This window comes from Leptidea sinapis, chromosome 21, assembly GCF_905404315.1.
Source record: "Leptidea sinapis chromosome 21, ilLepSina1.1, whole genome shotgun sequence".
NCBI lineage: Eukaryota > Metazoa > Arthropoda > Insecta > Lepidoptera > Pieridae > Leptidea > Leptidea sinapis.
This window is the reverse complement of record NC_066285.1, coordinates 12,677,730-12,821,908: the sequence shown is the minus strand read 5'-3', so window position 1 is coordinate 12,821,908 and position 144,179 is coordinate 12,677,730. Positions and strand designations below refer to the sequence as shown.

The following is a 144,179-nucleotide window of genomic DNA, read 5'->3' as shown; positions in this document are numbered from 1 at the left end:
TGAGTGGATACCTTCTTTTTTAGATAAGCTAGCACCTATCTCTCCACCTGAAAAAGATATAAACACAGAAAAGTTCAATCAACTGTTTCAATCAACTGGTAACCTTCATAGCTACTTTCTTACTGAACCTTATACTATGAAAGAGTTTAAAACTGCTCTCAAATCTAGGAAAGACACCACACCAGGTCTTGATGGCATAACATACAAATTAATAAAGAACCTTCACCCTAACGCTTTAACTATCTTATTAAAAATATATAACCACTTATGGCTGTCAGAAATTATCCCCGATTCATGGAAAACACAGTGTGTTATCCCTATAATTAAACCTGATAAACCAGCAAATGATTGCAACTCATACAGGCCCATTTCATTATTGTCATGTATAGGAAAATTATTTGAATGCATGTTAAAGTTTAGACTAGAACATTATAGTGAAAGAAATAACATCATACCTAAAGAGCAGTTTGCTTTTCGTAGAGGTAGAAGTGCCACAGAAAGCTTTACATCCTTAATTTCAGACATCAAAAACTCATTTCATAACCATTCCCATACAGTTTGCGCCTTTCTTGATGTTAATGGAGCATTTGATAATGTTAACCCTTTAGTGTTAATTGAGATTCTCACAGCCATTGGAATACCTGGCAAAGTTTGTAAATGGTTATTCAGATTTCTGTATGAGCGTACAATGTTCATTAAATTCAACAATGTTTTACATGGACCTAGGCTTATTTATAAAGGAATAATGCAGGGATCTACTATCTCACCCTTATTGTACAACTTGTATACATCTCAAATTAACAGATATTTAACAAATTCATCTGCTAAGTGTCTCTTGTTTGCTGATGACATAGTTGTGTATAGTGTTAGTAAGAATGTAAATAGTGCGGTACAATGCTTGAATAATTCACTTGACCAAATCCATAGATTTTATAGTGACTTAAAACTAGATATTAATGTAAATAAAAGTGGTGCAATGGTTTTCAGTAAAAAAATGGGTAATATACAAGATACTCCTCTAATATATTTTAATGGTAATCCATTGGTTTGGTTGAATGAAAAGAAGTTTTTGGGAATATGGTTGGATACCAAACTGAAGTTTGAGTCTCATATTAATAATATCATTAAAAAATCTTCTAAAGGGCTTAACATTATGCGTTCTTTGGCAGGTGTACACTGGGGTTCTGACCCTAAAATATTGTCCATGCTGTACAAAAGCATTGTTAGAAGCCACTTTGACTACAGTACCTTAGCATACATGAATACGAATATTACTTACCTCAGGAAGTTAGATTCTATCCAGAATAAGGCTCTCAGGATTATAACAGGAGCTATGTGCTCCACTCCAATAAATGCAATGGAGGCAGAATCTGGCATTTATCCTCTAAAATTGAGAAGGTTACAAATTGCCAATAAGTTTGGCCTTAAGTTATTAGCTAATAACAATAAATTTGTTTTAGATAGAATTCTACCCAAAGAGGATTTTCCTCAGAGTTTGCTGTCTAATCTTTCCATTAATGCTGATCATATCCCAGACATAATGAACTTAATATTAAATTTAAAATCTTTATGTATAAATGTATATTCATGTAACATGAAACCTTTGTATAATATTGATTTTAGATGTATGAGTAATGATCTTTTTGAAATAGACACTGAAATAGTTAGAAATCAGTCAGAATTCTTAAGCTTTGTAAATAGACAACAACTTTTCTACAAATTATATACAGATGGTTCAAAGGTTGCAGGAAATGTCACCTCAGCTTATTATGACTCTCAAATAAAAAAAACAAAATGTTATAAGATTGATCCCACATGCAGCATATTTACGGCTGAGTGCTATGCAATTTATAAAGCTTTATTGTACATAAAGGATGTAAATAGTAGAAACTTTTTAATTGTTTCTGATAGCTTAAGCTGTATTACAGCTCTGGACAATATGTCAAGTAAGCAATGTTGTAATTATATTTTATTTGATATTACTAAAATTATATTAGAGTTAAAGAATAGTGGCAAATCTGTTACATTTAAGTGGGTACCTTCCCACAGTGGTATTTCTGGTAATGAAGTGGTGGATAAAGCAACCCGAGGTGAATTCGATGAAGATCACAGCAAAGTATTAAAAGTTCCTTATACAGACTACCATGAAACATTACAAACAAAGTTGAGAAAGTTGTGGCACAGTTATTGGACACTTATTAGCAGAGAAAAAGGAAAATGGTACACTAAAATACAAGAGACCCCGCCGCTTTTACCATGGTATCACAAACACAAGGATGTCAATAATAGAAATTTTATTACCACTATAAACCGATTGAGATTTGGTCATTGTAGAACCCCGGCACACCTAGCAAAACTGAAGATAATACCAGAATCAGAGAGTAAATGTAAACACTGTACAACAGATAACACAGCTGATTTAGAACATATGGTCATGAATTGTCAACAGTATAACTTTCATCGTTTAATTTTAGCAGCAGACATTCAAAATATAACATTGGATGATAAGAAGAAAATGCAAACGACACCTTCCACTTTACAAGACATTTTGTGTAATTTATCGTTATACAAGCCATTGTACAAATTTATTGTAAATAGTATAGGAAAAATTTAACTTTGTTATCTTAGTAATAAGTTGGACTTGCATCCCGTGCCACTAAATAAATTAAAAAAAAAAAATACAAAATCAAAGCTGAAATATGGCACATGCCACAAATGACATTATAATAAGCTTCGACTGCTATGACTATACATTTCTGCGTTTACTCCAGTTTTTTTTTTAAATTTTATTGGTTAATATGCAGCAATGTAAGCATTTTTTCAGTTTCAGCTGCGTATTTTGAATTTAGAACCCAATTTGGACAGTGACATCAGTGGAGTAGCACTTAGGTATTTTTTTTAAAACACAGTCAGAGATTTTTTACGTTTTTAATCAAAAATTACACTCGTATAATACGAGTAATATAGGGGAAACTTGGTATGTTTATTCATTGGCTTATTTTTATATTTGTTACTTCTTTACGTTCAAAAGCGATTTAATAAGTAAAGGTAACCTTTAATGAGAGAAACTAGTACTCAAGTATAATATTTTTTTTACATAAAATAATTAGTCAAACCCGTTATTTAAATGTTAAGTTCCTTGAATTAAATAAAATTTGTTTATTAGACTTAGATATCTTTTCCAGGGTATTGTCTTATTTATTATCTTTTTGGTTTATGTAATGTAAACGGACATCATATGTTGATGTCCGTTTACATTGTTATTATTGTATGACAGCTTTTGTCAAATTTAAATGTCGTTAAATCCAAAAAACTTAAGTCCTTTAATGGTGAAATATAAATATGCTTATTTGGTTTGTAAATTTCTTCACATCTCTCCCTTGCTACCAACTGGCGCCAATTCTCTTTCATTACCTCGTGTACGGGAAAGCTGAAAAATATTAGCTTTTATATATTTGCGATGTAAATAGTTATCACTTATCACTAGGTAACGATACTTCCGTGGTAACGTATAAATAGCACTAGTATGTAATTATTCTCTCTTATAAATCCTATTTTTTCGGGGATTCCATTTTCATCATTAACTCTGTGAGTCAGAATATTTTTCTAAACATATGTACACAAAGAACAAACACGTTTTAGCCTAGTCGGAGCAGCCCCGTAAGTAAATAATCAAACAGGCTATCGACTACTATCCGTAGCTCGAAAACTACAGCGCGTGTATTTTGCGTGGAGAGGTGGGTGACTTTTCCAAACATCCCAAATCCTCAAGGTACTTAATCAAACCTCTAATGTCACCCATGGTGACCTCTTACACTACAGAATGATGTGTAGGAGTTTAGTAGCTTGTGAGAGTACCTGAAATCTATTTGAAGTTGTAGAGGATGCGGATGGAGTAATCCTTTACGTTACGTGCCAAAGAAGCTGTATTCGCTTAATATCATACCCATGTACTTTGCTTGGAAGACTGTGTTATGAGCTCCTAGTGGTGCGGCTATTTTTATGTTTAGTTCTTCGGAGAACACTCCGTATCCCGTGCCAGATCTTGTTTTCGAACCATCAGTGAAAATCCTGAGATCTTAAACATTAAAGTCCTCTCTCGGTTCTTCATGCTGTAACTGTATTTTGTATTTATTATCTAAAATTTATTCCTTTGGAAACCTGTCACTTGCTGCCATCAACAGAGGCTACTTTACAATCACATACATGTGGGCACCTCAGTTGCTGTCAAGTATTATACATCCAAAAACTTCACTTCGCTTGTTAATTGGAGTTCAGTATTAAACAGTTTCGGCAGTTAGTAATAACCTAGAACTCTTTTATTTGTAAACATTACCTGTTCCGTTTTCATTAGGTTGACGGATAGATTGTGGTCGTTGCACCATTTTTCCACGATTTTGTAATGTCAGAGCTGTACATATAATTTTGTCTTATCGAAAGATCCTTCGATATCCAAGAGGCTTCCTCGACAAAAGTTATTTTCTGAAAGTGCACATTCTGTAACGTTCACTACAGCGTGAAGTGCAGATTCAGTGCTTTTACCTAGACTGTACGCATGTTGATTAGGATGGAAGGGTATATTCCAAAGGTAATTTTCTTTCAATTCTCTTTCACACAGCCATTACAGGGTCTTCAGGGCGAAACAGGTAAGGCTGATGGGTGTGTATGATCTAGCTTTAAAGTAGTAGTTTTACCCGGTTTTGGTATGTAGATAACTTTCACTTTCCTCCATTTGCTAGGAATATATCCATGCGCTAGACACGCTCTGAAAATGTTAATCAGCTGAATGTGAAGGCTCTCTCCTTCCCATTCCAACAATGCGGGAAAGTTCTCACCCGGTGCCGCTGACTTAAAAGGTGAAAGGCATTTATAACCCACTTCGTATTATCGGTTAAAGGCACCATAAGGGCCAGTTGCCAGTCAACTTCTTCAACAGTTATGTTTTTATCCTCTACTCCACTATAAAAAGCTGGATTATTTTGCAGCCTATTTAAATAAAAGTTTAGAATTATTCAATTTAGTTTCTTTCAGTTCACTACTTACATTTCATCATTCGCTTATTCAAGCAATGGTAAGTAAATCAAAAAATAATTAAGCGTATGCACACAGTAAAGCCTGTAATTATTGCAACATTGTCAGTAGAGTGAAGAAGTGGCTACATCGAAGTATTTTAAAAATACGATACAATTTTCTGGATCTTCACGGATATGAAGCACCTAAATACTGTATTACAGCTCATTTAGATTTGTCTACAAAATAAATTTTGTATCAAATACCTATAATCTGCTATTGTGATAAGGTTCATCACAATTGCATTGATAATAACACCGACGATACCTAAGTGATTGTAGCGAAATTCTTGATATTTAATTGATTGATAACCTACTTAACTTTATAGTACAGTTTTAGTAGAATCCAGTTTAGTAGATTTTGGTAAGTTTTCATCTGAAGTTACAGATTTGTCAAACGTCAATTCAAATCTGGTCACACTGTTCAGCAAACTTCACAATAATTCACATTTCATTTCTCTAATCTCTTCTTATTTGACAGCGGGGAGGCTAACATGGTAATTTTTAATGTGATTTAAATCCTTAAATATTGCAGCAATCTGAACTATTTGTAGAAATGGGAATTTACACTAATATTCGCTTTATTTTCAGTCGGCCCATAAGACTTTTATTATTAAGAGAAAGCTTGCTAAAAAGCTAAAACAAAACCGACCTATTCCACAATGGGTGAGGATGCGCACTGGAAATACTATTAGGTGAGTAAATTAATAAGTGCATTTAACTAATAAGGGTGAATACCCAACTTCGTGAAAATAAGACTAGTACGAGACTGAATGGACGAAACGGACTGAATGTATATACGCTGTTCTGACTTACTACAACGGTATGTATTTGTAATATATTAACCACAAAATAGACAAAGAAAGCCGTTTATATATGTATTTAATTCGATAGGGATTCTGTTGGAGACCTAGTACTATTAAATAGTTTAAATTAAATTTTCATTACCTTGTACCTACTGAAGTGTAAACAAACAAATTGTGGAGTCACAATACATAACTGCAATTTAATGAAAACAACCAACAAAGTTTTTCCTTGCTTCTACGTTTTTCGACAGTATAGTGTTGTACTGTATTATTATATTGTATTTGTTTGGGTATCATTATTTGTTACTGTGTAAATACATTTTATTTATTTTTCATGTGTAAATGATTTTCTCGCATGACATGCTAAGATTATTATCTAAATTTAAATGTGATAGGAATAAATATACTACAAAATGAAATTTGACAAGTATTTTTTGTGTTATTTCCATACCAGTCTAATTTATATGTGAGCCAGAACAAGATATTTTGCTGATCATACTTGAGACCTTTAAATCTAGAATTTTCTAGCTTTTTTGTGAAGATGGGAATGCATGGATTCAATTTAATCCAATGCAGCCTATACATCTAAATGGATGTTATACATAATTATCTATTATAACAAGATTATATATAATGGTACATACTGTGTAAGCAGATATGGGTACAGCTATTTCTCGATAAAGTTATTTGTTAAAATATTATGGTTGTAAAGTAAGAAAATTACATTAAAAGTGCCGTGTGCATTTTCTGTAAACTTAATATTTAAACAACAAACTTAACAAAGTTTGATGTTTCTACTGTATTATTTATTAGATTATTACAATAAGCTACAATATATTTTTAATGTATTATATTTATACTACAAAATTAACTTGAAATTGAAACATATCACTGGGGGAACTGTGTTGTGGTAGTTTTCTTAAAACTAATAAATAATTATTAATTTTAGTATGAATGATGACAGCCACTCACATTTTTGTTGATTTTGTTTTATCAAAACTGGAATCTTATTATTTTTAATGTTTTCTAGATACAATGCTAAGAGGCGTCACTGGAGGAGAACTAAGCTCAAGCTGTAAACACATGTTTATCCTTGTATCTTAAGTCAATAAAACTTTAAAACTAACTTGCTCTTATTCATTTACCTTCTCCCTTTAGCAATTACTGCTGTTAGGAGTTCAGTAAATGTGAAAAGAAGACTTGTTCAAAGCTAGCTTAAGTATTAATAGAACCACAAAAATGGAACTAAAGGAAGCAAACACATACAGGCTGAAAAATACATATCTTTACTTAGCAAGTCTCGAAATGTCAGGTCAAATAAATAAATTATAAAAAATGTAACTTACATAAACTACAGCTGTTGTGTTTCAGCACCCAAAGTGGTTATTATTATGATGAAATTAATAATTCATGTTATTTTTATTTATCATTGGTAGGTTGGTTCCCAATATTCAATCTATCTCCGGTTGTTGCCTACTTGAGATAAAAAATCCTATCTAGCCTTGACTTTTCTGTCCCAATAAAGTCATCGACGGCAACTCATCTGTACACACTGCCTGCCTTGGCAGTACGAATAGCTTTTTTTTTTTTTATGGAATAGGAGGACAAACGAGCGTACGGGTCACCTGTACTTAAGTGATCACCGCCGCCCACAATCTCTTGCAACACCAGAGGAATCACAGGAGCGTTGCCGGCCTTTAAGGAAGGTGTACGCGCTTTTTTTGAAGGTACCCATGTCCCCATGTCGTATCGTCCCTGAAACACCGCACAAGGAAGCTCATTCCACAGCTTTGTAGTACGTGGAAGAAAGCTGCTTGAAAACCGCACTGTGGAGGACCGCCACACATCTAGATGGTGAGATGATATCCTAACTTGTGGCGTGTCGTGCGAAGGTGGAATTCGGCGGCAGGAATCAGGTTAAACAGCTCTTCGAAACACTCCCCGTGATAAATGCGGTAGAAGACACACAATGAAGCGACGTCTCTACGCAACGCCAAGTGATCCAGCCGTTCACAGAGCACTGGGTCCCCGACAATTCGAGCTGCTCTGCGTTGCACGCGGTCAAATGGTTCTAGCTGATACTGGGGTGCGCCTGACCAGAGATGACAGCAATACTCCATGTGTGGCCGGACCTGCGCTTTGTAGAGCGCTAGTATGTGGGCCGGCTTGAAGTATTGCCGTGCTCTATTAATGACGCCCAGTTCCTTTGAAGCCAATTTGGCTTTGCCTTCCGATGACCTTTGTATTCCGATACTAGGCGAGGCTTTGAGGGAAGTGTTGACGAAGAGTGATACGACAAATGGGGTTTTTTTAGTGGAAAACGCGCAAACTTGAGTCTTCTGGGGGTTAAATTGGACAAGGTTCAATTTTCCCCAATCCGCGACCTTCTCAAGAGAGGACTCGATAGAAGACACAAGTTTCTCCCGGCACTGGTCGACGATTTCCCGAGAGAGCCCTGCATGGTCCGCATACGGCATCACCAGTGCTGTCGTCCGCATAGCAATGAATGTTGGAGGTGTCCAACATATCATTGATATGCAGATGAAACAGCGTGGGAGACAGCACACAGCCTTGGGGCACTCCAGCATTCACGGGCTTCGGGTTCGAGCAATATCCGTCGACAACGACCTGTATGCTGCGCCCAGTGAGGAAGCTGGAGGTCCACTTGCACAAGCTCTCGGGAAGCCCAAATGATGGAAGTTTGGAGAGGAGCGCCTTGTGCCATACACGATCAAAGGCCTTCGCTATATCCAGGCTAACTGCCAGGCCTTCCCCTTTGCTTTCAATAGCCGCAGCCCATCTATGTGTTAGGTATACCAGAAGATCACCTGCCGACCGACCATGGCGAAACCCGTATTGTTTGTCGTTGATCAACTGGTGACCCTCTAGGTATACCAAGAGCTGACGGCTAATTATGCTCTCCATGATTTTAGAGAGCAGGGAGGTAATAGCAATAGGCCTGTAGTTTGCCGGATCCGAACTGTCTCCTTTTTTTGGATCGGATGGACAAGGGCTGACTTCCATGAGTCAGGGACTACGCCTTTAGAATACGAGTGCCGGAATTAACGCGTTAGCACCGGCGTCAAATCAGGGGCACACGTTCTAAGCACGATTGGAGAAATGCCATCCGGCCCGCTCGACTTCCTGACGTCCAACGAAAACAGAGCTCGCCTAACAGTTTTCTGTCTGAACTTTACTTCAGGCATATAGCTCTGACACCGCGGGATGGTCGGCGGTATTTTTCCGTTGTCGTCAAGAGTCGAGTTGGAGGTGAAAAGAGTGCACAAGCGATCGGCTTTCTCTTTTGCCGTATGGGCCAGGGTGTCATTCCTCATGTGCAACGGCGGCATGGACGGCTGGCTGAAGTTACCAAGACCAGCTTTCGACAACGACCAGAACTTGCGTGTTCCGGTCGGGTAGCTGGAAAGCTGCTCGCCGATTTTGACTTCGCACGGGCGATTTGCCGCTTAAAAAATCTGGAGGCACGAATAATGATCCGGCTTGTAATACCCGAAAACATTACTAGAGGTAGAGCCTATATTACCAACAGCAACAGATACAGATAATATTGTGACGGGTGAATTGCAATTTCCATACAAACTTCTATCCTTGGGCAAGGGCCCTGTACTTTTCCCGGGGCGTAAAAGATTTGGGGAGTCCCGTTTTGATAGGGGAGTCCCAGGCCCATGGGTGTCGTAAGAGGCGACTAAGACTTCGTATTCCGGGGAGGGCACAGAACCACGCATGACCAAGGACAAACGAGGCAGTATCACCACGGCACCCCGCTCCACACTCAACGTGGACTTTTGCAATATCAGGGGAATTCACTCCAATTTAAACGCCGTCCACCACCACCTTGAGACGGCGCAGCCGACCTTGTGTTTCCTTACTGAGACGCAGATATCTCGACCTAGCGATACGTCCATATTTAACGTACCCCGGGTACAAAATTGAGCACAACTTTTTGCCTCATGCCGGGGTATGTGTGTACGTTGGGAGAATATCTGCTGTCGCCGTCTCGGCAATTTTGAGGGTAGGGACCTGTCCACTCTCTGGCTCCGTGTAGATTTAGAGGACCGCGTCCGCATCTATGCGTGTGTCTACAGGTCCCATAGTGGTAACGCAGAAACCGATCATCTCATGGGCTGCGTTCAAGCGGCAATTGACGACGTGCTTGCACAGATCCCCTCCGCTGAAATCGTACTCTTGGGTGATTTCAACGGGCACAATGCCGAATGGCTTGGATCACGTAGCACAGACTACGCAGGGCGATCTGTGCATAATTTTGCATTGGCGTATGGTCTGTCCCAATTGGTTGAGTCGCCAACGCGGCTCCCGGATGTGGATAGCCACATGCCGTCCTTATTGGATCTTCTGCTGACTACACATCCCGATGGTTACCAGGTCTTTGTCGACGCCACTCTCGGACCGTCCGACCATTGCCTGGTCAGGAGTGTAGTGCCTATCCGACGCCAACGTCGCAGACCACCAGCGACCCGCCGCGTTTGGCACTACAAGTCAGCAGATTGGGATAGGATGCGTTCCTTTTTTGCATCCTACCCTTGGGGCAGGGTTTGTTTCCCTTCGTATGATCCTAGTGCCTGCGCCGTTTCAGTAGCCGATGTGATACTACAGGGTATGGATATTTTTATACCAAACTCTGTACCCATCGGTGGCAGATCACAGCTGCAAAAAACAGGCGTATCAAGCTTGGGTTGCGGCGCTGGGCACAAAGGAAGGTGTACGGGCTTTTTTTGAAGGTACCCATGTCGTATCGTCCTGGAAACACCGCACAAAGAAGCTCATTCCACAGCTTTGTAGTACCGCTACACATCGATGGTGGGGATGATATCCTAACTTGTGGCGCGTCGTGGGACGGTGGAATTTGGCGGCAGGAATCAGGTTAAACAGCTCTTCGGAACTTATCTATCATTTGGCGACACCAGTCCATGCGAATGTGTTTCTGGTCGTCGGTTAAAGTATGGGGAATCCACCTGGTACAAAGCTTCCTGACGCCTAAATGTTCGTGTAATATCTTTTGAACTTGACTCATACCAATACCTAGGTTTGCCCGTATCTGCTGATAGGTCACTCTCTTATCTTCCTCTATCATGCGTCGCACAGCACTGATGCTATCTTCAGTAGTCGCTGTTAAAAGACGTCCCTCACGCGGATCATCATTGAGACTGCTACGTCCACGCTTAAACTCGTTAAACCAATTGTAAAAGTGGCACGAGATGGGGCTTCATTAAGAAATGCTTATCGCAGCCTATCATAGCTTTGTTGTTGAGTAAGCCCACAATGAAAGTCATAATAAATCATTGACCGAAAATTTTCTCGTGTTAGGTTCATTTTCACGTGTAGCAAGAGTTTTAGATTTTCCGATGATGCCACAATATTTAATAATTCACAGTTACGAGGGCTTCTTATACTTGTTTCTTGGTTTTAGTATGAAACTTTAAATTAGTACTGGATTTATCAATTTAAAGTTTTATTAGAGTTCTCAATAATAATTATTTTTTAACTCTATGTGAAGGCAGTATTATAGATCTTGCTGTTAATTCACATAAATACTCCAAAAATAATTATCGACAACAAAAAATATCCGACATTTAAGGTGAAAAGTCATTGTCAACTTTCACGAATAACTGCCATAAGGCCGCGTTTCCATCTGCAAGATAAGTTCTGCGAGAAATGTCCGACAGTCTGTCTGACAGCAGCTTGCAAGTGTAAACCCCATTGCAAGTGTCGCGACAGTTTGTCAAGCGCCTCTTGAGAGTAGTTGCGAAAACATGTCTGCATCGACTCGCGAGTCGCGACAGGTCTCGCTGCTAGACCGATAGGTCTAGTTTCGTATATGTCGCAGCAAGTATCGCCCGCACGGCTTGTGTTTTTGTATTGAAAATAATAAGTCATCGGCAAAGTCGTGAATAGTCTCGTGAAGAAACTATAAAATTAATAGGATTTTTATGAGTGCAATCTCTCTTTGTGTATATTGTGATTATAAAAACCGATTTAAAGTGCTTAATTCCATCGTAAAAGAATTCTCTACAACAGAATGAAGTCCGAAAAATCGCAGCATCAAAATGAGTCTTTCCTTCGATGATATCGAATCTCTGACATGAGTGTCTTGTGACTTGTTTTTTTTATAACATCACCAAGTTTTACTGAAATAACACTTCTAAATAAACTGCGGTCATACGAATAAATTTAAATATTGTTGACCATCTTCCAGTTTCACGTAATAAATTATGGTAAACACCAGCTTCACATCTCGTAGAAATCCATTCTCGAACCAAAATTGATATTCTTTTCTTATTCAACAACAAAATTATTAATGCAGCTGCTACACGAATGCGTCTTGACAGTTCCTATCGCGACACTCGTAAGCTCTCGTGTGTGTTTACAGTATGTTATATATTATTATTGTGTATTACATTATAGTTATATAATTTAAATATTAATATTGTTTCTGTTCTTTTAATCAATTTTAATAAGAATAATAATTATGAGTTAAGTAAATTGAAACAAAATTGTAAGCAGAGGCATTTAGTAAGTATTGCATAATATGTAGATGAACATTGTTTTGTTATTCGGTAGATTTCTAGTGACAGGTATCGTCATATGCTCGCTTAAATGCCTTTGCTTGTGGCGGGTCGTTCCCTTCCCTAAAATATGGTCGAGGGAGGCGATGGCTGGTCCATGCGTCATGCTCGTGAACGGGTGCTACTCGTGGTGGCTGAATGATCTTGTTACCGGGAGGTCTGCTTTGTGTGTTTTTTTACTATTATCTCCTTTAATATTTTATTTTATGAAATGCTCACATAATGCCTCTATTTATTTACGGTATGTGTGGATTGATGCATCTACTATACTCAATAACTCTAGTGTTTATAAGTATTAATTTACATTTTTTTCTTTTTTTGACTTACTCGTGTAAGCCTTTTAGTTTATGACATTTGAGTATTTTTGTTGCGTCACTTTGCATATATTGTAATGATTTGTAAAACAATTAAAATGTAAATTTTGACTTAAAAGAGTGGCAATGAGTTTCTTGCTACTTCTTCTCATTAGCTCAACCCTTTACGAAGTAGCGGTAAATTCAATAAGAAAAAAATTTATTTTTTGACATTCATAAGTGTCACTTCCATGACCTACATGAATAAAGTGTTTTTGAATTTGAATATGATCCGCGAGCTTCTCGCAAGATATTAGTATTAGTAGAAATAAATTGCAGGAATTAGTACAACATGTAAACACTGTTGCATGAACTCATGCAAGACTTCCGCGAGTTTGCTTGCAGGAAACGCGGCCTTAGAAAGAGTTGTCATCACAACTGTATATTTTTAAAATTAAACCTTAGATTAAAGATTGGTCTCCGCTGCGCTCCAACTAGAGACCGCACACCTAAGAACAATAGCTTATTTATTACGGCAACTATTAGAAGCTTGTGTGCGTGGCATCTTAACTCAATGGCATCTTTAAAATTTTGTACACTTCTTGTTATTTTACATTGAAATTAATAAAACACAAGATACTTACTGATGATATTATGTGATCCCAATTCCCAGTGTATTTCTTATAATATTATTTTTAATAAGTTTAGGTAAACGCAACTCGGCATTTTAGTTACCCGTCGATAAAGCATTAACACTTATAACGTTATTAATACGACTAGTTTAAAGAACATGTAGCAAGGAACAGGTATCAGTGGGTCTCTTCTTTAAAATAAAATTTTACTCACAATAAAATTCATTTATTAAATAGCCGGGGCTGTTGCATTGTCATTATGTTTATGTTAAATAGTAGCTTTTACTATTGTATGGTTGAATGAATTTTTCTTTACTAACAAGATATTTCTATGTGTTGCACTACTATACTTGACTGATTTTAAATGTACAAAAGCAAAATTATTATGAAACAAGACGAAAAAATAATTAGTTTATTCATGACAAAAAAAAACAGTAACACAAAAGTTAACACTTAAAGGTTATCTGATCTATAGGTATCCATAGGCACATGGCATCTCCCATTTTGCTAATATTTACAAATAAATAGGCACTTGATTACTTCTAACAATCTGCAGTCATAAAAATGTATTATAATTTATGTAAAATCCGCAAATAGGCTTTGTAGCTAAAATAAATATAATATATTTATTTACTTATCTAAGTACATTTGCAGCGTAATTATGTAATTACATTAGTTATATAATTCACTAACACTTGTTTTGTATAAACAATAATTGTCGAAATCCAAGCATGTATAAATAAGTCATACCTATTTTGTAAAATAGTGTCTTGGTAAAATCATTTATTCTCAACGAACCATGATTCCATTGTTCTACTTATAAATAGTATAGTTTATCACAATCCTTAATACTGAGTCGCCAAGAGTCTTTAACCCGTATATAATGTGAACCCCGTCAGGTTCTGTTGTCTTTGCCGCCGTTACTTTCTTCCTGTGTTATTTTGGCTTGCAGTTGCATCAACTCTTCCAATAACAGGTCGTTATCAAGAAGCTCTGCGCTGCCAGTTTGCTGAAATTTTACAACACATAATGTTAAATAAGACACCGTTTCATGTGAGCTATTCAACTGATCTTTAACCTTGATAATTAATTGCTTACAATTTATTACAAGCTAGGTTGACTCTGCCAATTCGTGAAAAAGAAATGCGAAAAATACAATATTCTCATTTTTTTTGTAAATTATACCTTATTATATAGGTAGGCGCTACATCATAATATTTTAAGGAAAATGCAAATGTAAGAATAACGAATTGCCGGTAACTTTTATTAATTCTAATCATATTTTTCGATAAAGTCGCCTTTCAGCATAATATACTTGAAATGTCCTTTTTCTGAACTTAAAGTTCCTTTCTTAAAAAAATCTATTCATCGGGCACACCTAACAGTTGCTGTACTGCACCGACTACGGCGTCATTATCAATTTCTGTCCCTTCTAGTCCCAAAGAGTTTGTACCTCATTCTCACCAATGAACACCCCTTGTATTATGTACTGGTATAATGTAGATCTTTTGTGGTATGAGTGGTGTGTACATGTCTGTTGTGGGCGGCCCAGTGCTTATATAAGTGTACTCGAATGACCTCTAAACGAGGCAAAGGAGACTCACTAGTAGGAGCCTCCTTTGCACAGGATGGGTGGTACTAGATTATGGGTACCACAACGGCACCTATTTCTGCTGTGAAGCAGTAATGTGTAAGCATTATTGTGTTTCGGTCTGAAGGTCGCCGTAGCTAGTGAAATTACTGGGCAAATGAGACTTAAAATCTTATGTCTCAAGGTAACGAGCGCAATTGTAGTGCCGCTTAGATTTTTTTTATGAAAATAAGGGACGAGACGAGCAGGACGTTCAACTGATGGTAACTGATACACCTTGCCCATTACAATGCAGTGCCGCTCAGGATTCTTGAAAAACCCTAAAAACTGAGCCAACCGTTCGAGTGACGTATCGTCATAAAATCTTGTATACTTTGTTCAACTCTCAGGTTGTGGCTTCATCTACAGGGGTAGACCCTTTACAGTTGATAACCTGCTCAACCCCAATATTTTTATATTAAGAAATTGACTGGAGCTGTGTTGAAATTCAAAAAAAGGTTTCATTAGCAATGTTTCTAACTGGCCAGTTTTAACATTTACAGTGTTACCCACGTATATAAGTATAAGGGGTATACCTGCTGTGCACTGACTGATCTCGCCATCAGCTTCTGCAGGTACTTGTCCCGGCGGTGTTGGTCGCGCGCGCTCCGGAGACGATTGAACTCGTCGTCGTCATTGAGTCCGTCCGCCTCGTCCACTGCGGGTACAACATGACATGCAGGTACACTTGACAGTGACGTGAGACAATCACATATTGGCCATGTTGCGAGGGCGGCGAAATATTGGAGGCACATAAAATAGCATTACATTAACCGTAAAGGTGTAGCACAGTGTTAATATTAACATAGTAGTATATGTTGAGTTTAAGAGACAGACTTAATTAGAAATATATTTGGTGAGTTACAATGAAGCTATAGGTACAATTATCAAAAAATAATTAACAGTATCAATAAAATAATACAATGTTGTCATATCAAAACACTATTATTCGTACTTATCAAGACTGCTATATTTTATTTTTTTATATTATTCTTATATATTGTTTTTTTTTAATGTTCGAAAAACGTTTATATATTTATGCATAATATTGATGAAATTTCGCTCGTGAACCTATTCACACTGTTAATGAATATATAGTTACGTAAGATCTGGCTGCCGGCCGCGCTGAGCGAGGGCCCCACGTCGCTGTCGAGGCGGGGCCGCTCGCTGCCCACGTCGGGGAACGAGCCCCGCGGGCCCAGCGACAACACGGCGGGGCTCTCGGGGGGCCCCGTCGACTCCACGCGAGACCACTGCGCCGGGGCCGATGACGATAAACGACCGTCTTCTGAAAACAAGCACCGACCTTTTATAAAAATAAGAGACAAAACGAGCAGGCAGCCTGCGAGACGTCACACGGTATTATCTGTCTATAAACAAATACAATCTGGTTTGAATCATAACACATCACAAAAGGCGTAACGCGATAAACCCTCATGTGCCTGTATTTTCAGTTTCAAACACACCATTCAAGCCAAAACCCTTGAGTTTCTGAAACCAAGAATTACGAATTTATGTTTGCACATCGGAATTTATTTTTAGTACCAAAGTACTTACATATACTACTATAAAAATCTGTAGCTTTTGTTTGTCATTATATTTTTGTTGTGAAATTTTGTAATATATAAACGTTTTACAACTGCTTGACTTTTCATGCTCATAAGCATTGCGCAAATAACTTCTATGTATGTGCAGGGTCCACATTCCTGGAAATTCTACTTTTAAACTTTAACAAACACCAAAACAAATAACAATGGTGGAAATTGTCATAATATCGGACAAACAAAGACATGTTGGTCTTTATCTTATACGAAGATTCCGAAATAGATTTATTTCCACGCTAACCAATTAGCGGACACGGCTAGTTTCGTATATAGCTTGAAACACGAATAACTTTCACGTCATGGTATTATGTACTAAAAGTCCAATCTAAAACTCAACGATGTGATACCAAAATACCAAGTCGTTTCGTTTTTGTTAAAAGCCCTCTCAAACGGTTCAAATCGCTCCATGTGAATCTGCCACCAGCACATCAGAGGACTTACCGCAAAAACGAAGAAGTTGGAAGTACTTCTAACAAAAAACTTGTCCTGCGATGTAATAATTATGACAGAGCACTGGCTTAGAAGCTACGAACTAGCGTTGTTACACTAAATAATTTTGACCTAATATCCAGTTATTGCAGACCAACGATCATCTGTGGTGGAAGTTGCAAATACGTCCGCGCCGGTATTAAGGTAATAAATAAACAAGAACACTGTGATCTGTCGCAGGAACAATTATTTGACGTCTGTGCAGTGCATCTTGTTGTAGAAAATATATTAATTGTCGGAATTTATCACTCCAATCTCACTGATGATACCACTTAATTAAAACAATTTGAGAAACTTTTATCAAAAATATGTGACGAAGGCCTAGACGCAATAATAATGGGCGTCATTAATATTAATTTATTAAAAAACTCAAATATTATATTATAGTATAAGCTCATATTATAAAAATAGCTTAGTTTTTTTCTTAAATATAATAGAAGTACTTTAAAATCAATATTCTTTCTTTGTCAAATCTACATTAGCTGCAAATAGTTGGAAGACCACGGCATAGTCAAACCTACTTAGTATATAGGAAATAAATAGATAGCTATCATTAATGGTAATTTCATTATAATTATAATCATCACTACTTGATTCAGCGTCTTTTGGACGACTTCAATACCCACACAGGGAGTGAGACAGGCCTGACGTTATGAACCTATTGCAACCAATATATAAACTAACTTTTTCGTGGTAGTGGTTTAAGGACAACCGGCGGTATCGACTCTTCACTGTCGGAAAACAGTCAAACAGTTCAAGAATTGACGCATTGCTTGAATGACTAATATTAGCATGTCATTAAATAATATCAAAATTACCATTTTATTGTTCCTGGTAACGTTTGGATAAGATAATCGTATTGTTTCGGAAGTTATCAAATAAAAGGGGCGATAAGAGATTTTTTGATAATATAGTGACTATCGCAAACAAAATTCCAAATATGACGAAGTAAAAAGAAATACACTAGACATGGCGTTTGTTATCAATACACAATCATCCGGCTACACTTTGTGTCTCCTTGCTGAACAATCATTGTACTGTTTGACGTCGATATGAAAACGAACCCTAGTAAGGTATGGAGACAAAAACTACGGCGCAAGGATCAATCAAAGTAATGCTTGGAAGAAAAAAAAAACATACTTTAATATGGCTACCTTAAACTCTGGGTTTATTTGATCGAGCCGTATAGACGTTTCAGATAGTTCTATATAAAAAGCAAAATGATAAAGCGAATCCTCATAGCTCTAGAAAAGCTTCACAAGTGATCGGAAAAATGCAACGTGGATATTATCCTGCGTCAGTCATGGTTTGGTGGGGTGCCTCATCAAGGAGTCACAAAACTTTATTTTTGTTAAAAGAAGTGAAGACTGAAGGCTAACGAGCAAGAGACTCGCATGCTGGGAAGTGGCGAGGCAACCGCCCATAGACATCCGTAACGCCAGGGGGCATGAGACAAGCTGCCGACCTTTAAGTGTATAAAGAGACTGTATTAGATTGAGTATGGTGCCACCTGTTAGCAATATGCTTTTAAAAATGAAACTTGGATCTTACAGCAACACTCTGTATCTGGTCACAAGGCACGATCTACAAAAGCTTGGCGAGTAGTCAACGTTCTCGACTTGTAAGAGCACTCATCTAGCCCAGATCTGAACCGCTTGGACTACAAATTATAATCAGTTTCAGAAGACCTGGCTTGCTATAAACGACACGCCAACATCGACTCTAAATCTCTACAGCAAAGTGAATATAATCCTGCTTAAAGGCCTGCATTATAGAAAGTGTGAGAGTGATATTGAAAGAAGAGTGAATGCAGGAAAGATGGTGAATGGAGGTTTGCACACCTTTATGAACAGTGGGAAGGTGTCTAACAAGGCTCGTTTGGCTGTGCATGCCCCCTCATGTTGGTTCCGACACTCATGTACCGAAGTGAAATTTAGGTTTGGCAGAAGAAACATGAAAGCAGAATAAATGCAGTCGAGGTGAGAGCACTAAGAAGTATGATAGGAGTTACACTGAGAGACAGGATATGAAATAGTGAGATAAGGAAACGTTGTGGTCTGAAAGATGTAGTGACAAAAATTGAGAAAGGTATGCTGAGATATGGTATATCTCGACATAGCCAAACCGACCATGTCGAACCGTACCCTAAACCGAAGAGCATGTATGAAAGGAATAATGAAAGTGGACGAAGCAAAACAAGTATGTAACGATCGTAGCAACTGGAATGAACTAGTCTCCGCCTATCCCTATGGGAAAGAGGCGTGATTAAGGTAAGTATGTATTAAAGACATAAGTAGTCATTTCAAATATAAAATCGTTAATAGGCAAAATAAAAAAAAAACGATTCTTAAAACGCAATTTACCCCAATAGTTAATTTTACACGAACATCTGTACATCATAGCTGCTTTTGGATGTTGATTGCTTTTTGGTTAAATCAATCCAGACTTACTGGTCTGTTTGATTTACGTAAAATTTTGTAAATGTTCTATTATTGATCAACTAACATCTATTCTCATTGCCACGGGGGAATCAAGTGACGCCGAGCGCTGCTGGCTCTTCTAGTAACGATTGCATGTTTGACGACTTACAGCAATATTAACGTCACTGGTAGTCACTGTGTGTTAACGAACGTATTGGGTAATTCTTGAGGACATTAAACAGTTTGTAAATGGTCACCGCCCACGCACAATTACAATTGTTTATGTAATATTGTGGTTATTGACCATGGTTCATGATTATTGGAATATAATAACAACTCACAGAACCACAAATTTTTAATTTGCAAAATCACGATGTTGTTGTAATTATTGTTTCTATCAAAATTTCTCTTCTGGTATAATTGAATCAAAGACAGAACTGTATAGATATTATTTGTTTTCAAGCATGTATTACCAGTGGGAGGCTCCTTTGCACAGGATGCCGGCTAGATTATGGGTACCACAACGGCGCCTATCTCTGCCGTGAAGCAATAATGTGTAAACATAATTGTGTTTCGGTCTGAAGGGCGCCGAAGCTAGTGAAATTACTGGGTAAATGAGACTTAACATCTTATGTCTCAAGGTGACGAGCGCAGTTTTAGTGCCGCTCAGAATTTTTGGGTTTTTCAAGAATCCTGAACGGCACTGCATTGTTATGAGCAGGGCGTATCAATTACCATCAGCTGAACGTCCTGCTCGTCTTGTCCCTTATTTTCATAAAAAAAAACATCACACATTGCTAGGCAGGAAGCTGTATCCTAATGGTAGATAAGCCTTATTCGTCATGAATCTGGCTATCATATATCTTCAGCTTTACAAGTTATTGCATCTACCAAAGAGTACCTAGTTGTTTATATTTGTTCAAAGTAAATCATATTTTCCCCAATGAGTCAGAGTGCCAAACGTTTGTCGCAGCAAATATGACGTCCGCGTAGCATCGTACACGTCAATGAACGAAATACAAAGTCTTTGTTTCATCTTAATTACTTCGTAATTTCATTGATGTTTAAATATTTACAAATGAATTTATTTGAAAAGTAATTTTAATTTCATTTAGTAGCCACCTAAACCAATTGTCATGTTGATGCCATGCAGAACGGTTATGTCGGAACGGAAAAAAGGTAATATTCAGAAAATATTAAATTCATTTCATTTCATTAGAGTACTCCTAAGGTCCGTTTAGGTGTTTCTGGTTTCTTTCTATGTACATGTTTAATACATGTTTTCGATATCAAGTAGGTATTTTTTGTCACTTCCTACACAGCCGTGCATAAAGGGGATAAAAAAATATATTTGATCATAGATCACGTATTAATACGGACCTAAGCGGTGAATAATTTAATTTACAATAAAACCTACTTGGTAGTTTTCCTAATTCTATAATTGATATTGCTAATCAACGTGTAAATACACTAATATTCAGGATGTCTATTAGTGTATCTATTCTCTAATTTCTTTGCAATGTTTGATGCTTATCAGCAACAGAGTCCATTGGTCCAATAATACAGGTGTAATTATTTTGAAAAATCATTCGGGTCGATCTCCGTCAAAAATTAAAAAAACTAAATATGCTGTTATTGATTTCTTATAAATGGAGGGCATGACTCTTTGACGACTTTCCTTGTCTTGTAGTTTCCGACTTGGCCTACACCACCCTTCTCAAAAAACCACCCTGTATAGTCGTCGTCTACGGAGACTTCGAATGTCTTAGCGGTGTCACGAGTAATGTAAAAAAAAACTCCTTTCCTCCGTTAAAATAACTGTTTAAATATGCAAGTTTCGACGTCTACCATTTTCAACACATTTTAATTTACTTTTTTGTTTACATACAAGGCTAGGTAATAATGAGACCATTACATTATTTTATATTTATTACAATAAATATTACTTTTCATTTAAAACGTAGACCGTCAATCAGGGTAGGAATCCTACGTTTGTATGGAAGAAAGGCCAACTAGCTCAACCTTGAGGACATCTTTTCCAATAGAATTAGAATATACTTATGTATAGACGACCTGACAGCTCAATAATGCGTGACCAATTTTGATTTGCCAATGTGTGTTAGCTAGTTTAATATTCAAAATACTGAGGAGCTAATGCTAGCGTGGCCGACTGTTTATGATTTGTCTATCAAAATCGGTTACAGAAACAATAGATTCGCTTGCCTTAGAGATGTTCCTCTCCCTTGTTTGTGTATACGCTAGTATATTGTAAGTCTATGCCTTTTTTAATTTGTTAGCTGTTGTTGTCCGGGTACTAAAGAAGTTTTCTTAATCCATTCCGAATCCTATCTTGGACATTATACAACGAATAACTTCCATTTTTCTTATATAACACTTAAGCATTCAATACGACCGTATTTTTATGTGATATGATAAAATAGATATGAGCAAACAATCTGTCCCTGGCTTCATAAACATTGAGGTCGTAAAACATAGACGACATAAGAACATGATAGTTAACTTGTTATTGTACTTGGTAATTAAACATTTCACTATTGAAAGATCTGTATATGTCTGTATTGTAACTGAGAAAAAAAATATGAAATATTAAAAACAAAATAAAATTACACACGTTACACTTATAAGCTAAGCCAAAATGTTTTTAGAATCGTCATCTAATGGTCTGTGCTCGCTGGGCTCTTAGACCACGCTTCTTATTGTAATAGAGTATTGAAAACTTAAATATTGTGGCAAGTTCCCGGTAATATTTAATGTTTGCTTCTTAGTCCGTTCCTAAACTAGAAAACATTTAGGAAGAATATATTATTTATAATACATAATATACAAGATTAGGACTGTATGTGTACTGACTGTCAATAAACGTTTTGATTTTGATTTTTGACCCAAGGTGAATTATATAAAATAGTACAAGGACTTATTAATAGAAAGTATTTACTAAATCATCTTATTACCTATTATATTTAATTATAACACAAATGTAAAAGAATTGTAAGGCAAGATAGCAACACATTGTACATTTCCGTCCAAATGACGAATAATTACGCATTATGTAAACATGGATGAGATAAACATCTGCTAAAGGCCATAGTCAAGATAAAGTTTCCGACAGCTGTAAATTATTCCAAACACCGGTCAAGGACGAGTCGGACAAAAGAGACAAGGGGCTCCGTACCAAAATATAACATCATGAAATTTATAAATAGATACAGCTACCTAGGTTTCTTGTGTTGATTTTTTTTTATTTACATAGCCTACAATTTTCTTTGTTATCGAAGCAATACTAATACTCGCTTTGACAAAATTTGAGCTGTCTAGTTGATTGCAGTTAGTATAACAAGACAAACAGACGTGCTGACAGCGCAGGATTAATGAAGGGACGGAACCCTAAAATGAACTTAAGAATATTATGATCATCATCATCAGCCGGAAGACGTTAACTGCTGGACAAAGGCCTACCCCAATAATTTCCACGACAACCGGTCGTGCGCTACCCTCATCCAACGCACTGGCAACACACACTGGTTGAAAACCTTCGTCTCCAGACACTGTGGTATTTGGGACGAGAATATTTTACAGCTGCCCATCTAAGTTGGATTCGACGAGTGACCTCTTTCGCGAAATTGGAATACGATATCTTGTTAGAATTTTAAAATCAAAAGACACGTAAAAAAGACATGTAGGAACATTCGGAGTCATGATAATTCGTTAACCAACTCTTCCCAGAAGGGCCGCTCGAGAGACGTGGGAGCGGTATTTCCGATACAGCGCGCCCACTCGCACTTATGGCTCTTATGGAATTATTGTATTTGATTACTTAATATTTTCTGTCAATGACTTCGTTCACGTTGAATTCGGATATATTGAACTTCCTCGGGAACTCTTTAATTTATTTTACGCAAAAATAAAATGTGTAATGTGTGTGTATTTCACGATCTCCTTACCAGTCAACGCAGGAGTACAAATGAAGGACATCTAAGCTAAAGCCTCTAAGGTTTTATGTTTAGTCAGTTTGAGACTTGAGTGACCTTTCACATTTACATATATAAAAAGGCATAAAAGGCGTTTATTTTCTGAAAATTGATTCTTTTAGAATTCTTTTTGATGTCATTTCTAACATACTAGACACTACTACCGCTTCGAAAACAAATGGCGCTGTGAGAGAGAAGAAGCGGCGCAAGAAACTCTTTTACTTACTATTATTTATAACTTTACTAAATATAACACTAGTTGTAAAGTTGTGCTAAATAGTTGAAAAAATGTATTTTAATTTAAGTCAGCAATCAGTTTTTCCTCGCTCCGGGAGTACCTCGTTCTCTTCGACGTATAGTCCTCTTGATCATTATTATTATTATTAATGAATAGAGAGTTATAGAACAGTTATATAAGCTTGTGACTTACTTGTATGGTTAGTGTTTCGTGTCGGCACGTTGACCGGCTCACTGGGTGTAGGAGGGCCCTGTGCGAACAGACTCATGGCCGTCGGTCTGAAACGATACAATATACATTATAGTTTACAACGAGTTCGTCAAAATGATACCAGTGGGACGTTCCTTTGCACAAGAAGCCGGCTAGATTAGTAGCCGGGTACCACAACGGCGCCTATTTCTGCCGTGAAGCAGTAATGTGTGGTCTGAAGAGCACCGTAACTAGTGAAATTACTGGGCAAGTAAGACTTAACATCTTATGTCTCAAGATGACGAGCGCAATTGTGGTGCCGCTCAGAACTTTTGGGTTTATCAAGAATCCTGAGCGGCACTGCATTGTATTTGGTAGGACGTATCAATTAACAACAATTACTGAACATCCTGCTCGTCTCGTCCCTTATTTTCATAAAAAAAACACAACCATTCAATCTCATCCAGTTTCACCGTATGAGTATCCAAGACGTACATTTTTCGGATATAGAAAACACATTGACACGTGGTGGGAATCGTACCGCCGCCCCGCGGATGAGAGGCAGTAGCAACGGCTTTAGGGCCACGGAGGAACTTTATGTACAATGGACTAACTATATTTCAAGGCATATTGTACAAAATGTATACAATTTTATAACAAAGTTGTGAAAAACGTGTCATTAAAAATGGCGACGCTGTAATCTTACTACTCAACAGCAAAATACCTAAACGATCGGACAGCCTGGTACGAATAGATTATGATCATCTAATAGCAATATCAATGACACAGTACAAAATTATAGAAATTCAAATATCTTTATTCAAACTAGGATGTGACATCACTTATTGAAGGCCAAAAACTATCACCTATTCCAAAAAGAATGCCTCAGACCTGAGAAGAACATGGCGGGCGCAACAAACTCAGCGGGCTCTTTTTTTATAAAAAAATATGTTTACAAAGTAATATCGTACAATAATTTTGCTTATTATTTAATATCCTGAGGGCGGTCACTCCATTCCCAATATGTGGTATCATTAAGAAAGTCATTTATGTTATAGTAACCATTACCACACAAACGTTTTTTAACAATTCTTTTCAATTTCGTTATACATGTGTTTTGAACATTTTCTGCCTCATCATCGCCCCACAAAGGACTTACTTTGACTTAGCCGAGTAGTAGGCATTTTAAGTTAATATTTGTTCCTGATGTTAATTAACAAGGTTAAGGTTATGACAGTTTCTAGCAAATTCGCTTATGTGTCTATGTACATACATAACAATATCACGAATATATTGAGAGGCAACAGTCAAGATGTTAATTTCGTTAAGTTTTCCTCTCAATTATTTTTTAGGACCTAAGTTATAAGTTTTTTTTAAAAGCACATAATACAGAATACTGGGAGAGTATCCTGCGTCGTTTGTTCACCATCAGCGCGCCATGTTCCGAAGCGTACAAAATATAACCTTTATTTTTTGTGTAACACTAGGACGAGCCATTTTTAATTTTACACACATCTTGATCAATATGAAAAACAACATAAATTAATAGGTACGTCGTTGTTTACAATAATGAATGTTATTTGAAACGTTAGTAACATGATTTATTTAAAAGGCGACACCGAAGGCTTTCTTATACATATAGTGTATAGTGAATCACTCGCTTCATTATTATTCTCTGCACTGGAGTTACTCCATATTACGGCTATTATGTGATCTATGGTGTCTACCGATGAGGAAGCACGTGGTAGGAAGGAGGCTGTACATATTATTCAAAATAGGATATGAAATCATTTATTGAACGTCACAAACTACCCACTGTATATTTACATAATATATAACTGAACATTTACATAGTTTATTTGGTAAAGTATAAATTATTTATTAAAACTAACGTTTCATTGTCTTTCAATTACAACGTTATCAGGAGTGACTGACGTTAATAGGAGCTAAAAAGGTAATTGTCACGGTTGTTAATAAATCGATAGTTTTCTAGAGACAAGACTTCACAAAAATCGGTCATAAAATTTGCCTTCAGTTTTATTTGTGTAATAATTAATCCCAGAAGTGGGGGTATTTATACTTAAAAAAAAAACAAATTGTTTAGATTCTGACTGACAATAAGTGATACAAATATCAAACATTGAAACAAAATATTTAAAATCAAATGACGGGCGCAGCATGATATTATCGATGTCGATTATAGTACACTATGCCTTCGTCGTAACGAATCAAATTACATTGTTGCTGTTTTTAGCGGGTGACAAGGCTGGCAATTATGACGTCATCCATTTTCATAATAAAATCCTTCTGTCTATAGGAATGTAAGAGAGAAACGCCACAGATGACATTACATCAGGTTGAAATTGTTTTGGGTCAGAAGTCTAAAACCAATAGTGTATTATTAAGCATATAAGTGTACCAATAGGAAGGTAAAACAACAATTAGAGATTGCTCACATGCGGGTCAATGTCACTGCATGAACGCACGAAAATTAGCACCAATTAGCGAGATGATCGTGTATCATATATGTTGATATATAACCGAACATACTGATAACAACACAATTTAAATTTACAGCTCCATAAAACTATTATCTTGGAGTGTTCATAGCATTGTATAATCATATACACTAAACATATTATTTAAAAAGATACCAACTGAGTATGTACATTGTGCAAATAACTTGTATGATATTGATGATATTTTCAGAACTGTTTAACAATATACACAAAATCATGATGTCTTATATCCGTTAGACAACAATGGTGGCAATTTACACCGTTGTTTTGGTGTTTAAATAGCATGTTGTAGGTCGGATTCAATAATTACCTGCGTAAAAACATTAAGTTGGAACAAAGGCTATATTGTATGTACCTCTTTAATCTCCAATAACACTTTGAATTTATAAATTAAAGTCGAAAAATAATTCTAAAATGTATTATACAATTGGATTGTAACGTCATCAATAAATAAATTGCCATGGGAATTTTGTTGATAATTTCAAAGCACGCAATATCCTTCGCCTATGTTTATAAACATGTATGGTTTCATTGATAGATTACTTTTTTTGTAGAATTCGTAAATCTATAGCTTGTATACTTAGTCTGGCCATAAATACTGTTACCATTAAAAATAAACAAAATATTACATTTGAATTTGAAATCAGTCATTTTATATGATTGCTCATTGAATTTTCTCATTTTGGCGCCAATATATTGTACAATATTTTGGGATATTAAAATGGAGTGGGATAAAGAGAACCGAATCGCTATGATTGCATTACACAAGATAGGTATGGAGCCAAATACAATTTTTAAAATTCTCCATACGCTTGGTACCTATTAAGTAAAATTTTTGTGTACGGGCTATTAATAGGTACAATGAGACCTCATCTGTTTGTGACAGAAAAATATCTGGCCGCCCACATAGTATTCGTACGAAAAAGGTGGTCAAAGCAGTAAGGGAAAAATTCGAAGAAATCCTGACCGAAAGCAAAAGATTTTATCTCGGGAGAGAGCACCTAGAATCATGTCGCGTATTTTAAAAGATGACTTAGGACTTGCAGCCTATAAGAGACGTACTAGATATTTGTTAACTGATAATTTAAAAAGGAATAGGGTGGTAAAATCGAAACAACTACTGAAGCGGTACGCAAAGGGAGGTCACAGAAAATTTTTGTTTACGAATGAGAAATTTGTTACAAACAAAATGACCGTATTTATGCTCAAAGCTTCCCAATTTATAGTGGACCGAGTGGAACGTGGTCACTATCCAACTTCAGTGATGGTTTGGGGGGGTATTTGCTATGAAGGAGTGACTGAGCCATACTTTTGTGGAAAAAGTATCAAAACATCGGAAGAAGTGTATCAAGATATCATTCTTGAGAAGGTAGTGAAGCCCATTAACAACACCATGTTCAATAACCAAGAATGGTCCTTCCAGCATGACTCGGCGCCGGGTCATAAAGCTCGGTCTACGTTGTCTTGGTTGGAAACGAACGTTTCGGACTTCATCAGAGCTGAAGACTGGCCGTCGACTAGCCCGATCTTAATCCGCTGTATTATGATTTATGGTCAGTTTTAGATAGTTTAGTGTAGGCTTGCTCTAAACGCCATGATAATTTGGAGTCACTAAAACAATCCGTACGATTGGCAGTGAAGAATTTTCCCATGGAAACAGTGCGTGATTCTATTGATAAGTGCCCTCAACGTTTAAAAGACTATTGCAGCCAATGGAGACCACTTCGAATAAGCTTTTTATATTTTAAATCGTTTTATATTTATGTATTAAACTAACACACTGTAAAAGTAATAAATGTTATTTGCAATAGAAATAAGAAAAAATTACCTTAGGGATAAAAGCGTATGTTTTTTTAGTTTAAATAAAAAATAAAGTTTGCGACCTCGATGTTGGATTAAGATAAAATTTAAATGCAAAAGTTTAAAATTTTGTTTTTTTTTTCTTTGTTTCAGTATTTATGGCAAGACTAATCTATATAACAATACAACGAAAGTAAACCCCACTCGCAAATATAAACTACGTAAAGTGCTAATTGCACAAATTGTTGGATCGGCGGCAGTCGGCAGGACATAGATATATCATGTGACCACCTAACAAGTGAGCTCCATACAAAAATAATGTAATGGGACTAGAGGGACTATGGGACTAAGATAAGGTCATTATAATTATAAAATATTTGTAGGTAATGAAGTAAAGCGTAACTACTTACACACTAATACAATGAGAATGCATCTACATCTATTAGAGTCAAGGCCACTTAGATATTATGATTTACAATTATTACTTCAACACCAATGAATAGAAATAACTTGATCTTCTTCCTGTGGTTGTATTTATAAAGTAAAGTATGCATTTATTCATGACAAAAAAAAATTATATACATAGTAAAATTTTTAAATTAAAAATTGGATGTCATGAAAAGGACACCCACTCAGCATTTTTGGAATTGAAATGAGGATCACCCCAATTGCAACAATGATTTTCAGTAGGTACCTACCAAGTCGATCTCTTGACAACAGCTGTAGACAACACGATTCCTTTTGTTAAAATATATATATATATATATATGTCTAAAAATAGTAGAAAAAGAGAAGAAACTTAAAAGATTGAGTTCTAATGGGAGTTTTAAAAGTTTTATTGTTAATTATATTAAATAGGACATATTTTCTTTTTAATTATTATTGAAGCTGTTTATTTCCTGATTATTATTATTTTTACGCCTCTGAACACTTTTGTTTCTGTAATAGAAATGATTTCAGTATGCGTTTAAAAGAGAACAAGCTTTTTTGATCTTTAATAGGTGGCGGCAAATCATTCCAGCATTTGGAGGCGTTGTATTTAAAGCTACCTCTAAATGCTGCGGTACCGTGTAGAGGCACTTCGAGGAGAATCTTGCCGTGACGCGTCTGATAACTCTCATTTAAGTTCGCCAACCACTTAAGCCTTTTATATGTATAGGTAAAATGGTATTCTATATTTAACAACCCTCAAAAGTAACGAGGCAAAATGTAGCTGCCTACGAAACTCCATCTGAATTATGTTGTTGGTGTTCAAAAAGGGTGTTATGTGTGCGCGGTAAGGAACATCATAACATAATCTTGTGCAAGCATTTTGTACCCTTTGTATAACTTTTTTTGTAGACACCAACCTGTAGATTGCGCTTAGCTATTTTCTACTTCTGTAAAGTAACTTTAACCTACAAAAAATATTTTTGGCGACACCAAGAATATGGTTTTGAAATTGCAAGGATATACTTTATCTTAATAAATCTCGATATTCCGTACCGACTTGAACATTCATTAGCATTTTAATTGAAATAATTTATGACACTTTCAACGCTCGGCAATCACTTGGCGTTACGAACAGTTTCCATCATTATCGTGAATGTAAAAACGACTTCATTTACATCACAAATGTAAAAAATATACATTTGAGCGAAGGCGGTACTTATCTACGTAGATGATTTCGGCAAGCACGTGACTATGTCGAGTAATCAACATAAAATGTGTAAACACATTTTATGTTGATTACTTTGACTAACAATAATGAAACCAAGTACTTAATTTTTGGATATTACACCGCATGACATTTCAAATTCAAATATTTTTATTATAAATAGGATATAAAATCATTTATTTAAAGTCGAAATCTACCCCCCATTCCAAAAGTTATGCCACAGGCCTGAGTAGAACGGGAGCAACAAACTCAGCGGGCTTTTTTTTATATAAAAACATGGGTCACAATGTAAAATCGTACAATAAAATTTATTATTTAAAAGCCTGTGGGCGGTCCCTTAATTCCCAATCAGTGGTATCATTAAGACAGTCATTTATGTTATAGTAACCTTTGCCACACAAACGTTTTTTAACAATTCTTTTGAATTTCGTAATACATTTGTCTTGAACATTATCTGGGATCTTGTTGTAAAAGCATATACAACGCCCCACAAATGTGCTTATGTGCCTATGTACATTCATAACATTATCAAAAATATATTCAGAGGCGACAGTTTTATACATATTACTATAAACCTATTTTTAGTTGAATTTGTAATACGAAATGTATAATATGACATCTGCATTTATCACTAAATCACTATAATGCGAATGAGAATACCTCAGGGATCAATTCTATGTCCTATTAAATTCCTTGTGAGTAATAACGATTTATTCGGTGTTGTTGATACACACCTGGTCTCCGGTCGTTTCCCCATGCTGGTGATAGTGGCCTGTTCGTCGACCTCTTCAATGACATCGTTCGCTATCTTCATGCTCCCAGTCATGGCTGCCACCGGCTTGTTCAACGTCGGGTTGCTAGCGGACACCATGAATCTTGATCCTTGTACAATTGAAACATAATATACATTCTCTTTTTTGAACGGTAAAGTAAATTATAATAAATTCTCTTAAAATACGGTAGACATATTCGTAAACGCGACATACAGAAAGACTACATTACTTTTGATTATTTTTAAGACACTTAAAATATATAAAAACAATTGGATATCTTTTTACCATTAGATTATCTGATTGTGACAATGTCATTGCATGTACAATTCGTTTGTAATATTTTATTCATAATAGTTCTAATAACTACAACCTATTTCTTTGTGAAATCCTGTACATTAAGATTATAATATGACAAGGTTTTCCTTAAATACAGGGTGAATGATTCCAGCTAGGTTGACCAACAAGGATATAATATTACAATATTCTCATTACATAATGATTATTTTTTGTTATATCAAAGCAAATGTAATAGTTTTATGCTAGTTTTCTGTCCATACTTGCTTAATCAGTGTCTCATACTAATTACATTTTGAGAGTTTTGGTAAAATGTTTAGCATATCTATACCTTTAGAATTGGTTTGTGGTAAGCACTACGTCATCAAGGGCCAATAACTCCTTTGTAAATATTTCGTAGATTTGATACCAGGTTTAAAGTATTACTCAAAATAAAATACAATACTAACCGCCATCAGTTTGCGACGGCACATTATTCGCTCTCTGGTCTTCTTTAGAGAAGAGCCTCTTCAACATAGAAGTGACTGAGTTGTTCCTCGTCATCGGCTGCAGCGAGGCCATAGAGTTACTAGAGCCCATAGAGTTCCGCTCGTCACGCTTCCCGCGCTTACTGCCCCTCGACACGATGAAATGTATTCCAGATTGTGCGTCGTCGTTCATTTGTAATTGCTGTTTATAAAGCGTTCATTAGAGAATTAACTACGTATTGGAGTGACGTCACAAGGACGGAGAAGGAGCGTAGCTTAACTATAGCGTGCGATAGAGTAGTGCGTTGGATATAGCACAGGTAATAACTGAAGTCACTGATTGTTATAGAAAAAAAAGTGTGTGTGTACTTATGTATGCACGCATGAAGTTTTACTTCTTTGGCCTAACGAAGCAAAAATCATTAAAATGATTTATGCCTCGTGCTATTCTATATTTTAAGAAAGAACAATTTTGTAAAAATCTTGAAAAGATGGCTTTGACAATTCATTATTAAATAATGAATACGGCTGTATGGGCTTGAACCCTTTGCCTGTCCTAATAATGGACGAAGAAACCAAAAAAAAAATAACGAATGTCGCAAACGTCAGAAAATTTTAGGAACCAATTTCAACCTGTTACTTTTGCGTTACACTGTTAAATTTCACTCTCATTATTTTTTCATATCAATCCTAAAAAAGTATAACTTCAAAAATGTTAATAGAAAATATTTAAACTTGGTGTTGTTGTATTATAAATTAAAATTCAGGCTCGCTTGATGCTCTTTGGTATTGATTCTTACTCTTCAGTTGTAACCAATGAGGTAAATTCACATAGGTACCTAAAACTGTTACTAAACTGTAAGTTACGTTTTCCAAATTTAAGACGTAAAACTCTAAAAGTACTTATGCTTATAAATATAAAAGTCATTTATTTAAAATCCCTTGAAGTCATTATATGCAGAGATCACGTCCTCCGATAAAGAAATAATTACGATTTTTGTAGTCAATTTTCACTTTACATTAACATTTAGAATTTCAGTCGATGAAGTGCATTAACATATTATAATATAATGTGGTTCTTTAAAAGAACGTTAATGTAACCTGTAGGTTACAACATTTTCTGAATATTATTGGAAAAGTTAGACAGACATTCTGGATTTTAACAAAAACCACATCATGGCATGTAGAATCTAGATCTAAACAAATATTATTCGAATGTAGATCGGCATCGATCTTAATACTAATTCATCCACTCATAAATATCTGCACCATCTAAGCATTAGTGTTAATTCCTGGCTGATATATTAATTAAAATATATACATATTTAACTAATAGCTGGTTAGCGTTACGGTTACACAAGAAAAAAAATAGTTTTAGAAGGTATAGTTAGTTTGTACGGTAAAACTGAAGCTAAGTATTAGATTAGCAGAAGAAAGTAGCACATTAAACACAGCTCTCAATAGGTTATGAGACATCTAAATAATAAATAACATGTAATTCATAATAATCTATTAGTTATCTTTACTTGGTACTTCATTCCAAACACGCAACAATTTAAACAAAATGATTTAATCATTTTCTAAGAAATCGCGATAAATGATTTGTACTCGTAACAAACGAATGAACATCTCACAATCTGTAATGACCTAATTCGTTAGTGCGTCTTTCAGCGAAGTGAAGTAATTAAAATTGTTCATGAAAGTGATACGTTAATAATTTTTAAATATGGTATAACTGACGCGTGTGGCCAAATTTAAGAGTCTTACTCGACTCCCAATAATATTATGTGTCTAATGCGAGCGAGACCACACTATCGGTATTACGCGTTCCCTAACATATTATGCTACATTATTATAATTAAAATTATGGCAATAAGTATAACATCTACCATTTTTAAACCGTTGCGTGTGAAGGACTACTCCTTGTTTGTTAATGACGCGATGATAACCTTCTACCTAAATAACTTTATATTAGTAATAAATATTTTTTACAAATATGAAAATTCTACAAGTCTATTTTGTTACTTTGTGTTAGTTATTATTGACCTAAAAGGGCTGCCAAGTTAATTTTTTTTTATTAACATTCCCACAATAAACAATTATCTATATACCTATATATATATATATATATATATATATATATATCTTTTTTAATTCCAATTTATCTTAAAGCTCACAATACAGCTTCTCGTAGGGGATTGGAAACATTGTAGAATTAAGGAAAAATTGGAATAAAATTAATATGAAGTAAAATACTGCATATTTTAAGAGTTTTTGCCAAGCGCAGCTTTCAATTTATAAATGTACGTAACCGTCAGTAATAAAGAGTACTTGCTGGCATCAATTAATCTGGCTATGACGGTAGGTATATTATATATATTGGATATAATATATTCTGTGACACACCGCAACCGCAAACAAACATCTAATAACGACAAACACTAAGTAGAAAATAGAATAATGTAACTGGCAACCCTCGCCTGAACACCGACACACTGCAAAGCTCCACATTCCGAGCGGCAGCATGCTTAGTACTGTACGGATCTAACCTCGGGCGGGGCGAACTTGTAACTCACGGTGTTAGAGGGGACCATTTCGTCGATCTTCACGGAGGAGGGGTTCACAGTCACCATGCTGCGCTGTCGCGGAGGAACGGCGACCCTCGCGGTAGATGGCTCCGGGTGCTCCTCACGCTGGTTCTCTGTCGCGATCGTGTAAGGCAACTCCGAGGGGAATACTTCGTCCCAGTATTGATCCTTGATCAGCTCTGGATGTTCATGGTGCATCTCGTCCACTATCATGTATGATACCTGTGCAGGATATGGATGAGTAATCTACATTTGTGTCTGGCCATGTTAATTATTTCAAGTTTCTGGGCTCTTCTAGGGCTGGTTATTTTTTTTTTTGCAAATAAATAAACATACCAAGATTTATGAGCAGTATACGTACGTATAGGTTACAGGTAACATCCACTGAGTTAAAACCAGTGGAGGCGGAATCTAAATAGGCGTGGGTTCGAATCCCGCATCATCCATAAATTTTAGTATACTTAAACCAAATTTTGTATTTATAATTCCATTTGTAAAGGACGTCACTTAAAAATTTGTTATGTTTTTAAAGTGATAACCCTTACTTCTAGGATTGATACACACATAAAATTTGAAAACAAAATTTTATGAACGATGCGGGACTCGAACCCACGACCTCTGGCGTTCCGTGCCAGTGCTCTGCCAACTGAGCTAACCGTTCGAGTGACGTATCGTCATAAAATCTTGTATGCTTTGTTCAAATCTCAGGTTGTGACTTGATGGTGTAACTAATTTGTTCATGGTGTAATTTATTAATCGTCTGACCTGCAAATTTCTGTCAATAAGCCAATTAACTTCAAAATCGTCGTCATCTTCGCCAAAAGGGTTTATCAGAGACTCTGCTACCTTGAGCCATCCCATGTAGAAGAAGAACTCCAGAGTGGTAAAGACAGGAAAATAGAGATCTATATTACTGATGTAGACCGACTCTGTGTGCGCATTCAGTTTGTTTTCGACCCACTGACCACCCAGCGCGGATGTGATGAAGTACGAGTAGACAGCTATCGTCACTACCTAAAAAGACACGTTATCTTTACTGGCGGTGATCAGGTGAGCTGTGTGTCACAAAAGTGTAAATAATAATTGCCGCTATTCTCCCAAATTTTCCAGCTACAAAATAGTGTACCTAGTTAAGTGCTTTGATAGGTCAATATTTTTGTAATGCGCTCGCTATTGCGGGTGTAAAAGAGTCGTCTAACCATTATAATTTAATTTGAAATTCTTTATTTGGTACTATGGCACACTTACATATCATTATAATACAGTCAGATTTCAAATTTACGTGCGTGCATTGAGTGCAAAAATTTACTTGTCGCACGCAAATTTCGAATTTTTCGGAAATAATACATAAATCATCGCATTTGTAATACAAATAGTATATGCAACAAGTGCGACAACTTGTCGCTATACATACATATAATATACTATTAAGCTGTCTCGCTATAACCAGGTTTTAATCGTTTTAGAATAAAATGCAGATAAATTTTGTTTTCTTCCGGCTATCCGTACTTTTTTCTAGGAAATTTTCTCCCCTTTTTGAAGCCTTTTTTGAGATTTCAATAATCTCTATTATTTGTATTTATTGTATGATTAGATGTATTTTATCTTAATTTGTTTGAATGATGCAATTTTTTCAAGCGTAACTGATTTCAGTAATTATCTGAATGCTATTCCGAAAATGACACCTGGTTCATATTTTTCGAGACAGCTAACAAAATTTGATCGAAAAGTACTAAATAATCAGGCTAAAATAAGATTTAGCATAGCCTGTACAATGGTTATCAGCACGATGTATTTGATGCAATTTACAACATATATAGATGTCATATACACAGTAGTCAGTATCACCAAGCATGCTTTACCAGTGGGAGGCTCCTTTGCACAGGAAGCCGGCTAGATTATGGGTACCACAACGGCGCCTATTTCTGCCGTGAAGCAGTTATGTGTAAACATTACTGTGTTTCGGTCTGGAGGGCACCGTAGCTAGTGAAACTACTGGGCAAATGAGACTTAACATCTTATGTCTCAAGGTGAAGAGCGCAATTGTGGTGTTGCTCAGAATTTTTGGGTTTTTCAAGAATCCTGATCGGCACCGCAGTGTGATGGGTAGGGTGTATCAATTACCATCGGCTGAACGTCCTGCTCGTCTCGTCCCTTATTTTCATAAAGAAAAAAAAATGGGTGAACATTGTTATTTGTGACCTGGGTGGGATCTGAGCATATCGTGGTTTTCCATGTACATCAGGTTGTAAACACGGCGGAAGGAAGTTATTTAAACGTTTTGTTGTACCTGGGAGAAAGTCCACGCGTATAGCGTGAAACGAATAATACATTCACTGGCGGTTTATTATTCCTTTGAGTACGAGTGAGGTGCGCGTAACATAGCATTATCACACGTATTTAACTAAGTTTAATTTACAAACTTTTTAAATTATTTCCTCATTTGATTAAACAATGATTGAATAAAATCGAATATCGTAATAAAACTTCTTTGCCCAACAACTTGATCAATTGAGGAACCACAGATGAAGGCACAATTTTATAACAACGAAACGAAACGAGCACTCGCTTTGGCTGTGTTAACAACACATCTCCCACACTCATTCTCTATAATAACCCCCTCACGACGGTCTATATCCACCTCAGAATATTACTGCACTGCGTAGATATACTTATATAACTAGACAGGTCGGTAACCCCTTCAAGTCCGCATATTACAATTACTTTTAATATATTAAAACGCGATACCTACGTAGTGCGTGATAATGACTGAATCGTTATGGGTTTTTCACACGCGTGAAGCATTCTGAATAATTATATAACGTGGTATATCACAGGCAAATAGTTTCCTCCTTACCTGTGTGTACACAAGCGGTACACTTATAGTGTCGTAGCTGAGCAGTAAGCCCGCCTGTCCTCTAAACTTATTTAATTCATCTATGATCGTCTTCACAGCGAAGTCGTCCCTTATCCGGCCCTCCTTGCGGGCTCTCGTCACTATACTTGTAGCCCAGACTATTGGCAACCTGGAAGCATTGGTTTAGTTCGGATCTGGATGACTGCACCGAGCAGAACATTGAGGCAGCAATATAAAGCGAGTGCGTACTTGACATGTTAGTCACACGTGTGTCCACCGAGTGCCGCAAGCCATTGCCACAAAGGTTAGTGACGCGACACTTACTCTTGGCAAAATTCAGCATTAATAACTTACGGTATTAGAAATATTTCATACCAATGCTTAGACGGTTTAGGGAATTTTTTATTAAGGTGTTCTAATATAGTTTTTTCATTGTCTATCAATAAACCTGCCTCGACCAGATTGTCGAGCGTCGGGAAACGTTTCTTAACTCTCGGAGATATCATAGTCAGTACCATCGTCAAACACAAGCACACGTATCGGAGTATGGTACGACGCATTAGCCGTCCTCTCTCGTCCTGCGAAAAGGTCGATAATTAGTATGAGCCAAGCTGAAAATAGAACATTATAATATACAATACTATATTATACTAATTTGACAAACTCGATGTTCATGAGCAATTTGTGTGCGGTGTTGTAGGTATATATATGTCACGGGGAAATGATAATAACAGAGATTTGGTCAATTCCCTGAGTGATTTGATCAAATCACGGAGTATGTTTAAAGAACAACACGATTTTATCATTTCTCTAAACAAATGTGATGATTTGATCAAATGCCAGGGTTGGGTCCGTGCAATGACAAAAAGTATTTTCTTTGGTATTATTATATATATTAGGTATTATTATAATATATATTATATTAGGTTTATTTGGTAAGACTTAGACATAATTTGGTAAGAATTTAGTATCGTGTGGCAGGTGGAGAGAGGTGAGAGGGGAAGGGGAGGGAGGAAGAGATTTGATTTTTGATTTGAGATTGGGTTTTTATCATATCGAATCGGCTCCAACGATTTTCATAAAATTTAGTATACAGGGGATTTCGGGGGCGGTCAATCAAGGTAAATCAGTTTAGCTAGGTTTCAATTTTAAAAAATGTAGTTTTATCCGTGTTTTAATGAGACTGCTACAACTACATTAGGATACAAAGGTAATTTTCGCCACCAAGATTATAATGAGGTGGGTCACCGGGCGATCCGGACACCAGAAGAATGCAGTTGTCTCCAGTCCTATTACTTTCCTATGTTTTGTACCTTCATAAAAAACTGGCCTTCAAAAGTAAGTATCACACTTTTAAAATTGGGATAACGTTTTAAGTTCACAAGATATACTTTCGAAATAAAAAGGACTCCAAAGAGAATTTAATTTTGTACAAAAAAACTTTATAGTCGGTAACCTCCTTTTAAAAATTGGCTGAAAAAAAACTTCAAAATCAAAACCATTCCTTTTTCAAAGTGGACGTTTCCGAATTACAATTTTACCATTCACATTTTTCTTTCTGTTTTAAATTTTTTTCAAGATCGATGGGTCTTGTTTTAAAAACTTAAGCTAAAAAGCACATAACATTTATTTATCATGCCTCTTTCAGTTGAAGAATGTGCTAGGATCATGGCTTTTCTGGAACTAGGCATCAGTATGCGTCGCACTGCAAGAATGGTGGGTGTGACGGTACGAACGGTCCAGAAGGTAAAGCGAAGGTACGAAGAGACTGGACACCATCTGAGGAGACCTTGTAATGGCAGACCCAGATGTACCAGTGCCGGAGAAGATCGTTATATTATTTCCACTGTGTTAAGAAATCGCCACCAAAATGCAGTTGAAGTCCAGCAACAGCTACTTCAGACCCGGAGGGACTACATTAGTGACAGTATAGTGAGAAGAAGACTTGCTGAAGCAAATTTGAAACCCCGAAGACCAACGAGTGGCCCAAAACTCGAGAGACAGCATCGAGTAGCGAGACTGCGATACGCCCGTGAACACATGCAGTGGGATGAAGAAGAATGGTCAAGAATTTTGTTTGCAGATGAGTCTCGATTCTCCCTTTACACTTCTGATGGAAGGCGAAGTGTTTACAGGCGACCTGGTGAGCGATACCTTCAAGCCTGCATCTCAGAAAGAGTCCAATACGGTGGAGGCAGTGTACATGTCTGGGCTGGCATATATTCAGAAGGTCGCACAGAGCTAGTAGCCATAGAAAAGGGCACCCTCACTGGGCAAAGATATGCTCAAAAGATTCTCAATGAGTATGCAGGGCCGTATTTAGCAAATATGGGTGATGGATCGATGCTGATACATAATGCCCGGCCACACACGGCTCATATCGTACAAGAGTATATTCAGGAGGTCGGTATCAGCGTGATGGCTTGGCCATCAAGATGTCCTGATCTCAACCCGATTGAACACGCCTGGGATGAGCTTGGGAGGCTAGTCAGAAATCGCAGACCACCACCTACTACCCTCAGGGCACTAAAGCAGGCCCTGGTAAAAGAATGGGAGAATATTCCCCAACATCGGCTCCGAAACCTAGTGTTCAGTATGCCAAACCGGCTCGAAGCTGTAATCAGAGCTCGAGGAGGCAATACCAGTTATTAAAAATTAAATAACATGCAATACATTTTAGTTGAATTTTTTCACACTAAACTAAAAATGTCTATTTTCATTGTTTTATCTTTTTTTTTCAGTTAAAAATGTTACTAATGTATAATTTAGTTTCTAAGAATTAAAGCCTATAAAATTTGCAACAAAACGTTTTTAATCTTAAATCTCTACCTTGTATAGTTAAGAAAAAAAAATTTGAAAAGTGTGATACTTACTTATGCAGGCCAGTGTAGTATAATATAATACTAGTAGTACTAGAAATGTATGTTTAAAACAGTATCAAAAGAAATCATTCGACTGTCTCTAGCGTTTAGATAATTTACGATACCACGGGAGGCGAGTGTTGAATATTAGTATAGCGTTCCATTATTGGTACACATTTAATGGTTTTGAGTCTCTCATGGTAAAGAGACCTATAATAAATCTGGAATTTGTCATTCAATGGGCGACAACATATATATTAATATTATTTTATTATACCTAAATATTCAAAGATTATTTGTCTTGTTAATAAATACATACACGCTGAATACTATTTAGTTTTAAAATATAATTAGTTAATAGTGTATGCACTATATGGACATTGATAATAACACAAACAGTACCACAAGACAAACGAAAATGAAAGATAAGATTGATAAAGCTACCAAAAATAACAGTACAAGCAAAGTTAGCAAAAGATAAAGGTAAGTCGGTATTGTGTCTGAAAGATGTGATATAATCTGATACAACAGTACATCAAGGTTATATTTTTATTGTTTCGATAATGATAAACGCATTCATCCGCATTGCTTACTCATATTTTGACAAATTAAAATGATAACATGAGGTTTTTGTTAATATTTATATATTTTTACTGTTATAGTGTTATAATACTTACAACAATCTATGAGAGAAATCTAAAAAAATTGTTATGTTTTTAAAGTGATAACCCTCACTTCTAGGATTAATAAACAAATAAATTTTGAAAACACAATTTCACTCATGTGAGTGTTCTTCCAACTAAGCGTTAACCGTTCGAGTGACGTATCGTCATAAAATCTTGTATGCTATGTTCAACTCTCAGGTTGTGGCTTCATCTACAAGATTTACTTTACAGTTGATAACCTGCTTAACCCCAATATTTGCATATTAGGAAATTGACTTGAGATGTGTCTCTTGCAAATCTAAACAATTCGTTATGTTTTTAAAGGACTTTAAAAAATCTACATTTAAGAAGTATAAGTTGAGATAGTTTTTTAATTTTTTATTCAGTTGTTGACACTTTGTTTTGTTTTTATGGCAGCCATCAACATAGTTGCTTATATTAATATGTCAATATTGCCCTGCCATGACTCGCTGGGCAAACTTAACTTCAAGAAATTGCTTGTTGGCTTCGCGCTACTCCCTCATCGCCACCGACAGGATAGTTATGGGCAGGGGAGATTTTTCAAGTTTAATAGAAAACTGATTGCATATTTGTATTGGATCTATTAATTATCCTACATAGACCGTTTTTTTTTCCTTTTTGGTACCTAAATAAATATAATTGCTTAATAGCCCAAGGTTCAATGTGATTTATTCAAAATTGACGAACTTCCCATCTAAAAAGCCCCTGATTCCCCCTTTTTGGGGTAAAATTTTAATAAACGCGAAACAAAAATATATCATGTACTCATCTACATCAACATGTAAATATTTATTTCTAACTGTTAGCAGGTAGGCCCAAATGAAATTTCAAGTGACTTACAATGAAAATACGGAACTATAAAACTATTCAACTTTTCTTAGTAAAATGTCCAATACTCCCTTCTTAATGCTCACTCTCGTCATTTAAAAGACATTATATACAGTGCAAAATATCCAGATATTAGCCCCACTCAATTTACTCATTTAGAAACCAAAAGTTTGTCTCATTAGACAACAGCATAAAATCTATCTTTAGTCATTTAAGAAATTATAGTTATTTAGCTAAACTAGGCGACTATACTTTTCGATTGAGATACGTCTTGCCATTTCAATTTCCAAAAGAGACGTTTTATCATAGAGTATTCAAAACTGGAGCATATACCCCACTGAGACAACTATTCGGCTGTTTAAATTGGTGACAAGAATATATACAGATATATAAAAATCAAAAATTGATTTTACGCTTGTACAACTCGAAATCATATACCCAATAACTCTATAAAATTAATCTTCACTTCAAGATAATAATAATGTATTTTCAGATGCACAATCTACTCTAATTGGGTTTAAAGAATCCTGTTTCCTATTTCACTGCAATTTCTAACAGATAAGTGAAGACCGCTGTGATGCAAATGTGTGATTAGTGCGTATTGTTAGAGGTGTGCCTATAATAGTCTCGGTGATGATGTCATACACTAGTCAGTTTCCTCTTCAACACTGAATTGAGTTTATTCTTTGAAACGAATCAAAATTACGAGTTGCGAGAAAAATTATTCTGAACATAGAGAAGGCGTTTAACCGTGAATGGCACTTGTTGTCTGAAACTTATTGCGTCTCGAGATATTTCAAGGTGCCTAACCAGTTTCCTCACTAGACCTGACAAGTCTTTAATGACGTGCGACGGTTGTTGCTTGGACCCCAGCAACACATGAAAGACTAACAATCTCTTGTTTAACAATATTTACAATACATAACATCTAATATATAAAATTCTCGTGTCGTTTGTTACCAAACTCTTACGAAACGACTGAACCTATTTGTAAGAAATTTTCTGTGCATATCGATTAGGTCTGAGGATCGGCAAACATCTATTTTTCATACTCCTAAATGATAAAGGCACAAAATTTTTAATTTTAATTTTATTATGATTAAGCATTGAAAATACATACAACATCAAAATTTCACCGTTGTACGATCAACTGTTTTTAATCGCCAATTTTTATATTTTTCTGTTCCATCCACAGATTCGCAATAGGGTTGCAAGATGGCAGTCGAATATTTACTTTAGTTGTATTTTTTTTTCTCAATTTGAATTAACCTTCAACCATCGCAGTATAAATTGCAGTAGTAATTGTATATCATTCAATATTAGAGCAACAGAGACGTCATGTTTTGAAGGTGTATTTAATTTATGCAAATTTATGCAATGCAAAAAATATTACGAAACAAGAAATGGGTAGGTTCCTTGAAAAAAGTGCGAAAGCTAAAAGGCTCCAGTGATGCCTCTGGTGTAGCAGGAAAATGTATGAGATGGTGATCACTTTAATATCAGATGACGCATACACACGTTTCTCCTGTTCTTCCATAAAAATCAAACTTCATATAACGTTGAGCAGCACTGATAGACTTACCTGTCCATGTATGGAGGCCGACACGAAGACAGCGATGGAGTCGGGCCATGGTATCGTCGTATACTGGTTCCACCATCGGTTCATCACAACCGTTACATAGAAACCGAGCACAAAGGAAAGCGGTATCACATTCCCATGGAAACTGCAGTAGTTCACTACACCTTCGAAAAGTCTGGAAAGAATACATGCTTACAATGCTATGATAAAATATATTTGCAGTGACGACCTAGTTAGTGATGTGTATATGAATTACCCACTATAGAAAAGGCTTAAAAGGCATAAAAGGCATTTATTTTCTCAAAATAGATTCCTTTGCAATTTGATTGAAACAAATGAGACTTAACATCCTATGTTTCAAAGTGACGAACGCCGCTCAGAATTTCTCGGTTTTTCAAGAATCCTGAGTGGCACTGCATTTGTAATGGGCAAGGCGTATCAGTTACCATCAACTGAACGTCCTGCTCGTCTCGTCCCTTATTTTCATAAAAAATAAAAAATAATAGGTAGGTCGGTAAGATAGAGGAAAGTGAATGAATTCATTGTAAATGTAATAAATATTGATATTTCACTCGTGATTTTAGAAATATATACTTAAAATAATTGTAATTGAAGATCTCTTATTAAAAATAAAAAGTATGGTTTTGTTGAATCGATTTCTATTTCTTTGTTTTTATTGAGTCTGTTCAGACACTTCAACAGGACAGGATCTAGTAGTGAATCTAAATTCGATCTGTGCAAACCTATATTCATCTAAGAAATAAGATAATCTTATAGTATATAATTCTTTCATAATAAAAACTTGTTCGCCTACTTAAGATAATAGCTATAACATATATAATTAATTAAGTATTTACCATGATATAACAAGCTCAAGGTCCAAAACCAATCTGTGTCAATAGTCAATCGTGTTTGATTTAATTTTACCAACTAGATTGTGTATCATAATTTTTTTAAACGTTAATACGTTATGTTATAATATTTGATATCTTAATTTTCAAAGAATATTTACTGGGAACTTACACAAAACAATTTGTGAATAAGAAATAAGACTTCAAACAAAGGACTTGTCCCGTTTTTCTATGGAGTGTTTTTTTTTTAATTTTGCGGTCACTAAACAAAACCAAACTACGATTCCCTATGAAACATTATATTAAGTAATCTAAAATAGTAGCTATTTCAATAATTTTAAACACCTGCGTTTCTGATAATTTAAATATCAAAGCTGCTACTTATTATATTTAATATAGCAACATTACAAAGCAAAAACATATACCCCTTATTCATAATGGTCCGCTAACTTTAAACAGCCGCTAAGGAGTGTTTATTCTCAATCTGACTTAGGTCAATAGAAGAAGACAGAGTGCGAATTAGCAATGCTTTAAGTTAGCAGACTATTATGAATAAGAGGGTTAGGCTTTACTACTAGCCGTATGTCAGCATGGTATATTTATGTTATCTGCCTTCAACTGTCAATGCCAAAATGTTTGTTTACGTTTAGCAAAAAGTCCAAGAATAGAAAACCTGCTGGACTTTGATTATATTATAAGTAAATTTATTGATGTAGGCGTTACTTGTAAAAAACTTGTAAAAACATATATTGTGGAGGCAAATGCTGAGTCACAACCGAAAACAGTCTTACCAAAACGACAACATTGGATGACGGAAGAAACCTGGCATTTGGTTGAAGAGCGCCGAAAACTTAAAGCCGGTGGTGCTAGCATTACGAAGCTAAATGCCAAGTCAGCTATCATACAAGCTGCTTGCCGACGTGACCGCAATAACCATCTGAGTAAGATATGTCATGAACTGGAACAGCACTCCGACAAATATCAAACCAAAGATCTGCATGATAAGGTGCGATACATAACACGCCAATTTAAACCTAAGACGTGGGCTGTTGAGGACTCCGCTGGGAATACGGTTACGGAGATAAAGGATATCGTGAATGTGTGGAAGGAATATTGTCAATCATTATTTTCCAATAATTTGGTACTAAGCTTCACATGTTCTCCCCACAACATACTTGACCGTGAACCCGACATCATGCGGGATGAAGTACGAGCAGCAATTACACACCTCAAATGCAATAAAGCCATAGGTTGTGATGAGATCCCAATAGAAGTCCTCAAAGCGATGGGAGAACCTGGAGTTGATATTTTATATACCATCTGCTGTAAAATATGGGAGACTGGAATATGGCCTGACGATTGGTCAAAATCCATTTTCATTCCACTGCACAAAAAAGGGTCCACCAAGAAATGCATCAACTACCGACTCATATCCTTGATATCTCATGCAAGTAAGGTGATGCTCCACATAATTAATACAAGGCTGTTGGCCTACCTCTCAAGGCAGATTGCACCAGAGCAGGCCGGATTTGTTAAGGGAAGAGGCACTCGGGAACAAATTCTTATACTGCGTCAGATTATTTAGAAGGCCAGAGAATTCAATATTCATTGTCTTGGAAGATTGGAACAAAGGAATATCTGTTGGGGGACGCGTGATAAATAACCTCAGATACGCTGATGATACTACCCTTCTCGCACAGACTAGAGAAGATATGGAAAATTTTCTAAACCGTCTAGAAAGTACCAGTCTCCAATTCGGACTTATTATTAACCGAGACAAGACGAAGATGATGATAGTAGACCGGGCCGAACAAATTGGAACCAACGTACCCTATGTAGCCAACTGTGAAGTGGTTCAGACCTATATTTATCTTGGTTCTACTATATCAAGTACTGGAGGATGTGGCGACGAGATCAGACGACGGTGCGCCATCACCAGCTCTGCAGTGGAACAACTGGGAAAGATTTGGAGGGACAGGAGGATTACCAAGAAGACTAAAGTCAGATTGATGAAATGCCTTGTGTTTCCAATCTTTCTCTATGGAGCCGAAACTTGGTCTCTGAGACTGCAGGACCGCTGTAAAATCGATGCATTAGAGATGTGGTGCTGGAGACGCCTCCTAAAGATCCCGTGGACGGCATTTCGCACCAATGTATCCATCCTCAAAGAGCTTCGTATTAAAGACAGACTATCGTCAATTGTGCAACTAAGTATACTTAAGTTCTTTGGTCACGTCTCTAGAAATGAGAACTCGATGGAGGGACTGGTAGTTCAGGGCCAGGTGGAAGGCAAGAGAGCACGCGGTCGATCGCCAACCCGCTGGATAGACGCCATCACAAAGGCTACTGAGTCCACCATAGTCCAGTGTACTCGCAACGCCTCTAACCGTCAGAAATGAAAGCACATCGCCAGGAGATCTACCCTCAGAAAGGATGTTGACCCACCGAACACTCCACCATGTACCTCGTCAGCGCAACCACGACCACTCTGACAAGAGTGTCCGACTAAGAAGAAGAAGGCGTTACTTTGCGGAAATCCATAATAATACAAATGATTTGAGTTTTCTTTAGTGTTAATTCCGCCAATATTTGTCAAACTCAAATGGCATGAGTCTCGTGCCAGATTTTGGCGAGACAACACGTCCTGAGGATGCCTCGAGTAGAGGCGAAACACGTGTCGAATTGTTTAAAGACAAATATTGGCCGAATTAACAATAAAGAAAACTCAAATCATTTGTATATATTATAAGTATTGATTCTTTAGGTTGATATGATGTTTATATTGATACTTTTTAATATCACTTCTGTATATGTCTCCTAGCTTTCTATATTTTGATATTGCGTTGCTTGTCGCGTATCTACAGCACGGTAGTTAAAACATGTGATAAAATGCCATGTGCATACATTAACTAAGTGGTGAATTATGTTTACCATCAACTCTGAGCTCCATCCTAAAATGATTTATATATTCCCCCCACCGAGAGAAACCTACTCTCAATCTCACAGAAAACTTTTAAATTGACACTTGATAGAGAAAGCTTTGGAAAAAAAAAAAAAAATAATCTTTGAGTGTAATTATTGCTAGCATGTACAAATGCGATGCATACAATGAAACGTGTTTATTCATTTTACAATCAAGTAAAAATATAATTTAAATGATAAAAAATATAAGCGAATATTATTTTTACGATAAAACAAATAAATCGTCGAATCTATACTATAATAAACATAAAGAATGAGATATTTACATGTTAGTGATATTTAAATGTTTATTTTGTGAAAACGCAGGTGTTTAAAATTATTTTCATCATCAAATAAGGCTAGATTGGAATGGAAGGCTTTAATCTAAAAATGTAATAAAAAAGGACCGGAAAAGTAACAAAAATTCAGATTACTATCAACTAATCTGAATTACTAACTTAACTGAAATCACAGATTCAAATTAATCAAATTACTATTAATACAGTAAAACCGATGAATTTCCGCATTTAAAATTTGAAAACAATATGTAACATTTCTCAAGTAATAAATTATAGTAAATACCTTTTAGATTCTTCATTAAGTAACAACCGGTATATCAAACTCAATATATAATATACTAGTAGGTATGTGAGTAGATCTAACCATACTAATTTGTAAATACTTCCGCGCCATCTGAAACAAAACAAACATGTTCTAATATCTGTTCCACGGACTAGTAAAAAAAGAAAGACTCCGCGCCGTGATATTAGCAAGTGAAGCACCTTTATGCTAATGTGTTTGCGGTTACGGGGTATACCAGGTACACAATTTTTTCTCCCTTAAATAATCATATATCCACAAATACTTTTATATTATTGTTTTTACACTTTTGCACAATGCACGACGGCATTTTAAAATATTTTATTGCCACGCAAACTGATCTGCCACATACGATGACAAATCTCATAATGGCGGCCGGTCGGCTTGTATTAGTGTAAGTGTATGCGTGGGGCTATCTATGTATTTACACGTTTACCGGCTTGCTTTAGTGCCTCACTGTCATGTAAGGTGACACGGAGTCCTTATTTTTTTTAGTCATCCGTGTCTTATTTATATTGTGTTGTATTGTTATATCAAATCACATTTTTTTATTAATTCCATATAAATTGCAACACAATAATTACACAAGAAATCCAACTTATAACATTTTATATGCCTATCTTTTCCAGCTTATAATTTCTAAAAGGGCTAGATCAATTTTAAGGTACTTTCAAGTGCAGATCGCTCATGTTATATCAAGTTATATTACTAACAGCAACAGGACGGGTCATTAACGATTCGTTAAGCGTAGAAAACGATACGTTATGCCCGGTGCATGTTCACTGTATGCACTTCAGATTCCATATGTGGAATCAATTCAAAATAGGTGAATAGATGTTCTTACATCTAGTAGGTATAAGAAACACTATTTATCAGTGGCGTAGCGTGCCTTGTCGAGGCCCCGTATAAAAATTTGCTTGGGACCCTTATGAAGCGTAAAGATTTCTCACAAAAGAAAAAAAATGTTTGCATAAAATTAAATTAAATATTTATTCTATCATAATTAATGAATCTGTCACTTTTTCCAAAATTTTTACAATTTTTACTCTCCTTGTCTTTTTTTCAGCAAGCAGCAAGAGTTTTTATTAATTTTTGCTTATGCACGTCGTGGGCCCGACACCAGGGCCCCGTATAATTGATACGGCAGATACGGCGGTAGCTACGCCCCTGCTATTTACACAGTATATATATATATATATATCAGCTAAAGCTATAAATCAGCTTAAGCCGTTATATATACTGTGCTATTCAGCTGCCTTCGCAAAGTGAAGGTATTTTTGCACAAAATGACTGCTTTTGTTCTAACATTCAATTTTTGAGATAAACAAAAAAATTAAAGCTAACGAGCAAAATATCTTATACGGTCAACTGGTACTCATATTACAATATCATACTAAAGATAGCTGAACAATCCCGAGTAATGCTAAATGCGATATACTTAATATATATATCTCAGAGGTGCCTGTAAACAGTAATAATATGTATTACCTAGATGCCGCACCGCACCTTCGAGTATGAGCTAGGTACATGCTCCATATAGGTATTATTTAGTGTCCTAAAGGGGAATTTAAACATAAACTTAAAATATATTTAGCGCATAAATGTTACTATAAGATCAAACTACGTATTTTGATCATAATTTTTTATTTAACTATAACATTTGTAATATTTTTTCTTAATAATGATATGGTCACTCTTATTTTTAACTTCACGATGCGATTAATTTAATTTAACTTTATTTAATGATGTAATCAATTTTGTTTTGTTATTTTTATTATGATTTGATTATAATATCTATATGTCAAATATTTGTATGCTCAAGAACGGGCACGACTTGGAGAGCTAAGATGTATTTAAAACATCTATTAGGTATTTATTACCCTTGTCAACAAATATAGATCTTACGTACTTTACAAAAAATAGTAATTTTTATGCGTTGTTATTTTCTTAACAATAACGTTTTTAATAATTGGGTTTTATTATAATCAATTATTATTTTACTAATTAGACTTTTACAGTAATATTTATTGATATGGGTACGTCTTTAATTTGCTTCAATAGTGTGATTAAAAGTGATGATTATACAAAATGTAAGGTACACAGCTGTTGTTATAACACCATATTATCTAATAATACACATCCCAATTAAAATAATACCAATCGATACATCTATATACCTATATAAAAGAAAGTCGTGTTAGTTATACCATTTATAACTCAAGAACGGCTTTACCGATATGGCTGAAAATTGGTGAGGAGGTAGCTTAGAGCCAGAAGACGGACATAGGATATAATAAGTCATAAAATATCAAAAAACTTACGAAAAATATTATTATAAAAAAAAATATTTTCTGATACATTCTGGGGCAGACATCTAAGAACGAGGATTTAATCCGATATTCTAGGTATTTATTTATTTACATACTTACACACAATACAGTAAAAGAATAACATACCTACTATACTTATTCCTGTGTATTGTGTATGGTAATTCTAAAAAAAGTGTTTATAAATCAGTAATACGGGTTTTGCTTTTGATATTGTAGATATAAGAACAGATTCACCATCGTATTGGATCACTGCAACCTCTCGAAGATGCACAGCTTAAATTTTTACAATTATACTTCATGGGCAAAATGGACAAATAACTTGATCGATGTCAAGAGATCAATGCAGCAATGATAATAGCAATTCTTCAGATCTGCAGCAACTACTTAATGAACATTTTGCATGACGAGTTAGCCCGCAAATCTTTAATTTCCGATCCGCCTCGCATTCGCCCTGACCAGTCAAATCTTAAGGCCAATCCTTGAAAATTTGTGATATGAATCAAGACAATCCATTTCCGAAGTTCAATCTATATATGTATATATATAAGAGATTTCCACGTATATAGACACTCATCACGATATCTCTGGAACCACGTCTAGAGCTAAAGACTTGAAATTTGGTAGGAATATTCTTTTCACCGAATAGAGGTCAGCTAAGAATGGATTTTCCAAAATTCCATCCGCAAGAGTTTTTTTTTATTATCAATAGAACAACGTCTGTCGGGTCAGCTAAGAATAAAGGAATTAATGGCGACAGGTGTGGATTGTGAGTTGTTCCGCCCAATGAAGGGTAGAGCTAGGGTTGCCAACCGTACTCTAAAATAGAGTATTGTACTGAGTACAATACGTACAGTACGCATACATGATATAAATATCATGTATGCGTACTCTATAATCTGTAACACAAATAGATTATGCTAACATACCATTTTTACATAATGTATACTATACTAGTGTACATATTATACAAACCCAGTGTCATAACCAAAAAAGTTACTGTTAATAATTATGTTAACAAAAAGTACAAAAAAAATACCTTTTAAAACTACAAAATAATGAATGATACTCTTAATTGAAAGTCCGTACTCTTTATTTACCTATTTTGAAATCAGATACACGTACACTATTTGCTCTAATAAAAGTTGACAACCCTAGGCAGAGCACCCTCCGCATATACCACGACAAATAAATACACAGCACAGCTTTATGACGATTGTTTTTAGTTAAGTTAAAATAGTTAATACGGCAACTTACTGTCATTATGGACACTAGGTAATAATAATACCTAATAAACCTGAGTCTATATGAAAACGATACTTCATTCTAATTCACACTATATTGATGCAAGTATACTCGTGCACGAGGCAGTATTGCTTGCAAAAAGTTAATTTGAGTGGGGTAGGAAACTTTAAAAAAGGGCCAGAAACTTCAATAAAACTTTAGAAGCGGCCAAGTGCGAGTCGGACTCGCCCATGAAGGTTTCCGTAGCAGCAAGTAACATAATATAAAAGTTATTTAGAAAGGAAAATGATATTCAATTATTTGAATGGAAAAGGCAAAAAATCTTTGCTCAAAATCATACAGTGCAAATGAGCTCTCATCATTTAAATACGTATTAAAAAAAACTACTCACTAGATCTTTTTCCAAGAAATTTTCGGTGGTAGTTTTTATGGTAATTAATGTATATCTTATATTTTATTTTTATCATTCTCTTATTTTAGAAGTTACCACATTGGAAGTGTCTCACGCGCAAACTTTTCAGTTTAGAAAAAAATATCATTTATATATAATATAGAAACCTCAATATTATTTTTGAAGTTGGTAAGCACATGTACGGGTTTGATGAAAAAAAAATACTTTGAGTTTCAGTTCTTAGTATGGGGAACCCCAAAAGTTTGTTTTTTTTTGCTATTTTTGTTTGAAAATGTTAATGCGGTTCACAGAATACATGTACTTACCAAGTTACAACAGTGTAGTTCTTGTATAGTTTTGGAAAAAAGTGACTGTGACACACACGGACAGACAAACAGATAGACATGACGAATCTATGAAGGTTCCGTTTTTTGCCATTTGGCTACGGAACACTACAAATGTTAGTACAGTTGGCTCTGTTCTACCATTTATAGATGTCCGTGGACATCATCTTGCGTCAGTCATGGTTCGGTTCAGGGTGTCTTATCAGAGTCGCAAAGCTTCATTTTATTGAATAAGGAGTGAAGACTTACGCAAAGTGTGTAAAGAGACGGTCTTAGATCGTTAGTGATACCTCGGACTTTCCAGCAAGACTGCACCTCAACTCAATGAACGAACTACCCAAGCTAGGAAACGTTAACTGTTTTGGACTTCATAAAAGCTGAAGAACAGCTCTCGTCCAGCTTAAATTTGAACCATAACGAAGCCAAAATTAGTCTTTAGATTTTTTTCTGTTAAGTTTGTGCACACTCACCTTACAAACGCCTAAACCGATTTGAATGCTATTTTCGCTAATATGTTATAAAAATTAATTGGTAAAATAATTAGCGTGTTCTTAATTGCAATCGGTTCATATACCCAAATATGCGAGCTAGTGTTGAGCAGTGTTATCAATCAGATCAAAAGTATTTCTACCACTTGGATGTAATAAGAAAATAACAAGTGTTAATTTGTACATCCATTGTATCTAGGTAATAGCTATTTCCTTCACATAGTACAATTATTGGTGTCAAGAACTTCTTCTTGTACTTGTCTACAGTAAGGAAAATAGATCTGATAAATGTGGTATTTTACTTTAAAATATCAGAATGAAGAAACGGAGCACTTAGACTGACAGATTACTTCGGTGTCCATGTCTGAACCCTGTTACGAGTTCCCCGTGGAGGTACCAAGTAGAAAATAATGATTAAAAAAAAAGTTCGGTTTTCATATTGATATCTTTTAGTATCACTAAGGCTTTTATTATTTAAAGATGTAAATATTTACAAGATTGCTTGATTTCTACGGTGAATGTATTTTTATATGGGCTCGCAGTTTGCGCTTCCTATGTTATATAACTCCCAGTATCCACAACCACCTATATCAAACTACGGCGACAGAAAACGTAAGGGATAGAACGTGTGCATAACCCCCATATGACCCGTATGTTCGTTTGCGATTGTTTTCCATACAAAGGTTAACATAAATACTCGTGTAAGACATTGACTATTTGAAGTTTGAGTGTGTCTGTTGCATCATTTTACATTTTACATGTTTTATTGTAATTTGAAATGATTTGTAAATCGATGTACTTAAATGTAAATCTTGATATAAAAGAGTGACAATGAGTTTCTTGCTACTTCTTCTCATTAGCTCAACTGTTTACGAAGTAGTGGTAGAATCAATAAGAAAATTTTTTTTTTTTGACATAAGTGTCATTTCCGTGACCTACGTGAATAAACTAATTTTGATTGATTAAATAAATAAAAAGTCATACTGGTCTCAGACACTGTTTCCATTTTGCAATTTCACGAGTAAATGCTTCATGAAATTGGTTTTTGATAGCGAAGAATTGTTTATGGAAAAAGAAGACAAAAGAGCTAACGAGAAACTAATAGTTAATAATCACCAACTCCCATACTCTCTTGCAACAGAAAAAGGAACTACACCAGTCTTCTCTACAGCTGGTGAAACTCATAGGCCCCGTAGCAAGTTAAATTACTAAGCAGATTAGACTTGACACCATATGTCTCAAGGTGACGAGCGCAGCTGAAGTGCCGTTCAGAATTTTTGGGTTTTTCAATCATCTTGAGCGACCCTGCATTGTAATGGGCAGGGCATATCAATTACCTTCAGCTGAACCTGCTGCTCGTCTCATTCCTTATATTCATAAAAAAAATACTATATACTACTACCGCTTCGGAAACAAATGGCGCTCTGAGAGAGAAGAAGCGGCGCAAAATTTCACCATTCCCAGCATTCTTTTTAATAAGATATTCAATATTGTACTGTCATTGCTATTGCTATAAAATAATCATAATCATCAATCATGATAAGATAGGTACTCAAAATAATTTATGTAAATCAGGTCACTGCAATTTAAAACAAACCAATGTTTAATGTAGGTGTCACGTAATATATGTGTCGGTATAGCCGCACACCGGGCTAAGCCAAAGGCTAGCATTGACTCTCCCCGAGGTCATTGGGAGGTTTGACCTTGAGGGGTCAATGTGACAAGATTAGCCGCCTTCCGCTCTACGCGAGCAGTATATTTGCACAGTAGACGTCATAGACCATAAACAGGATACAGCATCCAGAGGAGTTAATCGAAGTGTTCTATAATTATTATGTTCAGATAGTATTCGCCAGTCGCCACACCTCTTCATTGTCGTTACGTGTGGTCGAACAACTTGAATGACGTAATTCTCGAGCCTTGTTTCCCCTTACTGTGCTTAAGTAGGTAGTTCATTGATTTCTTAGTAGAGTCGAATACTTTGGACTGCTTATTTTATTATTTTAACTTTTAGTTGTAGAAAAATTTTTTTCAAATTAATTACTGATGATGGCTCTTATAGTATAAGAGCTAGAGAGCCAATCGGATATATCCGATCCGTTTAAAATTTAAAGAAATTAAGGTTCTTCTTGCTCAGGCGGCCTGTCTCATTCCCCGTGTTTGGGTTGTGGTATCCAAATCGTTAGTACGCGCGGCGGCCACACCACCCTGGCTATCCAGTAAATTTTCGAAAGGTTGTTAGTTTGTGACCTTATTAAATATATTGGAATTCGAATATGCTGCTTAAAATAATATTTCGTGCGGTGTTCTTTTCAGCCATCCCCCATTTAAAATGTAAAAAACTATTAATAGGTACTTAGGTACTATTAATATTTCATATTATACTTACTTAAATATCACACGATAATATTTTTTAGGATTTGTCACGCCCGTGGAGGAGGGGTTCTGAAGTTTGAACTTTAACTCGACTAGACAAGTTACAATAATTTGACAAATATATCGTTACAACCACGTAACATAATGAAGTCTAAATTTAGAAAATAAATGAAAGACTAAATTCAGTTTATATCGTACAGCAGCTAGTGACCTTGACTCTACTTTATTTCACTACAGCTTGTGATAGGTGCTTATTTGTTTTCTTAGCAGTTCATTGTAACATGAGTTACTTAAAAAGGCATAAAAAGGCATTTATTTTCTCAAAATTGATTCTTTAGAATTCTTTTTGATGTCATTTCTTATACTACTAGATACTACTACCGTTTCGGAAACAAATGGCACTCTGAGAGAGAAGAAGCGGCGCAAGAAACTCTCCCAGCATTCTTTTTTTTGCGCTCTTTTCAATAAAAATATATAATATAGTACAGTCATTTCTATCGCTATAAAATAATCACAATCTACTCCCAGGCTGTCCGATCATTTAGATATTCAGCAGTGGAGTAATAGGATTAACGACAGAGCCATTTTTTTATAAAACATTTAAATTTATTTATAGATAATGCCTGAACAGTGGCTGGGACTTTATTGTAGAAGTGTATACATTTACCCTTAAAGCTATTATGCATCTTATGAAGCCGTAAGTAATCCCGACACATAAATAAAATGATGTAACGCTGATCAATCTATTTTTCATAATAGTGCGATGTATTATCATTAGGTACATATAAGGTAAGGTCAGTCGGGGCGAAAGCAACTATGGGGCTAAAGTGACTAATTGATTTTACTCACAATCTAATGATTTTTGTAAAACGTGGCATCTGTTGAAGAGTAGTGTTGTGTTGGGATTGTTCACTTTTTTGTTCAACAAATAGTCCGTAATATGATTCTAATTTCTTAGAAACATATAACGTTATAATAACTATAATAGGTAGGGGCAAAAGTTTCTTCGCATTTTACATGATTTTTTTCATATTTTATAAACATTTAACATAGCCCAAATGATTGCGAAACTGTGGGTGCAGTGGGCAGGGCATATAGTTCGACGGACAAATGGTCGTTGGGGCAGTAAAGTCCTCGAATGGCGACCACGTACCGGAAGACGCAGTGTTGGTAGACAAGATGGACCGACGATCTGGTCAAGATCAATGGAAAACGTTGGATGACCGCAGCGCAGGACCGATCGTCGTGGGAATCTTTGCCTTTGCCCAGCAGTGGACGTCTTCCGGCTGATGATGATGTAACATTTATTTATGCTAATTTGTGCAATCACTATTTGCCGTCTTGTGATCTCGTTGATTTATAAATTTTAGGACTTCTGATCAAAAAGCGCAACAGATACTTTTTTCAGTCTTTTCTTAATGTTAACCTAACACTGCCTGAAGCAAGCACCGAAACAAATAATACTTATAACAGGTGTTTGCTATCTTTGAATTATTTTTAGGTTCATAATTACGTTCGTAAGTACTTCTAATTATTTAATCATGCCTCAGTGAAGATCAAAATATATAGGACACACTACATCTGCCAAAAGAGTTCGTTTGACACGAGGTAACTAAAATTATATAATTATATTATTTGAAAATTATATCTAATATATAAAATTCTCGTGTCCCGTTTTTTGTTACCAAACTCCTCCGAAACTCCGATTTGTATGAATTTTTTTTGTGCATATCGGGTAGGTCTGAGAATCGGCCAACATCTTTTTCATACCCCTAAATGATAAGGGTGATATTTTTTAATTTTTTGACAATTTTTTTAATTTTTATTTTATTATGATTCAGCATTGAAAAATAAATATAACTTAAAATTTTCACCCGTCTTCGATCAACACCTATTTTTGTATCGCGATTTTTATATTATTCTGTTTCATCCACAAATCCGCTATAGAGTTGCAAGATGTCAATCCAATACAATAATGATTGTAGTACGATATATTTGGTAGGTCTGACAATCAGTTGCATCTATTTAATTACTTTACATGGAAATACAACGTTTGCTGGGGCAGCTAGTATTAATATATGATTATAAAGAATCGACTCATTCAAAAAGCCTGCTATACGGTTAAAGAATATAAATATATGTAGAGAATAAAGAAGTATGTAAAATAGATAGTCCTGATACACCTAACAATAGTACTGTTTCTGTATGATGCAAAATAGTTTTTTTGTATTCTGTCGAGTATCCTCAGTAGACGTAGAACATTTCATTTTCCGCTTACAAAAAAATATTAAGCGATCGTAGACACAATAAAATTTGTCTAAAGAACATTTAGAACAGTACTTTATTAGTACACATTAAGTAGGTATATATTGTATCATTTTTTTTTTCACAAATACGATTGTCAGTACCTACAAGCCTTTATAAAATAAAATAAAAATATTTAACAATGACTTTATTTTTTCCTGTTTAATTATATGCATATTTTAGCTATTTTACTTGCATATTTTGGCCATTTTTTGAAGCATATAATCCGGTCTCTAGTTATGTATATAACAGACCCTGTAAAATACGTACCTAATCTATTTGATTTGAAAGAGAGGCCGTAGATTCTTGTATGTTCTTCTCACGAGCTCTACTTTTTTCTGAACATATGGTATATTCAGTAATTTAATAGAAAGATTTATATTTATTTAAAGATTTTAAAGCGCTTAGTTTAAGCACAGAGTAGAGATGGATTCTATCGTATTCTTTAAGCCTATTCGCACAAAGTTTATTTGATTTTGACTTATGAAGAAAAGTATGTTTGTTTACATATTTATAAATATACTAAGTAACTGAACGATATTAAATATTTTAAAAATAGTTTCATCAAGTAGTGGAAGGTGAAGAAGGGCGAAACGAAACGCTCCAGACACCAGTAAGTATATTAAATATATCTACATCAAGTGAACGTACTTTCATCAAGAACAGTGTTTGCGCACATTTTTGTGAAAAGTTTGCTTATGAGACGAAGATACTTAATTTCATCATATTACCCACATTTCAAGTTAATGAGTTAAAAATGAAACAGAAACGTATTTCTGCATTATAGTCCACCATACATTATTGTGTTATATCTCAAAGGGTTTAGAAAGCGCTTTCGTTGAAAGCTCACAGACGGGTTATGTTTTCCGACACCTCCAGGCTCCAACAAATAACGCTAATGATTACAAAAACCGTAATCATAAACTTAACAAATTATATACTTAAACCTTTCTCGAGAACCACGCTATCAATAGATAGATAGATAGAAAACAGCTCGAAAATCGGTTAAGTAGTTGTTAATTTTATAGCGACGACACAGACAGACAGACGCAGACACAGACAGGCGGAGAACTTTGTTTAACATTCAAAATAGAGTGCCACTGACCTGAGAAGACAGGCGCAAGAAACTCAGCACCCTCTTTTTATAAAAAATATGGATTACAATATAATATCGTACAATAAACATTTATAATTAAAGAGCCTTCGAGGGTTTTCGCTTCATTTCCGGGGTGTGGTATAATCAGGAAAATCATTTAAACAATTTGTTATTTTGGTAAAGTGATAACCCTCACTTCTGGGATTAATTATACAAATACAACTGAAAACAATTTTTTATGAACGATGCGAGACTCAAACCCGCGACCTCTCGCGTTCCGTGTGAGCGCTATTCCAACTGAGCCAACCGTTCATGTAACGTATCGTTGGTAAAATCTTGTATGCTTTGTTCTACACTCAGGATGAAGCAACCCTTCACAAAATCTTGTTTTCCGTTTTATTTGTGTAAAATCATTTATAATTTAATATAGATAAAGTCAACAGCCGTAAATATATTGTCAAGAAAAACATGGTCACACATAAACGAGTCACTATTTGTGTTTAGAGCGGTAAAAACACAGACGACGTGAGCACTCTTAAATATCTCAAAATAACCCTTCTCGGACAAAAAAGGTCCGAGGAATTATTTAATTTTTGTAAAATATGATAATTAAATTTATATTTTATATTGTTTTAGAAATTGTGTTTCTACTATTCTATTATCTATGGACTTTTGTAAGAATAAATAAGCCTAATTGTATCCGATATAACTTGTCTTATATATATGTACAACTTTGTATATTATGTTCGTAACTTTTGGAGTTAGATATGCAAATAGAATATGCATAGTTAACTTATTGATTTTTAGTCATTGAACTCAAACTAGGGGACGAAGTATAAAGTGTATTAGGTCTACATAATGTAGGCCGCGCCTGGTGAAACCTCATAGGGAAAAAATCAATGCAAGTTAAAGACGTGTCTTTAACCCCTCAACTACAAACAGTGTAAAGGTGTATAGTTCGTAGTTGTATAGTGGCAATAGAGGTGTGTGTGTGTGTGTGTGTATCAAAATTTTAAATACTAGCTGATGCCCGCGACTTCGTCCGCGTACATAAAGGGTTTATAAAAATAATTAGCTTGGAATTCAAGATTATTTCATGTACTATTCCAGATTCGGTTCCCGATTTCGAGGAAGATTGCTATGGAAAACTAAACCTACTATTGGTATAGTTAAAGCTCATCGACATGAATTTCAGTTTTTCATAAACCCCGCGGGAACCATAGATTTTAGAACCGGGATAAAATGTAGCCTATGTTCTTTCTATCAAAATTGAGTTATTAGCTCCGGCGTAAAAGCGTAACTAACAAACTTACATTCACATATTTAACATACATACATTACGAATTAGTCAATTGCCGTTTGAACGCAGCCGTTTGATTTGCAGTTTGATCAGAGGCGTAGCTACCGCCGTATCTGCCGTATAAATTATACAAGCTTAAGCAAAAATTAATAAATACCTCACAATTTTTTTTTATTTCGAAATGACTAAAGTAAAAAGAAGCAATTTATTTTTTTCCCGTGTAAAGCGTTCGTTCAAAAGTTGACAACACCCTACATCGGTCAGACTTTTCACTATTGTCCATAGAATCCTTAGAAAAACTAAGTCTAAAATAAAAACTAATAAATATTTCTTTTTATATTATGCAAACATTTTTTTTCTTTTGTAAGAAATCTTTACCCTTCATAGGCACCCCCAAACAAATTACCCTTATGGACCTGTAGACGATATGGAGACCCAGTCCTCAAAATCTACGCGCAGCCAGAGAGGCTGAAGAGGCAAGGACAGACCCTTAAAATTGGCGAGACGACGACATGAGATATCCTCCCTAACGAACACACATACAGCGGCATTTTATAACCGGGTATGTTAAATGTTCTGTGTCCGTGGTTGTGATATCTACGTGGTGGAAGACGTCGATCAAATTGAAGTGGATTCCCTTAATCTCCACGCCGATTGCAAAAGTCAACATTAATCGTGGAGCGTGGCGTGGTGTGTTTATGTCTCTTTTGTCTTCGGAAATGCAAGGTTCTGTGCCCTCCAATGCGACGGGCGATCCAAGTGACAATGCTCGAGGAGGGATTCTCCGACTCTGGCAGAGCCGTTACCCTCCTGGCGTGAAATCTCTCGGGTGAGGGGCCGGGGGATTGGCTCTGGTCCTCGACACTAACCTATGCGAAACAAAACGGCACATCTGATTCCTACTTGACTTGGCTGTGACTCTGGGCTATTTCTTCTGATTCTTGCCTGTTGTAAACTGGGCTCTGATTTGTGTGTTAGAAGATGACCACCTACATGACATGTTAATTTGCTACGGATTCTTAGTGTAATTGAGTGTCCGCACATGTTCGCAATGAGAACATAACACCCTACCCCGGCCGCCGAGTGCCGGAAATGAGCTCAACTTGTTAGACTTCGAGAAACTGGAACGTGTGATTGATGACGTCGAAGAACAAAACAATGAGATACTGCAACGATTTCGATTGGATCCAACCACTTCCACAAAGATTGCTGCCAGTGTTCTGGGACTCTCGCAATGGAAAGTATGGTTTACCGTTCATACAGCGGGCCTATACGCATCATTATACGCCGGTACATGTTATTGAAGGAGATCCGTAAGAATAATAATAAGAATATCGAAGACGAAAATTGCGAAATGAGTCAAAATTTGATAAAGATGGGATTACCAATTATCATAACACTCATTATTGGGCGCCGAAAGAACTGCGAAATCATAACAAGAAAAGTAAAGGAATTACAATCAAGATTTAGGATGAATGTGTGGATGAGTCTTATTTGATTGGGCCATACTCTCTCCATAAGAAGTTAAATGGGGATTTCCTACAAGACCTCAGTGATCTACTAAATGGTTTGCCTGTCAATCTGATTCAAGACATGTGGTTTCGGCATGATGCCCTGCACATTTCAGGAGAAGTGTCAGAGAATGGCTGTACACAAATTATCCAAACAAATTGGATGAGGTGGGCTTTTACCCTGGCCAGCCAGAGGTCCACACTTAACCCCTATGGATTGTTATGTGTGGGGGGTGCAGGAAGAGTCTCATCTACAGTGAGCAGAACCCAATTTGTCAGTTGAAGTAATGAGAGGCAAGATAAGTGATGTGGCCAATGAATTGAGAAGGAAATTAGCTACAGGTGTACTTAAAAGTAGACTTTGAAAAAGAATGTGTAGATATGTGCAAAACAGAGGTGGACATGTTGAACATGAAATATAGACATTAACATGTTTTGTTGGAATGTTAAAGCTTAGTAAATTTTGTATCTGGCACTCAACTATTGTTTTATTAGCTTTTATTTTGTCATAATATTTTTTTTCTGATATCCGAATTATTTATTCATTTTATGTACAATATTAGTTATTGGCTTTATAAAGCATCTTATCTTATTTTTTTTTAAATTTTTAAAAAACTTTTTAAATCCAAATATCTCGAAATCGGTTAGATTTAGGATAAGTATATAATAAAAAGCATAAATTGTTTTATAGTCTACTATCAGTCAGAAATGATGTAAACTATACACCCTTACTGGGAATAGGTCAACTTAACCTGTTATCCTGTATATATTTACATGGCATCTTCCTTCTATATGTAATTTTAATTACTGATAGTTAAAGACTTTCCACCACCAGTAATAAATACTTTAACTTAAGGTGGCAATATAATAAATACTCTTTCAATTTGGTTCAAGCTACCTGACAAGGGTCTTCTGAACACAATTTGGAAATTGAACCAGGAAGAAATTTGGTACAAATGATTTTTAAGTAAGTGAAGTAAACTATAAATGATTGGGACTTTTGTTATTAAATGTAAATAAATAAAATTGTTTATTGTATAAAACGCGTTTATACTGAATTTAAACATTAATTATTTCTATCGTAAAATTAACATAATAATTTATCTAGCCCGACTTTCGCTATTTTTTATCCAATTAACGTGGTCTAACCACGACTGAGTTTGGCGCCTCATAAAATTCTTATAAATATAATTTTTATTAAAATAAAGCACAAATATTTATGAAACTATGCATACCTGTACAATACTTTAAGAAAGGTCCCAAAACCACGGCAAGTGGCAACTTCACCAGTGTAAGTAACAGTCATTTTATCTTAGGTATATTGTGTTAAACTTAAATATCTCAGAAAATTGTCATTGTAGACCATATATCTCCAAAAATTCTTATATCAGTTGACATTTCCAATTTTTTTTCACTTGTTTTTGTAATCATATCCCTTTTTGTATGCTTATTACTTAAATTTAAAATTATGAATATGAAGTAGTTCGAAAGTTGAAAGAACTTCAAATGTTGAATGCTTCTGTTTAAAATTAAATTTGTTAATGTCAACTAAATCATAAAATTTCATTCCGGTATCTAACAGAATTATTATTTTATTTTTTATTTGAATATACCATCTAAAACAACGGCAAAATTGTCGTTCGTCAATCACCTCACTCCACAACACACACTTCTCTCTTCGCACAAAATAAATACTGCCAAATGCCAATTGCCATTTGCCAAGTTTCAACTTGTTTGTTTCAAAGATTATGTACAATTATCTAATTTTTTTTTTTTTTATATTAATTCGTTCTTTCGAACAGGCTATAGCCAGGGGCCTTACTGCCTTGTCGTTAGTATTTTCATTTCTTTGGTATTTATTATTTTCACTATTTTGTTTTACAAAAAGTCCAATCCAGTTTTCTCATTTCATCTTACATTATTTCCATTTTCCTTTTCCAATTATGTATATTCGATAGCGAATATTTATAGTAGTTTCTTTCATCAAATCCAATCCAGTCTTAAAGTCATCAGTTATTTTACCATTTCCGTTAATGTATAATTCTCTAAAGAATATTTTCCATATTTTCCTTTTAGTAAGTCCAAATCCAGTAATATAGTCTCTAATAATTTTCCCCTTTTCTTAAAGTCAAATCCAGTGTAATTTGCATAACTTTTTAGAATAATACCTACCTATTTACATTATCTGTTCAGTTCGCGAATTGCGCTATGCTATTACTAGTTGTATATGTACAAGTTATAACGTATTTACATAATTATAAACAAATTTACAACGTATGTATCTACAAATTACAATGTATTTACAGTATTACATACAAATTTATACAAGGACATATAAGTTGATGTGTCCTTTAATAGATCTATTACTGAGAGCGGGATTATATTGGGTGCACCATATATTTCCAGTAGCTCATCCATCAGCACAAGGCGCTGTATGCCAAAGGACGAACAATCAAAAAAGATGTGATCCAGAGACTGATCTTGTTGCTTATTACAATGGTCACAAAAAGGAGAGGAGACAATTTTTTTGCGATGAAGATGAAAATTCAATCGATAGTGACCAATACGCATTCGTGTTATTGTAGTATAGAACTTTCTGTGAGCGTTATTTTTAAACTTACAAAACCAGGGTGTGCTATTAACGGGATTATCTAACAAAGTATACGAATGAGCCTTATTTTCAACTTCTGTACAATTGTACCAATATCTTCCCCAAAGAAGAGTCATACGCTGTTTTAGATTACTTATTATATCTGTATATGGTATGTTAATGTCTAGATCTTTGCAATCAGGATATAGGGATAGATCGGATATATTAATGATAGTTCTAGCTAGAAAATCAGCGCTTTCGTTTCCTGCTACTCCTATATGGGACGGGACCCAAACGAAATCCACTTTAATATCGATTAAACATAGTTCGAACCACAATTCCTTTATAGCAAAAATGATGTAATTGATGTTAGCACTCATTTTGTTATTTGACAAACTTTTTAACACACTCATACTATCACTAACTATTACCCACTTCTTATTAAGTTGATTTTGTTTCTTAATATGCTTTAAAGCAAAAAGAATAGCGACGGCTTCAGCAGTAAAAATACTGGCATATCTATTAATCTTAAAGCCAATACCCTTCCTAATTTCAGGAAGGTAGATTGCAAAAGAAACATTATTATTGTTTTTTGCGCCATCCGTATAAACAAATTTACAATTAGACCATTCTGACAATAATACATGAACCTCCTCTTTTGAAGTTAAATTTGGATCTATTACAACATTAATTGCAGAATATTTACATCGAAAAGAACCTGCATGGCAGGGAAGTATATCATTATTCCGATGAATATTTAAATCTTGTAGAAATTTAAAAAATGAAGAAAAATCTTGCAAGATAAACAACTGTCTCGGAAATGAAGACGATTGATAAGCAATAAGATTCTTAAGAAGATTGTTCGTCGGCAAGCTATAGAGCTTTAAAATAAATCTTTCTTTAAGATAACTAAATCTAATACACAAAGGAGGAAGGTTGGCCTCGATTTGCATAGCAGCTATTGGGCTAGTTTTAAGTGCACCCAATATTGTACGCATACATTTATTTTGTATTTTATCCAGACTATTAACAATTTTGCTGTCTGCGGCGAAACAATGAAAGCCATATTCAAAATGACTACGAATAAGCGATTTATACAAAATTAACAATATTTTAGGGTCCGCTCCCCACGACGTTGCACACAAAGATTTTAATACATTATAAGCTTTATTCGCTTTAATTATAACACTATCTGTATATTTTTTCCAAGAAAGTTTTGGAGTAAATGTTACACCTAGAAATTTTATGTCACATGAAATAGGCAGTGGAATGCCATTGTATAAAATGGGAGGCAATATGATGCGTTTACGACCAATCACAAAGACTTTTGATTTGGTTGGATTTACATTTAAATTAAGATAAGAAAAGTATTGATATAAATTTACAAGTGCTTTATTAATAGTAGCGGCTAAATTAATCAGATCAACTCCCGATACATAGACGACTAAGTCATCTGCATACTGTAGGTTTACTATATTTGGCCCCAAAATAAGGTTCAATCGTCTTATGTACATAATAAAAATTAAAGGAGACAATATTCCCCCCTGACAAACACCTAGAGAAGAAAGTCGTGGTCCATACAAATGTTTATTAAATTTTACATATACTTTTCTGTCAGTCAAAAAGGATTGCATCCAATTTATTATTTTACCTGGTATCCCTAACATTGATAACTCGTCACAAAGCACGGCAATATTTACACTATTGAAGGCACCTGAGATGTCAAAAAATACAGACAAAAGATATTGATTACTTGCTAAACATTGATGCGCATCAAGCTGTAACTGCGCTATACTCTCCCTAGAAGACCGACCTTTGCGAAAACCAAACTGATTATTAGGCAAAAGACAATTTTGTTCTATAAAGAACTCGAGACGTTGTTTTAGAAGCTGCTCAAATATCTTCCCAACACAAGACGTGAGAGCTATAGGTCTATAAGAGTCAGGTAACATTTTATTTTTGTCTGGCTTTAAAACTGGGATTAAACAGTCTGTTTTCCATTCTGCAGGAATAGTATTCTCCTTCCATAGGCGATTAAGATTATTTAAAAAGATGTTGAGACTGTGGCAATTAAGTTTTTTGAGTAAAATATATGGAATGGTATCAAGACCGAAAGATGTATCTCTTCTAGTAAATAAAGCGGATTTTAGTTCTTGTAAAGAAAAAGGCTCTATCAAATATTTATTACTATCATTAACAACATTTACATAGTTAGTTAACTCATTTGATACAAAGTCAGAAGTATACTTTTGTAGAAAATCTGGAATCCAACTATCATTCAACACACTGTCAGGAATGTAAGTTTTGTTAAATTTGCGCATGTATTTCCAAATTGAAGACAAAGGAGTACAACGATTAAATGAATTGCACAAGCCTATCCAGCTATTTCTTCTTTCACTTTTTAAGATAAGTTTTTTTAAAGCCCGCAATCTCTTAAACTCCACATAATTTTCATCAGTGGAGTTGTTTTTAAAATTAATGTAACCATTTTTAGCATTTAAAACTGCTTCTGTACACCTCTGATTCCACCAAGGCGACCAAGGATATTTAAAAGATTTTTGTGAACAAGAACTAGTAGCATTATTACTATTAGAACTTTTGGAAAACAGACAGCTAGGGATTGACTGCTTGGCAGCAGAAAGTAAAATATTACAAAAGGAATTAAAAGCATCTATTGAAGATAAAGTGTCAAATTTAACATCATCCAAATAAGAAACAACTAAGTTACTATACATATTCCAATTCACCTGCTTATAATTAGGGTGAGTGGGCAAATGTAGATTATTACATAATGTGTTTTGCAAACTAATACTATCACTACTTACTGCCATTTTTATTATTACAGGGAGATGATAACTACTGCCCAGAGGACTGTCAATAACTGACCAGTCACATAAAAGAGCCAAAGATGGAGTTACCAAAGTCAAGTCAAGAGCATTAGGACGCCAAGATGGAGATCCTATTGTGGTAGCTTGACCATTATTCAGAATAACAAGACCATTCTCATCTATAACCTCTAAAACATCTTTACCTCGAGGCAATGTATCAACACATCCCCACAACATGTGATGAGCATTGAAATCACCTGCAAATATCATTGGCTCTGGAATGGACTTAATTAAACTGTTTAAATTGTTTTTATTAAATGGAGGATTTGAATTGGAAGGACTGTAAAAACTCACAATACTCAGTTCTTTGTTATTAATTTTAATTTTAATGCAAACATTTTGTAGAGCACTATCATAATATGTATTTATGTTAGAAAATGTGATATTATTATGAATAAAAATTGCTACACCATTGTGTTTATTACCACAATCATTCCTTATTGTGTTATAGCCTTTTATTAAAAAATACTGATGTGGTTTTAACCAAGTTTCCGAAATTATAGCAATATGGATATGATTTTCATATAAAAACCTTGTAAAAATAAGCCTATTACTAATAATACTTTGAGCGTTCCACTGCACTATATTCAATGTATCCATAATAACAATTAACTAGGTGTCTTTTTTCTAAAAGTGTTATTCAGAATTTCCTTAATACTATTTGAATTTATAGTTAACTTATCTTTATTTGTACAAATTTGTAAAACTGCTTCAACCAAGAGGTTCATAAATTTGTCAGATTTTATAAGATTGCTCAGGTGTGTGTCAATATACTTTGAGTTTAATTGAGGGAAAGCAGATTCATTGAAGAGATCTGAGTATCTAACACTACGGGACTTCACTTTGTTTTCTTCAATTTTTTGTTTTTTCAGAGGACAGGTAGATGAGATAGCTATGTGATCTCCACCACAGTTGGCACATTTTGTTAAAGTTTTTGGACACATTTTAAAATTGTGATTGTCAGAACATATGGAACAAACTTCATTGTTTCTACAAAATTTAGCAATATGGCCAAATTTCATACAGCGTAGACACTGTTTAATAGGGGGTACATATACATTAACCTCATGCCTCCAGTGATCAAGTGTTACATACTCAGGTAACAACGTTGATGCAAATGTGACTGCAACAGTTTGCGTTGGAACAAAGGAGACAACACCCTGTGGGTCCTTTACTCGCCGCATGAACCTTCTCACAGCAATAACTTTTTTACTCGATGCAATTAATTGATGAATTTTTTTGTTGGAGTAATCAGTGGGAACAGAAGTAAGAACTCCAGTGACCTCCGTTTCAGAAGCCGGAATTGAGGCAACCATCTCCAACTCGCTAAGTAACTTTTCATTTTTTAAAAATACATTCGCATTGTTAGGCAGGTCAAAGGTAACACCAACTTTAAAAGCATTAACGGACCTCAGGTGCAACACACCCGATACGCAATGCCTCCTGATTCCATTTGACAGACCCAACCTGTCCTTGTCTGATATTTTGACTTCACCCTGCTTGCGATTGAGAAATACAATAAATTCCTTCTTATTTGAATTTTCGTCGTATAACCTATAATAATTTGTCGCTCTATAAGGGGTATACTTCTCTTTATCCTTTCTTCTTACAATGAGACGTTCAGTCACCTCCGCGTCAGATACCGAGGATTCGGATAGGGGAAGTTCGTCTGCTGGTTCTGCGTCGCTCTGGCCGTTCTTCGGCCTTTTACCTGTACGCTTCCCCATGGCGATGGGGAAGCGCACTTAACAATTTATATATACAAAAATCGAATATTTATAAACCAGAATAAACAATTTACAAGTATGAAAAATATATGCACTATGAACAATAATTTAAACAATTTTTTTTTGTATAAGCGCGCCTTCCTTCGTTCACTCGTTCCCGCCAAAAAACGTACAATTATCTAAAGTACTGACATCTGTCACTATAATTTTTTTGTAATTTTATGACTAGGTAACTTAAACATTTAATTTTTATTTTAGTGGATTGTAACTGTCACTGGTGAGCCGCGATTTAAATTATAACTACTGTTTAGTAATTAGAGCTATATTGTGCAAAGTTTTTGGCAATATCCAACGGAAATTTATTATTTTACTGGTGGTTTTCATTTATATTGGTGTTAGGTGAGTGTCTAATATTATAGCTAAGTTTGTTTGTATCCTTACTTACCCTACCTTATCATTAAGTACATATCTCTTCCTGAACCTCTAGACCCTCCGCATATTACTGTATCTATCCGGTGTCCAAACGGCGCTTCGACACAAGCGATATCAATATCGCTACAAATAATGAAAAAAACAATAATGGATAAGAAGCTAGCATCCGCTTTATCCGCAAAACATTTATGTCTAATCAACACTACTTGTGGGTATTAAAGAATATACAACATTAGATAAAGGACCATTTATTGTCGACATTACCCGCTCAGAACTTTGCCAAAGGTTATACCAACCGTCAAATTGAATTCAGCCAGTTAGTTAGCCATGTCAGTTGTCCAGGCGGTGTTAAAAAGTTGGCCGGAATAATATAGCTGTCTGTTTATAAATGGTATAGGTGCGAACAAATTTTTAAATAACCTAATATTTGAAAATAATAAATATATAGCCACAAGAAAATATATCATATGAAGAGGCATCCAATCGCTGTCCTAAATCTATTAGACCATATTTTGACCAGAAATTAACCATCATCGTTTAAAGGTCCATTCTCCTCCCTCCTAAGTCAATGTGGAAAGCCCTACCTCGAGGGTTAGTTCTTAGCCCTCTTCTTTACAACTTATACTCTTATGACCTTGCTAGAACAGTTTCCTCCTTCTGTCATATATTGCAGTATGCAGATGAAATGTGTTTTGTACAGTTCTGAAAAGTCAATGGAATAATCGATTAAATTGCCTAAATCAAGCATTTCAGTACCTTTCAGAATATCTTCTGCAACATGGGCTATCCGTATACACTATCTGTTTCCAAAAGTGGAGTTGTTCTTTGTTCTAACAAAAGACTCAGACCATCCATAAAATCAAAGTATATAATGAAGTTGTACCGGTTGAGACTAAAGTGAAATTTTTGGGTGCCTAGTTAGACAACAGGCGTTAAGCATGTCGAATCTATATCATATTCAAAGCACGACAATTCTGTTAAATAACTGCAACTGCACTGCTACGCTTGTCATTTGAGTCATGCAGTTGCAGTGCAGAGCTAGTTAACGTATTCCACTAATCTTCACTGCATTGCTGCTGAATGCTACTACATTCCTACTGCATCTCCCAAGAATTGACCTTCTAATTTCCCTTAATCGAAACGTAACTTCTCCATGTCTTGTATGAGCTTGACGTTCACGCGCGGCTCCGAATCAGTTGAATCTAGAGCAAAACGTGGATAGGATTGGAACATAACGTCCAACGATTTTGAAATTACGTAAATGGCACTGCTGATCTACGCTTGAATGGCACTAAGACTGAGATTTCACGTTGTTTGACACCAGTTCAGTGTATGTAATTTTTCCCTTTTAATAGTTACACAGTGACAAAACACACATGATCACGGATTACGTGTGACTGCGTGAGAGACCCGCTGGAATCGGGCCTTCGTTTCTACTCTGTCCCTACCATTATAAGCGTGCTTAAGCTATAGACCATAGCCCAGTCCATAAACAATAAAGCAAAGTGCAAACTAAAATACAAAATGGCTGTAGGAATATCAGAAAAAGGTGTCTAAAAAATTAAAGAAATAAGATTGTCTGTTTCTCACAACCATTAATATTATTTATGTAAACAACTCAAGATAAGTGTGCATTTTATAATATAATACAAGTGTATACAGGAGATTAAGCCCGTTGAACAAGAATGAGTGAAACAGCAAATGGCGAAGCAAATATCGCTGAGTCTGATGAAAAGAAGCCGGTTGAATTGCAGAAAGATGTTCAATTCCCGCCTTTACCGGGTACGTGAAATATTATTATGAGCTATTCAGACTGTGATGTTATAATGAGACATATAAACAATCAATTATGTTTAACTTTTGATGGCAACTAACTAGTAAGAAGTAAGGGTATTATAATTAAAAATTATATGAACTCCGCGTTCTTTAAACACGTTAGACACTTGCTGTGAAATGTGAGAATCAAATTCGATAATATAAATTTTGGGGAAGTTAATTAGAATAATATAATTTTAATGTTCTTATTATTTATTTGGTAATGCAATGATCTTATGATAATAAGTATTTATGATTTTTATTTCAACTATTCTAATAATTTTATAAACCAATTAACATGTCCTCTTGTGTTATTCGCTGTATGAGGCTACTTAGTTTTTTTTTTGCATGTAATTTTTTCTATATAGGTAGGAGAAAATGTGCAAATGGAATACCTGTGGGAATGGTGGACCATTCCATGGACTCTAATTGTGTTTCAAGACAGCTAGATTATAGAGAAATGAGTTATAATAAAGGCTGTTGCTAGTCATCCGCCAACCGCATAAATAACATTAATTAGACAGCTGATTACCGGATGAAAAACTTTAAATTAATATTCTCCTAAAATTTTCAAGTTTCCCTCCTGTGAATTTTGTTTTACTTGTTTCATAACCATAGATCCTAGTCCTTCAGTGGGTGTGGTTTATTTTTTAATTTTATGATTCCTTTTGTATGTATTAAAAAAATCATAATACCTACATTTGGCTGATTAAAATTGATGTTGATTGTATCAAGTCTGCAAAGGAGACATATGAAATGAAATTATTTCCTTTGGAGTAGGATATGTCCAGATTATGTATATTACAATGTCCTCTAACCAGTTTACATGGAAAGCATGCAAAATCATAACACTAATTTAAATATTCATGAACACTATAAAAAATATTTTCTAGCAGCCATTTAAAGAGTCTTGGTATAAACATTGTATTTTCAAGTCCTCAGGCACTTGTTATATAATTTTATACACCTGCTACTGCTGTTTTTTTTTTATATAAGAGGGGGTAAATGGGCAAGAGGCTCACGGGATGGGGAAAGGTGAGGCAACTGCCCATGTACATTCTCAACAACAGGTGTGTAAAGTGATGTGTTGCCAGCCTTTAGGGTGGGAGTATGCTTTTTTCTTGAAGGTCTCTAAGTCGTATCTATTCGGGTAGACCGCAGCCCGTAATTGATTTCACAAAGTGGCTCTGCAAGGCAAGAAATGTCTAACAAATGCGGGGTTGTGGAATGCCAGATGTCTACGTGATGTGATTTGCACATAATGTCCGGTGGATGAATTAGGCCTCTGGAATCAACCCGAACAGCTCCTCTGAGCACTCCCCATGATAAAAGTGGTAGAAGATGCAGAGAGAACCCACATTTCTATGCAATGCCAAAGAATCAAGCCGATCGGAGATGACTTGATATTAATAAATAAATAAATTGTTTATTTCTTTGACAAAAAGTACATAAAAACCAGGGGCAGGTGTCTCCTGTTAAGCTTATCGCTTGTGTTGGGAGTCACCACTCTTTAACCTTTATTTATAACTAGAGACCGGATTATATGCTACAAAAAATGCCCAAAATATGGATGCAAATATGTAAGTAAAATAACTAAAATATGCACGAAAATCCAGAAAAGGGCCTAAATATGCATACAATTAAACAGGAAATAATAAAAAGTCATATTTTTATTTTATAAAGACTTGTACTGACCATCATATTTGTGAAAGAAACTATTACAAGATATACCTACTTAGGTAACAATGAAATTTAGAAAATTTATTGAATAAGGCGTTACTTTGCGGAAATCCATCGAGACGGTCTCCGTCTCGTGCCAGATTTTGGCGAGACAACACGTCCTGAGGATGCCTCGTGTAGAGGCGAAACACGTGTCGAATTGTTTTAAAGACAAATATTGGCGGAATTAACACTAAAGAAAACTTAAATAATTTGTATAATGAAATTTAGGATTTACCTTTAAAAATATGTACTACTAAGTACTGTTCTAAATGTTCTGTAGACAAATTGTGTCCTATGATCGCTTAATAAATTTTTGTAAGCGGAAAAGGAGCGTTCTACGTCTACTGAGGTTCCTGGGCAGAATTTTTGAGTGCAATGTTTGGGTGTACTATGAAAAGCATCGAATGATGGGCGAGATCGAGGGTAAATATGCATAATATTTTTTTTTTCTAAAATATGCTAACTACCGCTGAAAATGTGCTAAATATGCAATATACATTTGCATATAATCCGGTCTCTATTTATAACAAACAAAATTATATTATACTTAAGAGTCATTTATACATGTAAAAGTTAACTAATAAAAATATAGCTTTGACTTTTATTTACTAAATGCAAAATTACACAAATGAAATAATATGTACTTTAAAACTATTTATGAATGTTCTATCATTATACTTTACATTACTACTATTTATAAAATAGACATGATCAGGGGGAAAGAAGCGAAATATATGTGTGTGTGTGTGTGTGTACCTATAGCATACACAACTAGCTACTCAACAACTCTTCTACCCAGTCATAGGATTTGGGTTCTAGCCTGTTAGATGTAAGTTTTTTACATTCATATTGTATGTTTTTTGAATAGATCTGTAATTCTTTATTTATTAAATTATATTATTTGGCAGAGCTCTTAATGAACTGTCTATCAGCAAAAGTTGAGTTTGACTTAGGAACTAGTGCCACAATGCCTTCTTTTTTGCAGGATTTTAGGGTCATAAGCGATGGAATTTATGATTTCTTGTAATTGTGTTTGTAATATATAATTTTCTAATTGTAGGTTTTTTAGTTTCTTTATAAAAGCTATCCGTGGGAAATCCGCGTTTTTTAAATTACATTGTTTTAATAAGATTACGTTGTGTTCACTCATGGTCAAGGAATTTTGTTTTAGTGGCCCTACCCCAGATCGTTATACAGTATGTTAGTACAGTTTGTACCAACAATGTGTAGATCTCTTTCAGGAGACATTTGTTATCCAAATTGGGGCCAGCCGGCACCCTCAGTACTACATATCTTAATGATTTAAAAATCCAGGTTAGTTTTCTCAACCTCTGCATTATTAAGTCTTTTTGTGGATGCCAAGAAAGTCGCTGATCCAATATAATACTGAGATATTTAGTTTGAACAACTTTCTGAATGTATGGGCAGTTACAATGAACGGTATTAACACAGTTGTGAATTTGTATTTTGAATTCTGTAGCAGCTTGGGCATCGTTATATAAACTGTAGCACATGTAGTTGGTCTTATCTGCATTTAGAGTAAGTAGATTCATATTTAACCAAGTGTTCACGCAAACCCACTTCAGTATATTTAATTACACTATCCCACGAGTCACCTGTGAATACTATCGCAGTGTCATCGGCATACGAGAAGATGTTTGCATTCTTGAGCTTCATATCACATAAGTCATTTATATATATTAAAAAAAGTTGGGCCAAGAACGCTGCCCTGTGGTACGCCGTATGATACCGACTCGTATTCGCTGGTGCAGTCACCTAGTTTTACTTTTTGCTTACGTTCAGAAAGATACTGAGTGAATAGGTGTAGCTGTGTTCCTCTAATACCAATAGCTTCTAGTTTATAAAAATGGGGAGAGACCGTCTCTCTCAAAGTCAAAAGCTTTCGTGAGATCTAGAAAAACTGAAATACATTTTTTACGTTTGTCAACTTTCTCAACTACTAGTGAGGAAAGTGCGCATACTGCATCTTCAGTCGACCTACCTCGTCGAAAACCATATTAAAAGGCATAAAAGGCATTTATTTTCTCAAAATTGATTCCTTTAGACTTCTTTTTGATGTCATTTCTTATACTACTAGATATTACTACCGCTTCGGAAACAAATGGCGCTCTGAGAAAGAAGAAGCGGCGCAAGAAACTCTCCCAGCATTCTTTTTTTTTGCGCTCTTTTCAATAAAAATATACAATATTGTACAGTCGCTATAAAATAATCACAATCTAGTCCCAGGCTGTCCGATCATTTAGATATTCATATTCAGAGGAGTAATAGGATTTACAATAATTGATGTTCTGACTAAGCTAGCCTAGCTTTTCTAAAATTTTGAATAAGACAGGCAATAATGAGATAGATCTGTAGTTACCGACATCACCTCTGTCCCCACCCTTATACACAGGGAGAGTAACTGATTGCTTTAGTGCTTTAGGGAACACACCTTTTTCAAAGCATAAGTTAATTACATGTGTTATGATAGGTACGATGAAAACGAGGTAAAATGACAAAAAATAGGTAAGATGACTTGATCGTCGATGATTCGAGCCGCTCTTGAGAGGTGAGAACAGTACTCCATGTGAGGCCGAATTTTCGCCTTATTAAGTTGCAGGCGGTGGCTTTTAGTGAAGTACTGTCTCGCCTTACTGAGTACACAAAGCTTTTTAGAGGCCAGTTTGGCCTTCTCTTCCAAGTGACCACGGAATTGAATGTCGCTCGATATATCGACGCCAAGTATGCCAATCTCGAATCGAGGGGATACGGCAAAGGAAGACTTTTTACTGGTGACCGCACAAACTTGTGTGTACTTGGGGTTGAATTGGACTAAATTTTGTCCGCCCCATTCCGAGACTTTGCAAAGCATAGTCTCGATTTCAGACACAAGTTTCTTTCGGTTCTCGTCGATGCTATCCCCGGACATGTTGGCACGGGCGGTGTAAGAAGCATGTTTTTAAGGGAAAGTGCTGTTTCCAGACAATTTTCAAAACCAGTCTATGTGACTGTCTTATTGCTTTAGCATTTACCTCAATAGCTGATTTCATTAGATACCTCTGATTACACACAAATTTGCAAGTCTTGAAGGAGTCCTTAACTCTAGCTGACTAATTATGCCTTCTGGATCATCAAAAAAAAAATACTTTTTTAATGGTATGATGTCACTAGTTGACAAAAGTCATAAATATTTTTCATTTGCTGACTACATTTTAAAACCAAAAAAAATTGGCAGTTGAGACTGCCGATACCAGTTAATACCAAAACTTAGAACTTCTGGTATTACAATTTGAAATTTCATAATGTTTAAAAACAATTAAATTATTAATTTTAATTTATTTTATTCAAACAAAAATACTATTTCAACAATGCATAGTATTTAAACATTGAAGAAATCCATTCAATGTCATTTATAAGATTACACAGCACAAATGTTGTCCAAAATACAGATTATACTGCTATAAGCATTTAGGTGATGGGATCTCACGTGCTTTTGCCCATCCAAAAAGTGTCGAACTATATATATATTAATTTTTTACAAACTATAAGCTACTATATGTAGCTTATTGTTTGTAGGGCACCAAAATATAAATTTGCGCTACGGCTATGATATTACTTTGTGTATGACCAGTCTTAGTCATTTGGAAGAGCTACTTCTCAAAATGGAGCGTGTGAGTCTAGACTCTAGAGTTTGGATTAAAGATGAACCGCAGTTAAATAAAGATGATGATTGTAGATCGAACCAACAATAACTCGCCCGACCTTACGCAGATTGCGAGGTCGTGCAGTTTTATGTATATATGTGATTTAATCTTAAACAGTGTAGGTTGCGTAGATGAAGTGATGCGCCGCATGTCGATAGCAAGAACTGTCATGGACAAATTAAAGAAAATATGGAAGAACAGAAACAACAAAATCTACGATAAACCGGCTCGTTCAAACACTTGTGTTCGCATATTTTTGTACGCTGATGACACGTGGATTTTGCAACAAGTCGAGAAAAGAAAATCGTTACTGCTGAGTTATGGTGCTGGAGGAGAATGCTGGGAGTTTGGTGGTCCGAGCTTCGCACCAATGTCTCCATTCTCTAAGAATTCGCCATAAAAACAACGGCTTTCAATGTTAGTATATAGTCGCATACTTAAGTTCTTACGACACGTCTCCCGTCGCGAGAGTGAGTCCATCGAGCGCCTTATAGTCCAGGTCCACTCAACCATTAAGTCTGATGTGGGTGATCCATTGAACGTTTTTAATTATTTATTTATCGTGCGCGGTCTCGGTATCGGCGACGGTGCAACCGTAGAACTCATAAGATTTCCCCTACCAAAATATGGCTAAGGCGGCTTATGAAGTTTTCACTTCAAAAATTAATCATGTTCTATTCTTCCTATTGTGGCTACTAGATGATCAAAAAAATATATTTTTTTATTGGTATGATGTCACTAGTTGGCAAACCTGAATATTTTTCAATTGCTGACTTCATTGAAAAACAAAAAAATAACCATCAACTCAGTTCTTATATTTGCTACCCCTCAAAAGCTAATGTGTTTAATGAGAAAAATGGCGTTTTGAGAGAATGAGAAGCAAGGCTGCGTGCTATCCCCTACACTGTTTCTTCTGCATATCAATGATATGTTGCAAATCAGCAGTATTCATTGCTAAGCAGACGACAGCACAGGGTATGCGTCCTACACCGGGACAGCGTCTACACACATGTCCCGTAACAGCGTCGACGAGAATCGGAGCATGACTATGCATTGCAAAGTCTTGGAATGGAGCCGACAAAATTTAGTCCAATTCAATCCAAAGAAGACATAGTTTTTGCGTTCACAACTAAAAAGTCTCCCTTTGTGGTATCCCCTTGATTCGAGATCTCTCCGATTCGTGATCACTTGAAGGAGAAGTCCAAAGTGGCCTCTTGGTGTATTCAGTAAGGCGAGACAACTTCACTGTAAGCCACCGTCTGCAACTATATTCGGCCTCACTTGTTCTCCTCTCTGGGCGGGTGCTCCCTAACACCTGCATCTAACAAAGGGAGTGCTCAGAACAGTTCGGGTTGATTGCGGCGGCTGAATTCCACCACCGCAGATTGGGTCAAAATGCTAATTTAATTCATTATAATTTAAGTATTATAATAATATTAATTCATATTAGTAAATTATTTATTGTGTAATTTTATGGTTACTTGTCAATTAAGTAAATCAATTGAGATTTTCTTGAGAGTTAATTTCTTTGTATAACTCAATATCAAACTATGTGCCTTGAACATAATTATTGTATGCTTATTATTTTCTAAAATATTTATCTTAAGAGAGACAATCAAAACAAGAATTGAAAATGATGTATGTTTTATCAATAAACATTCTTTAATTAAGTAATAAAATTTTAGATCCCACAGATGATGACTTTGATGAAGATGTCCCGACGGAGGAAAGAGAATATTATAAAACTAAGTTCAAAGGTAAAATTGTACATATATTATTTAATTTAGATACCTACACATCAAAAGTAACATATACTTAAACTAAGGATGGGTTGCTTGGATTTTATCAAAAAACTTAATAACCATAAAATCTGATGTAAAATACTCATAGATGTGTGGAATATATAGAATATAATATAAGAATATAGAAATATAATATATAGCGTATACAACGAATGTGTAAAAAACATAGCAACACTGGACATTGGTTGTGATAGGCTCCCACTTTTTCTAAAAAAATGTAGCGACGCTCTGGCCAATTAATTAGTGTTTAAGTTTCTATTATATTCAACATTTGTTATTGTTCAGAAAACCATATTCTTCCAACTAAAACTTATTATATAACTTATTTTTAAGATACTTAAGTAGTTTATAGTCACCTTAAATGCAAATTAACCACTGTTATTTTTATGGAATGATGTGTTCTCCTATAATTGGTAGTACATATAAATATTTAGTTATAAGGCATGTGTTAGATGTAAGTTAATATGTACAACTGTTGGAGAACCATACAAATAAATAAATAAATTTGTATTAGTCAGTCATAAAAACTATGTTTAACACAAATATTGAAAAAAAATCAGACTGGATTAAAAGTTTTTTGTATGTACAAAACACTGCTAAAGGTGCCATAAATAATAAGCGCGCTATTAGAGTATACGTATATAGATGCGTGTTCTGCGTAATTTTTCACTGAAGATTTCGATGTATTTAAGCAGTTAGGAATGCAGTAGGACTTCACTCATGTGTATCAAAAAAAAAGATAATATAAGCAGAAAGTGCTTGACAATAACAAATGGTCTGATCAATTCTTCGAAGTAAGACATGATGATATTTTTGACTTTCAGATATTAACACAATTAGTTCCATGAAGATACATTGTACTTCATGCGACCGCCATATGGGCTGCGCTCCAAAGAATGAGAGTCGTATGCGTGCACACCCAATGTTAAGGACGCTGGTGTGTCATACCTGCCATACCTTCTATAACAGTGGGGAGTTTGAGAAGGGTGATGATGGTTGGGAACTTTACTGTCGATGGTGTGGTCAAGGAGGCCAAGTTTATTGCTGCTCTAATTGCCGTCATGTTTTTTGTGCTGTAAGTTGCTTTTTCACTTAATTATTTGTAAGCTATATGGATAATCTCTTATTTATATAATTTTTTTTTCAGAAATGTATAAAAAGAAATTTAGGGCCAAATAAAATTAAAGAAATTGAAGATTTAGATGATTGGAAATGTTTCAAATGTAATACCCAGTGCTTATGGGACTTGCGAGCTACATGTTGGGCTGTCCTACGTTACTGTGATATGAAAAACAAGTAAGGAATATCATGGAATATTATTAAATATATATATACTTATATCAAAAGTCAATAAATGATGATGTGTGCTTATCGAAAGAAAAAGTATGGAATTTATTTTAATTTAAATATTTTATAATGTATTTAATTATTGTAATCCTAAAATGTGGTGAATAGTTTATATATATTACATAAATATTCTTTCAAAGTTCATATAATAGAATTTCAGACTTCTTCATCAATTTTACCTGTTCTATGTAATTGTATGTTTTAGAATTGCATACAAAACTGAGGATCCAGTAAAAAAAGAAGCATACCTTAAAGAATGTGGAGTAGATCTGTCAGAGTGTTGTAAGAGTAAAGGAAGAAAAAAAGACAGTCGAAAGAAAGAAATTGAAAATGCTGTAAAAAAGACTGCTGATTCAATCATTTCAAAGATGCCTCCAACAATACAGGTAATCAAGTAATTTTTATGACTGTGTATGGGTTTAATATTACCAAGTTAGGAAAATCCAATATACAAAATTCTCATGTTTTTGTCACCAAACTCCTCTGAAACGGCTTAACCGATTTGTATGAAATTTTGTGTGCATATCGGGTAGGTCTGAGAAGCGGCCAACACCTATTTTTCATACCCCTAAATGATAAGGGTGACCCACCCCAAATTATATTTTTTGACATTTTTTTTTGTTTTATTTTATTATGACTCATATATCGTATTAAAAAATACATACAACTTCAAATTTTCATCTGTCTACGATCAATACCTATTTTTGTATGCGATTTTTATATTATTCTGTTCCATCCGCAGAAACTCAATAGGGAAGATGGCAATCGAATACAATAATTGTAGTGCTACAAATTTTATTTACTTACGATATATTATTTCGTAGGTCTTGAGAATCGTTCGTCATCTATTTTTATACCCCAAAAATTTTAGTTATTGAAATTTTTTCCTACTTTATATGGCAATACAACATTTGCTGGGTCCAGCTAGTTATATATATAAGAAGACATTATGTCTTTTGTAGCATCGAATTATCACACTAATTATTATTTTATTGGAAATAAATAATAATTATTAATTTTCTCAAAATTTTGTAGTTAGACCTGTTACCATTTTACTATTATCACTGAAAAGCTCCATATCATATATACATATTAAAATATAATAATTGGCATAACCTATCTCTAAAATTCGAGTATGTAGATTGTAGACATATAGAAAGATAATCACCATTTGGATTTAAGAAACTTCCAATTGTGATAGCTTAAGTGTTTTTATGATATTTCTATTTTTAGTAACAGAAACCCATAATATCAATAAGTAGTAAGGTGGATATTTTATTTTATTCAATAATCTTATTTATTTAGGTTAAAAAATTTGCATCTATGAAGCAAGAGGAAAAAGTAAAACCTGAAGTAAAAAAGGCAACTAAACGAGCAGCAAGTCCTAGGAGTAAAGCAAATATAATAAAGAAAACAGGAAAGCATCCTAATGAATATAATTTGTCCCCTGCTATGAAGAAAATGAGGGTATGTTACAAGTAAATTATGGACATTATTGATTTAGCAATTTATATAGCAAAGGAAAAAAAATATTTTATCAATTTATATATTTATACTTTTATATTATGTATTCTCAAAGTAGATCATACTTTTGATTTGTTTGCGCTTTTTGCACATGGGTTTGTGCTTATATAATATTTCAAAGGAGTGTTACAATATTATGATTAAAACTTTGTGTGCTCATCACAAAGCTATACCGTTCATAACACATTAGTCAATGACGCAAAATGGATCATCAGGTATATGTATTAACTAATGAGGAGATATTGGAAAACAAAACCGAATAAGCAATCTGCTCTGCATAGTTTGAAAATGTAGTGAATTAGAGGTTGATTCCCTAGCGAATTTGTATAGATAATTATACCACAATATCAATCGCATCTGTCTTCCAGAGTGGCAGATAGAGCTTACTGACCTCTAATAAGGAATATCCTATATAATACATTCATTTTTTCTATTTATACATACATTTTATTATGCAACATAATGCTGGTACGATTTACTTTAAAAAAATATTGATTATGTTATTCATATTTTTTTTCTTCATTATTCTTGTTGTTCCTTCTATTAGTGAAACTGTGGTAGACAATAATTGGCTATCAGTTTATATTTAATAATAAGTGAATATATTGTATTATGCTCTTGTCAACCCTTATAAAATACCAAATTGGTAGTGGCTTGTACATTTATCAATTTTATATATTTCTTATAAGATTATATACTTTATATATATTATTATATTACAAATAAAATGAGGAGTCTTAGCTAGTGGAGAAAGTCTAAACATTTATTTAAAGTTATTAAATAGCCAACATTATTTTAAATGGAAGAGAACCAAGTGAATATTAATCAATTTTGTGATTACAAAAATAAATAAACCCAGAAAAAGGCGAAGCGCAGCCATCACCAGCTAGTAATGATATATAATATGTTATGTTTCAGATGTCAGCACCAGTGAAAGTTATAAGTGAAAAGAATAACTATATGCAAACTAACAATTTAATAAAAATAAGACCAAAGCCCCCTGCGGTTGTTTATAATGGAGCAAATAGGTCATTTGGTAATATGTTTACAAATGACAATATCAACTTGTCATTAGACAGCCTCACACAGGTAACTCTCAGAATATTTAGAGATGAACAACAGTACCAAAATTGCAATCGGGTTTCCGGAAATGGTATAGCATGTATTATTATGTTAAGATAAGGGGGCGGATACTTAGTTTTTTCCTTTCAATACGCGAGTGTTACAGATTTAAATAAAACTTTTTAAAGATTATCGCGTGTAAATATTGTAACTGTGTTTTTACATTAGATTTTGCGTGTTTTATTATGATCTACTATATTGCTGACTTTTCGCGTGCCTTTGACACCATATTATATATCTTTATTATTATCTCAATTAAAATTTTATGGCTTTAGTTTGGAAAGTCTTAAATGGTTTCCAAATTACTTAGAATATCGTACACAGACTGTGGAACTTACATCAATTGATGGCTAGAAATTTTATCTGAATGTGCTCCTGTCAATCGAGGGGTACCACAAGGTTCCATTTTAGGTCCTATAATTTTTGCTCTTTACTGCACTGCTAATGCGCTAAAAATTTCGTGTTATGTTGTTTGTACGCTAATATGTTATTTTGATTTGAAATGTTGTTTATTAACATTTCTTTAGGTAAAGCAAATTCAAAATTTTATTCGATTTGGCTTTAATTAAGCGCTTTTAATCGTCACTATAAAGCGAAGCGCACCGGTTACCAGCTAATATATATGTCGTAGGTCATCAAAGCCGTGATATTACAATTTCACTAGTGATATATTAATGAAATGGTAGATTGTCAATGGACTTCATTTCTTACATTTTCACAGCCTGGTTTTAGTAACATTGTAATATCACGGGTACACTATAGAAATATTTTGACAATTTTACTGGACGTTTGTTTATGAGACCGCCTCTGATTGGTCTGTTCCTTATATTAATTGAAAAGTCATTATTTTGGAGATCAATCAACTAATTGTTATCTGAGTGAATCAGCTTTTGTTCACTAGTAGGTCCTAAAAACAAATTAACACTGCTAATACCCAATCGGCCTTTGTTCACTACTATTTTAACAATAATGTCAGATGGAAAATTACATACAAGCCACGATTATTATTATTGTTCTGCAAATTGCCTATAAAAAAAATTAAAAACTATTGAAATTCTAATGTGACATATATAAAAAACAAACACTGTTTCCAGGGTCTCGATATGTCTGCTATGACAAGCACAAATACTGTTGATGAAGAAATGGTGTGTACACCGGATTTCCCAATAGAACCCCTTTGTGAGGTAATTATTAAAATTTTTGTGTTAGTGTTCATAATATCATTAAAATTTTCATTTTAAGTTGATGAGAATATGAAATGCTAAATATATATTTAGCTTTCATATATTGATAAATTACAATTAATACTCATCCCTTCAAAGGCACAAACATTTTCTTTATTGATATGATATATATTTAAGCTAATCCATACATTATCAGGTTCAATTGCATTTCATTAGTGTGCACAGTGGTTGTAAGAATAAAAATATAGTAAGGTTATTAATGTTAGTTTTCGGTTGTTTGAATGGCCACATTTAGAGTAGAAGCCTCTTTGGATGTTTTTCCATTTTTCATTGCCCTGAGCAACATCGAACCTTTTTTCTGCTGATTTTACTGTGACGTCGGTCCGGCTATACTTTTGTCGCCCTATGTCTTTTCTATGGGTCCAGTCTATATAATTGTGTCTATTAGGCACAAATCGTATACATCGAGACATTGTATGGATAATATGAGTTGCCCATTTCCATTTAACTATAAGAATGTGTGTGTAACAAGTGGGTCTGTGAGATTTGTTACGTACATCAACATTCTGTGGTTTTTCTTTTAAATTTAGGATACTTACATCTTTCCATTACATGCAGTCAGGACAGAATTTTGTTTTTTGTTTTCGTTAATACCCATATTTAACTTGAATATGTTTAACAAGGTTAAATATTGGAATCTATAATAACTTTATGCTTTAAACTTTAGTTTACTTTTTGGATTTCTTTCTATTTCTTTTTTGTTGTTGTTTTTTTAAAGATAGGTGTTTTCCTAAAAATATGTTGTTCATATATTCTAAGAATGTCTTTTTTTGTAAATCTTTTCTTTTTTTCGTTTTTGTGCTCACTTTACCAAGAATTTGAAGTGCTTGTTCACGTTGACGCCCGGGCGCGGTCACGAAATATCAAACACAGCTTATTTGTGTGTATTCATATCGAACTAGCGGTGGAGCCCGCGATTCACTCGTGACGTCCGGTAAGTTCAGCACCCTGTCGCTAGAAGCGATAGCTCGTTTTCAATTATGAATTCTCGATTAAAAATAAAGATCGTCTTCATCCAGCGTTTCAAACCTCTGAAAACACGTTACACTAGCGCGAACATGTCAATATGTAAACGAGTTCGACACGACCACCTCGCCTGCACACGCCGACATGCCCGCACAAAGACTTCCACATTCGTAGCAATTTCGCTGAAAATGACTGTCATCTGCAAACCTGCAGAGCGAAGTAAGTTTTTATTTTGTATTCTTAGGCGTGTGGAATCCATATACTAGGACTCCTCTGAATACCTGGTGAGATTGGGTCTCCTTGTCTTATGCCTCATTGAATTTGGATTTCTCGCCCTTTATTTTCTAGCGTTATTCTGCTAATCCCTTTGCTATAATTATATATTTTGTAGCACGTTTAAATATTTCTTATTTCATTTATTGTTTTAGTGCCTTCCAAATAGATGAGTGTGCTAAACTGTCGAAAGCTTTTGAATATCTAGGAAAGCCATGTATAGTTGTTTGTTGAATTTATATTTTTCAATGATTTGCTTGGACTTAGCTGGTTGTCGCCGATCTTTGGCGCTATTCTGCTCAGTAAAATATAACAGTAGTTTGTTATGTTTTTAAAGTGATAACCCTCACTTCTAGGATTAATACACAAATAAAATTTGAAAAACAACATTTTATGAACGATTCGGGACTCGAACCCACGACCTCTGTCCACGATCCGTGCCAGTGTTCTCCCAACTGAGCTGACCGTTCGAGTGACGTATCGTCATAAAATCTTGTATGCATTGTCAACTCTTAGGCTGCGGCTTCATCTACCCGATCTACTTGATTTGATCTACTTCATAAAATTTTGTTTTTCAAATTTTTATTTGTGTATACAATAGTGGTACAGTAAAATTTATTTATATTGGCCTGCAGTTCTTAACCTTCAATGGGAAAAATCAGATAGGACAGAAAATTTAAACTTTATAATAATTAACAGATAACTAAAGTAAATAAATAACATGTAGGTGACAGACACATAAATGAACATATTGAGTTTTTGCCTTTGTAAGGAGTAGTAACTTTTATTAAGAATATTAGTATACCTATAATTAGTTATTTAAAGTATATGCTTTTAAGGTTAATTGTTTTATGTTCATGATAGGTAACTGAAGACAACACAGATGATGACGTTCAGTGTATAACACCAGCGCCCATTCCACAGCCAAAGGCTTCGGTAACAACCGGAACTGGCATAGTTAAGCAAAACATAAAATTGTCAGACTTATCTCAAGAAAATATAATTCAAATGACGGAAAATGATGTCACAGTAAATGCTGCAACTGGTGGGCTTAAATTCCGTGTTGATCCACAAACATTATTATCTAATAAAATGTATAGGCTTCCTGATGGCAGAATATTTGCAATTAGTGCGAATCCACAAATGCCTGGAGGATATTCTGCGACAATTGTTGCAGTGACAGAATCGCAATCGAAACCACCCGGAACTACATACGCTGCGAAACTTAATCAAGTTCCTAAATTAATACCGACAACCCCGCCACCCTTGAGACCTACTTCTTCCAATCGCACTCAGCCAAGCCGTCAGGCAAATACCCGCCGAAACGTAGCCCAAACGGCAAAGACGAGGCGATCTACCATGAATTCATCGAAAGATATAGATACTAATGTTCCAGTGGAATGGTATAGATATAATCTGCTCGATTCCATCGACGCACTAGAGTATTCATTATCTAGGCTAAATAAACTAAAGAAAGAAGCGACTACGCCATTTTTAAGGTCGAGAAATATTAACCAGATGCGGGCACTGCATAGAAGTTTAGAAAGTGTATTAAATACTTCTTGTCACAGATTTAATGAAATAAAAGAATGCCTTCAAAAAGAGTTAAAAAAATATATTTTAAAGAAAGATACAGAAACACAAAACAGTGAAGATGATGACGATGTAGAAATATTGCCCAACGTGGATGATGATCCTATTTTTATTGATGAAAATTCAGGGGACTCTTGTGGGAATGAACCTCAAGAAGTAGATTTAACAGGGCCTGGAAGTAGTGAGCACAATGACAGCTCAGAGCATTTACAACATATCGTGGAGCCAGAAACGATAATTTGTGATGAAATTAATGTAGGTAATGATGTTTTACCTGCTAATGACATAGACACTTTCGGTGACGAAAGGTCGGGAAAAGAATGTGTAAATGTAGGAAAAGAAGACAAAATCACGAAAATAATAGACGATAGTACGGAAAATATAGATGAAAATACGGGAAAAGTCGACGAAAGCTCGATAAGCGTAGATGAACACTCTGAAAAACTCGAAATAACCAATGAAAAGTCAGATACAAGCATGGAAATAACAGATAAAAGCACGGGGAAAGCAGATGAAACAGATTCGGTAAGTGGTAATATCTCAAAGGATACCAGCGATAATAGTATACAAATAGATAAGCAAAGCAGTGAGCAGGATGAAATTAATGAAGATTTAAAGAGTGGTTGTCAAACAAAATTAAAAAATGAAATTGAACAAAATAATGAAGAAATTGCAACTGAACCTGACAAGGGGAATGATAAAGATAATGAAACACAATCTGAAAGTGTTATAAATAATAGTGAAGATAAAGATATTTCGGTTGGAGAAAAAAATACTGATGAGTCGAGCTCTGAAAAACGTGAAGAAAATAATGGACCGAATGTGGACATGTGGTACGATGATAATGAGAATGATAACTATGACATAAGTGAGAAAATGATTGAAGACTTGTTGAAGGATAATAGCAAAGTTAGTAAGGACATGCCCAGCGACTGTATGTTGGACACATCCAGTGACGTCATAGGATGATTATTGTGTGTAATTGTGTAAAGATCTTGTGCTGCTGAAGTACAAAACTATTAAAAGTATAAATTGTAAATTTATTATTATAGGCTAAGTTCCATTCTGTCTTATTGGAATTGGTGTAACATTAGGATTTTTATTTGTGTAATACTTGTTTAAGATACTATGACGTAGGAGTGTACAGGTACAGATAAAATAATACTTAACAGGTAATAAAAGTAAAAATAATTGATGATAATCTTTCAATTTTGCAGTACTATTGGCCTTTTCTTTTACTGTTTTATTGGAGAACTGGGAGTTAAAAAAGACAATAGATCTTTTATAGAGAAATTTTATTATTATAAGTTGTGGTAGATATTGTGTACCATATATTATATTCTGTCGTGGGCATTCTTCCTCTATGCTATAAGGTACTGACAGAAATGTTCATAAGAGAGCATGCTTATAAGATAACTGTTTCCTTTAAATTCTAAAATACATAAGTTCTGTCCGTAAAGATCTCAATAAATTTATTGTATTGTTTGCAATACATACAATTGATGAAGATAATTTTTCGTAAATAAATGAATAAAATAGGATATTTGTGTTTGTATCTAAATAAATATACCCACCCGCGCGTCAGTTATAGCTGCCCTCGAATTCTAGGTCGTTTTGAATCAAATGCAATGCACATGCTTGTTAGTAACAACTGCTCAATAGTGACTGTTTTCGTGCTAGCAAAGAGCATGTTTGTCAGTACCATAATTATACTGTAAAGGTAGAAATATTTATAATAATATGTTTAATGTAATGCACAAATTACAAATTTCATTAATCCGCAAATTATTAATCACTATTACTTATTTTTCAATGCTATTCTCTATCAAGTCAAAACACACACTAATTATAAAAACCGGCAATATAAAAAATATGTTAGGTGAGTTTAAACAATGTATCTTTGAGCCATACAGTTTATTTAATCATAATAACTTCACAGACACCCATATTGTAAGATGATTCCTCGAACGTTGTTCGGCTCCACTAAACCTGAGTATTCGTATATAGTAGAGTCACAGTATCTGTATAGTACAAGTACAGAAGACGTACAGTCTTGCTACGATACAATTAAATGCAATTCTGATCGCGCAACGCTAATTACCTACATTTTTATTCACCTGGAAGTAGCCTCTCTTTCTATCACGTATCTTTTACCCCTTCTAACGACTTTTGGGTTGTTTTCTGTTAGCGAATATTTTAACCCGTATATTTAATTACCAGTTAGGTATGTGCTTTTTAACCTACTTTGTAAATTAATGACGCTTATAATACTGAAGAAATTAACATAGGCTAGATCTTAATAGTAGACCAGAAAACATTTATTTTTGAAATGTTAGCATAGGCGGGTTGATACTTATAACGAAATAGATCTTCGATTTCAGACATCATATATTCATTAAATTCTAATAAATTCGTGAAAGAATAAAACACCAACCTAGAGGTATAAAATATACATTCCTACTTATTTTCGTAACGTAGGTACTTAGGTATGAAACGACTTAGTATAGTAATAATAATAATCACCATAGTAAATCTTACCTTGCAGCGTACCGCTACCAGCTACCTAATAGCTTGTGTTTAATAGCTAAACACCGCACAATTTTTTTTAAAATGTTCCTTCGTTGTTTTTAAACCTTCGGTCGGATCTGTGCAGCACATGTCGCACAAAGCTCTCGCGTGCGTTACTAAGCTTTGGCAGTAGCCTGCCCGTGAGTCTCTGCTAGATAGATAGCCACGTTGGCGCGTACTTACTAATATGATTTTTATTTTCTAAAATCAAAGAGAACTGCTCTGCATTTTCTGATTTGCTTGAAATTATCCCAAAGTCATCAAAGTTGAATCTGAGTCGAGAAACTTAAATGTTCATTCTTAGAATATGGGTGTCACGTTAAGCATGTGTTAAGTTCCGTTTAAGTATATTTCTACAGTCATTTGTAAAAATAGATTTGGCGATCCGTTGGAAAATACATAATTTTAAACGGCTCATTTTAATTTTAGCAGTATCTTAAAATAGGATAATTTTAAAGAATATCAATTTGAACGAATGCCAATATATTGTGGGCTTAATTTTAACCACTTCGGAAAATCAGATGTTATGAATGTTTAAATGAAAATCCGATTTATAATTATTGTCCTACGAAAACGTTCGTTTACCATGGCCAAGTTTAATAATGCTATGATTGATAATTATAATTGATAATATAAATGAAGATGCTTAAAAAACGTCAATAAACAAACATTGCGAGAGATCGCAATAGGCGGTGTCGTGTTATTTATTGGTTTGCGAGCGCGATTTTAAATAAGTGAAAATTACAGGTCAATTCATATAATTCATTATTAATTGATAATATAATTTGAACATAATTCATATAATTTGAGCAGAAATCACGTGAAGTATACTTGACAATTGTTATTTAGATATAACAGACTAATTTATTAATAATTGTAAACTATATTTGGCAAATATATAACTGGACGTGTGCGTCTTTCATGTAATACTTAAACTTGTATCTACTACAATTTGAATATACTAAAAAAAGTGGTAGATTCTGACATAATATATGGTTTTTCAATCTTATTTGAATTTCAATGAAAGTGTGTATTAGAATTTGAATAAAAATAATCATAATGGAACTAGGTATATTATTTAGCATACCTACGTTCAATCTAGAAACTTTATTACTTGCAGTAGGGTCAATAAATACTTACTATCAGTGGTGTATTGTTTGTAAGGACAAGGTCTAAAATCTAAATACATCTCATGCATTCCGTGATATTACACAAATTTGAGTCATACAATGTTTGCTGTGTCGTTTACATTGAAAAAAAAAACGGCCAAGTGCGTGTCGGAGTATAGTTGGAGGATTTTTTTTGTTGTGCAAGTAAGTATCTTTTACATTGAAAAAAGCAAAATTTCTCAAAAACGCAAAATGTTTCGCTGAAAGTAATGCCGAAGAAAGTATTGATTAGATTATTTTTTAGATAATTTAATATTTTCGTGCTCATGCAATTCGGACCAATCCTTATATATTATTGTTTATCGCTTTAATTTTGACTGTACGCGGAACATGTTTTTTTTATAAAAAATATGTGACAGTAAAATTTTTACTGACGCCTCATAATTTATATTTTATTAATTATTCAACATAATATGATTGATGTTACCATGTGCACTAGAAATTTTAAAGTCATATTTTATATAGTGTAGATGTAAACCGTTTATTAAAATTGTTAATTAAGGATTTGATAATTTTACATGTTTCAGCTGAGTGTAACAGTAGTGTATACAGTTGGGTCCCCAGTGTGTGTGTGTTTCAGGCTTGTGTTGGTATTCTGAGCCACTATAAAGACTCCACTTGTTATAATGTGATTAAGAGTATTCTAGCGTAATAGACGAAAACACTCTCAATACGGCGAGACTAAATATAAAATGTTCATGTGTAATATCAGATGTATGTAATAGTGAGTTAGCGCCATAAGTGTGTAGTTTTGTGCTTTTGGTCAAACCCTATGACAAATATTGATAAACGGCGTCATATTCACGTGTATAAAATGTAATAGAAAATATTTAATGAATATGTTCTACGAAAGAAAGTACCACGAAAGCAGAGAAGAATCAGTATTTAGCTGTGAAATGTTCTAGGTTTTTGTGTAAGGATAGTTATATCACTCTCACACCGCGTTCGTCTATTACGACTAGTAAATAATGTTTATGTCATGAGTATATTAAGTTTATAAAACATTTAGAATTTATAGTTAATATTTAGAAATGTATATTAGATTTAAGAATACGATACAAATACGCGGGCAGAAGTGAGCATTTTATATTTTCGTTCATTCAAGTTAAAAGATCTTGATATGATCATAGTTTGTGATATAAGTTTGGTTTTGTAGAGTGATTCTTTATATTTTGTATTCTGTTACTTTTGTTGATACACATTTTGTTTATTGAACTTTATAATACTTAGTATATGGAAAAAATATTATATCCATTAGAAGAATAAATTGCTGATCATATTTCCCTTGTTTCATAATTTTAATTTTACAAAATTCTTATTGAGTTTTATTGCCATCTAAAAGTGATTGATGTGATTTGTCTTATTTATATCATTAAGTAGAAAATAATCCGTTGATGAGTCTTGACTGGAATTGAAAGAGATTGTTCTGAGGAAATTGGCAAGTCTGAGGATATTTCTTACAATATAAATACCGTCCGAATATCATGTGATTGATTTAAAATTAAAATACTAGTTTAATTGATTACTTTTGGTAAGAAATAATGATTATTGTTTCAATTTTAATAAAAACTGGTTAAATACTTATAAATAGAAGTGGTATCCAAATAATTATATTATTTAATTTGACAAGTTCAAATTTATCGAACGAAAGTTGACATTCAGAGTTGATGTGATAAGAGGTGAATGGTTTCAAAACTTGTCGTCTCGATTTTGTTGAGTTTCAGCTTAGACATTTCAAATCGCAAGAGCTTTAGCGGTTGGAAGTTCAAATATACATGAATGGATTGAAAAAAATGTTACCAATGGAAAATAACAACTACACAGATTTATAAATAGATTTATTGAATAAAAATACTTAAAATAAAAAATACGGCAAAAATACCAAGTCAAAGCTGCTTTAAAAAATGATATCACAAGTGTAATCAGAATAAAAATGTAGGTTCTTAACATCAAAATACAACAACATTTAAATTAATATTAATTAATGACTAATATCGGAAGTGTCCTTTACGCGAACGTTCTTCGTGGTACACTCGCATTGGTGTATTCCACGTGCCGTTTGAAGCGCCATTTGTTGTCAATCCTGTAATGAGATTCCATTTCAGATGCACGTTACAATATTCGTAATTAGGTTCTGTATGCGTTCAATTAATATAGTAGGTAGGTATACCTTTTCCAGCCAGTTGTCCGTCCAATGAGCAAGCTTAGAAATAATGTCAGGTTAATAATATAATTTACGCCAAAACATATTTTAAAACAACCAAATATCATGTAGGACTGGCTGTCTCTCTTAAAAAGTGTGTAATCTGAAAGGCGAAACACTATACCTACAGAAATCTAAGGATGCAGTACCAGATAATATACTGTGGACATTATAAAATCACTAGAAATCTGGAAGGCGAAGAGCCCTCGGCAATAATTAAAACATAATTTTCTATGTCCAAAACTAGAGATAAAACTTTGGCTTTACCTGTTGCATGCACAAGGTTATATACCTAGCAGGTATACTTGATCATTTATACAGATATACTGACCTGCACCCAGGCATCGGCTGCATATCGGCAATACAACGTTTGCTGACCCAGCAAACGTTGTATTGCCGATATTAAAATCGCGATACAAAAGTAACTCTTGATCGTAGATGGGTGAAAATTTGAAGTTGTATGTATTTTTTAATGCTGATTCATAATCAAATTTAAAAATTAAATGTCAAAAAAATTAAAAAAAAAAATTTCGTGTGGACCACCCTTAACATTTAGGGGTATGAAAAATAGATGTTGGCCGATTCTCAGACCTACTCAATATGCTCACAAAATTTCATGGGAATCGGTCAAGCCGTTTCGGAGGAGTACGGGAACGAACATTGTGACACGAGAATTTTATATATAAGAAGAAGTATATAGAGAGATAGATATATAGATGACTGACAGCTGTGAAAACATCGAAAAAAATTTAGTTTAGTTAACCTCTATTTTAAGAAATGCACGCAGACTAACACAGTGTCATATAAACCTGGAATGTTTTTATCGGTTGTTTAGCAGCAAGAGACATATAAGAGTAGAGATAACATTTTTACTATAACTTGTGGAGAGTACGAGTGGGGAAGGACTGCTTGACTTTTTTAGACCACAAGTAGAGTTACACCCACCTGACTGTACGTCGGTAGGAGAGCCAACTAATATTGAACACAACTGGCCAGTAGAGATAGTGCTCTGAACATACCTTGTAACAAGTGCGGAGGGGGCGACGTAGCAGGCGAGGCACACCTCGGTGCAAGCAGCAGGTGGTAGAGTGCGAGATACACTGCGGCCACCACTAGAGCCACTACTCCCAGGGCGCGGTACACCTCGCGAGTGGATTCCAGTTCAGACCCCAACGACACCATGCCGCTAATTATCGAACCGATGCATCGACCTGCAATTCGCCAAAGTGCCGCTGTTTTAGAACGATCCATTACGGTTTACCATAGCTACAGAATATGCACTAGCACCAATTCAGCCCGGGACTCGAACCCGGAAATTTTAAAAAATACAACAGTCGTACTGTTCGTTCTACATGGGCCACACAACAGAAAGTTGGTTTAAGGGTTTTCAATCCGCTGGTCGCCTTGTTATGAATAAATTGACGCTATTCATTAGGGATTCTTAACTGAGACGCAATGAATCCGAACTGTTTTTGAAGAGATTGAAAAATAGCTCACGTACGACAAGTCGCTACGACTGAAAAAGGTCGGTCACCCTTCAAGCAGTCTGTGCTAAACCCCGGACTTACTCGTAATATAGTGTTGCTGTGTTTCTGATTGGGTTGGAAGGGTCTGTTCTGTCAACTCTACTTTCATCTATATTTTCAACGTCACCAAACTCCAACAACTTAAATATAGATAAATAAATGTTTAAAATGATTACCCAAACAGAAGTGCGCGATGACCGGCAAAGCTTGTCCCGTGGTGGTGTACTTCTTGGGGACCAGGTGTCTGAAGTAGAGCACTGCGGTCACCCACACCAGGCTGAGCGTGAACACTTCCAGGACCTCACTGATGACTACCCAGGTGTACGTCGTGGCATACGACAACGCTGGAAGTAATAATTATAAAAGTAATGGCTTCGGAGAGGTGCAATAAGTAGAACCGTATTAATTAACTCTCATCACGGCCCCCTCTTCGCCCCGCCACGTACCAATGTGTTTTGGAATTCACATGTACATACGTTTCTTTCCTTTTAGTAAGGTCGGCTACGCTTACAAGATGCCCCTGGTATTATATGACACCAAAGTCCGTGGAGATCACATACCATCAAGTATGTAAGTATAATTAATATAATTACTATTATTACTTTCTTTATTTTGGCAATTTTTTATTCGTAAATCATTCCAAAAAAAGATTCAAAGCAGAGGCAGAAATAAAGATTAATTGTGTAAAGGGAAGTGGCTCAAAGAACTTTTAATTAATAAATGAGCTCCAATTGAAAATGTTTGTAAACAGCTATGTCAAATAGGTTTGGTAAGCTTCTTTTTTTTCCCGTATCATGCAGACTAATGCAGGGTCAAAGTACCGTTCGCACTACCGACGGATAGAATTGTTGTCGGTCGTTAAAATTAATTAAACACCACCAAGATCTATGAACACGTTATAATCACTAAAGAGCGAGGTGCCGCAACCAACCATCATTATGTCAGCTTATAGATATATAGATCTATTAATAATAAGCATCATTAATAATCTTTACTCACACAACTACTAAATATAATTGGGTTGTATCCCGTAGCACGAATTAGGAGGTAAAAAATATTGTAGTTGCTAGAGCTTTAGTCCACGATTATAATACCACTCTTATTACAGGTAATGCATCGCTTTTAAAAAAATAACGAAAAAAATTCTAACCTAAAACGGGTCAATCACGTAAATAAAACGGAACATGAGAGCTGACATGGCTGCAGGAGGTTAAAAAATGTTAATTGTAAATGAAAAATAGTAAAATGAAGCGTACAACATAGTCTCAGACTAGACGGCTTCATCAATAATAATTTTAGACTAAAAAGGTTAGAACCCAGAGCTGTAAAGCCAGTAAAAAATAATAATTATTATAATTCTCTTATTTAATTATTATATTTTTTTTATTCCGTTTGAAAACTGTGCATTACCTTGTAATAAGAGTAGTAGCACTATAATCGTAGACCAAAGCTCTATCAACTACCATACATAAAAATTGGTTAGGTTATGTAAGAACAGTTAAAACAACGCACGAGCCGAGCGTAGCGGGCCGCGGAAGCGGCCAGTGAGTGCCAAAAACAAATTGTAGGCGTTTTCCTTTCTTTCCTCCCTACAAAAATGTCATAATTTGAGGCTAGGTTATAATGTTTTTTCTCTGGAACGGTGCATTACCTTGTAAAAAGAGTGGTAGCAATATAATCGTGGACTAAAGTTCTAATATAATTACAATATTATTTACATCATAATTCGTGCTACGGGATACTAAGTTTTAACCCTATTATTTATTAGAAATATATATAATTTTTTAGATTGACATTAAAATATTATTTTGTAAATTATCATAATATGGTCAACTCTTGTATTTTTTTTATTTAAGTAATCAGCAGGGAGTTAACACTTGTGTCGTGTAAACTTCATACTAGTATATAGTAGATAGGTAATTCTTAAAGGATAAAAACGGAGTTACTGGGTATACGATGAACAGATCCGTGAGGCACGTCACGTTACGTACCTAGGTATCGCAAGCAGTAGAAGGTGAAGGCCGTGATGAAGACGTTGGAGTGTCCGATGTAGTCGACCACGGCCTCGGCCCACCACAGCGCGGGCAGGGCGGGCAGAGCGCTCGCGGTCATCGTGAGGCCCACCTGCACGCTGCTGGCGTTCAACTCCCGCACCGTCCTGAAGGGGTCACTTTAACTTTAACTTTTGCGGTATAAGAGACACAAGGAGGCGGCGCGACTTTGGGCCGTCGTACCAGCCACTCTTACCAAGAGAATATAATCACTACGTTTTAGTCTTTATTCAAACAATATTTGCGCTGAACACTAAGATGTTCCAAATTCAAAAAGTGCGCGGCAAAGATAATACGTTCTCTTACTTATAGAGTTAAGTTAGAGAACGTTAAAAACACATTATTTCCCGCTCAAACTATTCTTGCAGAAAACACCATCTTTGGGTGCACTTAAAGGCGAACCAAGTCGTCCTTTTCGAATAAATGGGATGAAAAATATATTTAAAGTGCATGTCTTTTATATAGTTATAAAAAACTAAAGCACACGTTTTAAGTATATAAAATTCAACTAAAACATAGAAAATAAATTTTAATAAATTTAAATTGAAATTAGTGTAAAAAAATATGTTTCATTATAAACAAAAGCGTGGGTTGTAGAATAATTATTATTTTAATAATATCTTAAAAAGCACCCCACGCTTTTTTTTACATATAAATATTTTTTTTATAATTATTCTTCTTCACCCCACGCTTTTGTTTATAGTGAAATATATCTTTTTACACTATTTTCAATTTAAATTTATTAAAATTTATTTTCTATTTTTTAGTTGAATTTTATATAAAGCGTGTTTTTTACTTTTTTTTAAACTATTATTTATTTTTAATTTTTTAGTTAATTTTTTTTAGATTGAATGTAGGGATTTTAATATCTGCGAATAAAAATATTTTAGTTAATTGGAAGATCACTTAATTCAGCTAGCCGGAGATCGCCGAACTAGCTCTTATAATAAGTAGCTCAGTTAAATCACACATTAATAATTTATAATGGAAACAGAATACTTAAACAGCGCCATATTTTCGTAAATAAAAACATTACTTCATCATTACAGAATCATTTGTATACGCGTATATTCCATGATATCATTTCATAATTGCCTTAAGAGTTTATTAAAATGCTTATAGATGGCGTGAAATACAAATTCATTTATTCTAAAATTATATAAATTGGCAAAAATCTTATTTTGCATGTTGAATAATGGAATAATCTTGTCAAATTTGTGTAATGTCATCGGTCCTCGATAAATCTACAAAGTTTGAACGAAATCTAGCCGTTTAAAGTGGGTCAAAATCGCGCCCAAAGAAGTCGGTTACAAACATACAGGTGAAGCTAAAAAAAAGCGGATATCTCAATGATTGATGTCTTTGTTGCATTATATAATAATAAAGTCGATTAAAAATAAGATAACTGATAACTCGAAAACTATGATATGAAATATTGCGGAAGTTACATTGGGATGGGAGTGACTCCAGTAGCTAGGGATGATTCTAGGTCTAGCCGTCACTTGAATATATTAATGTGACATTTAATTTGTCGCTAGAGACCGTGGCAGCAGGGGGCTAGCGAGGTAGTGAGGTGCAGGTGCAGGTGCCAGTACCAGGGCAGGTAGCCGTCGATGCCGCTCCACAGCGTGCCCAGCAGGAGCAGCACCACGAACAGGGCGGCGGTCTCGGCCCCGTAGCGCCGCGCGGCCGACATGGGCAGCGCGAGGACGCCGCGGGCCGTGTGCCACCACCACTCCGGCGTCGACAGTGGCATGGCGCTGCAACCGACATCAGAGATATGTCATGTATCACTGTACGAACACACTGGACCAACAACTTCCTTCATATGGTTACATAAAAAATAATATCATTATTAATTACCTTTATACTTTGTTAATTGGTTTGATTACGTACCTACGTATTTAAAATTATTATACGTAGTCTGACCATAAATACAATTAAAAATAAACAAAATATTACATTTGAATTTGGAATCTGTCATTTTTATATGATTGTTCAATGAGTTTTCTCATATTGGCGCCAATACATTGGACAATATTTTGCGATATTAAAATGGAGTGGGGTGATAAAGAAACCGAATCGCTGTGATTGCATTACACAAGGTAGGTATGGAGCCAAATGCAATTTTTACAACACTCCACATTTAGTACCTATTAGTAAAATATTTGTCTATCGGGCTATTAATAGGTACAATGAAACCTCCTCTGTTTGTGATAGAAGATCTGGCCGTCCACGTAGTGCTCGCACGAAAATGATGGTCAAAGCAGTAAGGGAAAGAATTCGAAGAAATCCTGTCCGAAAGCAAAATATTTAACCTCAGGAGATGAAGATAGCACCTAGAACCATATCGCGTATTTTAAGAGATGACTTAGGACTTACAGCCTATAATAAGTCTTTTCTTAACTGATAATTTAAAAAAGAATTGGGTGGTAAAATCGAAACAACTACGGAAGCGGTACGCAAAGGGAGGTCACAGAGTTTTATTTACAGATGAATTTTTTTTTGCAATTGAGCAACATTTTAACAAACAAAATGACCGTATTTATGCTCAAAGCTCTAAGGAAGGTTCCCAATTAGTCGACAGAGTGCTATGTGGGTACTATCCGACTTCAGTGATGGTTTGGTGGGGTATTACCTATGAAGGAGTGACTGAGCCATACTTTTGTGAAAAATGTTTCAAAACATCTGAAGTGTGCCAAGATACCATTATTGAGATGGTAGTGCCCCTTCACAACACCATGTTCAATAACCAAGAATGGTCCTTCCAGCAAAACTTGACGCCGGGTCATAATGCTCGGTCTACGCAGTCTTCTGTCTATTCATAACTGGCCTCAACGTTTAAAGTACTGTATTGCAGGCAATGGAGGCCACTTCGAATAAGCTTTTTATATTTTAAATTGTTTTATATTTATGTATTAAACTAACACACTGTAAAAGTAACAAATATTATTTGCAATAGAATTTTTTTTCTTTGTTTCAGTATTTATGGCAAGACTAGGTATATCTTTCCTTGTTTAATGTTTGTTAATGTATGATCTATGTATTATTCATAAACCTAATAAAACATATCTTACTTATCCACAATGAGAATCAGCGCACCAATCAGCATGAATAACGCGTGGAGTAGGAACGGCACCAGGAAGGGTGTCTCTGGCATCTCGGAGACGAAGAGGCCGGCCAGCGGCGGCAGGGTCGCCAGACCGACCGTACCCACCGCGAGTTGTCGGCCCACGTCGCCGCGCCCCAGAGATGTCTCTCTCGTGGCTATCACGCAAGCAGCACCCAATAACGCGAACGCAGCTGTTGGCCAGATGTCCGCAAGTATTCTAAAAAAGAAAATTTTAAATAATAAGAGCCTCTACCGTACTGTCCGTATTACAGAAGGATTTTCATACGTAAACCATGATTTATTAAAGTTTTGATGTCACCGTCTTAACACCTGTGCATAATAAAGACAACATTACACTAATTAAATCATCGATTGCATATCAGAAAAGAAAAGCTGGTAAATTTTTATTTAGAAAAGGGCTATAGTCATTTTGTAAATGTGTCAATTATTCAAAAGGGTAATTCGAGCAGTATATAAAATGTGTTCAAGGTATTAATTGACAGAAAAGTTTAGTGAAATTAATATTATGACAATACTCTGCCAGTACATACACGAGAACTTCCTATACGCTTATAAACTATATATATAATATTAGCCAATTTAAAAAGAATAGTGATGAACATAATGTCAGTACTCGAAACAAAACAAACTCGCAATTCCATCTACTACATCTATTCTGTAAAATTGCTAAATCTTTTAAAGTGGATTGTGTTATATTTTATAATAAACTCCCAAATGATATTAAAATATTACCTATTAAAAATTTAAATGTATTGTAAAAAATAAATTAACATTTAAGCTCAATTATAATGTCAAAGATTATTTAAATGATAAAGATGGTTGGAATTAATGTTTCTAAATTTTTTTTTAACCTCGTTTGAATATTATTGCAACTTTTGTACTTCATTCTGATTTGCACTAAATAACTTATAAAGTTTTACAGTGAATAAATATTTTTTCGAATTTGTGATTAGAATTTGTGTTTGTTGGTCGCTTGCTGCCAGCGTTACCTTATAACTAAATAGATCCAGAAAGTGGCGTCAGGATCCCCGACCACTCGCCGGCACTCGGCGTCCGCCAGTACGCCGCCAGGTTCATCGTACGGGTCCAGAACTTGGCAGCGCACGGCAGGCTTGCAGTCCTCGACGTCTTGGCTCAATTCTTTCAGCCGCTCAGGTGGCACAGCACACTTCGTCGGACCAGCTGTGGATGTAGATAGACTATGTGTACTTCGATGATGCTTGTAAAATGAGACGTCACAACACACCACCACAAACCGCGTGCCTGCGATCGTCTCAGAGATTTCTGCTTTCGATGTGAGATTCCGATGTTTCGCGCTATTAATAAAATTATTAGTATTAATAAAGATATCCCAAAAGTAACCATCAAAGTGTAATCAATTACCGTTAAATATTGAAACATTGCTATAAGTTTATTCCTGACTCTCATCCACTACCACAATTATAAGTGTTTTCATTATTTTCCTATCCCGCTTAAGGCTCCTAAATTCTCCAAAGACTAAAATGATTCTATTAGATGACCCTCAAATCCGTAAATCTTCTTCAAATCGCAGGTATAAAAAAATTTGATCAATCAAGTCAACGTACTATCAAGCAACTTATGTAACTTAACTTATTATAATTTTACCAGTGGGAAGCACCATTTCACCGGGTGCCGGCTAGATTATGGGTACCACAACGGCGCCTATTTCTGACGTGAAGCAGTAATGTGTAAGCATTACTGAGTTTCGGTCTAAAGGGCACCGTAGCCACAGTAGACATATGTCTACTGTTCCGTAGCTATTGAAATTAAGAGGCAGATGAGAATTGACATCTTATGTCTCGGTGTGACGAGCGCAGTTGTAGCGCCGCTCAGAATTTGTGGGTTTTTCAATAATACTGAGCGGTACTGCATTGTAATAGGCAGGGCGTATTAATTACCATCATCTGAACGTCCTGCTCGTCAATACAATACTATCAGACTGACCGGTGCGGTAGGTGCACCAGTTGTTCTCATCCGTGGCGTTGTCGGCGCGCGGGTCTGGAGCCAGCAGAGCCAGCGGCACTCTCAGCCTGTCCGCGTGCTGCATGTACACCACGCACTGGCCGTTGTAGCACAAGTGTGGCGGACTCATCTCGAAGTAGGTGTCATCCTCCACTTCTTCTACTGCCGGCGCCGGAGTCTGAGATCATGAACACAGTTACTTAGTTTCAACTCTAACTGACTTAATATGTTTCTCTGTTATAGTCGACGAACGAGCATTACGCTCATTGATTCACTATTTTTATCAATAGGTATCCCGCGGTTTTTCTAATTATTTTAAATTTTGCCTTTGCCTTGACTTTTTTTTAGATGAAATACGAATATTTCTGTGTCACTAAACACAAGGCGCGGTTAATTAAAGTAGTTAGCTCGACAACGTTTATTCTTTCGTCGTATTTGCTAACAAAATTATTATTTAAGGCTAGCAAAGTAGTGTAGCCTAAAGCAAGATACTCTATAGGTAGGTACTAGTATTTTATTTTATTAGGAAAACAAAAAGTATTACATAACATAAATAGGTTAAAATATATACATCTTTTTACCATTGACAGTTTACGCATAGCTGCCTATAAGATTTATAATTAATTATGATTAATAAAACACTTGTTAAAGGATAAAACTACTTGTCGTTATAAAGTTTATCGCCATTAATTGTCTCGGGAGATGGTATTTGCTGTAGAGCAATCCTCCGAGGCAATCGATTTTATAAAGAAAACTATAACAAATACTATCTTGACTGAGTCCAAACGTGATCTGGAAAGGTCTCGAAAGGTCGGGTTAACTAAAATAATAATAAAAATTTAACTTTTACGCAAAATGCAATGTAAGAACACAGTTACAATTACACGCGTTTATTAAGACTACTCGTATCATATACAATATCAAATGTTCAAATTCGATTAGTAGATAGGTCCCACGACCACAGATCAGCGTGATCAAACAGCTTTTTAACATTAGAAATTATTATGTGTGTTCATAGTTGCAAGTTAACTATAAATAAGCCTACATTAATTATTAACCAGCACTATTAGAGCGAGGATGTCCACAAATAAAAGCCACAAAGTGGAAACACTAATCCAGAGGGCAGAGACATTGTAACCTCTCGTCAATGTTAAAGTAATGATTCACTACGTAATGAATGAATGATTCCATATCGGAACTAAAACATTGGACCTAGAATATTAATGTGCAGTGATTCATAACGCACAGAGTTACTTAAATGTGTAAGATAAACAATTTAATTAAACCAGGCAATCATTCTGCTCCGAAGGATGTAATAGCCCTTAAGTGCAATAAAAAAGTACAGGAAATATATTTATTAAAATATTTTGTAATCTACTGTAATATAATTATTGTTCTACATTTGTTCATACAAGAGTACATACATTTTTTTTGCCAAAATATAAATAAAAACGAATGTTAAGCGATGTCATTATCAGCCTCAACAATTATTATAAACTTCGTTTAAAAATATTTAACCGGATTTAAGCATGATTCAAGAATTTTTGACATATACCAACGTTCACTGGTGATTCAAAATGATAAACATGCCGTTATTTTCTGTTTTTAGTAGTTGGTATTCAAAACCAGGATACCTTTAAAAATCAAAAGCCTCGTTTTACAATCGTTAAGGTATTAAGTGTATACTAGAAAGTGAAACTTCAGACAGACAGGATGGTAATACGTTCCGGGTGCTTGGTTAATTAAGTCACTAGGCCGGATATTATTGATTCTAATCACACGCGCGGCAGATGTTATGGGGCACTGTGTTGACTTCGTTCAGAGGGTTTCAATATTCACCTTTTACAAAAGTATTTGAAGAGAGTATATTTTTATATATTGTATGTAAAATGGTATACCTTTGTGTACGAGTTCGAGTCCCGTATGTATTTAACCAAACTTTCAAAATTTGAGCGTACACTAAAAGGCCGACAGCGGCGGCGAGTCTTCTGGGTCGACCTAAATTTGTACTCTTGCTTCTTAGAAAGAGTGGTAGATGGAAATAATTTTGAGACGGTAATGGCATACTTAAATCTTGCTGCAGGCTCTCTTATTTTTAGTACTATAGAACTGGCTCCGTTTATGAACACCTATCCCTGATCTGATCATCAATAACATTTGTTTTTCAACCACAGCATGGACTAACAGTATCTTAGTCTCAAGACTAATAAGTTATAAACCTCATTATTGCTACATCAAATACTAGGAGTTCGAAATTCCGTGAATTTATAAATTTATATATTATTAGTGTGTATTTATATATTATTATTAATATAAAATTTCAAAGAGAGATATTTTATCTTTAAAATGCCTTCGTATTGATGTGACAACTGGGTGTTATTTGTTGACAAATGAGAGAAATGTAAAATGAAAATACATGGATAATGTCTTTGTCCTTAACTATTTTGTCAGGCTTTTGTTTATTATTCCGAAAAAAGATATTTAGTCAGTTACAACCTATGTGACAGCCAGTTCAAACTAAGTTCAAAGTGAAAAAATTATACTTTTTTAAAACACACTTTTATAGAAAACCAAAATAATAAGTAGAAAACAATAAGCATAAACTACGAATAGTGTGATTTAGTAACAAAAAATGTATTTTAAAGTGTATGAAAGTTTTTTTTAACCATATTTATTTGTCGTATTTATCCTTAAACCAAAGATAATATCGTAAAACGAATAATAAATGTATCGAACATAAAAAAATACGCTTCAGCCACAGTAGACAGTACATATGTCTACTGTGCTTCAGCTGAATTATATTTACTCATATTAAACTGACATCAGTCATTGACCAGGGTGCAAAATTTCAAATTGAAAAAGAATTCAATAACTCTATAGCATTCAAAGTTTGATATTTTATTCGTTATTGTATATTAATACTTTGTTAATTTTCTCGCACTATAAGCACTGTGCATCACTCGGAAGAAAGTGCGAATCCACTACTCGGCTATATCGAGGCCGTCGTTTTTGTCTCGTGTCTACAAACTAGAGCTAGGTAGGAATCGCGAACTTTCTTCTCTATGTCACAATTATAGTATTATTATGGTATATACATTTATTCAAACAAAACAAATCTAATATATATTTACAATACTATGACTACATAAAATTAAAACTATCATTACGTGGAAGCGTACTAAGAATACTCAACATTTCCGCGTTGGATAGCTAGGCTGATCCGTTGACCGAGATAGCTGCCAGCGCTGGGGCTTCCAGTAGCCTTATTGAGGCGCAAAGATAGTATTTTGAACATTCTCCGTGCCTCTGGGCACCACGGGCCAAGTGTTTCGACACCAAACGGTATAAAGATGTATGTAAAATGAAGTATGACTCTCTGAGACCAACATATTTGCGACGCTTGCCGTCTTCGACAGTCGAAGTGGCAGCCCCAGCACCAATTGACGTAACTTGGACATGAGAAGGAGCCAGTGTGTCGACGCAAGTAGCGTCCCACACCAGCGCCCTTCCCCGTGCCCAAGCCACCAGCGTCATTCCATCAGGACGTTTGCCATCGCGGCGGGTAATACCATTTGGCTCTAAAACAGCTGGTATATTAGGAGCGGCAAATGCCCTGCGGATGACTTCATTAATGCTGGCGTGACGACTGACTGATAACCCGTGACAACCAAGAGCATACCTGAACGCCCCATTTACATTTTTTTGACATTTTGACGTTATTTGACATTATAGTTCACGATATATGATTGCTTTTTGCTTAAACGCTTCAAACATATCTGTTGGCTAGGAATTAGATCGGCTCCTTGCCAGTACCGACTTACGTAGTAGCTACGGACCCTCCGTTCGTACGGTCCGTACGGTCCTCCATTGATGTGGTTCATTCAGTTTTATACCAAGCCGTTATTATTATTAATTATGATATCACCTATTCACTAGATAGAGTGTGTCAGTAACTCACCGCGTTGGCGACGCTGTTGTACAAGGGTCTGACGGTGGTGGTGGTGGAGGTGGTGGTGAACGGTGTCATCACCCACGTCATGTTCTCATCAGCACACCCGTACTCGCAGGCACCGACCGCTAACACTCCCGACTGACAATACGAACATGGTTATCTTATTTCATTTATCACTATACATTATGTGATATAATTCAAACGCGTATAATTATGGTTAATATTTTATATAAATTATTATGAAAAATATTCTTTTTTTTAAAACCCAAAGTCATAAAATGCTAATATCATAAATGCATACTAAAATGTGATAAATATAAGTCAGGAGCCCTATTACGAAAATCGAAATACGAAGTTTCGGTTGACGGATCGTACATTTTTCTATTACGAAAGTGTTTCGAATCCGAAGATCGAAACGAAGTTTTAACGTCACTTTTAACGACATACTTATATGTTTCGTTTTAGATAAAACATATTTATTTTATTATAAAATGGCACGTTTTTTAATGTACGAAGAGATCTTCTTGTACGAAGAAAACCTTGAAACAGCAAGAGAGCGACGTCGACTCCGGCAATATTTATTAAATAAACAAATTCCCGATGGTTGATTCCCTAATTTGTTATGAATTATCGCCATAATCATACTTTATTTGAAAAACTTTGTGAAGAGATTATAGTAATAAAGCCACTATAAAAATACGAGAGGGATTGATCCCTCTATCAAATAATAAATAAGTTTTATTAGTTATAAAGGAGCTCCATTACAAGCCAGGAATGGTCGCAAAGATCACAAATCACAGTCGCATGTTGTGTTTTACATAACATGTGTGTTCAGTCGGGGAAGATGAAATGCAAAGCAGGATGAACCAATATGTTACTGGACCACCACGCACACGAAATGAGGTAATACAATAATTACTCAACAGAAATTTAAGAATAATAATCTACTAGATATAACTATTATTGCAATCTGCCTGTAAGTGATAAAATAAAAAGATAAGATGAAGACTAGTCTGTTCAATATTCAACAAATTATATTCTAATAAATCATAAAAATTTGTGTATAGTCGTGTAAACACAAATAAATATTATTTCTTTTAATGCAGATAAAGAGAGAGGTTTTTGTACATATAAATAAAAAAAGGGATTAAATTTATCATATATTATATTTTTAAAATTATTATTTAGTTCTTTTACTTTCGCCCAGGATGCCTTCTAAATTTTTCTGAAATCTATAAGTAAGTATTTCTTGTTATATATTAATAATTAAATACTACTATACTAATTAATATTGTAAATTGTTTTTTTTTTTTGTGTGAGTGTTTTTTTTATTGCTAATAAAGTGTTTCTATTCTATTCTAAATAATACTTACTCGCATATAACTTTCACTTTACTTCTGAAAAAATTTAAACTAAAAAACCGCGAAAGTATGTTAAACTACTAGAGACTAAATAAATATATAATGCAGTAGATGACATGATACGGCAAATTTAATTTAACTAATAAAGCATATTTTCTTGCAGTAAAATAGGATTATTTTTTAAATAGATAACTTAAACGGAATATAAAGCAATTCCATTATTTAAATACATATTAACATAACGAAAAACTTATTTTTAAATTTCTAATTTGTTATCGGTTTTGGCACGATTTACCGGTAATATAAGTATGTACATTCATATCATCTTTGTATAATTTTTTTATGTCTATGGTTCCGAAACGAATTACGTCCGCACTATTCGGATCCGAAGTACTTTGGTAATAGGATTTAAATCGAAGTTCGTCGTTCTTTCGTTTCGGACCGAAACTACGTATTTCGGTTTTCGTAATAGGTGCCCAGGTCTGTAAAATGTTATTTTTCAAGTTCAAATATACATGAATGGATTGAAAAAAATGTTACCAATGGAAAATAACAACTACACAGATTTATAAATAGATTTATTGAATAAAAATACTTAAAATAAAAAATACGGCAAAAATACCAAGTCAAAGCTGCTTTAAAAAATGATATCACAAGTGTAATCAGAATAAAAATGTAGGTTCTTAACATCAAAATACAACAACATTTAAATTAATATTAATTAATGACTAATATCGGAAGTGTCCTTTACGCGAACGTTCTTCGTGGTACACTCGCATTGGTGTATTCCACGTGCCGTTTGAAGCGCCATTTGTTGTCAATCCTGTAATGAGATTCCATTTCAGATGCACGTTACAATATTCGTAATTAGGTTCTGTATGCGTTCAATTAATATAGTAGGTAGGTATACCTTTTCCAGCCAGTTGTCCGTCCAATGAGCAAGCTTAGAAATAATGTCAGGTTAATAATATAATTTACGCCAAAACATATTTTAAAACAACCAAATATCATGTAGGACTGGCTGTCTCTCTTAAAAAGTGTGTAATCTGAAAGGCGAAACACTATACCTACAGAAATCTAAGGATGCAGTACCAGATAATATACTGTGGACATTATAAAATCACTAGAAATCTGGAAGGCGAAGAGCCCTCGGCAATAATTAAAACATAATTTTCTATGTCCAAAACTAGAGATAAAACTTTGGCTTTACCTGTTGCATGCACAAGGTTATATACCTAGCAGGTATACTTGATCATTTATACAGATATACTGACCTGCACCCAGGCATCGGCTGCATATCGGCAATACAACGTTTGCTGACCCAGCAAACGTTGTATTGCCGATATTAAAATCGCGATACAAAAGTAACTCTTGATCGTAGATGGGTGAAAATTTGAAGTTGTATGTATTTTTTAATGCTGATTCATAATCAAATTTAAAAATTAAATGTCAAAAAAATTAAAAAAAAAAATTTCGTGTGGACCACCCTTAACATTTAGGGGTATGAAAAATAGATGTTGGCCGATTCTCAGACCTACTCAATATGCTCACAAAATTTCATGGGAATCGGTCAAGCCGTTTCGGAGGAGTACGGGAACGAACATTGTGACACGAGAATTTTATATATAAGAAGAAGTATATAGAGAGATAGATATATAGATGACTGACAGCTGTGAAAACATCGAAAAAAATTTAGTTTAGTTAACCTCTATTTTAAGAAATGCACGCAGACTAACACAGTGTCATATAAACCTGGAATGTTTTTATCGGTTGTTTAGCAGCAAGAGACATATAAGAGTAGAGATAACATTTTTACTATAACTTGTGGAGAGTACGAGTGGGGAAGGACTGCTTGACTTTTTTAGACCACAAGTAGAGTTACACCCACCTGACTGTACGTCGGTAGGAGAGCCAACTAATATTGAACACAACTGGCCAGTAGAGATAGTGCTCTGAACATACCTTGTAACAAGTGCGGAGGGGGCGACGTAGCAGGCGAGGCACACCTCGGTGCAAGCAGCAGGTGGTAGAGTGCGAGATACACTGCGGCCACCACTAGAGCCACTACTCCCAGGGCGCGGTACACCTCGCGAGTGGATTCCAGTTCAGACCCCAACGACACCATGCCGCTAATTATCGAACCGATGCATCGACCTGCAATTCGCCAAAGTGCCGCTGTTTTAGAACGATCCATTACGGTTTACCATAGCTACAGAATATGCACTAGCACCAATTCAGCCCGGGACTCGAACCCGGAAATTTTAAAAAATACAACAGTCGTACTGTTCGTTCTACATGGGCCACACAACAGAAAGTTGGTTTAAGGGTTTTCAATCCGCTGGTCGCCTTGTTATGAATAAATTGACGCTATTCATTAGGGATTCTTAACTGAGACGCAATGAATCCGAACTGTTTTTGAAGAGATTGAAAAATAGCTCACGTACGACAAGTCGCTACGACTGAAAAAGGTCGGTCACCCTTCAAGCAGTCTGTGCTAAACCCCGGACTTACTCGTAATATAGTGTTGCTGTGTTTCTGATTGGGTTGGAAGGGTCTGTTCTGTCAACTCTACTTTCATCTATATTTTCAACGTCACCAAACTCCAACAACTTAAATATAGATAAATAAATGTTTAAAATGATTACCCAAACAGAAGTGCGCGATGACCGGCAAAGCTTGTCCCGTGGTGGTGTACTTCTTGGGGACCAGGTGTCTGAAGTAGAGCACTGCGGTCACCCACACCAGGCTGAGCGTGAACACTTCCAGGACCTCACTGATGACTACCCAGGTGTACGTCGTGGCATACGACAACGCTGGAAGTAATAATTATAAAAGTAATGGCTTCGGAGAGGTGCAATAAGTAGAACCGTATTAATTAACTCTCATCACGGCCCCCTCTTCGCCCCGCCACGTACCAATGTGTTTTGGAATTCACATGTACATACGTTTCTTTCCTTTTAGTAAGGTCGGCTACGCTTACAAGATGCCCCTGGTATTATATGACACCAAAGTCCGTGGAGATCACATACCATCAAGTATGTAAGTATAATTAATATAATTACTATTATTACTTTCTTTATTTTGGCAATTTTTTATTCGTAAATCATTCCAAAAAAAGATTCAAAGCAGAGGCAGAAATAAAGATTAATTGTGTAAAGGGAAGTGGCTCAAAGAACTTTTAATTAATAAATGAGCTCCAATTGAAAATGTTTGTAAACAGCTATGTCAAATAGGTTTGGTAAGCTTCTTTTTTTTCCCGTATCATGCAGACTAATGCAGGGTCAAAGTACCGTTCGCACTACCGACGGATAGAATTGTTGTCGGTCGTTAAAATTAATTAAACACCACCAAGATCTATGAACACGTTATAATCACTAAAGAGCGAGGTGCCGCAACCAACCATCATTATGTCAGCTTATAGATATATAGATCTATTAATAATAAGCATCATTAATAATCTTTACTCACACAACTACTAAATATAATTGGGTTGTATCCCGTAGCACGAATTAGGAGGTAAAAAATATTGTAGTTGCTAGAGCTTTAGTCCACGATTATAATACCACTCTTATTACAGGTAATGCATCGCTTTTAAAAAAATAACGAAAAAAATTCTAACCTAAAACGGGTCAATCACGTAAATAAAACGGAACATGAGAGCTGACATGGCTGCAGGAGGTTAAAAAATGTTAATTGTAAATGAAAAATAGTAAAATGAAGCGTACAACATAGTCTCAGACTAGACGGCTTCATCAATAATAATTTTAGACTAAAAAGGTTAGAACCCAGAGCTGTAAAGCCAGTAAAAAATAATAATTATTATAATTCTCTTATTTAATTATTATATTTTTTTTATTCCGTTTGAAAACTGTGCATTACCTTGTAATAAGAGTAGTAGCACTATAATCGTAGACCAAAGCTCTATCAACTACCATACATAAAAATTGGTTAGGTTATGTAAGAACAGTTAAAACAACGCACGAGCCGAGCGTAGCGGGCCGCGGAAGCGGCCAGTGAGTGCCAAAAACAAATTGTAGGCGTTTTCCTTTCTTTCCTCCCTACAAAAATGTCATAATTTGAGGCTAGGTTATAATGTTTTTTCTCTGGAACGGTGCATTACCTTGTAAAAAGAGTGGTAGCAATATAATCGTGGACTAAAGTTCTAATATAATTACAATATTATTTACATCATAATTCGTGCTACGGGATACTAAGTTTTAACCCTATTATTTATTAGAAATATATATAATTTTTTAGATTGACATTAAAATATTATTTTGTAAATTATCATAATATGGTCAACTCTTGTATTTTTTTTATTTAAGTAATCAGCAGGGAGTTAACACTTGTGTCGTGTAAACTTCATACTAGTATATAGTAGATAGGTAATTCTTAAAGGATAAAAACGGAGTTACTGGGTATACGATGAACAGATCCGTGAGGCACGTCACGTTACGTACCTAGGTATCGCAAGCAGTAGAAGGTGAAGGCCGTGATGAAGACGTTGGAGTGTCCGATGTAGTCGACCACGGCCTCGGCCCACCACAGCGCGGGCAGGGCGGGCAGAGCGCTCGCGGTCATCGTGAGGCCCACCTGCACGCTGCTGGCGTTCAACTCCCGCACCGTCCTGAAGGGGTCACTTTAACTTTAACTTTTGCGGTATAAGAGACACAAGGAGGCGGCGCGACTTTGGGCCGTCGTACCAGCCACTCTTACCAAGAGAATATAATCACTACGTTTTAGTCTTTATTCAAACAATATTTGCGCTGAACACTAAGATGTTCCAAATTCAAAAAGTGCGCGGCAAAGATAATACGTTCTCTTACTTATAGAGTTAAGTTAGAGAACGTTAAAAACACATTATTTCCCGCTCAAACTATTCTTGCAGAAAACACCATCTTTGGGTGCACTTAAAGGCGAACCAAGTCGTCCTTTTCGAATAAATGGGATGAAAAATATATTTAAAGTGCATGTCTTTTATATAGTTATAAAAAACTAAAGCACACGTTTTAAGTATATAAAATTCAACTAAAACATAGAAAATAAATTTTAATAAATTTAAATTGAAATTAGTGTAAAAAAATATGTTTCATTATAAACAAAAGCGTGGGTTGTAGAATAATTATTATTTTAATAATATCTTAAAAAGCACCCCACGCTTTTTTTTACATATAAATATTTTTTTTATAATTATTCTTCTTCACCCCACGCTTTTGTTTATAGTGAAATATATCTTTTTACACTATTTTCAATTTAAATTTATTAAAATTTATTTTCTATTTTTTAGTTGAATTTTATATAAAGCGTGTTTTTTACTTTTTTTTAAACTATTATTTATTTTTAATTTTTTAGTTAATTTTTTTTAGATTGAATGTAGGGATTTTAATATCTGCGAATAAAAATATTTTAGTTAATTGGAAGATCACTTAATTCAGCTAGCCGGAGATCGCCGAACTAGCTCTTATAATAAGTAGCTCAGTTAAATCACACATTAATAATTTATAATGGAAACAGAATACTTAAACAGCGCCATATTTTCGTAAATAAAAACATTACTTCATCATTACAGAATCATTTGTATACGCGTATATTCCATGATATCATTTCATAATTGCCTTAAGAGTTTATTAAAATGCTTATAGATGGCGTGAAATACAAATTCATTTATTCTAAAATTATATAAATTGGCAAAAATCTTATTTTGCATGTTGAATAATGGAATAATCTTGTCAAATTTGTGTAATGTCATCGGTCCTCGATAAATCTACAAAGTTTGAACGAAATCTAGCCGTTTAAAGTGGGTCAAAATCGCGCCCAAAGAAGTCGGTTACAAACATACAGGTGAAGCTAAAAAAAAGCGGATATCTCAATGATTGATGTCTTTGTTGCATTATATAATAATAAAGTCGATTAAAAATAAGATAACTGATAACTCGAAAACTATGATATGAAATATTGCGGAAGTTACATTGGGATGGGAGTGACTCCAGTAGCTAGGGATGATTCTAGGTCTAGCCGTCACTTGAATATATTAATGTGACATTTAATTTGTCGCTAGAGACCGTGGCAGCAGGGGGCTAGCGAGGTAGTGAGGTGCAGGTGCAGGTGCCAGTACCAGGGCAGGTAGCCGTCGATGCCGCTCCACAGCGTGCCCAGCAGGAGCAGCACCACGAACAGGGCGGCGGTCTCGGCCCCGTAGCGCCGCGCGGCCGACATGGGCAGCGCGAGGACGCCGCGGGCCGTGTGCCACCACCACTCCGGCGTCGACAGTGGCATGGCGCTGCAACCGACATCAGAGATATGTCATGTATCACTGTACGAACACACTGGACCAACAACTTCCTTCATATGGTTACATAAAAAATAATATCATTATTAATTACCTTTATACTTTGTTAATTGGTTTGATTACGTACCTACGTATTTAAAATTATTATACGTAGTCTGACCATAAATACAATTAAAAATAAACAAAATATTACATTTGAATTTGGAATCTGTCATTTTTATATGATTGTTCAATGAGTTTTCTCATATTGGCGCCAATACATTGGACAATATTTTGCGATATTAAAATGGAGTGGGGTGATAAAGAAACCGAATCGCTGTGATTGCATTACACAAGGTAGGTATGGAGCCAAATGCAATTTTTACAACACTCCACATTTAGTACCTATTAGTAAAATATTTGTCTATCGGGCTATTAATAGGTACAATGAAACCTCCTCTGTTTGTGATAGAAGATCTGGCCGTCCACGTAGTGCTCGCACGAAAATGATGGTCAAAGCAGTAAGGGAAAGAATTCGAAGAAATCCTGTCCGAAAGCAAAATATTTAACCTCAGGAGATGAAGATAGCACCTAGAACCATATCGCGTATTTTAAGAGATGACTTAGGACTTACAGCCTATAATAAGTCTTTTCTTAACTGATAATTTAAAAAAGAATTGGGTGGTAAAATCGAAACAACTACGGAAGCGGTACGCAAAGGGAGGTCACAGAGTTTTATTTACAGATGAATTTTTTTTTGCAATTGAGCAACATTTTAACAAACAAAATGACCGTATTTATGCTCAAAGCTCTAAGGAAGGTTCCCAATTAGTCGACAGAGTGCTATGTGGGTACTATCCGACTTCAGTGATGGTTTGGTGGGGTATTACCTATGAAGGAGTGACTGAGCCATACTTTTGTGAAAAATGTTTCAAAACATCTGAAGTGTGCCAAGATACCATTATTGAGATGGTAGTGCCCCTTCACAACACCATGTTCAATAACCAAGAATGGTCCTTCCAGCAAAACTTGACGCCGGGTCATAATGCTCGGTCTACGCAGTCTTCTGTCTATTCATAACTGGCCTCAACGTTTAAAGTACTGTATTGCAGGCAATGGAGGCCACTTCGAATAAGCTTTTTATATTTTAAATTGTTTTATATTTATGTATTAAACTAACACACTGTAAAAGTAACAAATATTATTTGCAATAGAATTTTTTTTCTTTGTTTCAGTATTTATGGCAAGACTAGGTATATCTTTCCTTGTTTAATGTTTGTTAATGTATGATCTATGTATTATTCATAAACCTAATAAAACATATCTTACTTATCCACAATGAGAATCAGCGCACCAATCAGCATGAATAACGCGTGGAGTAGGAACGGCACCAGGAAGGGTGTCTCTGGCATCTCGGAGACGAAGAGGCCGGCCAGCGGCGGCAGGGTCGCCAGACCGACCGTACCCACCGCGAGTTGTCGGCCCACGTCGCCGCGCCCCAGAGATGTCTCTCTCGTGGCTATCACGCAAGCAGCACCCAATAACGCGAACGCAGCTGTTGGCCAGATGTCCGCAAGTATTCTAAAAAAGAAAATTTTAAATAATAAGAGCCTCTACCGTACTGTCCGTATTACAGAAGGATTTTCATACGTAAACCATGATTTATTAAAGTTTTGATGTCACCGTCTTAACACCTGTGCATAATAAAGACAACATTACACTAATTAAATCATCGATTGCATATCAGAAAAGAAAAGCTGGTAAATTTTTATTTAGAAAAGGGCTATAGTCATTTTGTAAATGTGTCAATTATTCAAAAGGGTAATTCGAGCAGTATATAAAATGTGTTCAAGGTATTAATTGACAGAAAAGTTTAGTGAAATTAATATTATGACAATACTCTGCCAGTACATACACGAGAACTTCCTATACGCTTATAAACTATATATATAATATTAGCCAATTTAAAAAGAATAGTGATGAACATAATGTCAGTACTCGAAACAAAACAAACTCGCAATTCCATCTACTACATCTATTCTGTAAAATTGCTAAATCTTTTAAAGTGGATTGTGTTATATTTTATAATAAACTCCCAAATGATATTAAAATATTACCTATTAAAAATTTAAATGTATTGTAAAAAATAAATTAACATTTAAGCTCAATTATAATGTCAAAGATTATTTAAATGATAAAGATGGTTGGAATTAATGTTTCTAAATTTTTTTTTAACCTCGTTTGAATATTATTGCAACTTTTGTACTTCATTCTGATTTGCACTAAATAACTTATAAAGTTTTACAGTGAATAAATATTTTTTCGAATTTGTGATTAGAATTTGTGTTTGTTGGTCGCTTGCTGCCAGCGTTACCTTATAACTAAATAGATCCAGAAAGTGGCGTCAGGATCCCCGACCACTCGCCGGCACTCGGCGTCCGCCAGTACGCCGCCAGGTTCATCGTACGGGTCCAGAACTTGGCAGCGCACGGCAGGCTTGCAGTCCTCGACGTCTTGGCTCAATTCTTTCAGCCGCTCAGGTGGCACAGCACACTTCGTCGGACCAGCTGTGGATGTAGATAGACTATGTGTACTTCGATGATGCTTGTAAAATGAGACGTCACAACACACCACCACAAACCGCGTGCCTGCGATCGTCTCAGAGATTTCTGCTTTCGATGTGAGATTCCGATGTTTCGCGCTATTAATAAAATTATTAGTATTAATAAAGATATCCCAAAAGTAACCATCAAAGTGTAATCAATTACCGTTAAATATTGAAACATTGCTATAAGTTTATTCCTGACTCTCATCCACTACCACAATTATAAGTGTTTTCATTATTTTCCTATCCCGCTTAAGGCTCCTAAATTCTCCAAAGACTAAAATGATTCTATTAGATGACCCTCAAATCCGTAAATCTTCTTCAAATCGCAGGTATAAAAAAATTTGATCAATCAAGTCAACGTACTATCAAGCAACTTATGTAACTTAACTTATTATAATTTTACCAGTGGGAAGCACCATTTCACCGGGTGCCGGCTAGATTATGGGTACCACAACGGCGCCTATTTCTGACGTGAAGCAGTAATGTGTAAGCATTACTGAGTTTCGGTCTAAAGGGCACCGTAGCCACAGTAGACATATGTCTACTGTTCCGTAGCTATTGAAATTAAGAGGCAGATGAGAATTGACATCTTATGTCTCGGTGTGACGAGCGCAGTTGTAGCGCCGCTCAGAATTTGTGGGTTTTTCAATAATACTGAGCGGTACTGCATTGTAATAGGCAGGGCGTATTAATTACCATCATCTGAACGTCCTGCTCGTCAATACAATACTATCAGACTGACCGGTGCGGTAGGTGCACCAGTTGTTCTCATCCGTGGCGTTGTCGGCGCGCGGGTCTGGAGCCAGCAGAGCCAGCGGCACTCTCAGCCTGTCCGCGTGCTGCATGTACACCACGCACTGGCCGTTGTAGCACAAGTGTGGCGGACTCATCTCGAAGTAGGTGTCATCCTCCACTTCTTCTACTGCCGGCGCCGGAGTCTGAGATCATGAACACAGTTACTTAGTTTCAACTCTAACTGACTTAATATGTTTCTCTGTTATAGTCGACGAACGAGCATTACGCTCATTGATTCACTATTTTTATCAATAGGTATCCCGCGGTTTTTCTAATTATTTTAAATTTTGCCTTTGCCTTGACTTTTTTTTAGATGAAATACGAATATTTCTGTGTCACTAAACACAAGGCGCGGTTAATTAAAGTAGTTAGCTCGACAACGTTTATTCTTTCGTCGTATTTGCTAACAAAATTATTATTTAAGGCTAGCAAAGTAGTGTAGCCTAAAGCAAGATACTCTATAGGTAGGTACTAGTATTTTATTTTATTAGGAAAACAAAAAGTATTACATAACATAAATAGGTTAAAATATATACATCTTTTTACCATTGACAGTTTACGCATAGCTGCCTATAAGATTTATAATTAATTATGATTAATAAAACACTTGTTAAAGGATAAAACTACTTGTCGTTATAAAGTTTATCGCCATTAATTGTCTCGGGAGATGGTATTTGCTGTAGAGCAATCCTCCGAGGCAATCGATTTTATAAAGAAAACTATAACAAATACTATCTTGACTGAGTCCAAACGTGATCTGGAAAGGTCTCGAAAGGTCGGGTTAACTAAAATAATAATAAAAATTTAACTTTTACGCAAAATGCAATGTAAGAACACAGTTACAATTACACGCGTTTATTAAGACTACTCGTATCATATACAATATCAAATGTTCAAATTCGATTAGTAGATAGGTCCCACGACCACAGATCAGCGTGATCAAACAGCTTTTTAACATTAGAAATTATTATGTGTGTTCATAGTTGCAAGTTAACTATAAATAAGCCTACATTAATTATTAACCAGCACTATTAGAGCGAGGATGTCCACAAATAAAAGCCACAAAGTGGAAACACTAATCCAGAGGGCAGAGACATTGTAACCTCTCGTCAATGTTAAAGTAATGATTCACTACGTAATGAATGAATGATTCCATATCGGAACTAAAACATTGGACCTAGAATATTAATGTGCAGTGATTCATAACGCACAGAGTTACTTAAATGTGTAAGATAAACAATTTAATTAAACCAGGCAATCATTCTGCTCCGAAGGATGTAATAGCCCTTAAGTGCAATAAAAAAGTACAGGAAATATATTTATTAAAATATTTTGTAATCTACTGTAATATAATTATTGTTCTACATTTGTTCATACAAGAGTACATACATTTTTTTTGCCAAAATATAAATAAAAACGAATGTTAAGCGATGTCATTATCAGCCTCAACAATTATTATAAACTTCGTTTAAAAATATTTAACCGGATTTAAGCATGATTCAAGAATTTTTGACATATACCAACGTTCACTGGTGATTCAAAATGATAAACATGCCGTTATTTTCTGTTTTTAGTAGTTGGTATTCAAAACCAGGATACCTTTAAAAATCAAAAGCCTCGTTTTACAATCGTTAAGGTATTAAGTGTATACTAGAAAGTGAAACTTCAGACAGACAGGATGGTAATACGTTCCGGGTGCTTGGTTAATTAAGTCACTAGGCCGGATATTATTGATTCTAATCACACGCGCGGCAGATGTTATGGGGCACTGTGTTGACTTCGTTCAGAGGGTTTCAATATTCACCTTTTACAAAAGTATTTGAAGAGAGTATATTTTTATATATTGTATGTAAAATGGTATACCTTTGTGTACGAGTTCGAGTCCCGTATGTATTTAACCAAACTTTCAAAATTTGAGCGTACACTAAAAGGCCGACAGCGGCGGCGAGTCTTCTGGGTCGACCTAAATTTGTACTCTTGCTTCTTAGAAAGAGTGGTAGATGGAAATAATTTTGAGACGGTAATGGCATACTTAAATCTTGCTGCAGGCTCTCTTATTTTTAGTACTATAGAACTGGCTCCGTTTATGAACACCTATCCCTGATCTGATCATCAATAACATTTGTTTTTCAACCACAGCATGGACTAACAGTATCTTAGTCTCAAGACTAATAAGTTATAAACCTCATTATTGCTACATCAAATACTAGGAGTTCGAAATTCCGTGAATTTATAAATTTATATATTATTAGTGTGTATTTATATATTATTATTAATATAAAATTTCAAAGAGAGATATTTTATCTTTAAAATGCCTTCGTATTGATGTGACAACTGGGTGTTATTTGTTGACAAATGAGAGAAATGTAAAATGAAAATACATGGATAATGTCTTTGTCCTTAACTATTTTGTCAGGCTTTTGTTTATTATTCCGAAAAAAGATATTTAGTCAGTTACAACCTATGTGACAGCCAGTTCAAACTAAGTTCAAAGTGAAAAAATTATACTTTTTTAAAACACACTTTTATAGAAAACCAAAATAATAAGTAGAAAACAATAAGCATAAACTACGAATAGTGTGATTTAGTAACAAAAAATGTATTTTAAAGTGTATGAAAGTTTTTTTTAACCATATTTATTTGTCGTATTTATCCTTAAACCAAAGATAATATCGTAAAACGAATAATAAATGTATCGAACATAAAAAAATACGCTTCAGCCACAGTAGACAGTACATATGTCTACTGTGCTTCAGCTGAATTATATTTACTCATATTAAACTGACATCAGTCATTGACCAGGGTGCAAAATTTCAAATTGAAAAAGAATTCAATAACTCTATAGCATTCAAAGTTTGATATTTTATTCGTTATTGTATATTAATACTTTGTTAATTTTCTCGCACTATAAGCACTGTGCATCACTCGGAAGAAAGTGCGAATCCACTACTCGGCTATATCGAGGCCGTCGTTTTTGTCTCGTGTCTACAAACTAGAGCTAGGTAGGAATCGCGAACTTTCTTCTCTATGTCACAATTATAGTATTATTATGGTATATACATTTATTCAAACAAAACAAATCTAATATATATTTACAATACTATGACTACATAAAATTAAAACTATCATTACGTGGAAGCGTACTAAGAATACTCAACATTTCCGCGTTGGATAGCTAGGCTGATCCGTTGACCGAGATAGCTGCCAGCGCTGGGGCTTCCAGTAGCCTTATTGAGGCGCAAAGATAGTATTTTGAACATTCTCCGTGCCTCTGGGCACCACGGGCCAAGTGTTTCGACACCAAACGGTATAAAGATGTATGTAAAATGAAGTATGACTCTCTGAGACCAACATATTTGCGACGCTTGCCGTCTTCGACAGTCGAAGTGGCAGCCCCAGCACCAATTGACGTAACTTGGACATGAGAAGGAGCCAGTGTGTCGACGCAAGTAGCGTCCCACACCAGCGCCCTTCCCCGTGCCCAAGCCACCAGCGTCATTCCATCAGGACGTTTGCCATCGCGGCGGGTAATACCATTTGGCTCTAAAACAGCTGGTATATTAGGAGCGGCAAATGCCCTGCGGATGACTTCATTAATGCTGGCGTGACGACTGACTGATAACCCGTGACAACCAAGAGCATACCTGAACGCCCCATTTACATTTTTTTGACATTTTGACGTTATTTGACATTATAGTTCACGATATATGATTGCTTTTTGCTTAAACGCTTCAAACATATCTGTTGGCTAGGAATTAGATCGGCTCCTTGCCAGTACCGACTTACGTAGTAGCTACGGACCCTCCGTTCGTACGGTCCGTACGGTCCTCCATTGATGTGGTTCATTCAGTTTTATACCAAGCCGTTATTATTATTAATTATGATATCACCTATTCACTAGATAGAGTGTGTCAGTAACTCACCGCGTTGGCGACGCTGTTGTACAAGGGTCTGACGGTGGTGGTGGTGGAGGTGGTGGTGAACGGTGTCATCACCCACGTCATGTTCTCATCAGCACACCCGTACTCGCAGGCACCGACCGCTAACACTCCCGACTGACAATACGAACATGGTTATCTTATTTCATTTATCACTATACATTATGTGATATAATTCAAACGCGTATAATTATGGTTAATATTTTATATAAATTATTATGAAAAATATTCTTTTTTTTAAAACCCAAAGTCATAAAATGCTAATATCATAAATGCATACTAAAATGTGATAAATATAAGTCAGGAGCCCTATTACGAAAATCGAAATACGAAGTTTCGGTTGACGGATCGTACATTTTTCTATTACGAAAGTGTTTCGAATCCGAAGATCGAAACGAAGTTTTAACGTCACTTTTAACGACATACTTATATGTTTCGTTTTAGATAAAACATATTTATTTTATTATAAAATGGCACGTTTTTTAATGTACGAAGAGATCTTCTTGTACGAAGAAAACCTTGAAACAGCAAGAGAGCGACGTCGACTCCGGCAATATTTATTAAATAAACAAATTCCCGATGGTTGATTCCCTAATTTGTTATGAATTATCGCCATAATCATACTTTATTTGAAAAACTTTGTGAAGAGATTATAGTAATAAAGCCACTATAAAAATACGAGAGGGATTGATCCCTCTATCAAATAATAAATAAGTTTTATTAGTTATAAAGGAGCTCCATTACAAGCCAGGAATGGTCGCAAAGATCACAAATCACAGTCGCATGTTGTGTTTTACATAACATGTGTGTTCAGTCGGGGAAGATGAAATGCAAAGCAGGATGAACCAATATGTTACTGGACCACCACGCACACGAAATGAGGTAATACAATAATTACTCAACAGAAATTTAAGAATAATAATCTACTAGATATAACTATTATTGCAATCTGCCTGTAAGTGATAAAATAAAAAGATAAGATGAAGACTAGTCTGTTCAATATTCAACAAATTATATTCTAATAAATCATAAAAATTTGTGTATAGTCGTGTAAACACAAATAAATATTATTTCTTTTAATGCAGATAAAGAGAGAGGTTTTTGTACATATAAATAAAAAAAGGGATTAAATTTATCATATATTATATTTTTAAAATTATTATTTAGTTCTTTTACTTTCGCCCAGGATGCCTTCTAAATTTTTCTGAAATCTATAAGTAAGTATTTCTTGTTATATATTAATAATTAAATACTACTATACTAATTAATATTGTAAATTGTTTTTTTTTTTTGTGTGAGTGTTTTTTTTATTGCTAATAAAGTGTTTCTATTCTATTCTAAATAATACTTACTCGCATATAACTTTCACTTTACTTCTGAAAAAATTTAAACTAAAAAACCGCGAAAGTATGTTAAACTACTAGAGACTAAATAAATATATAATGCAGTAGATGACATGATACGGCAAATTTAATTTAACTAATAAAGCATATTTTCTTGCAGTAAAATAGGATTATTTTTTAAATAGATAACTTAAACGGAATATAAAGCAATTCCATTATTTAAATACATATTAACATAACGAAAAACTTATTTTTAAATTTCTAATTTGTTATCGGTTTTGGCACGATTTACCGGTAATATAAGTATGTACATTCATATCATCTTTGTATAATTTTTTTATGTCTATGGTTCCGAAACGAATTACGTCCGCACTATTCGGATCCGAAGTACTTTGGTAATAGGATTTAAATCGAAGTTCGTCGTTCTTTCGTTTCGGACCGAAACTACGTATTTCGGTTTTCGTAATAGGTGCCCAGGTCTGTAAAATGTTATTTTTTGTAAAAATTGCGATTTCATTTTTTATAAGTTTTATTTTTCAAAAATAATTTCATCTCATACGTCAGATAATACCTACTAGTTCTGCACCACAACTTAATTAAGTTAGCCTTATACATTTTTGTCATAAAATTAAATAAAATCGGATCTGGATATATGAAATGCGAATAGTATGCTATCGCGTAGTTTTCCAAAGCAATAATCTTCTACTTTTCATTAATGATTGTTGCATAGATTGATATAAACAACAAAAATACAATATAATATAGCAAAAAGTCCTTACCTTTTCTCCCTCCCATCGATTACACCTCATTCCCTCAGCACAAACCTCTTGCATGACATAACCACGATCCGCGTCACACATGAACAGCACTTGAGGTCTCCTGGCCTTCAAAATAATTATAATATTTTATATCTTACCATTGTAGAAATCAAAGGAAACTTATGTAGCTTACACGAACCAGGGACGGACTTGATCAACATTTTTCTGGAAATATTATAGCGATAACCTGCAGGTTCAATTATCGTTCTATGATATAATAAATAAAACCGATCAAGTGTGAAACAGACTCGTTTACGAGAGGAAACCTTCATCATCATCATCATCATCAGCTGGAAGACGTCCACTGCTGGACAAAGACCTCCCTTATCCAGCGTATTCCGGCAATCTTGACGAGATCGTCGATCCATCTTACTACCTAATGAAACCTTACTACCGAGTGAAGTATAGTTTTGTAATATATGGATATGTTTATATTTAATGTTGGCGCCATTTTGGAAATCGCCATCTTGGTTTTTATTATTAGCACTATTACATATTCTTTGTTATTAGTAATAGCTGCAATGACAGTACAGCCCCGTCGAAATTTCAGCTGTTTATAATTGAGGTTACTGGTTTATAATATACAGTCCACTGACAGACAGACGAACAAACGAACTGTAGGAGGGTACCCTGGGACTAGTTACCCTTCCGGTACTGAACACGAAAAGAATATTATACAACTTGCATATTGAGTGTAAGTCTTGTGATGCATTGTAACTTACTTCATGCCGCTCCGAGTAAGGCACTGCTAGCAGTAACGAGTAAAATAAGGCACTCAGTATAAGGCACAGGGCGGTTACGATTCTCAGAAGTTTGCCGGAGCCACTGGGGACCCCCGCGCCCCCCGTCGACCCTCGACCTACTGACAACCTGAAACAAACAAGACCAGAGTAATATGTACGACCTTATACATCATAACTTTGTAAATTACAACGGGGCAACTAACTATCGATCACAACTGTTATGGGCCTACGAATGAACGTTGTCTTATCCGGGAGACACCTGTTCGATGTTCACCAATGAGTTTTTCGCTTTTAAAATTCATAATATGATATCTTCGGGGGAGGCCTTTGTCCAGCTGTGGACGTCTTTCGGCTGAGATGATGATGAATATTATACAGGCTGGATCTTTGAGAAGGGCGGTGATGCCCTGTCGGAAAGTACGAGACTTAGAGAAAAGTCGTGAAAGGAGTAATGCCCTCGATTTATAAGAAACCAACAGATGTTTGCGTAAAAGTTACATTTTTATTTTAGTTAACCCGACGTTTCAAGACCTTTCCAGATCTCGTTTTCACGTTTTACGCAAAAGATCTAATGTAAAACCGTTACAATTACACGCGTTTTAATCCTTTAAAAGTGTTTTATTTACATGTGTAACACTCGCGTTAATCAAAGAAAATACTTTAGAAACCAATAACTGCATATTTAGTTTTTTTAAATTTCTCGAACTTTTGACGGCAATCGATTCGAATGATGTTTTAAAAATAATTACTTCCTGTATTATTGGACCAATAGACTCTGTTGCTGATATGGATCAATCTTTACAATGAAATTTATTACCAAAAATGAAAGGAAATACCAAATTTTATGTTTTATTATTTTAACAGGGAAGAAAACTCACCTCCTATTCGAACTAAGGTCATTAGAGAGACGTATCAACTTTTGCATTGGAGTCATTTAACATTTTGAGCAACTAATTAGTAAGTTAAAAGTAAGATATGAAAAAAAAATATTATTGTTTAATTAATTTTGAGCAATACTTTTGCAAAGATTGATCCTCATCAGCAACAGAGTCTATTGGTTCAATAATACAGGTGTATTTTTTTTTAAATATCATTCGGATCGATTTCAATAAACTAAATATGCAGTTATTGGTTTCTTATAAATCAAGGGCATGAAGCATCGCCGCCCTTCTCAAAAAACCACCCTGTATAGGTATGTTTATTGGATGCTCTTACTGGGTGAAGGAAAACATAGTGAAGAAATTTAAAGATTGTTTGTAAAGCCACACTAGGCGGGGTCGACTAAAACTACAAACTGAAAGGGAATTGACCGTGTCACGCAAAATAGGTGTCGGGTTGCGGGATAGCCGATGCAGTGCGTACTCAACAATAAAAATAAAAAAGTCCCACCACCCGATCGATGCGTGGAATAAATTAAAAATGCTCATGTGATTAGAAACTGGTTCCTATCGGAACGCAACGGGGAGCGAGAAACAATAATGATCGCCAGATCGCCAGGTAGGTGACTGAAGTACGCGTGGCCGTGTTACATCACTAATACCAAAAAGTAGCTTTATGGTCATACCAGCTGCGCCCCGCGGTTCCATCCACGCAAAATATTAAAACAAATTATACTTATATCGTACCCCGGGCTATCATAGATATACTATATATATAGATATAGTTCTATTTAATACGGTTCACTACGCCAGCGCAGGCGGTTAGAGCAATTCGAAGACAAAATATTTAATAAGACATGAAAATGAGAATTATTACAAGAAACTTCTTCAAAACTATACATTATAAATTGTACAATAATAGCATTTTAAACATTTTAAATTACTCAACATTATGAGAGGTAATATTTGAGCTGGGCAAACAGAGCATAGTAAAAATATTCTTAAAGTGTTTCAAATATGTAATTATTAATAAATTGTCTTGTAATATAATAAATTCTCAACAAAAACTTAAGTTTGTATTTCCATTTGGCGCTATTAAAGTAAATGTTGTACATTGAATCTAGCAGGAACTTCGGAAATCGAAAGGAAAATCAGGAGATCGATAAATCAAGTATATATTAGTACTTACTTATCAATAAGAGGACCCAAAATGGCTGGTCCCAGCAAGGCCACGCATGGTGTTACGGTAGATATGAGACGGGCTTCTCCCTTATTCAATCCCACAGACAACATGTGCAAGGGCAGGAATGGGTATATACAGCCTATTCCTGTGGAAAAAATTTAAATCAAAATTACCTAAAAGAGCATATGAAATTGTTAGCAACTTTTGTATTTTGAACTTTATGCAACTCTCAGAAAAATCACCAAGATTTGTTACCATTGCGTCTACCGCATTAAAAAAAATCGCACAACTTGAGAAACATTCCAGTTGACAGCTAGATACTTCCAGTAGTATCGTTGGCAAAATCAGATTATATTCTCATTATAATTTGAAGTAAACCGAAGCGGTAGTATAAATTTATCTTCCCTTGTATTTCAAGCTCGTGTAGCCCCATAGCATCACTGATTGATTTCGAAGCATCGTTTTTCAAATTTAAATTATTATAATTTTCCTCCGACGAGTTCCATACTACTGGGTTTGATAGAAATTAAAGTGTCGTTTAATTCGTTCGTCCACGCTACAGTCGAATCCACAGAAGAGTGAAATTATCGCTAACAGGCATCGTTATTTTGATGTTTAGTGCCAAAATAAAAACTGGAACACGATTTCCAACATTTGTTTACAATTTTTGTTGCCAACGCAAGATAACTAAAGAAGCTTGATTTGTTAGCAACAACATTGACAACATAAAAACCATTTTTTTCTGGGGACCCAACTAAATACTATCAGGCTGTTAAAAGGCCTGATCGTTATAAATGTAAACAAACCTCCGTACAAGTATAAATGAGGGTAGTTGCGTTTAAAAAGGTTAATATTGACAGGTTGATGTTTTCTACCAGTCAATATTAATGTAACGTCACCGTCAACAGTTTTTCGGCTGTTATTAGTCATTATTTGATGGAAATGAATAAACATTTGTACGTTTTTTTTTATAAATCTCGTCCTTTTTAAAATCTTTTTTAGATTTTTTTAAATGGTTTTTAATTTATACATAAATGCTTTTATTTAAAAAATGATTTTATTTAAAAAAAATTGTGAAATTATAAAATTCGTTCATAATAATAATCACCATCTCTACTATATCTATTACAATGCATTTAATATTTCTAATATATACTTAAGAAAAATAACTCTTGTCACTTATTTTAAAATAAATTGAAAAAAATCCAGAAAGAACACAGAGTTCATAAAATATACGGTTGGATGTCTCTGAGCTCCGTACGAGGTGAATGGTCCCTTAATCATTCGGTACCGACCATGTGAGGTTCCTTAGAAGGAAGCTCGAGAAGTTGCGACACAGCTAATATATAACCCAATGTATAACTGCTATCGTCTGCGGACCAGTTTTTATATATCTTATATTGCTTTGTACTCGTTCCATAAGCGAAACGGTAAACGTTATTAAACTTCTCAGCAAGAATAACTTGCTCGGTATTTTATAATCTCACTGCTGTTCATTTTATTGGGCTTATTATTTAATTTAAATATTATATGTACCTAATCGCAAATTATAAATAGCAATATTCTAATCTTATAAACACAAAGAGTTCAATAATAAATATGTACCAATAAAAGTGTACAAAAATAAATGTATTACAAATAACAGTTTTAAAAAATTTGTCAATTTCAGAAATTTATTAATTTTATTCTAGAACATGTCTAGTTTTAAATTTTTTTTTTTTTCTGTATTCATTTTATTATAATCTGTCTCCTTCGCTGGGACATTCAATAATATGTGTGTCCTACTGGTATATATATTGGCTTGCTTGGAGAATGGCCTATGCCAAACCCAATTTCCATAATTAAGCATCTGGTTGGCTAGTTAGTAGATCTTGAGGTATTTTGCGTTTCAGTCTTCTTGATACTTTCGTTCTTTTATTCATTATTATTAGTTTTAAAATGATATAGATTTTATATATATTATGTACATTCTGAGTTAATTAAATGAGCGTTTACTTAGATATATAATTAAATGGATAACATACCTGCTAGAAAGCAAAACAGCACACATTTTAGTGTAATTAAATTCCTATTCACGATCCGTTTCATTTTGACTTTCATTCACTTCACGCTGTTATGACGATGGCTTTTGCATGTTGCATCTAAAAATTAAAACAAGTAATTATAGTATCAATAAGATTTTCTTACATTGTTAATAGGTGACGTGAGATTTGAAAAGGGCCAGGGACAAACGTATTTATACACCCACATGGTACAAACTACATTGGGTTATCAATGTCGTTAGTCGGAATTTTAAAATAGCCATGCGAAATAAAATGAGGCCACTCTATTGTGGACCTGTGATCTCACTGACTCGGTGACACAATCTTTGATTCTGGTCTCGATGTCCTCACTCTTGTATCACAATAATTTGTAAATAAAAAAACTTAGATGTACGTGTAGTAAACATTATTGTGTTACGGTCTGAAGGGTGCCGTAGCTAGTGAAATTACTGAGCAGATGACTCAAAGTGACGAGCACAACTGTAGTGCCGCTCAGAATTTTTGGGTTTTTCAAAAATCATTAGCAGTAACCTACTTATTATAAAAAGTTGACAGCAAATTATTCGGTAATATTATATCGGCGCAGCTGTCAGCTGCTCAACCGGGAACCGGGTTAGTGCCAGACCATGCATGATGCGGGCATTTTGTGCATACAGATAATGTCTAATTGAAAGAAGGCACAGCTCCACCATCGCAATAAACTTAGTTACCTACTGTCAAGTAGAGAGGTACTTACTACTTATAGGACCAACACGTATAAAACAATACTCAAAAAATAATTAAGGTGGGCTAGGACGACTGTTAACTATCTATTTATTACACATGATGGCTATCATAAAATAATATTTATTTCAGACAGGATGGCCTGCCTCACACCTACCTAACCTCAATTTACGTGAGCATATAAGCTAATGTCTGTGCTACTGTTTAGACTTTAGATTTAGACCATAAAAACCTAGCTAATAAGCTAATAGAAATGAGCGTGTTCCTTATTGAACTGCCTCCTAAAGATACCTACGTACTACGGACGGTTGCGACGTTCCGGATATTGAGGGACTTACGCGGCAATGATGTGCAATATGAATACAATTGTCAGTACGAATAAATTAAGAATCTCTTAATGAAAAATGATTGTCATAGGTATATTGTATTTAAAAAAATAGCAGCTCAGTTTATTATTCTTATTTATAATTTATAGAAAGACAATATTTATGAACCTGCTAAGTTATATTTACCTATTAGTTTTAAGTCTTACAACATTTTCACTGTTTTTAATTTAATTAGTAACTTAAGTAGTGACGTATTATTCTAATTATTAGCATTAATTGTAACCAATGTGGTTTTTTTGATGCTAAGTTGACCTAGTTTTGTATATAAATTAATTGTAATATGATAATTGGTACAGTTGCTGGTTAATCCGCCGTCCAGATTAATACGAAATCACTACTTACTCGCTGATGGTGTACTAGTCACCTGTGAGGCGACAAGTTTACCGTGGCTGTGGTACTTCAATAATAAATAAAACAATTTACTTTATGAAACGTATCTCAGCGAACATGAATTACTTAATACGCAATCGTTCAGTTATATGTATATTATAATAGGAGAAAGCTGTTCCTACGAGGGTGCCACATTGTAGACACGAGACATCGAAGACGAGCGCATTACTTCCCGAGCTTGATACGTAGTGGTTTATACTACAGCTACACATAAATAATAAAAAATACTTATTATAATTTTTAATTATAATTGTTTTTTTTTTTTAATTACCTATAGCAAATGAATTTCAAATATATCAATTATACAAATTAAACGCGCAGCATTGAGATTTTTGATAGCTGTTGTAAAAGACTATGTAAATAAATAAATTGGAGCTAGTCAGTATTGCCGGCTGTCAAAATAATCAATATCCAAAAGTTACAAATGGATTTATATAATAACTTTTCCGATCGAATAGGTATATTATGTGCGTAACAACTGACGCACTTTAGACCTATTTGTCCCACGATATACGACAAAGTGAACCTAGTATTTAACAATTTTTAAGGAGATTTTTTGTGAATATTTCAGTGGATATGTAAAATCAGGTTAATGCGATGCCAACTTCACCCGCTGTCCGTCGTTTGTATAACCTAGCGACGATTATAAATCTGAATGTTTACGTTTAAACATTCGTAGAAATGCGTAAAAACGTTTTAATAAACGTAACAGATTTTTTTGTGATAAAAATATTTTCTGTAAGACGCATTTAGTGTAATGCACGGAGTCTTACACACTATAATGACTTCTATTTTTATGGTGGCAACGAATTAATTATATTTTTTTTATTTATGTTCGTTTTATGACTCACTCGCACCAATAATTCTATTACTAATTATTTAAACTTTTGCCTATATTTCTGTCTATTTCTCCTTGCAAACTTTGTCCTACAATGCCTTCCAAACGTTACAACCAGGTAACCTGCAAATCACGAAATCAATAACTAAACTAAGTGTTGCGTGTTGCGGACACATTTCTGTGTTCGAAGGGTTTCTTTGTGTTTGCAAATATCACAATATTATAGTTAATCCGCGGACGGCCAGTTCTGTAACTCGTTATATCGAGTTTCTTGCTCCATAAAAACAGCGGCGAGTGCGACCCGCATTGTGAATGTATGACGGACGCATTAATTACCAAATAAAATGAGTTTATGGTTCGTAATGACGAAATCCTTTTGGCTCAAGCATTTCTACAGTTTCGTAGTACATCGGTTTTGTATTTAGTTATACATACATATATTATAAAAAAATCTTTTTCGTGTTCTGTGCCTTGAAAAAGCCATGAGAATAGTGAACTTTATAGTTCGTTCTCAAGTGTTTTTTTAAGAACGTATCGATGTAATTGAAGTTAATATTGATCATTACAAGCTCATGGAAATCAAGACCTAGCTTAGGTACTTGTTTATCTAAGATTGTAATATCAACGATGGATGGATTTTAAATGAGACGAGCATTCGGATCTAGAGATGATTCAAAATAAAATGGTCCCTGTACCTAATGTAAGTATTTAAGAGAACCATTCTCCAAAACATCTACTTAATTATTATTAGTTCTTGAACGCCGACAATAATTAAGTCGTAGCTTAGTAATTATAATGGAATTCGGAGCATGGGTTAGCTGAAGTCTGGCAGCACAGTATATTTTTATAACCTAAATAAAGCTTTATCTTATATTATAAATACTGTGCTGACACTGCGTAACTGCAAAGTAAAATAACCTTTTGTGTCTCAATATATAATAATGTTTACTCAGATTATTTTTGCGAAACCTAAGGTTATGAGACTCGCTCGATCCTGTAGACAAACTGTGTAAACAGTTTTACAGGACTTTGTATTATTTTAAGAAGAAACTGTATGTTTATAATAAATAAATAAAAATGGAGTTTCGCCGAAATTAAAATAACTTCTCGTACACAATATTATACCAATAATTTGCCTTCTGGTATCAACCGGAACAGGTCCTCAGAGCACTTTCCGTGATATATGCGGTAGACTATGTAGAAAGACTCACATCTCTACGCATCGGCGTTAATTCTTTGGCGATCCAAAGCATCAAGCCATTTGGAGATTACTAGATCGTCGATGATTCATGGCAAAAGGAAGAAGCTGTCACGGGGGAGAGCCCGTACCCTGTGTACTCGTACCCGAGAAAAGAACTCCATGTGTGTGTCTCGCCCTACTAAGTAGGTACACCAAACTTTTAAATTAATTATTAACCTTGCTATTCCGGAATTTGTAGCACTGGCATGTGAGTCGCAACGCTGAATAAGCAGTGGAGAACCTTGGTAATCCAGAATCGATTTGAACGCGAAAAGAACCCAAGAGATCAGCTTTCTCTACCGCGTCTTTGGCCAGCGTGTCATCGTCCTTATGCATCGGCGGAATGGCAGACTGACAGCTTCTAGCCCATATGACACAAGTGTAAAAAGATACAACGTAGGCAATGAAGCATTGGGAAGAGCTGGATTGAGGTGAAACTCGACGCTTAAGACCGAGCGGGCGGTAGGGCACTATGGGTTTTGCCCTCTGCCTTAACGGCTCTGGCAGCAGTGCTAATACTCGTACAGCGGACAGCGGAATCAGAGCAAGCTAACTGATCCAAAGGAAAGCCTTTTTGTTTAAAAGTTTGATATTCCGAATTGTCGGGACCCAGTGCTCTGTGAACGGCTGGATCACTTGGTATTGCATAGAGATGTCGCTTCATTATGTGTCTTCTACCGCATTTATCAAGGGGAGTATTCCGAAGAGCTGTTTCACCTGATTTCTGCCGATAAATTCCACCTTCGCACGACATACCACAAATTAGGATATCATCCCCACCATCTGGATGTGTGGCGGTTCTCCACAGTGTGGTTTTCAAGGAGTCTTCTTCCACGTACTACAATGCTGTGGAATGAGGCTTCCTTTTGCGGTGTTTCCGGGACGATACGACATGGGTACGTTCATAAAGGCCGGCAACGCTCCTGTAATTCCTCTGGCGTTGCAAGAGAGAGAGAATGTGGGCGGCGGTGATCACATAGCACCAGGTGACTCCATGTGGCTCGTTTGTCCCCCTTTGTCCATAAAAAAAAAATCACTAAAAATCAGTGTTGTGTTCAATTATTGACACAACTATAACTCAGCAGACTCCAGTTTTGGAAGACCAGTGCCACACAGATCATTTAGTATTGCTTCTTTTTCTTATGTTTTTAAAATTAAGCTAGCATTTGTTTTGATTAACTTATTTTAATGAATGTGTGGTAAAGTTTTTCATCCGAAATTAATTCATTTTCATTTCATACATATATTTTCATTTTCATTTTAGTGTTGAGAGCCATTGATACTATGAAAAACTGGTAAAGTGCGAACCGGAATGTTCCGTACTTATAGGTACTATTGTAATACGTTTTGTAAAAGAAACATTTCTTTTCATTTGCATGGTGGTGACTTTCGTTTTCGCCCCGTTGATGATAAAGCGGCAATACTGTCAAAATTTCAGCTGTCTACTGTTATGACGGTTTATGAGATACAGTCGGGCCCGCTGAAGGACAAGAAGTATGGCGGAGTCTTAGTAATAGGGCTCCCGGTGGTTACTCCGGGGGTATGGAGCCGAGAGAAAGAAAAAAACAAAATCTTATATATTTAAACGAGCAATTCTTATATATATATGTATATTCTGAATCTCGGAACGGCTCCAACGATTTTCATAAAATTTAGTATACAGGGGATTTCGGGGGCGATAAATCGATCTAGCTAAGTTTCAATTTAAAAAAAATGGTTTATCCGTGTTTTAATGAGAAACACCTACAATAAATATAAATCCTTTGTTATAGCAATACAATAACGTTGTGAGTGAATGAAATCTATAAATAAATATAAATTAGTGTTCGCACTAAGATGCGAGGAATTATGACTCAATCGATTGACTGAGTTCGTGACATTTGATAAGGCTCAAGTTCTTCGAGTGCGCGCACACTGCTCAGTGAACACATAATAAGTTTTACAAGTGTTTCATGCAGTAAAGCTGAGCTCTTTATTTTGTGAGTATTGAACACAAACGAATGAGTCTGAGCTCTCACGCTAGACTATGTCACTTGTTTGGGTGAAGTTGGCTCGAATGGACTGGAAGCGCGATCAGTCAGATCAAAATTTATTAGTAATTTATACTTACACAATTATTTTTATTTTGTTATATTCATACATTGTTTAAAGATTTATTGTTGTAGTTAATATAACCTCGCTTTGTAAAGGTTTTTACATCTGTCATGTTGTCACATACCATTTTTACTCGCCTCATACATAATAGAAGTTTCGTCTGTATGTATGTATGTAAGAGAATCATTAGACGTGATTTTCACCCACTAACGTCCGATTAACTTAAAAATTAGCTCACGTATGAACGATCGATGACAATACAGTCTACTATTATTATAGGTTAAACGTATATTAATATTTAACAGAAGTTAACGAAACACAATTACTCCTACATCCTACTCAATACAGACTATTGTATGTTAGTCAAAATGCCGTGACTAACAATGCCATACATATTATGTTGTATGCAGATCCTTCACTAAGATCATACACATTGGCTTGCGTGGGAACCCACCACCCATCACCCACTACTATTTGTTAACACATAAAGAATGTTTACTATAGCTAGGTAAGTAGTTAGTATTTCTTATTCTGGGACGGTTTTGTAAGCCATCTGGTGTTTCACTGGAGCATGTGACGTATAATTGTGATCTCATACCACGGTACAGATACTAAATCTAAATGAACAGGAGCCCTATTACGAAAATCGAAATACGAAGTTTCGGTTGACGGATCGTACATTTTTCTATTACGAAAGTGTTTCGAATCCGAAGATCGAAACGAAGTTCGAGATTAGACATTTTGTCTTTCGTTTACCTTATTCCCAAATTCACTCGACACCTACGTTTTCGTTGTTTGACATTTTTATGGTCGTAACAACAACGTCACTTTTAACGACAGACTTATATGTTTCGTTTTAGATAAAACATATTTATTTTATTATAAAATGGCACGTTTTCAATGTACGAAGAGGTCTTCTTGTACGAAGAAAACCTTGAAAGAGCAAGAGAGCGACGTCGACTCCGGCAATATTTATTAAATAAACAAATTCCCGATGGTTGATTCCCTAATTTGTTATGAATTATCGCCATAATCATACTTTATTTGAAAAACTTTGTGAAGAGATTATAGTAATAAAGCCACTATAAAAATACGAGAGGGATTGATCCCTCTATCAAATAATAAATAAGTTTTATTAGTTATAAAGGAGCTCCATTACAAGCCAGGAATGGTCGCAAAGATCACAAATCACAGTCGCATGTTGTGTTTTACATAACATGTGTGTTCAGTCGGGGAAGATGAAATGCAAAGCAGGATGAACCAATATGTTACTGGACCACCACGCACACGAAATGAGGTAATACAATAATTACTCAACAGAAATTTAAGAATAATAATCTACTAGATATAACTATTATTGCAATCTGCCTGTAAGTGATAAAATAAAAAGATAAGATGAAGACTAGTCTGTTCAATATTCAACAAATTATATTCTAATAAATCATAAAAATTTGTGTAGTCGTGTAAACACAAAAAAATATTATTTCTTTTAATGCAGATAAAGAGAGAGGTTTTTGTACATATAAATAAAAAAAGGGATTAAATTTATCGTATATTATATTTTTAAAATTATTATTTAGTTCTTTTACTTTCGCCCAGGATGCCTTCTAAATTTTTCTGAAATCTATAAGTAAGTATTTCTTGTTTTATATTAATAATTAAATACTACTATACTAATTAATATTGTAAATTGTTTTTTTTTTTTGTGTGAGTGTTTTTTTTATTGCTAATAAAGTGTTTCTATTCTATTCTAAATAATACTTACTCGCATATAACTTTCACTTTACTTCTGAAAAAATTTAAACTAAAAAACCGCGAAAGTATGTTAAACTACCAGAGACTAAATAAAAATATAATGCAGTAGATGACATGATACGGCAAATTTAATTTAACTAATAAAGCATATTTTCTTGCAGTAAAATAGGATTATTTTTTAAATAGATAACTTAAACGCAATATAAAGCAATTCCATTATTTAAATACATGTTAACACAACGAAAAACTTATTTTTAAATTTCTAATTTGTTATCGGTTTTGGCACGATTTACCGGTAATATAAGTATGTACATTCATATCATCTTGGTACAATTTTTTTATGTATACGGTTCCGAAACGAATTACGTCCGCACTATTCGGATCCGAAGTACTTTGGTAATAGGATTTAAATCGAAGTTCGTCGTTCTTTCGTTTCGGACCGAAACTACGTATTTCGGTTTTCGTAATAGGTGCCCAGATCTAAAAAAATACGTATTTATTTGGCAGAGGTACCATTATTGATTTTAGAACGCTGATGACCGAAAAAGGGTTGGATATAATATAATATTGTATCAAAGATGTTTTTTTTTGCAGATCAGGAAAATACATTTACGTATTGAAGACCTTGAAATGGGGCCCATATGTCGGGACTAAAAACCTCTATGCTGTCAGCCCTAAAGGTTTTAACTGGGACATAGGTCGTGGGCTGTGGAGGCCGCAAATACTACGCAGCAACAGTCGCGGGCGTCCCCCTCGGCCAGGCTGTGTGCTGGTGAGAAATACGAAACACAAAATGTAATGTGTGATGTTCTTTATGTGGGCCCGGCATGTGTCGCGGACGGCGGGGCAGCAGGCGACGTGATGTCGTCACCGCTATAACCAGCGAAGGTCCGCCGCCATTCACCGTGCGTGACCAAGCACGCGACACTGTAGCTGCTCTATCATCAATTACGGGCACACATGACATGAAGATTGTAGACAGTTAGTACCTACATAGTCCTTTTATCTATTCGGCGCCATCAGAATCTTTAGTTTCAATGATGGATGACCTGATTAATAGCACATGCCAAAACTGAAAACACACCCTCACAGATGTTCGGTGTTGGTCTATAGTACCTACGTACATATCTGAGGATGGAACTGTTTTTGAGGTCGATACCACAAGTGCGCGTGTACTCCAAACGCTCCTGTTGGGTTTCTGGTTAAGACGAGAGAAGTTACAGGAAGAGCGCATGGAGAGTGGTGATCACTTTTACTTATATCCAAAAAAAAAGCCATCGAAAGATAAACATGAAGGTTACTGGATAATAGGTAATGGGTGTAACTGCCCAGTACATCGATGATAATTGCCGCTGATCGAATGGAACTGAGGCCGATACGTACATCATTCACAAATATCATAAAAGAACAAGTGCTGACCCGTCAAACGTTATACCTACTTATTTCCTTAGATAATTCTAGAAAGAGCGTCTTGCTGCTAGACAACCAATGAAAACAGACCAGGTTTATTACCTACTTTAGTGTGCGTGTCAAGCTACGTCTTACACTCGCGATTTGATTATCGTTTTGTGTTAGCGTGCATTGCTCAAAATAGAAGTTGACGGTCAAAGAAATTTTTCGACCTTTTGACAGCTGTCACAGTCTACCTAGACGTATTAATGATCTAAGCTTAGATTAAGGTTTGGTCTCCGCTGCGCTCCAACTTTATACCACAGGCGTAATCGCAAAGTGCGGCAAGTACAATGTGTGACGTTGACGTGCCACATATTAAACTTTGTTAATAATTTAAACTAAAATTCCGGGTTGAATACAAAAACTTTGTAAAAATAATACTACAAGAAATTAGAAAGACACTGGGATCACCTATCATTAGTAAGAATATTGTATTTTATTAATTTCAATGTAAAATAACACGAAGCGTATGTTACAAAATTTTAAAGATACCATTGAGTGTCAAGATGCCACGCACACAAGCATCTATTAATTGCCGTAATAAATAAGTTATTGTTTTTAGATAGTACGGTATCGAGTTGGAGCGCAGCGGAGATCAATACTGAATCTAAGGAAGGAAAGCCTATGCAATATCCTATGCAATTTATTTTATTTAAACAAAATTATTAAGTTTGGCCAATAATTATACATTTATAATATGAATGATGTTCTTTCTGTTTAAAATTTATACAAAACGAGCCGAGCGTGTGTTTTATTTATGTTTATTATATTTTGATCACTCTTCCGTGCATTGTACATATATAGTATATATTATATCCAATATCTACATACAAACGATAGTTTTATAAAATATAGTGATTCACACAAATAAGTTCAACAATTATAATAACAATAAACGGATATCATCAATAATATTAAGTGATGAGGTCATCGCCACTATAAAGGGTAAGAAGTTCGTTACGAGCGGCACGTAATGTAACTATAAGACGTTATGATAACTATTATCAAACTCGTACTGACTAAAGACACTTCGCTATATCAATACTAATTATCTTCATTGAATATATTATTACAATATTATGTCTCTGGGGGCTATAAAGATGCGATACCGTCGGAAACGTTGTTTGGTCGAGTGATATAATAGTTGTCTTCTGGCTATCGAGCAATATTGCAATTTGCTATTTAAAATGTATCAAGTATTTTTTGAGTAGTTACAATAAATTAATAAGTGCCGAGACGGCGCAAAGAACTAAAGTTCACAAATATAGACCTTTTACTGGATGGACGGACAGGACAGGAGGACGGAAGGACTAGATGGCCATCCGCAACAAAAAGTGTCAAAAATACGTTGCCGGCCTTTAAGGTAGAAGTATACTCTTTTCTTGAAGGTCCCTAAATCGTATCGGTTCGGGAAAACCATAGCTTCGGTTTGTGAAATCGAGTGGTATGGTACTGCAAACTGCAGAGGTTAATATTTGATACTGGTTACAGTTGTAATTAAAATGAAATAAATCATATCACCTTGATTCGTTAACGCGATCCAAAACAAGTGCGGACAGGAATGTGAGATAAAGCGACGTATTCAGTAGGGATGGGGGGCTTTCGGCAAACTTTCCGACGTGTTCAGAGACAAACGAGTGCCTTTAAACCTCAAGCGCCGCACATTCGAACAGTGCGTCCTACCCGTAATGATTTATGGAGCCGAGACTTGGACGCTGACTCCGCAGCTCGTCCACCGACTACAAGTCTCCCAAAGAGCTATGGAAAGAGCTATGTTGGGGATTTTTATACGCGATCACGTTCGGAACAACGAAATCCGCAAGAGAACGGGACTAACTGACATAGCAAACACCATAGCCTCTAGGAAGTGTAAGTGGGCGGGCCATATTTGTCGTAGGTCCGATGGAAGATGGGGTAAAAAGTTGTTGGAGTGGAGACCACGAAAGGGGTTTAGGAATGTTGGGGACAGCCAGCAAGATGGACGGACGATTTGATGCGAGCGGCTGGGAAGGACTGGATGAGGAAAACTCTGGACCGCACAAAATGGTCTAAAATGGAAGAGACCTTTACTCAGCATTGGGTAAATCAAGGGTGAAGAAGAAGAAGAAGTAAAAAAGTGTTGTCCATAGACTTACAATATACTATCGAATAGACAAACAACGCATGCGAGAGAGAAGAATGCCTAGCTTAAATACAGCAAACGAATTAATTGTTACTGTAATCGATTTTTATTGACAGGTCGTAAACAGTCAGATATGATTGACATAAGCTCCTCAGTATTTTCAATATAAATCACTAGCTAACGCACACACTGACAAATCAAAGTTAGTCACGTGGTATCGGGGATGTCAGGTACTCTATACGCTAGTGTATATTCGATCGTATTTACACAGTGAGTTTTACGAATTCAGGTTCCATGTGTATCTAAGGTTCGTAAAAATATGCACAGGTTCCAAATGGTTGGTTATTATTGGATCTAAAATTTTTCATAGCAGTGTCCTATAAAAAATTTAAGATCCAATAATAAGTAAGTTATTACATGTATAAAGTAAGTAAAATTAGTAGGTAAATCATTTTGTTAATGGTAAAATAAGATGGTCAGGTTTTTGCAACCAACATAAATTCTATTTAGACATTTTGAATTCAATTTGAGATTACTTTCGATAACTTCTGTATTGATTTGTACGACTATCTTTGTTTTATTTATTAAATAGATAGTTACTCAAAGAAAAATTTAATATACGTTCACAAAAATCGTCACCTTTTTGCTCCTCATAGTGATTTTCATTATTATAACACTAGAAATAAGGGATTGCTTGTAACTAATTCTAGTAGTCTTCATAATAAAACATAATAGCTATAAGCGTAAATGTATACACTTTTATAATAAGGATTTCTATGTAGAAATACTTCAATCGTACAATATTATGGAGCTTCCAATGAAACAAGTATAGCCGCGGTACTTCGCGGAGGTCGCGGCGTCCCGCCCGACTCCGGCAAACTGGTTTAATGTCAAACATGGTCACAGTGACGTCACCGGTGACATCATCGTTATTAGTTCTCATATTGGACCTTTAGGCACAATTTATAAATAGAAGCTTACCCGGTACGTAAAATAAGATTTGTTAAATGTAGAATGTTCTAGCTGTCACGTAAAAAGCTATCAAAAACTCATTCGAAAATCTCGCGCCAAGGAGATTTTATTTTCAAAGAAGCCAGTGGGTAGTAGGTACCACGACAAATCGGGAATTTCATTCTTATATGAATATCCCTATTATTTTGCTAGCTTAATATTCTTAATAGGTAATAGTACATTAATTTCTCCACACAAACTTTTTAACATAAAATATATGATAATAACAAAACGCCACTAGTATCCCCATTACTGCTACATCAATATTCGGTCTCATAATATTAAAATAATAACACGCTGGAGATCGCATCATCTAAAAGCTACCTATGAATTATTTACTTCAAAATAAAAAAAAAATTAGCTACGCTCGAGAATGTTGAGATGACGTTTTTTTTACAACTTTGCTGCCCTCCCCTTTCCTTACGTCACTCTCAAATTGTCAGATTAGTGGAATATACACTTTTTAGGATGTAATTAGCTCGCCCTACCTTAATCTGACGCTCTGACGAAAAATTAGCTACGCTCGAGAATTTCTGATGGTAAATTTTTTTTTACTAATCTGATCCTGTATCCTTCACGGGCGGCCTTATATATGGGCCTCATGTTTGGTGGAGGTACTTAACCGGGTACAAGGTATACCCCTGTATATTAATCTGCCGCGCTTTAGTAAATCCCGATATCCCCGCTTGGGCTCCCCTACTACTAGTACTGGCAGTGGAATCAGCAAGAAAGTACTTTACACATCCGCCGCGCTCTTAATGTCATCCACAGAGAAATCACTGTGAAAGTAATATACCTAGATATCAACTATACTTATTATATAATCAAAGGTAAGTATGTATAATAGTGTACTGTGACGTTGTGAACCACAAAATGTGGCAGAGCGGAGATCCTGTAGCCAATTTGCAACGAATACCTAATTAATATATTATGTACTATTGCATTGTCAACAGGTACCTAACCAACTTAATATATTTTTATACACTTTGCCTGTATCTATGGATGGAATCTTTGACAATTTGCAAAATGTATACTTAACATAAAGGATCGATTCCACCTTCACACGCCACAAACTTCATTATCAACTTCATCATGTCTGGCGTTAATCTGACAATGTAGTGGTTTTAGAGTAACATTCTTGTACGTACAACTTATATAATAATCATACATAATTATCCATCCCTACTCCGTGGTACAACCAAACTATAGAATGAGCTCCCTTCTCAGTGTTTCCAGAACGAAACGACATGAATACCTTCAAATAAAGCGCGTACACATTTCTACAACTCTGGCAACGCTCCTGTGATTCCTCTGGTGTTGCAGAATAATGTGGACAGCGGACCTATATCATACAATGTTTTCATTACTTTGGACTTGTTCTTTAACAAGGATCATCAGGAAAATTAAAAAAATAATAATATATAATATGTACATGTAAAATAATTGTTAGGTCATTGTCACACATGTCGGTATGGGATTATACGAGGATATCGTTGTATTATGTAGATACTATTCCAATTTACAAAATAACTCCTGTACATGTTTTTTTAATACTATAATATCATTTAATAACGTACTTTCATTGATACATACACCCTTTTACGAGTACCTACTAGCTACACGTATTGTACTATCAGAATAAATAATATTGAAGGAAACTTTATTTATTTATGAAGCTAGAACGTAACAACTTGTCCATCGGGTAGATTCAATAAATCAAATATTAATATACAATTACCGCTTTGCAAATATCCCTTTTTCGCTCTTAAATCGAAAAGCGATACCTAGGCCTTTGACAAGTATGCGTGTCTCTGAGAACATTACGTACCTAGTGCACACATGCATGATAAAATTACTCTGTATGCCTGTTACACTTTAAAAGCTTTAATCTACCCAACCGATTTTGATGAATTTTGTTTGGACAAAGTCAGGGGCGAAGCATGTGCCGTATCAGTTATACGGGGCCCCCAGGCCGCGGGGAACCCCGAAGTGAGTAAGCAAAAATTAATAAAAACTTTTGCTTCTTGCTGAAAAAAAGGCAAGGAGTGTGTATTTAATTTGAAATGTTTGTAAAAAATTTGGAATAATATACAGACAGATAATTATGATGATAAAATATTTCTTTTAAGTTAATGCAAATATTATTTTAAATTTTTTAAACGGGGCCCCGCCAACTCATGCAACGCCACTAGACAAAGTGTATATTCATCCCTTGAACGTAACGTAGACACCGAAATTTGGAAGAGTAAGTAAGTACTTACCTGAATTGAAGAGTTATTAGCTAAAGCTGGTAGTAGTGTAGCAAAAAAATATTGATACACAGATAGCTGACAACTAGGAATTGAAATACGATCCGTTTATATTTATGCATGCAATGATTTACCTGGCTCGTTATAATATGAAATATCATACATAAACAAACACAACACAGAATAAATTAAAATTTGTATTGGACCGAACGAACAAGATAAATATTTAAAATAAGAACCGCCCAGCAGAAGCGCCAAGCATCTGGATAAATGGAATTGGAAAGTAGGTATGCAAAGCCGCAAAGGTGTGTAAATTATTCCAGAGAAAATTGCGACCGTAACTAAGTGAAGTTTAATTAGGTCGTAGCGTGTCGGCCGCACCTAAACCGTTACCTGTGAGTGGAGGTCGGGTCGGTAAACCACCCCCACAACTTTGATATATTGTATTCACATTGCACCCAAATGTACCTATTATTTTAACTTGAACCTTGAACGGAGAGATATTACAGTGCGATCTAGTATATGTATGCATGTCTAGTAGAAATGACATCAAAAACAATTCTAAAGGAACATAAATTTTGAGAACATAAATGCCTTTTAAAATAGAACAGACCGTTTTCATCAACTACCGCCATTTAGAACAGCGATAGAATTATTTTTAAATATTTAATATGTAAACATCTTCAAAGCACTTTTAAAGATAGTCTATAAATCTTCTATTGATAATATTGAGAAATAATTGTGTAAAAGGTACGACGGTAATGATGTAATTTTTTATTTACATTCAATAATGTAAATAAAAAAAATTGTTAAAATATAACATAAAATTTGCAATAGTTTCTTGCCCTCACCGTGGTTTATAGATTTCCACACACGGCTTTTATGTAATATTATATAGGATGTGATCAGAATTAAATAAAAAAGCCCGTTAGTTTCTTGCGCCCGTTCTTCTAAGGTCTAAGGCATACTTGTACAAATGGATAAATTTTGACTTACAATAAGTGATATCATATCCTATTTGGAATAAAAATATTTGAATTAGAATTAACAATATAAGCTAAAACATAATTAGTATTTTCTTTGATTAACGCGAGTGTTCTACATTTAAAATAAAACAATTTAAAATATTAAAGGCCCCCTGAATACGAGATCTGTAAAGGATTTGAAATGTCGGGAATGCAAAAATAAAACGCGTGTAAATGTAAAAATAAAGTTACATTTACACGCGTTTTAATCCTTTAAAGACTATTTTATTTAAAGTAAATTAAATTAATACCTACTTAGTTAATCTCTTAAAAACATCACATGAGCTTAGAAATGTTTGTTATTCTTTTTTATCCAAAAACTTACCTACTTATGTGTTTATATCGAGGTGATCACGAAAGTGGAAAACTTTTTATAAATATAAAAGTTTAATATAAAATAAGGACTTACCTAATTATAAATAATGCAATAATTATCATTCACTTCTTACAAACATTTTAATGTCCCAATAATTTGAAACACACAATCGGCAACACACTGTACACAAGAAATATTTTACATGCTACAAACACGACTGATTCCGTGTATACAATTTCCTACTCTGTGAAAAATAAAACAGATTGTACGGTCTATGTATATGTAATAAGTGTAGTCTGGTATGGTGCGTCTCATCCTATAGTTCTTATACCGTTATGTTGGCAGCAATTCAAATAAGTGTTGCCTGTATTACGTGAATGAGCTACCCTGAATTCAGGGACGTTTAATTATATATTTCCTTAATGAAATTTGATAATCCACAGAATGTACTAGTATGTAGTATTATCTACTTTAAGAGTTATGGGTGAAATTTAAAGTGTAGGTAGCGTATATGTGGTAAATCTTTATTAATCATACATAATATTATTTGTATTGGTACCGTTGCTCAATTATTAGTGGCTCAAGTAAAACGCGAATGGAAACGGTTGGAGGCCTTTGGCGATTGGCAAACAGATTCATAAAAAATAAAAATAAAATACCTACAACTACTAGAATAAGTTATTTTGTTTTTAATGTTTGTTTTAGAGTATTGTAAGTAATCAAACTCAGTTAACATCAGAATAAAGGCTTATGTATATATTATTTTTATATTTGATACGTTTTCTCAGCCTTTGTTTAGTCTGTTAGTTTGGAATGATGGAAAAGACTATTGGAATTATGCTTATTTCATTTTGGTTCCAGATTCTAGCAACTTCATCCTTCAGTTCAGTGATTTGTTGAATTTTTCATAAATTGTTTTTTGACACGTGACATTTGCAGCATTTATTGTTCGATATTGAGTAGTCTTTGATTATGAATTTCCTATAGTTTTTGGTGTTGGCTATTTGGTCCTGAATCGCTATTATAAATCTTTCGGTTTCTGGGGAAAGGTTTCCTATTTTAAGCCATTTGTTTAAGGCGGTGGTTTTAATGTGTGCTTGTTCTAGGTCGTGAGGATGCCGGCCGTGACGATCGTTACTTCCGGTATTTTGAGAGCCTGGTCTATTTGGTCTTCGTGTAAATTTAGTGGGGTATAGTTAAGATTACTTTGAACTACGTCTTTATGTATTTCGCTGGTCTGTGATTTAAAGTGGAAAAAAAGCTTTTAAATTTTTCGACTTGTTTTTGACATCTCAGATGATTCTAATCAATAAGGCCCCTTCCCCTATATTATTTTTGATGGTAAGTCTTTCTATTGCAGATTTTGGGTCTAAATCATTATGCTTAATGGGTGTGGTGCGAGTCGTCCGCTCTCGATTTCTCTTTCCTTTCTAGTAGCTATTTCTTTGGTTGTGATGTTGTTTCAATCCGCGGTCAGATGAAGTGTGGTTTTTCATCTCGACATACTATTATAAAAGAAGTTTATTATTTTCGGGTTTATTTTGTTTATTTGCAATATTTTTATCAACCACGAATGTGGAATACTATCGAAAGCTTTTTTATAATCTATATAATATTATGTGCAATGTAAGTTTCTATTTTTTGAAGTCGCATGGTTGTGAATAGTCGAATCAATTGTTAACTGTTCCTTACTTTTCTGTTCCTTGCCATGGTGGTTTAAAACAGTCTTTAGGCCTTGGACTTCTAATATATTCTGTGACCTTATAGTTACTTATTCACAGATAACTAAGGCTACTCAATACAATATTGTAAGTCAGTTAGTTTTTTGTCGTCAAAAATAAAAGGGGCAGGATATCACTATTAAATATATGTACTAGTTGAAATAGGTGAGAACTGTATCTAAGTTTAGGTAATTTTGGTCTGACTAGTGGGTACATGCCTGAATATTGTGTTAGTGCTGTTCTAAATTTATCAACATTTCTTCTGTTTGAGATTCTGGATTCTGAGCTACCTTTATAGCTGCTTCGTTATCCACTTGAAAGTTAGGCAGACCCTTAAGTTTTACGAGACTTCCGATAAATCTAGTCAACCAAACATATTCTCTCACGGCTTCACTGGCAGCAACCACTTCAGCTTCTGTCGAAATTGCAACGCTTTGCTACCTCTGACTTATCCAGGTGACTGGCCTGCCGGCATATATGCAAAGTATTCCAGAGGTTGAACTACCAGTTCCAATATCGCCTGCATGGTCAGCATCACTGTATGACTCTATAATTCCCTTTTTATAGTTCTTTTTATACATACTCATATACGGGCTTGGGATTCGAGCAATAACCGTCGACAACGACCTGTATGCTGCGCCCAGTGAGGAAGCTAGAGGTCCACTTGCATAAGCTCTCAGGAAGCCCAAATGATGGAAGTTTTGCGAGGAGCGCCTTGTGCCATACACGATCAAAGGCCTTCGCTAAATCCAGACCAACTGCCAGGCCTTCCCCCTTGCTTTCAATAGCCGCCGCCCATCGACGTCAGGAAGTCGAGCGGGCCGGATGGCATTTCTCCAATCGTGCTTAGAACGTGTGCCCCTGAGTTGACACCGGTGC

General features: G+C 35.2%; 4 protein-coding genes and 1 long non-coding RNA gene across 16 annotated transcripts; 3 read left to right on the top strand and 2 right to left on the bottom strand.

Moving 5' to 3' along the window:
- The first annotated feature begins 5,437 nt into the window (after nucleotides 1–5,437).
- Nucleotides 5,438–7,001, top strand: LOC126970605 (60S ribosomal protein L39). The gene is made up of 3 exons (XM_050816618.1): nucleotides 5,438–5,566; nucleotides 5,661–5,764; nucleotides 6,906–7,001. The coding sequence occupies exons 1-3, from the start codon at nucleotides 5,564–5,566 to the stop codon at nucleotides 6,952–6,954; spliced, it is 156 nt and encodes a 51-aa protein (XP_050672575.1). The 5' UTR covers nucleotides 5,438–5,563; the 3' UTR covers nucleotides 6,955–7,001.
- A 6,608-nt stretch (nucleotides 7,002–13,609) lies between these two features.
- LOC126970602 (uncharacterized) lies at nucleotides 13,610–37,096 on the bottom strand. Its single transcript, XM_050816614.1, has 9 exons — nucleotides 36,920–37,096; nucleotides 34,828–35,076; nucleotides 34,024–34,284; nucleotides 31,457–31,676; nucleotides 30,675–30,822; nucleotides 23,968–24,053; nucleotides 16,138–16,323; nucleotides 15,572–15,693; nucleotides 13,610–14,414 (listed from the first exon to the last, which is right to left on the bottom strand). Exons 2-9 carry the CDS (start codon nucleotides 34,921–34,923, stop codon nucleotides 14,301–14,303), a joined length of 1,233 nt encoding a protein of 410 aa, XP_050672571.1. The 5' UTR covers nucleotides 34,924–35,076; nucleotides 36,920–37,096; the 3' UTR covers nucleotides 13,610–14,300.
- A 27,875-nt stretch (nucleotides 37,097–64,971) lies between these two features.
- On the top strand, nucleotides 64,972–66,557 carry LOC126970606 (uncharacterized). Its single transcript, XR_007730669.1, has 3 exons — nucleotides 64,972–65,554; nucleotides 65,752–66,019; nucleotides 66,103–66,557. It is a non-coding gene; the product is annotated as an uncharacterized LOC126970606 (long non-coding RNA).
- A 3,265-nt stretch (nucleotides 66,558–69,822) lies between these two features.
- On the top strand, nucleotides 69,823–90,432 carry LOC126970692 (transcriptional regulator ATRX). Its single transcript, XM_050816777.1, has 9 exons — nucleotides 69,823–70,086; nucleotides 77,231–77,302; nucleotides 78,172–78,422; nucleotides 78,495–78,643; nucleotides 78,900–79,080; nucleotides 80,000–80,161; nucleotides 81,137–81,307; nucleotides 82,435–82,524; nucleotides 84,688–90,432. Exons 1-9 carry the CDS (start codon nucleotides 69,990–69,992, stop codon nucleotides 86,383–86,385), a joined length of 2,871 nt encoding a protein of 956 aa, XP_050672734.1. The 5' UTR covers nucleotides 69,823–69,989; the 3' UTR covers nucleotides 86,386–90,432.
- Nucleotides 90,433–90,974: 542 nt separating this feature from the next.
- LOC126970625 (uncharacterized) lies at nucleotides 90,975–141,866 on the bottom strand. 12 transcript variants are annotated; one of them, XM_050816682.1, is made up of 14 exons: nucleotides 141,673–141,851; nucleotides 125,961–126,077; nucleotides 123,943–124,081; nucleotides 121,855–122,002; nucleotides 121,094–121,198; nucleotides 118,957–119,088; nucleotides 114,981–115,176; nucleotides 114,005–114,197; nucleotides 112,960–113,211; nucleotides 111,478–111,642; nucleotides 109,823–109,989; nucleotides 108,008–108,175; nucleotides 107,325–107,516; nucleotides 90,975–91,236 (listed from the first exon to the last, which is right to left on the bottom strand). In XM_050816682.1, exons 2-14 carry the CDS (start codon nucleotides 126,034–126,036, stop codon nucleotides 91,142–91,144), a joined length of 2,028 nt encoding a protein of 675 aa, XP_050672639.1. In that variant the 5' UTR covers nucleotides 126,037–126,077; nucleotides 141,673–141,851; the 3' UTR covers nucleotides 90,975–91,141. The 12 variants fall into 12 exon arrangements, with proteins under 12 accessions (XP_050672639.1, XP_050672638.1, XP_050672640.1 ...); XM_050816681.1 differs by lacking the exon at nucleotides 107,325–107,516 and adding an exon at nucleotides 92,376–92,567; XM_050816683.1 differs by lacking the exons at nucleotides 107,325–107,516; nucleotides 108,008–108,175 and adding exons at nucleotides 92,376–92,567; nucleotides 93,059–93,226.
- Between the last annotated feature and the right edge of the window lie 2,313 nt (nucleotides 141,867–144,179).

Bases quoted from the DNA above. Each gene is read 5' to 3' on its own strand.
- LOC126970605 (XM_050816618.1), top strand. The intron at 5,765-6,905 runs GTGAGTAAATTA...AATGTTTTCTAG, and splicing joins CGCACTGGAAATACTATTAG to ATACAATGCTAAGAGGCGTC.
- LOC126970602 (XM_050816614.1), bottom strand. From the start codon at position 34,923: ATGGGATGGCTCAAGGTAGCAGAGTCTCTGATAAACCCTTTTGGCGAA. The intron at 34,285-34,827 runs GTCAGACGATTA...TATCCTGCACAG, and splicing joins TTATTGACAGAAATTTGCAG to GTATCATACATGATAGTGGA. The intron at 24,054-30,674 runs GTGTGTATCAAC...GTATCGTTTCAG, and splicing joins GGGAAACGACCGGAGACCAG to ACCGACGGCCATGAGTCTGT.
- LOC126970692 (XM_050816777.1), top strand. From the start codon at position 69,990: ATGAGTGAAACAGCAAATGGCGAAGCAAATATCGCTGAGTCTGATGAA. The intron at 70,087-77,230 runs GTACGTGAAATA...ATAAAATTTTAG, and splicing joins TCAATTCCCGCCTTTACCGG to ATCCCACAGATGATGACTTT. The intron at 78,423-78,494 runs GTAAGTTGCTTT...TTTTTTTTTCAG, and splicing joins GCCGTCATGTTTTTTGTGCT to AAATGTATAAAAAGAAATTT.
- LOC126970625 (XM_050816689.1), bottom strand. From the start codon at position 126,036: ATGAAAGTCAAAATGAAACGGATCGTGAATAGGAATTTAATTACACTA. The intron at 107,517-108,007 runs GTAATCATTTTA...GGCGAATTGCAG, and splicing joins CATCGCGCACTTCTGTTTGG to GTCGATGCATCGGTTCGATA. The intron at 106,186-107,324 runs GTATGTTCAGAG...ATCTCATTACAG, and splicing joins CCCTCCGCACTTGTTACAAG to GATTGACAACAAATGGCGCT.